The sequence below is a fragment of the Glycine max genome, chromosome 13 (assembly GCF_000004515.6).
Source record: "Glycine max cultivar Williams 82 chromosome 13, Glycine_max_v4.0, whole genome shotgun sequence".
NCBI lineage: Eukaryota > Viridiplantae > Streptophyta > Magnoliopsida > Fabales > Fabaceae > Glycine > Glycine max.
The window spans coordinates 19,892,827-20,035,674 of record NC_038249.2 but is presented as its reverse complement, the minus strand read 5'-3'; the positions used below and the strand labels follow the sequence as shown (position 1 = coordinate 20,035,674).

At 31.9% G+C, this 142,848-nt stretch overlaps 17 protein-coding genes, 1 long non-coding RNA gene and 2 pseudogenes across 27 annotated transcripts in view; 12 read left to right on the top strand and 8 right to left on the bottom strand.

Annotated features, from left to right (window-relative positions):
• The window catches only part of LOC100784249 (probable xyloglucan endotransglucosylase/hydrolase protein 23), a 1,104-nt gene extending 276 nt beyond the window's left edge, over positions 1-828 (top strand). Inside the window, 1 exon segment of the mRNA XM_026124886.2 lies at positions 1-828. This exon segment is cut by the window's left edge and continues 100 nt beyond it. Within this exon segment, the coding sequence (XP_025980671.1) occupies positions 1-646 (646 nt within the window). The 3' untranslated portion in view covers positions 647-828.
• A 3,429-nt stretch (positions 829-4,257) lies between these two features.
• On the top strand, positions 4,258-5,704 carry LOC100785313 (probable xyloglucan endotransglucosylase/hydrolase protein 23-like). Its single transcript, NM_001255601.2, has 3 exons — positions 4,258-4,720; positions 4,832-5,025; positions 5,151-5,704. The coding sequence occupies exons 1-3, from the start codon at positions 4,442-4,444 to the stop codon at positions 5,539-5,541; spliced, it is 864 nt and encodes a 287-aa protein (NP_001242530.2). The 5' UTR covers positions 4,258-4,441; the 3' UTR covers positions 5,542-5,704.
• A 1,577-nt stretch (positions 5,705-7,281) lies between these two features.
• Positions 7,282-8,795, top strand: LOC100787440 (xyloglucan endotransglucosylase/hydrolase protein 22). The gene is made up of 3 exons (XM_003542118.4): positions 7,282-7,762; positions 7,926-8,119; positions 8,217-8,795. Exons 1-3 carry the CDS (start codon positions 7,502-7,504, stop codon positions 8,617-8,619), a joined length of 858 nt encoding a protein of 285 aa, XP_003542166.1. The 5' UTR covers positions 7,282-7,501; the 3' UTR covers positions 8,620-8,795.
• Positions 8,796-9,498: 703 nt separating this feature from the next.
• Positions 9,499-15,891, bottom strand: LOC100790087 (calmodulin-binding protein 60 B). 3 transcript variants are annotated; one of them, XM_026124984.2, is made up of 10 exons: positions 15,802-15,879; positions 15,730-15,771; positions 15,203-15,339; positions 13,430-13,505; positions 12,669-12,727; positions 11,960-12,453; positions 11,691-11,851; positions 11,412-11,615; positions 10,829-11,048; positions 9,499-10,470 (listed from the first exon to the last, which is right to left on the bottom strand). In XM_026124984.2, the coding sequence occupies exons 3-10, from the start codon at positions 15,298-15,300 to the stop codon at positions 9,887-9,889; spliced, it is 1,896 nt and encodes a 631-aa protein (XP_025980769.1). In that variant the 5' UTR covers positions 15,301-15,339; positions 15,730-15,771; positions 15,802-15,879; the 3' UTR covers positions 9,499-9,886. The 3 variants fall into 3 exon arrangements, with proteins under 3 accessions (XP_025980769.1, XP_003542171.1, XP_040863910.1); XM_003542123.5 differs by having other exon boundaries at positions 15,730-15,891; XM_041007976.1 differs by lacking the exons at positions 13,430-13,505; positions 15,203-15,339; positions 15,730-15,771; positions 15,802-15,879 and having other exon boundaries at positions 11,960-12,467.
• A 2,230-nt stretch (positions 15,892-18,121) lies between these two features.
• On the bottom strand, positions 18,122-27,386 carry LOC100778549 (bifunctional dethiobiotin synthetase/7,8-diamino-pelargonic acid aminotransferase, mitochondrial). 4 transcript variants are annotated; one of them, XM_006593482.4, is made up of 14 exons: positions 26,625-27,380; positions 26,356-26,526; positions 25,057-25,318; positions 24,748-24,828; positions 24,353-24,473; positions 23,860-24,008; positions 23,381-23,475; positions 22,699-22,814; positions 22,480-22,617; positions 21,775-21,908; positions 21,541-21,672; positions 20,646-20,780; positions 19,080-19,192; positions 18,122-18,547 (listed from the first exon to the last, which is right to left on the bottom strand). In XM_006593482.4, exons 1-14 carry the CDS (start codon positions 27,260-27,262, stop codon positions 18,367-18,369), a joined length of 2,466 nt encoding a protein of 821 aa, XP_006593545.1. In that variant the 5' UTR covers positions 27,263-27,380; the 3' UTR covers positions 18,122-18,366. The 4 variants fall into 4 exon arrangements, 2 of the variants coding, with proteins under 2 accessions (XP_006593545.1, XP_025980801.1); XR_003263897.2 differs by lacking the exons at positions 18,122-18,547; positions 19,080-19,192 and adding an exon at positions 21,185-21,258 and having other exon boundaries at positions 20,642-20,780; positions 21,541-21,691; positions 26,625-27,386; XR_417334.4 differs by lacking the exons at positions 18,122-18,547; positions 19,080-19,192 and adding an exon at positions 21,185-21,258 and having other exon boundaries at positions 20,642-20,780; positions 26,625-27,384.
• A 3,620-nt stretch (positions 27,387-31,006) lies between these two features.
• On the top strand, positions 31,007-39,403 carry LOC100795532 (FGGY carbohydrate kinase domain-containing protein). 2 transcript variants are annotated; one of them, XM_006593485.4, is made up of 15 exons: positions 31,007-31,310; positions 32,050-32,129; positions 32,643-32,760; positions 32,861-33,039; positions 34,199-34,281; positions 34,378-34,562; positions 35,618-35,679; positions 35,868-35,970; positions 36,065-36,184; positions 36,772-36,891; positions 36,993-37,113; positions 37,195-37,351; positions 37,939-38,011; positions 38,360-38,487; positions 38,846-39,403. In XM_006593485.4, exons 1-15 carry the CDS (start codon positions 31,226-31,228, stop codon positions 38,966-38,968), a joined length of 1,737 nt encoding a protein of 578 aa, XP_006593548.1. In that variant the 5' UTR covers positions 31,007-31,225; the 3' UTR covers positions 38,969-39,403. The 2 variants fall into 2 exon arrangements, with proteins under 2 accessions (XP_006593548.1, XP_006593550.1); XM_006593487.4 differs by having other exon boundaries at positions 31,258-31,310; positions 32,656-32,760.
• A 3,058-nt stretch (positions 39,404-42,461) lies between these two features.
• Positions 42,462-49,117, top strand: LOC100779077 (uncharacterized). Of its 3 annotated transcripts, none has more exons than XM_041007974.1 (10): positions 42,462-45,528; positions 45,650-45,754; positions 45,873-46,025; positions 46,501-46,664; positions 46,805-46,952; positions 47,048-47,170; positions 47,267-47,354; positions 48,111-48,248; positions 48,524-48,596; positions 48,695-49,117. In XM_041007974.1, the coding sequence occupies exons 1-10, from the start codon at positions 43,144-43,146 to the stop codon at positions 48,834-48,836; spliced, it is 3,519 nt and encodes a 1,172-aa protein (XP_040863908.1). In that variant the 5' UTR covers positions 42,462-43,143; the 3' UTR covers positions 48,837-49,117. The 3 variants fall into 3 exon arrangements, with proteins under 3 accessions (XP_040863908.1, XP_040863909.1, XP_040863907.1); XM_041007975.1 differs by having other exon boundaries at positions 48,679-49,117; XM_041007973.1 differs by having other exon boundaries at positions 48,670-49,117.
• A 6,702-nt stretch (positions 49,118-55,819) lies between these two features.
• Positions 55,820-57,637, top strand: LOC778083 (transcription factor MYB36). The gene is made up of 3 exons (XM_006593490.4): positions 55,820-56,136; positions 56,304-56,433; positions 56,629-57,637. Exons 1-3 carry the CDS (start codon positions 56,001-56,003, stop codon positions 57,449-57,451), a joined length of 1,089 nt encoding a protein of 362 aa, XP_006593553.1. The 5' UTR covers positions 55,820-56,000; the 3' UTR covers positions 57,452-57,637.
• A 3,725-nt stretch (positions 57,638-61,362) lies between these two features.
• LOC100780675 (flavonoid 3-O-glucosyltransferase) lies at positions 61,363-64,140 on the bottom strand. The gene is made up of 2 exons (XM_003543704.4): positions 63,265-64,140; positions 61,363-62,536 (listed from the first exon to the last, which is right to left on the bottom strand). The coding sequence occupies exons 1-2, from the start codon at positions 63,758-63,760 to the stop codon at positions 61,563-61,565; spliced, it is 1,470 nt and encodes a 489-aa protein (XP_003543752.1). The 5' UTR covers positions 63,761-64,140; the 3' UTR covers positions 61,363-61,562.
• A 4,868-nt stretch (positions 64,141-69,008) lies between these two features.
• Positions 69,009-69,783, top strand: LOC100306470 (SCP-like extracellular protein domain-containing protein). Its single transcript, NM_001248587.3, has one exon. The coding sequence runs from the start codon at positions 69,041-69,043 to the stop codon at positions 69,566-69,568; it is 528 nt and encodes a 175-aa protein (NP_001235516.1). The 5' UTR covers positions 69,009-69,040; the 3' UTR covers positions 69,569-69,783.
• A 1,220-nt stretch (positions 69,784-71,003) lies between these two features.
• LOC112998723 (pathogenesis-related protein PRB1-3-like) lies at positions 71,004-74,175 on the bottom strand (annotated as a pseudogene).
• LOC100306346 (SCP-like extracellular protein domain-containing protein) lies at positions 74,137-75,111 on the bottom strand. Its single transcript, NM_001250440.3, has one exon. The coding sequence runs from the start codon at positions 75,084-75,086 to the stop codon at positions 74,484-74,486; it is 603 nt and encodes a 200-aa protein (NP_001237369.2). The 5' UTR covers positions 75,087-75,111; the 3' UTR covers positions 74,137-74,483.
• A 3,315-nt stretch (positions 75,112-78,426) lies between these two features.
• On the top strand, positions 78,427-79,865 carry LOC100781762 (xylose isomerase). The gene is given in 7 exon segments (XM_014766236.2): positions 78,427-78,444; positions 78,541-78,585; positions 78,749-78,853; positions 79,319-79,393; positions 79,497-79,536; positions 79,539-79,625; positions 79,714-79,865. Coding segments are annotated over 7 exon segments (522 nt in total).
• Positions 79,866-81,451: 1,586 nt separating this feature from the next.
• LOC100815426 (ADP-ribosylation factor 1) lies at positions 81,452-87,482 on the top strand. Its single transcript, NM_001253068.2, has 8 exons — positions 81,452-81,914; positions 82,012-82,050; positions 82,469-82,531; positions 83,341-83,359; positions 84,498-84,609; positions 85,685-85,732; positions 86,138-86,268; positions 86,907-87,482. Exons 1-8 carry the CDS (start codon positions 81,812-81,814, stop codon positions 86,938-86,940), a joined length of 549 nt encoding a protein of 182 aa, NP_001239997.1. The 5' UTR covers positions 81,452-81,811; the 3' UTR covers positions 86,941-87,482.
• A 2,626-nt stretch (positions 87,483-90,108) lies between these two features.
• On the top strand, positions 90,109-92,307 carry LOC100782297 (probable 1-deoxy-D-xylulose-5-phosphate synthase 2, chloroplastic; annotated as a pseudogene).
• A 13,725-nt stretch (positions 92,308-106,032) lies between these two features.
• COL10 (zinc finger protein CONSTANS-LIKE 5-like) lies at positions 106,033-107,218 on the top strand. The gene is made up of 2 exons (NM_001254012.1): positions 106,033-106,785; positions 106,874-107,218. Exons 1-2 carry the CDS (start codon positions 106,033-106,035, stop codon positions 107,216-107,218), a joined length of 1,098 nt encoding a protein of 365 aa, NP_001240941.1.
• Positions 107,219-117,669: 10,451 nt separating this feature from the next.
• Positions 117,670-122,074, bottom strand: LOC100782832 (probable receptor-like serine/threonine-protein kinase At5g57670). 2 transcript variants are annotated; one of them, XM_006593491.4, is made up of 10 exons: positions 121,214-122,074; positions 120,872-120,990; positions 120,603-120,721; positions 120,380-120,507; positions 119,895-120,287; positions 119,414-119,668; positions 119,176-119,333; positions 118,841-119,056; positions 118,358-118,507; positions 117,670-118,270 (listed from the first exon to the last, which is right to left on the bottom strand). In XM_006593491.4, exons 1-10 carry the CDS (start codon positions 121,344-121,346, stop codon positions 118,124-118,126), a joined length of 1,818 nt encoding a protein of 605 aa, XP_006593554.1. In that variant the 5' UTR covers positions 121,347-122,074; the 3' UTR covers positions 117,670-118,123. The 2 variants fall into 2 exon arrangements, with proteins under 2 accessions (XP_006593554.1, XP_003543756.1); XM_003543708.5 differs by having other exon boundaries at positions 117,731-118,270; positions 119,895-120,284; positions 121,214-122,060.
• Positions 118,422-119,690, top strand: LOC112998796 (uncharacterized). The gene is made up of 2 exons (XR_003263977.2): positions 118,422-118,556; positions 118,821-119,690. It is a non-coding gene; the product is annotated as an uncharacterized lncRNA (long non-coding RNA).
• A 1,945-nt stretch (positions 122,075-124,019) lies between the features above and the next one.
• LOC100783365 (PTI1-like tyrosine-protein kinase At3g15890) lies at positions 124,020-126,625 on the bottom strand. Its single transcript, XM_041007972.1, has 4 exons — positions 126,085-126,625; positions 125,793-125,943; positions 125,445-125,707; positions 124,020-124,843 (listed from the first exon to the last, which is right to left on the bottom strand). The coding sequence occupies exons 1-4, from the start codon at positions 126,129-126,131 to the stop codon at positions 124,162-124,164; spliced, it is 1,143 nt and encodes a 380-aa protein (XP_040863906.1). The 5' UTR covers positions 126,132-126,625; the 3' UTR covers positions 124,020-124,161.
• Positions 126,626-137,886: 11,261 nt separating this feature from the next.
• Positions 137,887-138,693, bottom strand: LOC100306327 (putative glutamine dumper family protein). Its single transcript, NM_001250154.2, has one exon. The coding sequence runs from the start codon at positions 138,625-138,627 to the stop codon at positions 138,160-138,162; it is 468 nt and encodes a 155-aa protein (NP_001237083.1). The 5' UTR covers positions 138,628-138,693; the 3' UTR covers positions 137,887-138,159.
• Between the last annotated feature and the right edge of the window lie 4,155 nt (positions 138,694-142,848).

Below are 142,848 nucleotides of genomic sequence, written 5' to 3'. Positions count from 1 at the left end.
CTCCGGATCAGGGTTTCAGTCCAAGAACGAGTATCTCTTTGGCAAGATTGATATGCAACTCAAGCTTGTACCCGGAAATTCTGCAGGCACTGTCACTGCCTATTAGGTAAGTATAGTAACAGTATACAATTGTATTGTACTCAAGATTAATGTATCATGTTTATACATGCCTCAATTAATGTCAATGCTACTAAACTTTGATATTTCACAGCATGAATTGTATTAATCAATCCATGGTGGTTCATATGTATGTTTCAGCTTCTCAGTGGATGGGACCCCAATAAGAGAATTCAAGAACATGGAATCGAAAAGAGTTTCATTCCCAAAGGAGCAGCCAATGAGGATATACTCAAGCCTATGGAATGCTGATGACTGGGCAACAAGAGGTGGCATTGTGAAGACTGATTGGAGCCAAGCTCCATTCACAGCATCATATAGGAACTTCAATGCCAATGCCTGTGTCCATTCTGGAGCATCATCTTGCACTTCCAACTCTGCCTCCTCCAATGCCTGGTTCAACCAACAGTTGGATTCAACAAGCCAAGACAGACTGAGTTGGGTGCAGAAGAATTACATGATTTACAATTACTGCACTGACACCAATAGATTTCCACAAGGCCTTCCCCCAGAGTGCCAAGCATCATGATTGAATTGGTTTTCATTTGTATGGATGTTCATTCTTTTATTCTTTGATACTTGCAAGTTAGTATATCTTGAAACTTTTACACTTAATTTACATCATGATTGTATTACAAGAAACGGAAAGAAGCCTCACTAATATATCTTGAATCTTTTACACTTAATTTACAGAATTCAAATTTGCTAAAATTAATTTGTTTAAGCTGTAGCTCTGCTAATATTCATAGTCAAAGGAGCAACAAACTAACAAACAGAAGTATATATGTGAGAATGTATGAAGATAATACGAATTCAATATTTGAGACCAGGTATACAAGTAAATTTGAATAGAGTTAGGAACCTGCCTAACTTGACCTTTGACAGGAAAAAAAACATCAATTTGGGTCAAAGCCAGTCATGGATCGAATTTAGAGATGTAAACCTAGTCATGAATATAGGATTATTGCTTCCGGCAAACCTTTTTTTTTCCTTCTGGAATAGTCAATGTGAAATGTAAAATTATATTATAGAATGTACTTTTTTTTTTGTTGCTTCTAGAGTAACCAATCCAGAAGGTAAAAAAGTATTCTAGAATTAGTGCAGGAATATGGGTACCTATGAACCCAAACTAATCCATCCTAGCCCAAACTCTTTGATATTTTAGTGTTTTGACTCAAAGTAAACCCATTCCAATTAAACACATTATTCGTTGGTACTGAATTTTGGTGTTGAACCTATGAACCCAACCCAATACAATATAATGTAACATATTTTTAATGTATTATTAGTTAGGATTGTTTAAATTGGCTATGGTAACATCAATTTTTATGTCATCTCACCGCTTAGCATCAGTTTCTTTCTTTTTTTATTAAAGTTTTGGTTTAATTTCTTTTAATGCGTTATTTTATTAGTTAGCATTAACTTTTTTTTGTGTTAGCATTAATTGTTTTAACTTTTAAATTGATCACATGGTAAGTTATTTTGGTATGAAAGTTAACATCTCTTTTCGTAAGAATTTGTATTTATTTAAACTCCAAAGGCATTTAAAACACCTTAGAACAAATAAAAAAATGTGTTATTTTCTTTCTTTCTTTTTTTTAACTATCTAGTGTTTCATAGTTGTATATGAATTTTTGTCTTTATAGCATAAATATTTGAAAGAATAAAATAAAAATGCATATACTATATAGCTATTCAAAAGTTATATATCAAAATGTCATTTGAAAATGACAAGGTAAAAAATATATTTTTCTTAAAAATTTTATTTTTTTATCCATTGACTCAACCCCAACTAATTCGCTATTCATCAGGTTGGTTTAGTTTAGTTCGAATTTGATAGAAAATTACACAAATTTAACCAAATTCAACCAAAATTGTTTTGGTTGATCAAGTGGAATAATGAATTTGATGAAACCCTACCAATAAACACCCTTAAACCTAGCCTCCACACAATATATATAAATTAGAGTTAATAAAATATTTTTACTTTCTATTTTTAAAAATATAAATTAATAATTTAATTATTACTATAATTTAATAGTTTAAATTATAGTTATATTTAAATTAAAAAAATTAAAAATACACAATAAATAAAAAATAATTTAGTTTTTAAAAAATAGTTTTATTTAAAATACAAGTATATGATTTATTTAAAACTACATGCAATTAAATTGTTTGACTTATTTAAAACTCTAGCTATTTGGTGGTTCCAGTTATTGAACAAATATTTTTTAGGTTAAATTGACTTGGGCCTATGAATAGTGTGTTTAACTCATAAACCAAGCAAGTTGGGACTAGCTAAAGGGTGTTGTTAGGTGCACCCAGCATTTTCTCATTTTTCCAATTTTGTCTTTTACGGATGAAGTTCTTCCATAGAAGTTTGTGACTTTCAAATTATTAGCACAACGCTTTAACCAACCAAGCTAATGAGCTAATTACGTTATAAAATAAATAATATTGTTATACATAACACTAAAATTTTTAATGTATATTTAATTCACATTTAAATTTAAATAATAAATTTTGTGACAATTAATTTTGATATAGATCATACGAATTATTTAATTTGTATATTTTTTATAAATAAAAAATATTTACTATTACAAAATTTAATATATATTAAATTTTGTAATAGTAAAAAAAATTTAATGCACAAATGAGTAATTTAACATATTAATAATTAAAAAAAACTTTAAGAATTAAAAAAAATCAAAAAACCAATATATATTAATATTGATTGGGCCATTAATTTTAAATTAATTCGTTACAAATATTTTTGTCCATAAAGAGCAAAATTAGAAAAATGGAAAAATGTTGGATGTACTAGCAATAGTGCTGGGTGCCCCTAACAACATCCCTAGCTAAAATGCTCGCTCATCTTAACAGAAGCTTATTCGGCAGTTTATCACATGCGGGCTAAATGGGTGTATCTCTTTTAAGTAAAAAGGGTATAATGAATAATTAAAATATAAAAATAAAAAATGAGGTTGTACTTTAAAAAAATGGTGTATATATATATAGCAACTTCCTATCATTTATTACTTATTTACTTTAGATTATTTGATATATATGGTTAAAATTATTAAAGTATTTGAATAATTACTGTTTAGTGTTTTTTTGGGTACAAATTAGTGTTTAGTGTTTATTATTATTTTTCTTAGTATTTGAATATTTATATTTTCTTGATATAAAAAATTGGAGGTATTAAATTTTTTATGATTTTTTTAAGTTTGAGAAATGTATACATACATAATTGATATATAAATTATACATGTCAAGTGACATAAAATATTTGCCTGCCAATGCTACCCATTATAAATATAGCAGACTTTGTGTCATTTTCCCCAATCCGCAGTTAATAACACTGGTAACAGGAATCCATGGAAATTCACACAAGAAAATGACAATATGTGGGTCTGAGATTAGCAGTGAGCACCTAGGAAATTAATTCCAGTATTGAATAAGGTGGATACTCAATAAATAAATAAATAAATAATCGGTGCCTGGCTTAGGGCCTGTTCGTTTCCATGGAAAGAAAGGCAAAGAAAGTGAGGATTGAAAAGAAAAGCAAAAGAAAGTTTCATTTCTATTGTTGGTTTGAGAATAAAGTAATAATAAATTTGCTAGAAAACATGTGGAGTCCACTTTTCACTTAAAATTCGTGGGATTATCGAAAAAAATGGTAAAAAGTGATATGTTTACAAGATTAACCAACCTTGTATGAGAAACGCGGATAGAGAGCTCTCCAATATACGCCCCAACCATATTCGAATATGGCTTGACCGAGAACACCAACTAGAATAAAATATATAGAGCTTTCCAAATTTGACCCTAGAAGAAACTCGTGGGACACACGCACTCGGAAACTCGTGGATGGTTTCCTTGCACATATATTCGAATATGCTTTCTCTTTAAATATTCTGGTGTGTAGAATGAAATTTCTGGGCTGTAATATCGATTTTATACTAAAAAGTGATTGACCCTATCCATTAAAATCTTTCATCATACTAACTTACCTGAGGATCAGGATAGTGACTGCATATGCAGCCTCAGTTCTTAAAAACCGCGTGCGTGCATCAACAGCCAATATTACCTTGGGGATCAATTAAATACGACAAAGTTGCCATTAATTTGTACCATATCATAGTTTTTGACAGCTTTCTTCTTACAGTACCATACCAACTATCCACAGCTTCATGCAAATTAATCACACACGCTCTCTCTCTCTCTCTCACCCTCTCACCATATATATATATATATATACATCACACCACAACCAATACCATCAAACCTTAGCATCATTTCATATATACAAATAACATATATGGCTTCTTCCTTCTCTCCAAGCCTATCATCACTTGTGCCTCTGCTTGTGAGCCTTTTCATTGTGGTTTGTGCTGCCGGTAACTTCAACCAAGACTTTCAGATTACGTGGGGAGATGGTCGTGCAAAAATACTCAACAACGCCAATCTTCTCACTCTCTCCCTTGACAAGGCCTCTGGCTCTGGCTTCCAATCCAAGAACGAATACTTATTTGGCAAGATTGACATGCAGCTCAAGCTCGTTCCTGGAAACTCTGCTGGCACTGTCACCGCTTATTATGTAAGTTATATTAATTATGGAGATTGCATGATTAATTCTGTGGTTGACAATGACAGAGATATATAATATAATATAATATAATATAATTGTTTTCTTTTTCTCTTTTAATAGCTATCTTCAAAGGGATCAACATGGGATGAGATTGACTTCGAGTTCTTGGGGAATCTCAGTGGTGACCCTTACATTCTGCATACTAATGTGTTCAGCCAGGGCAAGGGCAACAGAGAGCAGCAATTCTATCTCTGGTTTGACCCAACTGCAGATTTCCACACTTATTCAATTCTTTGGAATCCCCAACGCATTGTGTAAGCACTAAGCACCCAATCCATATATATAATTGCAAATTACTGCTGAATAAATAGATCATCATCACATGTTTCTTTGTAGCACATTAGTTGATAATTTTTATTATTATAATTGTGCGTTGCAGTTTTTCTGTGGATGGCACCCCTATAAGAGAATTCAAGAATTTAGAATCAATTGGAGTTCCTTTTCCGAAGAGGCAACCGATGAGGATATACTCAAGCCTATGGAACGCTGATGATTGGGCCACAAGGGGTGGACGCATCAAAACCGATTGGTCCAAAGCTCCTTTCACTGCATCCTACAGAAACTTCAACGCTAACGCTTGTGTTTGGAACAGAGGAAAATCCACATGCAAATCAAATTCACCATCCTCTAATGCATGGCTATCACAAGAGCTGGATTCCACTGCTCAGCAAAGGCTGAGCTGGGTGCAGAAGAATTACATGATTTACAATTATTGCTCCGACAAAAACAGATTTGCTCAAGGCCTTCCACTCGAATGCACACATTCGTAGAGGACTTCATCTTCCACTAGCACAAGTGTTACATTATAATTTCATTTACCATTCTTTTATTTTATTTTTTTTTAATTCCTGTTCACAGTTTGTGCTCTTTTACGATGTAAAATATATCGCATGTAAAATAACGGTTCTGTTATTTGGATGTCAAATTTTTTCATGATTTTTGTACTTGTAAATGGGCCTAAACTAAAATTTCTTAACCGTTTTACAAACTACCTATTTTTATTTTTATTTTTTGAGCAAAAATAGTTGAAGCCTAATGTTTTTTGCATGTACTATAAAAAATGAGTGAGATAATGTTTTATCAGTGCCTCAAGAACACCAATTAAGGATGTAATAATAAAAATATTTTTATTAAAATCCGTAAAAATATACTCCTCATATAATTCATTAACTAATACCTTTAGAACTAGCAAAATCCAAAAGTTAATTACATTGAGGGGACATCGCTATCAGGACATTTTCATGCGATTTTCTAAAGCAGTCACATACTAAACAAAGGTTTAATTTAAATTTATATAAATAATTAATATAATTTTATTTGAAAATATAAAATTAGGATGAGAAAAGTGTGAGATAAAATGAGTAATTAATATGATAGACAAAAATAAAAATAAAATTTGTAACTAAAAAATAATTTGATCCATAATTTCACTAGAATACATATTTTTAGTTGTTGAAATTAATTTATTCTACTAATCAATTATGTCATATAATCAATTTATATCAGCTTTGAATGATTTCTTTATCACGTTATTAGTTTATGTAATTTATCTCAATAAGAACTAAAAATATGTATTTTAATAAATTAGACGTTAAATAAAAATTATAAGAAATAAAAATAAAATTATCTAATTTCTAGGTGATAAACCACTTCTGGCATAAAATCTATTACTATTTTGAAACAGAAAGTGAAAAAAAGCTAAACTAAAAACTCTGGGGATATTTTTTTTTTCTAATCAATTGCAAGGCAAAATAATAAATAAAAAAAAGTGGTATTAAGAAATGTGAATTTTTGTTGAGTATATTTTTATTGAATAAACTGTACGGCAGAAGAAAGGAATGGGGAATTTGTGGTATGAATCCTTTCCGCTGAAAGAAATTAATAATTATCAATTAATATTGGTCTTTATAAAAAAAGTAAACTTAGAATTTATAAAAAGATGCGAGTTTCATTTTTTTATTTAAAAAATACAGATTTTATTTAACAATTAAAAAAAACATGTTACTGATATATGTCAACTAAACAAAGACAAGATCTGCATTAGATATTTTTTGAGGTAAGGATGAAACATTAGATTGCGTACGTGATGGTTGTTATATTAAAGTTTTAGCTGGAAAAGTGTGTGGCTTGGTTGTCACTTGCTGGTGTCTACCAAAGTAGATAGAATTTGTGCTGGTAGGTTCTCAAACTCAAACTCAAACTCAAACAAACAATTGCACCGTGCACTGTACAATAAATTAATTTTACATAATTGATTAATTTTGATAAAAAAAATAAAAATTATTTTTATTTATTTCAGCTCTATCATATATTTTGTACCATAATTGATTTTGAAAACAATTCAAATATATAAAAATTTAATCGAAATCGAAATTGAGCCACCTCATAATTTTAAAAGTTATGAAAAGACATCCTGAATCTTAAGCATGTCTTTGAAAAAGAGAGAGCAACCGCGTCCTTTCTAACAAGATAATAGCGAGTAGCATCTGGACACTGTCTTATTGACAAAAACTAGGCAACTGTGTCCAGCTTAGCTTGCCAATTTCGCATGCCCTTCCTCACCTCACAATTATCCTCTCCTTACCAACCGACTTATGGAAATGTTACTATATATTATAAATACCATCATCAACCCTGCTTCCTACACATGACATTATCCATTCACTAATCACTACCAATTGCTAAAGATATTTCACTCACTGGTCACACTACTAATACAGCTTTCTGGAGATGGCTTCAACTGTCTCTTACATGCTTCTACTTCCCCTTCTAGTGATGGTTGCCTTTGCTGGGGACTTAAACAAAGACTTTGACATCACATGGGGAGATGGCCGCTCCAAGATACTAAACCATGGAGAGTTACTCACTCTTTCATTGGACAAAGCATCTGGCTCAGGTTTTCAATCAAAGAATGAGTATCTCTTTGGGAAGATTGACATGCAGCTCAAGCTTGTCCCTGGAAACTCTGCTGGCACCGTCACTGCCTATTATGTAAGTTCTTCCTTTAACTTTATTACTATTATATTATTGTAGAATAATAAAAATACTAATAACCCATTAATGGGGTTTACTTTTTTTTATCCCTTTATTATAAACACTGTCATTCAAAGTTAATAATAGAAAACATGCCTTTTGTTTGCATTTGCATTTGCAGTTATCTTCAAAAGGATCAACTTGGGATGAAATAGACTATGAATTTCTTGGAAATCTGAGTGGTGATCCATACATCCTTCACACAAACGTTTTCAGCCAAGGCAAGGGGGACAGGGAACAACAATTCTATCTATGGTTTGACCCAACTGCTGATTTCCACACTTACTCCATCATGTGGAACCCCCAGAGGATTATGTAAGTCCTTATCTACAAATTTTTCCACTCTGTTTCCTTTTTTCTCTATTCTATCCTATGATCCTTAACATAGTTTCTCATACTCTCTTCAATTCAGATTCTCAGTTGATGGCACTCCCATTAGAGAGTTCAAGAACTCGGAGGCTATTGGGGTTCCCTTCCCAAAGAATCAGCCAATGAGGATATATTCTAGTTTGTGGAATGCTGATGACTGGGCAACAAGAGGTGGACTTGTGAAGACAGATTGGACACAAGCTCCGTTCACAGCTTCCTACAGAAACTTCAATGCTGAGGCTTGCATATGGTCTTCTGGAGCATCTTCTTGCGCTAAAACTTCTTCTACACCCACCAGTGGCAGTGGTTCATGGCTTTCACAGGAATTGGACGCTACAGGCCATCAGAGGTTGAAGTGGGTGCAGAAGAACTACATGATTTACAATTATTGCACAGACACTAAGCGCTTCCCACAGGGTCTTCCTCCAGAATGCAACATCTCTTGAGAGAAAAACATTGCAACGCATTCCTTATATTTTCTATGATCAGAATGTCATACCACTACCAGTATTAGTTTTATTGTTGTAGCTACTGTAGTTAAATTCTTTCATTTGTTCCCCTGTTTGGCATCACTATGTAAACAAATATGGCCATTTTTATAATAAAATAAATTCTTTTGCTATATTTTTTATTTCCCACCTTTTAGACTCGTGACACTACTAAAATCAATCTCGCACTTCAACGCAAGTAAAATGTGATTAAAATTTTAGGTATATGTATGAAGGTTAAAAATTATTTTCATTAGAATTTAAAACATACAAGCACTGAGACCAAATTGAGCTCCTCCTAATAAATTTAGGAAGAATATCGATAAAATTAGCTCTGAATTTTTAAACAAAATTAGAATGAATGACTTAATTAATCTCAAATATAAATTTATATTGAAATATATTTTGATTAAGTGCAAAATTTTATTTATAAATTAGGTAAAACTAATTTTAAAAATATTATAAACCATTATACGTAATTAAGATATATGATTAATTTAGTTAAACTATAAATATGCATTACAAGATATTTTTCATATAGAATTAATTTTCCATTGGCAAATTAAATGAGGGCCGGTTAACCAAGCCTATTTATAGCAACTACGACGACCCAAAACCTTTTGATGGGATGATTTCGTACTTCAGGGAATGAGAAATCAGTCCTACTACTGCAAAACGGATCAATCTTAAAACTTTCTCTTTCATACGAAGACACTGCCAAACCAACACAGGATACGGATATACTGTGAAAATCCTTCCGTGCTCAGAATCAACAACTAAAAGCATAACGAGCATCCAATGTTCAACAGCACAAGATAACAGTAAGACAGCCACGGATGATAACAAGATAATAACTCGTAATATAAATAGAAAATCAAGTAGCTCAAAATATACAGTGAGATGACCAATCTTAGTTATCGTCTCAAATATGAGGGAGGTTGCGTAAACACATCATCCCTAAAAACCCAAAGCCAATGGAAAGTGAGGAGCATAAACGTGAAAGTGAAAAACAAATTGACAATCACAGTTTTTCCTAAGCTTCAACAAACTGTACAGGATACTGGGGCAAACGTGCTGTCAAATCAGATACAGAGATGCATAAATCAAGAATATTAACACCATGGACTGCACAATTTGGTTGGCACTGATAAAGACAACTAAATCTGCAGAATATCAGTATTATCTTAAGGCTAACTGTTAAGCCTGCAACCATTGTCCGAACAACCTATTCATCTAACTCCTCTATCTGAGCCCGCCTCTCAGCTGCTATCTTCCTGATAAAGAAGCCCCACCTCATTGCTGCCTTGATCTTCAGCCATCCCACAACAGCTCTGCCTGGGCGAGAGCGATCCTCATCATAGTTTGGTATACTGGGAGATGGCATGAATGATGGGAATGAATAGCCATCCTCAGCACTCATGGAGCCATTACCTCCCATGCTGAAGAGGCGAAGCAACTGCTGCATATCTTCATTCTCTAGCATCTCATGACTTCTGAAGCGGATTTCTTCTTCCGAAAAGAATTCATCAGCCCCCTTGTCCCTGTTGTGTGACCAATCATCAAAAGGATTTATAGTAGATGGCTGAATAGAAGAGCTACCAGCATGGAACCCTGATGTCGATGATTGAGGAGGACCAAGAGCTAACCCAATTGGGCCACGATCATTACTAGTGCTTTGGGTTTGGTGAGCATTGCTAATTAATTGGTCATTAGACACATATAATGAGCTATCGAACTGAGTCCGGGAGCTGGAGTTTGGAATCAATGACTGGGTTGGATATCGTATTACTATATTATTATCATTATAACCTGAAAAGGGATTGTATTAGCATACATTTGCAACTCAAGATCATCACACACTTGCAATCAGCAATGTAGCACAACGCTTGCAAACAAACAAATTTATTCATGTATATGCAATAGTTCCCTTGGGGGGAGAAGATTCATTTTTAAAATATCTTTCTTAATCTTGAAATTTTCTTATTTACAATATTACAGAAAATATCTCATTTCTATCAATATTATCATCGGAAAGCTGTACTCAAATCATATTTTGAGACACAAAAGTAACTGAATCTGACCACCCCAGCCCAAATGAAAAGAGAGATGGGGTGGGGTGGGGAGAGACATCCATCAAATCAGAGTTCAAGGAAATGGTAATGCTTACCTCCAACAGGCATCCCTGAATTGATTTGCTGCTCAGAAGGAACAGACACGGGAAGTGCCGGCAGTTGCAGTTGATGATCTAAACCACTACCATAATCAATTGACTCCACCCGAAGTTCATTTTCAGAAGCAATTTTAGCATTCACGAGTGATTTGCCATCATAATCCACAACCTGATCCCAATTTTCATATGCTTTCTTCACCAATGAATCTACATAAACCTGGACTTGCAAAAGCATTTTGAAGATTTCTTAAAGGAAACTGCAAACTTTGAGCCTTGGCAAGTCTTAAATGTTACAGTCCTGATCATTATCTAGGATTTCTTAATCAGTAACATAACATTTACAGATTTACTTGTTTATTTGTGTTCAATATTTGTATGTTTGTGCAAGTGTGAGGGAAGAAGATACAGACAGCAATGCTGCATCAATTAAATTAATAAATTGAAGTATGCCAGTAACTTAAGTGCATGCTCAACTTTTGGAGAAGAAAAAACTATCATAGAGAACTACAGAAGCTCATCAAACACTTAAAGTCGCATTATCTATTAATACCAGCAGATGAAACACATGACACGGACTAACCTTCTGGCTATCAGTGAGAGAATCAGCAGAATAGAATTGGTCTCCTGATATAAGGCCACGCAGCTCATAGATGTTGTTAAAAATAATGCCAACATTTCTTGCATCTTCTGGATAATAAACATAGAGCTTCCCACTTAGAACACATGTTTTTGCATGGTCTAAAAGAGCCTCCCACATCTTGTTTGACATACCACTCCCAAGGATCTACAGTTGAATGATATAAGAAAACAACTGGAAAAAGGCCTAACTTCAAGATTAAGATGCAAAACCTAAACTTACATTCCGCAATTTTTGTTGATCTTTAACCACAAGCCGAAGAAATTCTTCAACTGTGACTATTCCTGCATTATTCAGCTTCTTATGGAATGACCCATCCTTGCCTATCTTCTCCAATCTCCACACTTCATCAGTCAATGCTGGTGGATAATGCTTCTTATATACTGAGAAAAAGGTCAAAATATAAAATTTAAAAGATGGTATTAAAGTGTAGATGCAGGGAGAGTATTGATGCTAGAGAAAAACTAAAAGATGTAGAAGCATAGCCCTACGTTCTCCTCTATGATCTTTAACTGTGAAAGCCACTGTCTTAGCTTCACGAATGCGTAAGGACTCGCAAAAACCTGATGCAACCTTCAAGCCAAGCCTGAATTTCCGACTCCTTATCCAGCTGGAATTATCTGTAAACGTCAGTTCCCCTAATGTCCCAACTCCTTCCTTGAGTGTCACTTGCAGGTCCCCAGTTAACAAAGGTCTCTTTCCTTCACGTTCTTTTACCACATGGCTTTCAAAATCCTCCTGAGTCCAATCTTCATCATCTTCATTGTTAAAATCGCCTTCAAGGACAACAACATCAAGTTTAACACAGGATTCAGGTCCAGATGTTACAACGCTTCCACTATTGACATCCATCAGAACAACATGTATTGGAGCCCCCTGCTCGCCTTCCACTTTTCCTCCTGTGAATAGGGGAAGAGACAGCCGGGACCTAAATTTCAGCTGTAAGCTTCTACCATCAGGGCCTTCAATCATTTTAGGAGGAGACCTGGAATTTTTAAACTGTCACAAGAAAATACCAGACTCACTGAGGTACTAAATTTAAATGGCAGATGTTATGGTGGCATTGAAGTGGTGACAGTTTACATGTATATGTTTGAAAGGATGGACATAATATAAGAAGGGTGGGAAAAAGGCAAATGGAATTTAATTTTTATAATGCAACTTTCTTAATGATTAGCATTTGCAAAGAATTTCTTAAACCTTCCACTAAGTCTTGCAGGACCTAACTTTGCCAAAGCACGCTCCACTTCTTCACTGACCTGTTCATCAGTATTACTGAATCAATTAAGAACCAAATGCAGAAACTTACAAGTATAACATAATAAATCATATTACAGTATAATTTCATCTATGAATACAAAATTGCTCGTTTTCTCAATCATGTGCCAAACTTGTTTTCACATAAATGACCTATAATCATGACATACTAAGAAGGAAGAATAAGATGAAGTTAGATGGAACACTGAAAGCAGATTGTTTGTGCAATATACTGTCATGATCTAAACAACATAGATACCAATCTTGGATTATGGCGCATAGCAGTCAGCTCTGAAAATGCTATAGCAGAATACAGTAAGTAGGATAACCACTAGTTTAAATATTATAATACAAAATCTTTTATACTACATCAAACTAGGAGCAATAAGAACAACGTTAATAAGTCAAAAAATCGGGGAGAAATCATAAATTTTCCCAAAAATCCCAAATCAACATTATTCAAGGATAAAAATGAGTTTTTGAAGCCTATATCATGGTAGCACTTCAAATACTCCAGCATTCTCAAATAGCATATCAGAAGACATAACTTCAGAAATTGATGTAATGTGTAAAAATGGCTTCCAGTTGGAGTAAAAAGGAAATAACTTTGTAGAATGCATAACCCCAGTTCCCCAAACCAAAAAGATAAGCATGTCAAAAAGAAAAGTATATAGCAGAAAATAGTGTGAAGCCAAATGTCTTACAACTCTACGAAGAATGGGTTCTAAAGATGAGCAAAGCTTCTGCAAACTGTCCACCTTGAGAGCTTCCACAATTACACTGCAAAATATGTGTATCAATCAATTATAGGAAACTAACAATAAATATAAATTAGAAACAAGTAGATGGATTATGATTAATAAGAAATAAAATCTTCTTTCATTATAAGTTTAACAGATGAATTTATAAATAATCATATAACTATTTTAGTTTAAAAGCATATATATATTGATTTACTTGAAATAAACACTGAAACATTTCATTTGTTATAAGTTACTGAATACTAATTTGATCATAACTCCGAAGAACGTTTTTAGAGTGCATTTGAACAAACAAAAAACGTCATTAACAAACAATAGAAAAACATGCTCAGATAAGTAAACGTGGGGGAAAATTTTTAAATTTTTTTTTTATAGAGAATGACTGTAGATTATGCACTGGGAAATGCTTCCCACCTATGCACTTCATAATATCAAGCCAATAACCTTCCTTACCAAGGAAACAAGTTTCAATTGTTTTTTAAGAGGAGGTAATACATTTTTTAATATCATAAGAAAAGAGATAAAATCTCTCAAGTCACAATATTTATTAGTATATTCCGAGTTACAACCTTTTTACAAGAAAATTTTTATTAAAGGAAGAAGAATATTAGATAAGAAAATGAGTGAGATACTCAATCAAATACTCCCTCCCGTCCTTTTTATAAGAAACAAATGAATTTATTGTTTTGGTCCTAATTATAAGAAACATGGACCCACTTTAAGATGTAATACTTGCTAAATTTCTTTTATATCCTTAATTTATTGTGAAAGATGCTCATTCATTCTCCATGCAAGTGGATGCATTATTGACCTATTAACAATGCAAGCACATCCATTAGTGGAAAAAGCATCATCTATTGAATTATGAATAGTGTCACTAAATATTACCACTACTTTCTATGGGTATTTTTGGAATAAGATTTAAATTTATAATAATACTAATTAAATTAACTAACTTACCTACTTTTATTAGTATGATGAATTAGTCATTTGTTTCTGATATAAAGGACAGTGTAGTATTAAGCATTCTTACTTTAAAAGGGGCAAAAAAGCAAACAAGAAAAACAAATCAACTAACTGATGCAACCTTGGTTAACTTTGCTTGGCCATTCAAATAACTGTTTTAACCACAAGGATGATTTAGAAGTATCAGGAAGAAAATCTTTTTAAAAGCATGACATCATATACTCAAATGGAATCAAAATCATCAAGAAGAGCATTTTCACATAAGCCACCACAGTGAAAAGATGACACCGGTATGTCTCAAACACTGGTAACAAGTAATATTCCATTCAAAATGACAATTGACAACAAAAAGGTTCAATTACAACAGCACTTCAGTAAGATAGGCACAGCCATCAGACTCAAGTAGCAAATTAGGGGTAAAAAATTAGTAATAGTGATATAATTAACCAACACTCAAAATATCTTCAGCAGTAAGCATATTGTTCGATTACAATGGATTGGCATTCCTTTGACCTGCTTCCAACTGGGAATCAGTACAAACAGCACCTCCCATGTTTAATTAGAACTAGAATTCTACACCCCCACCCCCCCCCAACAAACAAATTATCAATTGCTCGGATTAACTAACTAATGCAAAATAGTGACCAAGTCAAAATTAAAATCCCACTCTCACCCCCAAACTTAAAAGGTGGATTTAGAATGGAAATTCAAGGAAGCACACAATTGAAAAACGATGAGGAATTAATTTACCTGGCAAGAGCAGGCCTCTTTCGTTCGGGCTGATCATCTTCTCCACCCTCCAGGCTCCTTTTCCCCATATTAATTGCGTCGCTTGTTGGTTTATTCATTTACACTCTCTCCTTCAACAATACCCTAAAGTACCAAATCTGCAACCACTCCAAAAACCACAGAAACTCACCACTATCAACTACACTAAAACAAGAAACTAGCAAACAACGAAACCCTAGCAGCTACAGCGCCCGAAAAGACGAAACTCATAACAGATCTAGATTACAGGAACAAAACAAATTAAACTCGAATTTCACAAAAAAAAACCCTTCAAATTGCGCACGTGCGAAGCCCGAAATATGCAACCTCTAGCGGCAAATTATCGAAAAACAGAAAAACAGTCGGAAACGAAGTAAACACACTTAAAAAACTAACAAAATTGTTTATGCCGAGCTGAAAAATTGAAAGAAAAAAGAGAGAGAGAGAGAGAGAGAGAGATAAAGTAAAGGGAAACATAAAGCAAGAAAACGAAGGTGCTATGCTACTACCTGAGAGAAAACTTGAGAGTGTTTGGTGTGTGTGTGTGTGTGTGTGTGTGTGTGTGTGTGTGTGTGTGTGTGAGAGAGAGAGAGAGAGAGGAGCGAGAAAATGAGATGAGATGAGATGAGTTTTGGTTTTGCCTTAGTTGGAAGTCCAACAGTTTCAGTTCGTTCATGTAGTTACGGTCTACTCTGGAGACTTTCAACTGGAGGGGGGAATAATCACCTACTTTGCGGAACAATGTTCCTTATTACTTAACCAATTGAATTAACGTCTTACTCACACGTATGATGATTCTAATCTTCTTATTTAACGATGATGCGCTTATTGCGTTGTTTTGATCATGCTTCTGAGTTTTTGTCGTGCAATCGTAGCCGTATGTTTGGTGGATGATATTAGAAAACCAAACTTGCTAGTTGCTACGTTACTGCAGACACCCTGTACTCTCCGATCACGTCACTGGGTGACTAACTGCTAACATCATCACTTTGCTTTTGTTGTGGATAACACCATGCTACAACCACAACATCACAACTTCGGATTAAGGAATCAAAAATAACAAATTTTTTGAAAATATTATTAATATATTTTTATTATAATTTTAATAAAAAAATTATTTACTTTTTAAGTTAATGTTCTTAAGGCATTTGTTAATAGAGTTATATTATTAAATCCAGTACATAATATTACATTAGCTGTCTATCATATTGAAAAGACATGAATAATTTATATGGTGAAAATGATATATATGTTGCAGGCCGGGAGCACTTGAGAGTTTCTCTTGTTTGCACTCTTTAATTAATAGCGTAGGAGAATAAACTAACAATTCAACGGCACGTTGGCAGAGTCACCCATTAGGATTCGGTGTATATAGATAGATACATAGAGAGAGAAAAAGAGAGAGTTTGGTTTTGCAATTAATTAAAAATTCTAAATCCTAATTTCAGGGTGAGGAACAGAATACTAGTAGGGTTTATTGGTCAACATTTTTTTTTGTTTTATTACCATTAAAAACGTGAGGATTCACAAAAACTAGTCAGTGTTTGGGGTGTGTGTAAGAAAACTGCGCTGGGGCAGTTTGAAAGCTGTAGACTGGCGTTAACTCAACGTGAGTTTGCCAAATCGAGCAAAATTGATGAAACATCCAACAAAATCTGCGAAATTGTTCCTTTTCAATCGACTTATAGATGGCTTTCCTAATTTCTTAAGTAATTAAACCTTTTTTTATATATTTTTCATAAACAAGAGAAAAAAAATCAATCAAATTTTTTCTATAAACTTGAAATCAATTTATAAACTTAGCTTTTATAAAATTCTTCTATCTGACTTCTCTAAAAATTGTAGTACATGAGTTAATTTAAACTTGTTAAAAAAGCACAATTCATTTTACATTTTATTTTTTTCTATAAGTATTTATGAAAAATTATCCATTAATGCCGTTTGTTTATAAGTCAGGAAATAAAATAAAAAAAAGGAAACAGTTGTATATTGATAGGATTTTGTTTTATTACATAAGTAATGATATTTAGACATTATTTGCAAATACTCAATCAATATCTCTAATTTTTTTTCTATTTCTTCATATTAGCAATTTTATAAATCAGTTATTTCTTCTTTCTTCGTATTTAAAATTTAATTTTCAGAAATCAATTAATTAATTAATAGATCATACAAAGAGAACAAACCTGAATTATTAGAGTCTCTATACATCTCTTTTTGGAAAATAGCCCCCTCAGCTTACCAAATATGAAAACAAAATCATTATTATTTTTTTCATAATTAAATTATAATAAAATATCATGGTACAACAATATAATTAAGAATACAGATATCTTAACATCATTCTATACATCATTGTTATTCATGCAAGTTATACATCTAGAAATCATAATAATGTTTTTTTTTTGTCAATCTACAATGCTTGTCAATCCATTCTTCCAGAATCAAAAGAAAAAAAACACATTCTTTAAAAATATACTACTTATATTTCTGTAGTCCGTAATAATGTTTGTCAGACACATAATTTAGAGCAATATTTATTTTGGAAAAAAAAATCATTCTCAAATTAAGAAACAGGTTAAGTCAGGTTCTCTAAAAAAAATGGTCATCGATAAAGTATATATACTAAATCCAACATCAAATAATTCATTTTTCATAAAAGTTCATAACGTTCAAACAATAATATACATTACAAAAAATAAATAACTAAGGTTATATTTAATTTATTTTTTTTATCCATAAAAATAAAAAAATAATATAAAAAAATTTACAATTACTCACACTCTATTCAATTGATTGAACTAGACCTATTGACTATTTAATTTATTCTGGTTTTGTTTTCAGTTAATATATATTTTTAATTACATAACTTGATTTTTTTCCAAAAATATTGAAAGAAAATGATTAAATACTTTAACATTTTTATTAATAACATCTTAAAAATGGGGGGAGGGTGGGAATTGAAATAAGATACATTTTTTATTTATAAATAAAATACATCAACTGAATTGAAAAAAAACCAAGCTAATTGCAACCCTTGGATTTACAATTCATGCCCCTTCCTCCTCCCCCACAAAAAATAATAGTAGCGATAAACTTAGCCAAAATCCATAGCAGGAATATTAGACTTATCCACTTCATCCACTTCAATTCTTACCTACGTCAAATTCTTCAAGCCGCCTAAGAAGTTTGACGAGTAGTTGATTGCAAACTTCTGGAGATGTGCAGGGTCCACACAACAGATAAATGACATTACCCAGAGGCCTCATGTATACACCATCTTCCCTAAGCTTCTCAAGAAGTGGTCTTGCATACAACGATCCATACCTGTGTATAAATTTATTTAGAAGAAAACCTCGTGAAGGATCAATAAGTGCTCAAAATTAATGGTTTATTTGTACATTTTACCCATCAAAAAGTTAAAAAGTTTTTGTAACAAGAAGAATTTGAAAATAAAAAACTGCAGGTAACAGAAGGATGCATGACCAATTATTACACATTGGATTGTAGTTCACAGCCCTCGTTAAGTCTGGCATATCTTAGTACCACCAAGATATATTTTGTCAATCTACACGTTGCTAAAATCAAAACCCATCTTTTCTCAAGAGCTTCCTTTTACCTCTTGTAATAGTTTTTTAGGGGAATTTAATATCACAACTACCAAAACTACAGTAGTAGCAAAGCAGTATAAACACTACCAGATATTACTTGCAATCGTCACTTATTTCGAAACATACTAACTCTTGTATGACACAGTTATACATAAATTATGCATATTAAGCTTTCTAACAGAGGAATTCTGGAACGAGATGCACAAAACTATTGAAAAGGGGAAAGGATAAAGTTGATAAATTTATACCCGGCATTATTGCCTTCTGCTTTTAATTCCAAGGCACACAAAGTTCCCAAAGCAACTACTCTTTGAATTGCAGGGTGTGATGAAATCCGGTGAACCATTTTATCATCCCATAACTGCAAATGCACAATAAAAATTTGATCAAATGAACACTACTCTATAGTGAACAATAACATACTTTATTAAGTTAAGGCAGTGGGCAACCATATCGAATTTCATATGAAAAGCTTCCAATGCTAACTTTGACAAGTCCCATAATTACTGGAACAAACCATGTCAGTCTATGGAAACTAGAACATATAAGTATCATTTGTTTCATTAAAGATACTGATGAGTGCCACTAATTAGTATTACCAAATCTCCTTTATTATATCATGAATTATTTCAATTTATCTTTTTTCTTTATTCTTGTTGACTTATCTTCATCAGAGAACCTATCTGACAACCTTCAGTGGATCTGATCTTCCCTTCCAGTCACGTTTTTCCATCCACAAGACTTGAATTCAAAACTTGGCTTAATGGATTTGAGTTCAATTTCAATCAAACCAACAACTTGTTAGTAGGATAATTGTTAATTATGATCCTATTAATTACGAATATTTTTGTAAGCCTTTTTAAAGGGCGGATCTGATAGGAATATTTTGTTTAATATATTCTAGTTGACTTATCTCCATTGGGAGACCTTTCTGACAACCTTTAGTGGATATCCCCTTCCAATCATATATTTTTCATCCACAAGACTTGAATTTGAGACTTTGCTTAAGGGGTCTTGAGTGCTTAATGGGTCTGAGTTCAATTTCACTCAAACCAACGACTTGTTATTAGGATAATTGTTAATTATGATCCTATTAATTATGAATATTTTTGTAAGCCTTTTTACTCTAGGACGGGTATGTTTCAGAAAACTTGTTAGTTTGGGACGGTTTCTATCAAGGACGGGTATGTTTCTCGTTTTTACTCTAGGTTGCAAGAAATCTCCCATTTCTAGATCCGTGACTCAATCCTATCATTCCTATGTGAAGGTCCTTAGTCCATAACAGATAACTTGGTGGCAGAAATGTTTCTATCATAATCAGCAGAAAATGTACCACTTTTTATCTTTGTTGTAACAGTCAATAAAAAAATTTATCCAAATCAAAAAAAATTGTCCAAGAAAGATTTCCATCATGTAGAACATTTACTTTATGAATTCCTTGAATTTTATTTTAAGTTGAATACAAAAACTATATACCCATCTTATAATGGCAAGCAAAAGTAAAGTGAAGAGGCTAGAAAGGAAACACTAAACATTTGTCCAATTTATAATTAGCAAAAACAAGAACGCACAAATTCAAAAATGCATGATAGGATGGTAATAACAACTAACAAGGGAATAACAAATCCTTGTTTCATTACATGGCAAGAAATATATCAAAAAAATGGTTGGTGTATTGTCATCCAGTCATATAACCTTGAAAAGGATTACAAAAAAATATAAATTAAATATATGCTCTTCTGGGTTTTTATTTATTATGTGGAGTAAGAAGCTAATATAATAAGTTCAGAGGAAAAAAATCACAGTAATCATACCTCCCTAAGTAATCTTCCTTCAGAAGTTATGTTAGGGTTGGAACAAGGATCTTTAAACCATTGGATTGATTTAACAGCAGCAGCGCAGCCCATAGCATGTGCAGAGTAAGAATGTCCATGCAAAAGGGCTTTGAGCTAACCAAAACAAGAGTATACATCACTTTTATTATGTCATCAAAACACTGTCCAGGAACTTTGCTTCGCATTAACACAATACTAGTATGACCAAAAATAATGAGCAAATTAATAATGATTGAACCTCGTGTTTTATTAAAAAAAAAAAAACAGATTTCTCCTTTAAATACAGTGCCTAACTTGTAGTACTTCAAGGGGGTCTGCACCTCCCAATGCACAAAGACTCCAATGCTCTCACAACTGACAACATGGCCTCTTCTCTCTTCACTTCCCTTTTTATTTATATAGCAAACATGCTATATAAATTTGCTTCAACCAACTAACCTAACTAACTAACTACTGGGGGTATCTATCATAGATTCATGTCAATTGCTTAAAATACAAATGGTGATAAAAAAAAATACCATTGCCTTCACAAGAAATCATGCAGTATATTTTCAGGCATTGGTTTACAAACGTACAAGAGCACTCAGAAAACCTACAATCAAGAATAAGCAATCATTTCAAGCTACTTAATAGTTTGTATAGGTTGATAAATCAAAAAGGAAATCAAGTTGGAAATTAACAAAAGAATTTTCACTAGATAATCAAATTATGATGGAAAGCAGCCAGCAAAAATGATACATTAGTTGTCAGTAATATCAGTATAATAACAAATCCATTCCATTGGCACCAAAACCTAATAAAACAGGAGTTTCAGACTTTCCGTGCCTACTAGCCAACCTGCAAAAGAGAAGTCTTCCAAAAAAATTTGCAATACCTTTGAGTCTCCAATAAATGAATCAAAAACAGCATTTGTTGCCAAGGTGACAGCCAATGGTATAATTCCGCCAGTCAACAGCTTCCCAAAGCAAGCTATATCTGGTACACAATGGATTAGCTCCACTGCAGTCTGTGAGAAGAAATATAAACTGCTGATCAAACAAATGAACTAATGAACAATATGAAAAACAGTTTTGTAAATAAGAGAATAGCAGTCACTGAGAGAAATCACCTCTACTCCCAAACGCCAAAAGCCAGTAAAAACCTCATCAAAGATTACTGGAATTTTTCTACTCCGACACTCATTAACAAGCACACGCTGAAAAAGTGGATCAACCATATGCATTCCACCAGCACCTTGGATAACTACATAACAGCTCAGGCCCCAAATGAGATGATCAATGTCCAGAAAAGGTGAAAATAAGTTAATTAGAATATCCAGAGAGCCACTGAAACAATTTTTAGAAAGAAGATATAGGAACCTAGAAAAAAAAAACCACTTGTATGAAAGACCTAGAACCACTCTCATTCACATTTCACACAGGTAATTGTGCTACTGTGGGATGAGGGCGAGCCCTGGTGCAGCGGTAAAGTTGTGCCTTGGTGACTTGTTGGTCATGGGTTCAAATCTGGAAACAGCCTCTTTGCATATGCAAGGGTAAGGCTGCGTACAACATCCCTCCCCCATACCTTCGCATGGCGAAGAACCTCTGGGCAATGGGATACGAAGTTTTTAATTGTGCTACTGTGGGCATAATTTAGATAAGTACTTCGATGTGTTATCTGTTGAAGTGTGTAAAGTGAGAAACTTTTCTTCTCAGTTTCATGTACTAGACTAATATAAGATCAACAGGATTACATTATTAAGGGTACATGAGGTGATACAGAAAATAAAATGGTACTATAATCTGCAAAAGAAAAATCTCAAATATCTTGCCTGGTTCCATAATTAATGCTCCAACATTATTCGACCCTCTAAATCCAGATAATACTTTTGATATGTAAGATGAATAAACTGTAGCAAGCTCAGACTTATCTCTGCCCTTGTGAAATATTTCATCAGGTGAGGCAAAGGCTGTGAAAGCATCAACAATAAAACAATTATATTCTAAACAGTAATCAATAAAGGAATTGAAGTTGGAAATTTTGAACTTACTGATACTTTTCCCTTTCAGACTTTCCAAATGATACCCTTCAGGTATGGAAACATTCCATGTACTGTTGTGCATAAAGACAGAAGGAGGATCCAGAAAAAGACCTCTCCCAGTGTACCTATGAAACAGAATATAAACTTAGAAGGGTTTCAGGAGTATTGGCTAGGGTTTCATGAGTATTAGCTAGGTTAGAAAACTAAAATCAATTCCCTGATAGGCTGATAGTAATATGGAAAATATGCTCCAAGAAAGGATGATCTACAGTATCAAGGCTCAAGCTAACAATCAATATCAAAATTCTCAAACAAAATAGAACATAGCTTCGTAAAACAAAAGTATACTGACATGAAGAATAGATTTTTAACCAATAACTAAAATAAATAAAACTAGTAATCAGACCTATGCTGAACAGAAATTCACAGACCAAAACTGTTTCGTCTATTTTTGGTCTATCTTTCAACACCTTTACTTATAATGTTTTACATGGAGAGATTATAAACTCTCGTGCTAGCTAAATCCCCAACTCAAAACCTACAAATTCACGAGGAGTACTTTTAGCCAATATCTATCACATATTACTTTGATAACAATATAGTGCAAAATGACAATAGTCAAAAGATTAAACAAATTAGAAAAATTCAATTTCACAAATACACAGTAGAGGGCAATGTCTATACTCTATACCATGGTTGCTGCAAGAAGCCTGTATAAGAAGACGGTGCCTGTGCTTCCATAGCACCCAATGTGTCACCATGGTAAGATCTCTGAAGTGCAAGGACCTGAAATAGTGAAATCCACAAGCATTAAAAACATGTGAACTTCATAGGATGAAATGAAATTTAATAAAAAGGATTAAACATTTTACATATCAGCTGTATTATCTCAACTTTCGACACTTCAAGCATATAATCACAAATATTCAATCAAAAAGGAAATATGCCTGACACATAACATTGTGGTTTTTGTTTTCAAACTATTGCTTTGCTCTCCCCAAGCATAAAAAGGGCTTGACTGATATTAGCAGCCAATATTCCCCTTCTTTTACTTTTAACTGCAAATTATACCATTGCTTTTATAGAATACCATCCTCATAAGTCAAAATTGAACTTTATACACTGAGACAAAAACTATCACAGATTAATTAAAAGACTGAAGGCACCAACCATAAGCTCAGTGGATCTTTCATTTGTGGTATCCTCATGACAATGCACAATAAGTCCATGATCAACAGAAAATTTACGAAACGCCATCTTGAGAGCAATTTCAATTGCTGTAGATCCATTGTCCGAAAAATATGTCCGAGAAGCCCAGCCTGCACAAAAAATGAGTTAGCTACTATGCAAAGAACTTCAAACTGCTCATAAAATAATGTATCATCATTCAATAGATAACAATGAGCATTGGCAAACATCTATAAATATCAGTAGGATTAAACTGAAACGTATATTTGTAGTTGAAGTATCAAATAGCTTTGAGATCAGAATTCAGATCCTAACTCAACCACACAAAATCAACTTTTAAAGTGTGGAGTGTGGACTGCTTTAGTCTTATAAGAACTACATTGGTCATATTTCTAGTCAATGTGGAATCTCAATAGTTTATACACACACAGACCCATATGCATATAATGTGAAAGTAATAAAAGGACATACTAACCTTTACCCACACCTTGAAGCAAAAGCTCAGCACAATTCAAGGCTGGCTCATGAACATTCTCAGGGAACATTACATGCCCAAATCTTGCAGCAGCATATCCCATCTCCCTAGCAAGTTCAGTCTGAAATCACCTAAATGGAAAGATTGCATTAAAGGAAAACTGGAGAGATGATATCATGAAGGGGCAACCAAGTTTAAATATGCCAAACATAGTTGGTATCAAATAACAATATATTCATCGATATTCATTAAACGCTAAACGTTACATTCAACCCTCCTTTTTATTTGGGCTTCAAACTGACTATTTAAGTATATGTCCTATTGTCCCTCAATCAGACAGCCAATTTGATTATTTAGTTCGAATAACAGAGTTAATAGCTTAAAATGAGGATGACCTGCATTATAGCATCGGGTCCTTGAGTCCACCAGCTAGCACATGCATCAAATTGTGGTGCTATGACTTCTGTCTTCTGAACCTAAAAAAAATTCACAAGATGAAGCAAAAAAAAATCTCTGTGTCAATATCAAAATACATATAAAGAAGTATGAACGAAGTAATTCCATAAAACCACTGAATCTAACTCTAAAGTAAACACTAGATGCAGTAAGCTAAGCACAACATAGTGCAGCCCAATAAGATTTTTATTGCAAAGCTTTAAGGAATTAAAAAATAATAATGAATAAAGATTTTACGAGAAACAAACCTTGAAGATAGAAAAGTTCTCACCACAGCGTGAATCAATTACAGTGACCCCACCGTCAGGAACAAGTTTGTGTTGAGTGAAAGGCCACCAGATGATATCCCTTGCTTCTCTTGGCATGTCATGCAACTTTTTAATTCTCTCAAAATAAGCTGATAGCATTATTTCCTTTAGATTACTAAATATATAATGAGAACTTTCAAACCATTCCATTAGGTCATTCAATGGATCTTTTGGAATAGGTGGTAGCACTAGAACAGGGACCCTGCATTCAGAAAGCAAAAATAGTATATAAGAACATAGAGCAAAAATACTGCAAAACAGCAGAAAAGCCAAAAATCAAAAAGATTAATGATTAGTTGAATCATAAATGCGGCTATAAAGGAACTTTAAATGCATGGAAGTATGCATATACAAAGAGAGAGGGGGGGGGGGCTGTTTATAAAGCTCAATTCAGAGCTGAAAATTTCAAGTTTCAACCCCACATTTGGCAACCTATTGGCAGAGAATGATTCTGTATTGGAAGTTGGAACTTGAAAGCCTCAAACCCACATTGGCACAGGTTAAATTTTTTACTTTCGTCAAAATATTTGATTTTATCAAATTATCCCCACCAATAATATTCAAGCAACATTTTTTTTTCGAATAAATGTGTCCAACTCACTAAATTAGCACATAAATAGTAATTTTATCAATTTTACTCAAACAAATATCATTTTACTAAAAAAAAAATGGGATAAATATTCTCAAACTTGAAACTCCACCTTTGATATGCAAAACATTCAAACTAATTCTTTTGAAATTCATTATAATATTTTACCCAACAGTTATGTTGTGTAAATTGTCCAAAGTCCAAACAAGATTTTAGGGGTGCTCATTCAATACTTGCCAAAAATGAATTTAAGTAAATAAATAAATAATGCTGAAACCATTCAGCATGCTTGAGGTCATTAAATGCATTCACCATAAAAACAATTATTATTTTCTTATTTAACCAACTAAATTACAATCATTTCCTTTATTGTAGACTAATTTAATTAATTGCCAATACTTTGCTTTACCTTTACTGTTGACTAATTTGTTTAATAAGACATCAGTACTTAAAATAGAGAATGTTTTCAAAATTTGAGATTTAGTGCTCACTGCTCAGTGCTTATAACCTTTTCAGTCCAAATTTTTCAGTTTTATAAAAAACAAGCTTAGAAAAAGGAACATAAGTAATCCTTTAAGAGCAATAAAAACTATCTGTTTTTCAAGTCACAATCAGAAAGGAAATATAAAAACTAGTGTAATCAAGCTTACTTGTTTCGCATATAAGACATCAGTGGACCCTCATTTAGAAGACCGTGATCCTCAAAAACAACAGCGACAACATCATAACCTCGCAGCTTCAAGCTCTCATAAGCTGATATTGTTCCAGAAATGCCTCCTAGCCTCCCATCCCCAACAAGAACGGCAGGAATACGGAATGGCCTGACAGAAAATAAAAAGAACAAACATATTTAACCCAGAAATAAATAAATAAATTTGGCAACAATTCTTATTAAGAACAAGATTGCAACAACACAGACCTATACAAGTCACATTGAAGCGAGCCAGAAGGTCCTGGACTGGCAACTCCACCAGCAGTCTCCACCACACACAGAACCTCCGATCTCTCCTTACCGGCCCCGCATTCCGCCACGTCTTCGAGACACTCACCAAGAGTTTCCAGCACCGCCGAGTCCTTCACGACCAAACCCTCCCTCTCCGCTGCCAAGTGCGGCGACACGGCCTCCTCCCACGCGTACAGCGTCTTGCAGAGCAGCTCCGGAGGGGGCCCAACTCCTTCCTCGCCGGCCAACGGATTTGACGCCGTCACGGCAGGGGACACGTTGATGACGCGGTGGGAGGCGGAGAGGGGAATGTGGGGGTTGCGGATGAGGGAGAGTTGGCGGAGCTTGTTGAAGACGAAGCGGGAGTCGGAGTCGGAGGGGAAGCCGGTTTGGAGGGGCTTGAGGTAGTGGAATTGGGAGGGGGTGGGGGAGGAGAGGAGGAAGGCGGCGGCGATACCGGCGGAGACTAGGGTTTTGCCGACGCCGGTGTTGGAGCCCCAGATGAGGTAGATGGGGTGGGAGAGAGGGAGGGAGGGCGGGTGAGAGGTGGTGGAGGAGGATAGTTCTCGGCGGTGGAGGCGGCGGGAGAGAAGGACGGAGGGGAAGCGGAACATGTCTATTGGCGAAGGAGAAGATGAGTGACCAAGTGGAAAAGGAGGGAAACCTGGAATGATATCCGCTGTTTGAAGAACTTGGAAACCAAGCAAGAGCAATTTGAAAAGATATACTCTAATTCTTCACGGACTTTCGGGGAATCGGGGTGCAATTTGGGTTTTTAGATAAGATGTTTTTCTAATTAAATATAACTCAAATTAAATTTTTATGGTTTGGTTCCATTTAATTTTAAGATTTTTTTATTTTTAATTTATTATCATAATTTAAAACTATTAATTAAGTTTATATAATTATTATATATGGTATATTATTTTAAAAATGAATTTATTTTTATTAAAAAATTAACATATTTTAGTTTAAAAAAATATTATTTTCACTTCTAATTAACATTAATATAAAATGTTATTATCAATTTTTTTAACATAATAATAAATTATGCATCGTGTGATATTTAACACTATTGATACATCATTTTCATTTTTAGGGTATGAAAGTAAAATATACATAATAATTATAAATTATTTACTACTTATTACTAATTCTCATAATAAAAAATAATATAATTATAGCATGCAGTTAGTTTGATTCAGTTTTTTATAACAAAATCCAAAAATTTAACAAAATCACAAAAAATATGCAGGTTTTTAGGTTTTACATTTGTTGCATTTTTTTAGTTTTTTGGGATGGATTTGACAAACAGTTTTGTTTGATTTTAAACACCCCTAGTTATCTTAGGTTAAATGTCAATTTTGTCCTTTATGATATGGTTGGTTGAGTGGAAGAGAAATTAGAAAGAATATTTGAATTAAATAGAGAAAAATATACGTGGGACTCATGTTTAAAAAAAATCCCTTAAATAATAACTTTTCTTTCACAACCAAACAATTTCTTGTGTTTTATAATAGTTGTAATGTCTAGGCATCTTTTTGACATCTTTCATGCGTGTTTATCTCTTTATTTTTGTTACATCAAATACTAATTATATCTATCATTTTTTTCTATTATATGTTTCCCATGTGTATATTTGCATATGACGTGTTCCAAAAACATTTTGGTCCTTATGTTTTAAAAGTCTCATTTTATTTTGTTGTTTTCGAATTATTCCGTTTTGATCCTTTTGTTAATCTATTGTTAATGTCATTAGAATTTAAATTTTAAAAAGATTAATGTAAGATAACGACGGCTTTTAGCCATCCTCAACTTTTTTTTATTTTATTTCTTGAAATTATAAATTCCAATCTTCAAACTTAGACTCAATCCTTCATCTTCAAAATCTTCATCCTCACCAATCTTTCTATTAAATTTTACCAAGATAATTCACAACCAAACAATCAAATCGCCTCACTAATGCGTTATATTACTCCCTAAAGATCAAATCAATCATGCAAATCTAAGTTAACACCAGAAGATATTGCAACCAAAGTCAACCAAGAATGTTTCACTAAAACTTGTAACTATATAGGATATTGACACATCACCTAGGTGCCAGAGGTAACAACATTAAGCAGTATACAAGCAGCTACCATATGCAAATAAACAAGATATCTAAAGTCTCTTAAAAACTAATATAGATATTGAGTGTATGTTTTAATGATCTTAATATGGAAATATATATTAATACACCTAGTTATAAAAAGAGAACAACCACTGTAAACACAATATTAAGAAAATATTTTTTAAAAAATAGCATATGATATAACATGAAAGCATATTGGCATAACAAATGTAATATCAAGACAATCCAATTAAAATATTTTAAAAATAGATGAATGTCAAGTTTTATATTTATCTATTATGATTTCTATTTATTCATGTGAGTACTATCTATCAAGTTCTTATTTTTCTTATAAGATATTTAAATAACAGTATAATCCAATTAAAATATGTTAAAAATGAAAATTAGTATGAACAAATTTATTAGGCATTAGATCGAGAGAGAGAAAAGGAAAGGAATAAGAGACTGAGCGTATATTGTGTCACAAATTTACTGAAACAAACATAAATTTAAGTTAAAGTATGAAATGATTATAATATACAAAAGTTGTTGAGAAACAATAACCTAAGGTGTGTTTAGTTTAAATAGTTTAAATGACAAACATAAAAAGATAATTTTTTAAATTAAAATAAAGTATAAGATGTATGAGTACCTCAAAATAAAATATATAATTTATCTTCGTACTTATTTATCTACATTGAGACTAGACATGACAATGGGACGGGTCGGGTACGGGTATTGTCTCCCCAATCCCTTACCCCGACTCTTCAATATATCCCCATACCCGTATCCGATACCCCACGGGTTTGAGTTTATTGTCTCATTCCCATACCCGTCGGGTATCCCCAACCTCGTTCCACACACGAAAAATATTTTTTTTTGTAAAAAAATATTAAAAAATTGATTTTAGAAAAAAATAAATTGATTGTTAAACATTTATTTTTAACTACTTATATATCAATAAATTTATTATAACGCGTGTGTCTACATAAATAGTTAAGAAAATAATATTAAATTATGTAAAAAATTTAAAATAAAATTAACTAGTAATAAAAATTATATGCCTTTTAATTAAATTATGCAAAAATTCTAAATATTTTAAGTGGCGGGGCGGGTTCGGGGTTGGGACGGGTCTAGTAATCTCATACCCGTACCCGTACCCGACTTTTGGTTATCGGGGAAAACCCGAACCCGAACCCATACCCGGTCAACTCAGGTATTACCCGTCAAAGTCGGGACAAATTCGAGTGAAGACCTACGGGTACGGATTTTTTTGCCATCTCTAATTGAGACAAACACATACTAAAGGAATGAAGAATAAGAGGGAAAAAAAGTGAGACCCTTGCCGCAATGATGAGGTGGAAGGTTGGAATAGAGGCGTGGTTTTGGTGATGAAAGTTATGGCCGCTCGGGCAAGGGTTTTATTTGGTTTATGAAAAGTAATGTTCAACAATGCAAAGGTGACAACATAGAGAAATAATATCAACTTTATATTATCTATTCATGTTAGTCATTTTTCTCTCTCTATATGAAAAAAATATATATTTTGATACTAACTTTTATTTTTTTAAATATTGCATATATATATATATATATATATCTAAATATAATATAAATTATATACAAATAGAAATATATTTATAAAGATAATATTTGAAAATAAATATTTATATATTCAAAATAATATATATATATATATATATATATATATATATTAATATCTTTAACTATGTTTTGTCAAAAAATAATATTTTTAACTTTGTTAATGTATCTTTTAAACATTTATATGCATGCATATATGTATATTAATATATACTCACATATAAAATTTAAAAATTCATAACAAAATATAAACTATAAATTTAATACCCACGTGTTACACTAGTTAAATAATGTTATTAACAAAGCAACAAACCCTCTAAAGTCTAACTTCAGGGAGATGAAAAGTTTTTTCCTTTTTGGAATCTTAAAAGCGTGAAATTATAATTTTCATGTTTTGACATGTAATTAATAAAAAGAATTGTCAGAAAATTATGACTTTTTGGGAATGAATTTTAATTATTTATTTGCAAAAATATTTTTAAGGAAATGATAGAAATCCAAATTTTTCAAATGAAAAGAAAAAATTATTTACGTATTTTATATCAATTTTTAAATTTCAGATCGATGCTTTTCATATATGAAAAAACACTTTTTCCTAGGAAACGCCTCGTTAATTTTAATTGGGAATAATTTGCAAACACATGAGATCAATGAATCTGATCGTAACTTCAAGAACTATTTAACACTATAAAATTCGCGACCATACACAGAGATGAGATTATTCGTAATTAAAACCAGTGATGATCGACGAATGCTGATAATCGATATTAGATAGGAAAAGCAAAACAAAGATATAAATAAATAGAGACAAAGAAGACGCGATTGATAACAAGAAGGGTCTGATACACACTCTCTCTCCGTCGAAATGGCCGCTTCTTCTTCCTCTTCCGACGAGCCTTCTCGCTCTGTCTTCCTCGGCGTCGACGTCGGCACCGGCAGCGCTCGTGCAGGTTCGCTTCCACCCTTCACATATTGTTCCTATCTCTTGGATTTTTCTGCTGAAACGAATTGTGATTTGTAATGTTTTGATTCATTGGAAGCTTGACGGTGTTCGATTTTCAATGTGTGGCTTTCTCGTTCGTATTGGTAGCTGCTGAAAATGAAATTAGCATTAGGAGCAATAAACTCTTACACAGTGCTGGTCCTATCGTCATTTTCCTATCATGCATGTTTGAAATTTTGGCCAATTGATATGACATTGACAATGACAAGTTCTAGTATAGATTTTAGAATAAGAGATAGACTAAGTCTGGCACTTCAAATGGTTGTATTAAACAACCCGATTCTCATTTTCTTGTTATACAACAGCGACAACATGGTTTGAACTTAGAACCGCATGCAAATAACCTAATCCTTGTTTAACTATCTTCAATTTTTATTTGTTTGTTTTTCAAAGCAGCCGACCTCACCAGCTGAATAAGGTTTTTGTTGTTGCTGTTGTATTTTTGAAAGCTATATCTCTTTTACTTTTTTTTTTCCTATTGCTTTCATTCAAACAGCTACTATTTTTACATATTTACCTTCCTCAGTTTGAACTTTGAATAGAAGTGGTAGATTTTGTTAAACTTACTATGTTTCTGTAGTATTGTGCTGCAGGCAGTGTATGTATATGCTAATAAACTTTTAAGTCATTAGATGTGACAAAACGGTATAAATGATCTGGTCCTTTTACTGGTGATACTAATACAGGTCTATTTGACGAGGAAGGAAAGCTTCTTGGTTCATCTAGCAGCCCAATACAGATATGGAAAGATGGTGCCTGTGTTGAGGTAATTTTTTTCTTGGGCAAATGGACTTTCAGCAGATCCAAATGATTACCCAAAGGCTGAAGCTGGTGTTATAATAATCAATTACACATCTGGAAGAAATATCATGACACAATTGCATACCATGTTTAGTTGGTACTTGGTTATGAAAATTAATGGGAACGTGGTCAGGATTTGTTTATTGTTACTATATATTGGCAAATGAAGGGTATAAACAGTCCTAAATTTGTGCGTCTGGTGCTCTGTGAGGTTATAGTATATACTAAAGTTACTCGGATGGCTAGAGTTTCCTGATGGAACCTTGTCTCTATAAGTTCAAATCAATCTGAATAATCTTTCGCTTCATTTCTACTGGAGCAGCTGCTCATATGTTATGCTGATTTTGCAAATTGGGAAGGGATGCTTTTTAAGTTTACATTTGGTTCCTGTTGAATTAGATATTTATTGGTGGTTTCCACTTTCAATTCTTTAATGTATAGATTTTATAATGTAGATTCATCTTTTTGTTCTAAACAGCAATCCTCTACAGATATATGGCTTGCAGTTTGTGCAGCTGTAAAAGCAGCTTGTTCTAAAGCTAAAGTTGCATCAACAGAAGTAAAGGGTATGGGATTTGCAGCTACTTGTTCTCTTGGTATGTTATAGTTTTGAAATTGTTACTTCCCCCCCCTACAACATGGGATATTTAGTTTTATGTGAAGTAACTGTAACTGATTGTTTATGGATTATGACAGTTGCAGTGGATTCTGACAGCTCACCTGTTTCGGTTTCTTGGAGTGGTGATTCAAGAAGAAATGTGATTGTCTGGATGGATCATAGAGCTATAGAACAAGCTGAAAGGATAAATTCGTCTAAATCACCTATATTGGAGTACTGTGGTGCAGCTGTTTCACCTGAAATGGAGCCACCAAAGGTACTATCTAAACCAGTCCCATTATTTCACTACTGGTCACTTTACATATTATACTGTCTAGTAACTTATATTGTAAGCATTCTGGCTTACATGCCTTTTGTTGTAAAATTTTTGGATGCATATCTGTTGATGGCAATGATCACTGAAAGTTTTAAATAGAACATCTGCAACTGGGACAGGGACTTGCCATCCATACTGGAATAAGTTTCGGAACATGATGATTAATCTGAGTGGGTGACCAGCTAGGCACAATTGATAGGATTTGTAGATTATCTTTTGACTGATTATTCTTCAACAGAAAAAAAGGGTTTCTCTTCAAACTTTTTATTTTGTTGATTCCCTTGTTATCTGTATCGTTGAGTTCTTGTTTGAACTTTTGGAGTATAATGTTTAAATGAACTTGTCTGTAAAAGAATTATATAACACAGGATATACCTTTTGAAACTACTAAACTGTCAAGTTCTGCACAATCTGCTTGTTCATATAATATATTATTAGTTCATTTTAATTTATATTTTTTGCTATAATGCAATTTTTACTGATTCTATTATGGCTTCATAATTTTTTTATAATTATTTTCATACATCATAAATAATTAATTTGATTATAGTTACACAAATTAGGAAACCATAAAAATATTAGGAAAGGTCAATGGTACTTGTCTCTTGATGCCATTGTTTCTTGATCAATGTAAGTTCACTTGAATGCCTTAGATTTCTTAGATTCGTAAGATATGTTCTTTGCTCTCCTTTTTCGCTTTTTCTAACTCAATGGGTAAGTGTATGCAGATCAGAAGCCTCTACCATATGTCCCGAAACATATACTTATAGAGAAAGTGGAGAGAGGACCTACCCTTTCCTGAAGGGTTCCAATGGCTCATTCATATCTTTTCAATAAGAGTTGCATCCATTCAAATCATACCATTTCATGAAGAGTTGAAATGTTTCCACCTATCATGATTCCATTCAATTATAGGCTACACCATTCAACTACACTCACCGTGTGTTGTCTAATATTCATTGATTACATTACTAACATTAGGGATATTACAACACACATGAAAATACCACTCAACCAATGTTTTAATAAATTAATGGAAGATCAACATTTAGAAATGTAATTTTTTAAGAATTTTTACTGATATAATCTAACTTTTCAGCTTCTATGGGTCAAAGAAAATTTGCAAGAATCTTGGTCAATGGTTTTCAGGTGGATGGACTTGAGCGATTGGTTGTCATACAGGTACTCTATGTAGTTGAAGTGTTCTCTATGTCCAAGATCAGTTTGTGTTTAAGTCTAGTGACACTTCACTTGGATTAATTTTAAGTAATTCTTCAGGGCAACCGGTGATGATACTCGTAGTCTATGCACCACAGTTTGTAAATGGACATATCTGGGTCATGCACACATGCAGCATGTCAATGATAAAGAGTCTCGAGACCTGGAAGCTTGTGGATGGGATGATGATTTTTGGGAGGAAATTGGATTGGGTGATCTTATTGAAGGACATCATGCTAAGATAGGTATTCATCTTATTAACATTTGCCTTGTTAAGAACTAACTAATGCATGTGCTTGTTGGACTTGAAGTGTGGATACAGCTCTAGATGAATGGTTCAAACATGTTTGCTTGTTCATAGAGGCTTTTGATATTATGTCAACAGCCACCTCAAAAAGTTTAACCTATTAGGGGAAAGCATATGAAAACTTGGAGGAAGGAATTCAGTTACTGTAGGTGTAAGTCATGGACACTTTTCCCAATAACTTTTTATATAATGAATTTAAGAAATCTAGCCATTAAATCATGTGATATTATCTTGATGATCATCCATGCCAAATTTTAGATAAAATTAATAGGTATATAATTTTATAGTCAATGTTTACTTATACTTTCAAAATACACAAAACGTTAAAATAAAGTTAATTGGTGACTTATCAAATAATTTTTAAATTGTATAAAATTTTATAGACCTGATATACTTAATAAGAACTTTTAAATTTTACTTCAGTAGATGGATTAAACAGAGTGATTTTAATGAAACTTATTTCTAGAGTAAATGGATCCCTATCCTGTGTGTGCATGTCTGTAAATGGATCCCACCCTCTTGAGTAAATGCTACATATTTTTGTATTCCTTATGTGCAAATGAATTTTTTCTGTCTAAAGTATCAAATTAGAAGTTTTTTTTTTCCAATTAATGACCTCTTTAACTGGGATTATATCAAATTTTTATTACTTGTCTAGCAGTTTTTTAATTCCACGAAATAATCTAGTGGAATATTTTGTGCAACTGCAAACTCTGTCTGTTCACCTTAGCTTTAATATTGAACTCAATTTTTTTCTCCCTTTGGAAGTTCAATATGGAGAAACAATGCTATGGTTCAATATGATTATTTATGATCAATTTGAATTTTGTTAATTGAACATTTATTGAAGAATTCTTGTCTTTTCTCATGCTTGATCAGTTGATCTGATGAAAACTGGTGTCAGTAAGCTTATGATTATTCATCTATATTTGTGCCATTCATTGCTGGTTCTGTCTTCCCACTGCTTAACTTGATAGTGAATCATAATAACAGGACGAAGTGTTGCTTTCCCTGGCCATCCTTTGGGTTCTGGTCTTACTCCTACTGCAGCAAAGGCAAGAACTTTTGCATTATTTTGAAGTTTGAACTGGTGCTTTCTGAGGTTCACTAACAAAGCTAACATACATTGTTAGTTTGAAAAATGAACAACCTTCTTCCATCTATGGAGATTGGTTCAGTTTGATGTAACAAACTTCTTTGACGTGGCTGGTTTTTAATACTTCTGATGGGTTGAAATTTTCAGGAACTGGGTCTGGTACCAGGAATTCCTGTTGGGACATCATTAATTGATGCTCATGCTGGTGGTGTGGGGGTAATTGAAAGTGTGCCACAATCAGAAGCTGCAGGTTGTCATCACATACTATACACTTGTGAATTATGATTGTAAGATTTGGGTAAAACAGTTGTATTTCTTAACTAAAAGAACTTCTGTATCTTCAGATCATGACAAGGAAGCAATTTGCAACCGTATGGTGTTAGTTTGTGGAACTTCTACATGCCATATGGCTGTATCGCGGAGCAAATTGTTCATTCCTGGGGTTTGGGGTCCATTTTGGTCAGGTACACTATACTATTTTCTCTATTTTATGAATTAAATCTCAATTGTGGATGATAGTGTGCCTTTTTCTTTTGGACACATTTGAAACAATTGTGGTCCATTGATTATCTTTTGGGGTATCTATTGTGGCAATTCAGGCAGTTTAAAGTGAGAAATGAAAATTTCCTTCCTTTTTTTTTGGAAGTTTCTTGACTGTGGTTGAAAATTCATGGATTAAATTTGCTTTGGTTGGAACCTGGATCTGGAGTGTATTTGTTTGGATTGAATGTTTGTCTCATTTTATCATTGATATTTCATACTTTTGTGACTGTATTCTTGTTAACCCCCTTAATGTTTGTGTCTTTGTAAAGATATCTGTGTGGCTACTTGTGATTAGTTCCTTTTTGTGGAACACTGATATGATATTGGGATAAAACATAAGTAATAAATGAAGTTGGAGTTTACATTTGACAGGATCACCTGAAGGAATAACCTGTTTAATTTAATTTTCATCTTATTCTATTGCATTTAACATTGATTAAAACACTCATCATTGCTTCTCTTGCATCTTCTATGTTGTGGTGCATTTTTTATCTATCCGAACTTTCAGCAATGGTACCAGAATATTGGCTAACAGAAGGTGGACAGAGTGCTACTGGTGCATTATTGGATCATATAATTGAAGACCATGCTGCTTCTGCATGCCTTGCAAATCAAGCTGCTTCCCAAAGTAAGTTTTTTTCTTCATTTGGAATATACTAAATATTTATGCCAACAAGTCTGATTTTGAGAAATGTCTTAACAAGATTAATTCTCTATGTAATATTTCAGAGATTTCATTGTTTGAGCTTCTGAACAAGATGTTGGAAACAATGATGGTTGAGCTGAACCTATCCTTTATTGCAGCCTTGACTAAAGATGTACATGTTCTTCCTGACTTCCATGGGAATAGGTATTTGGCAATGAACAACAGCTTTCCTCCTGTCATGCCATAGTGGCTTCAAATAATAGGCTGATATATATTATGGTCCAGGTCTCCCATTGCAGATCCAAAAGCAAAAGGAGTCATCTATGGTTTGACACTTGACACAAGTGACAAACAGTTGGCTCTTCTTTACCTGGCAACTGTGCAGGGCATTGCATATGGCACACGTCACATTGTAGAGCATTGCAATGCTCATGGTCACAAAGTAAGGATCTGCCGAAAGTATGTTGCACACTGGTTGCATTGACAAGTTTAGAGATAAATAAAATCATATTCTGCCTTTAGTTTCAAAGAAATACTTGATTGAAATTTTTAAGCTTTTAAGCATGAGCCTAAGAATTGATTCTAACTTACACTTAGAAAACATATTCTGGAAAGTGAGATAAATCCTGCAATACAATTTTTTGTTGCATAATGCTCAGATTATAGTGTAGGCCAGGGAGTTAATCTATGGTGCTCACTTTTGTATATGCCATTTGATAGGAACCCAATAATAAATAGTGAAAAGCAAAGGATATTCTGTTGTTTTTTATACACGCTTCAAAGCATAAAGGGATTACAGAAGAAGAAAAAGAACCCTTGGCACGTGAGACAATTGGTCTACTGTCGGTCATTTAAGGGCCATCTTTTATATTTTGGTTATTAACATCATTTTAGTAGTATCCTTACAAGTAGCTAAAAATGATAAGTATAATTGTTATATATCCCTGTTATGTTCCCAAGTCATTACTTGTTTGTTGATGCAGAGTTGATGAATTTTTATTACCATAACTGTTCTGCCCTTGCTTGCAGATCAACACATTACTTGCGTGTGGCGGCCTTTCAAAGAATCCTATCTTTATTCAGGAACATGCTGATATTATTGGTATGTGTTGAGGAGTGGGGTGGGGAGCATGTTTGCATGAACTCAGATAATCATATCTTTGTCTCACATGTTCTGTATCGGCCTTATTCTATGTAAAGAATGACATTAAGTGTACTCCAGTTTTAAAATATTTGCGAAGTTATGCCAGTATCTAGTTTGATGGTCAACCTAGAAAAAAATCATACTTCACTCTTCCATGTATTTTACAAACCAATCCACAGTTTAAGGTTTGGTTTGAATGAACTTCCTGTGCATTCTAATGATAAGGAGTGACATTGATGATAATTGAAGCTTTATTTGATATTTAGTTTTTTCAATAATAATGAATATTGTTTATAATGTTCCCAGGTTCCCCTATAATTCTTCCAAGGGAAAGTGAACCTGTGCTCTTGGGTGCTGCTATTCTGGGTGCCGTTGCTACAAGGAAATATCATAGCCTTAGCGAGGCCATGAAAGCCCTGAATGCAGCTGGCCAGGTGTGGATGCCTTGCTTTGTGTGTTGAAAAATTGAATAAAAAAAGTACAATTAGTTTTTTATTTTCAGATTAGAAATCAAGTTCAATTTCATTAAATTACATGTAGTGGAAGTATTAGGAACTGAAATGTGTAGTTAAATTAGAATAAATAACGTAGTATTAGTTCAAATATATAATATATCTCTATGGTATAAAAAATGTTTAAGAAATAATCATTTATCACCGACTCTGCATATACAATAGGTCAGTTCGATGTGAAACTATTACCGATTTTGCATTTTTTTTGTTAGGCCTGGTGTTTCTGTTAACAAAATAAAACCGATGCTACTACTAGTTTTTTTTCCATGAGTTTTGGCAGGTCATTCATCCATCCAAGGATCCAAAGGTAAAAAAATACCATGATGCCAAATACAAGATCTTCCGTGGCCTTTATGAACAGCAGCTCTCGTACCGTTCCGCCATGGCCCAAGCCTTGTCATAGCTTTGCAGAATGTTTTGACTCAAACTGTCAATTGCAATTAGGTGCTCCTTGCGAAGATTGAATATTCATGCTTCAAGGATGAAAGATATTGGGATGGAGAAAGAAATTATGGCCCAAATACTACCAGTTTGACGAATATCGGTTTTCAATTTGGGTGGTAGGTTAGACATTGAACAGTTCAGACTTCAGAGATACAAGGAAAAATAATCACCAATACTGTTGTTAAAATTCTTATAGAAATTTTATGTACAGGCTCACTGGCATCTTATTTTTTACTACCTTGAACGCCTTGCGCACACTTCTCAAAATCAAATAGGCAGCTGCTACTGCTAGCATACATATTGTACAAAAATATAGAGAGCTTGATACTTGGATAGCATCATTGTTCTAAGTTGTACCATATGACTTCCTTGGATTTATTTGGACTTCTTGGAACCCTCCTTCGTAGGAATCGTAGCCCCATAATTCTTAGTCAGACATGATTTTGGGCTTGGATATTACGAAATCATATTGGAATGAATTAAATTTTATAATAATTTTGATCATGGTTATCAAATTCTTGAATTAACTTGTTAACTTTTACGAATTTATGAGTTTTTTTTTTTTGAGTTGATTCATGTATAAATTTACTCTTTAATAGATTTTGGGTAGACTCTAATTAAATTCGGTAGACTCTCGAGTTTATCGTGAGTCAACAAGTCACTAAGTTAAAAAAAATTAAATCAAAATGTAAGTAATTTTTGGTTTTATGTCTATTTAGTGTTTATTTGGTGTGTTGTTTTTAAATTAAAAAATTCTCACCTCTAATAATATCAAACTCTTATTTTTTAGCAACATAAAATTTGATAGAAATGTTCTACAATTACTATAACATTTTCAAGTTATTATTTAGTAGTAATGCATTACTAGACTTAATTATTCAAGTGTTGTGAAATTTATGATTTATTATTTTATTTTATTATGTTGTTAAAATATTTAATTGGTATATTATTTATAGGTATTTTGTTATTTTTATATGAAGTGAATATGAATCAAATCTATAGAATTTTCATACTTTTAGGTAAACTCTTGAATTTAATGAGTTTGGTTTTGACAAAAAAAGATATGGTGTTGTGATGTAGTATGTAACTATGTGACAACCTTACAATTGCTGTAATTATAATAAATATTTTATAACATTTAATAAATTGATTACTGTATTATATAACATTAAAATTAAAATTTATATAAGATTTAATAATTTAATTGATGGGTTTAATTAAAAAAATATTTATTATAATGATCTTAATTATTTTTAATTATAATTATGTATTTTATGAATTAAAAATAAAACAAAATTATGACTTTAATTTTTTTTATTTCAATTGCATTTTGGCAAGAAAAAAAGATAGATTTAATGTTTCCACGTATTGTTTATATTATATGATATAGCATAAGAACTACTTACCATAATAGATTTTTGACAAAATTGTATTTGTGGTCCTTTATTTTATCTCCTGGTAAAATAATTCACAAATTTTGTTCCTGTATTTAATCAAATCATGCAATGTTGATCCCCGAAAGTCCACAATTGGATGTTTATTGTTACATAGGATTGACGGTCATGTGTCACAATTGGATGTTTACTTATTGGATGATGACTGTCAGTTGTGTTGTGATAGGATATCAACTCCATGAAAAATGAAATGTATCATTAATTTCATTTCATTAATCAATCATAACATGACATGTGATCATCCATTAAGAACGGTTAACATTCTAACATTCTTTTGTAACAACCAGCATCCTAGATCTTTTCATTGCGTCCTCGTGAGTCATGATTTGATAGTTCGGAGGAGAAGATGGTACTATGCTCAATGGCACAACACCGTGATTATCCATTGTACAATTTGGAGAGAAGTATCGAAGGGTTAAAAGAAAAAAAAGAGTCGTTGATAGAGGGGGAGGGCGGGGGGGGGGGGGGGGATTCAAACAGCTATTCATACATCTGGGACACGACAAACTATTATGTCTCGAGGAAGGGGACAATAACAGATCATTTAATATAAGTGGTAAAGGAGGCAAATGAGAACTTTGGTAAACGTCAATCAGGAGGAAAAGAGGATATGGGAAAGGAAAAGCACGGAGAAATTAAAAGTGGTTCAAATATAGGGAGCGTGGGATTGAAAAAAGAAGGTAAAGACATAGGAGAGGGCTCTGACTTGAAAGAACCACAAAATCAAAAAAAGGTGAATTGTGGATGGGGAAAGAGGGACTCAGATCAGTGACCCATCTATATGAACAACCCAATCTAATAAGGTGTTAAGGGAGAGGAGTAAGATGTCTAAACTGGGCCAACTCATGAAGCTAAAACATAAAATACGAAAGGAGTTGGAGGAATGTAGCTTGACGATGGAGAGTGGAAGATGGTTTTTGGGGGCATATATGAGGGATGCTGTTATGAATATATAGGGACAACATAATATGGTTGACTGCTGAGTTAATTTATCATACTATGGTGTTAAGGGGTGAGTCTATTATGAATCTATACTAGGGAAATAACATGCAAAGTTGAATCACTTGTTGCAGTTGGATGTTAATGAGCCGGGTTCATTTGGAATTTTATGTATTGGCTTGAATTAAGTGTTTCATCTGATAATATCTGTTTCTTAGATGATACTTTAATGACACTGCAATTTTATGTAGCGAGTGCTGGGAAGGAGATTTATAGTATGTATAACTTTTGTAAAGGGAAGGGGACTATTGTTACTTTTGTAAAGTGAATGCTTGTATGACTTGTGTAATATATATATATATATATATATATATATATATATATATATATATATATATATATATATATATTTTGCCGATCGAAAAAAAACCTAATCAATCAAATTAAATTGATTTATCTTTGTAGACAATTAAGTCTAATTCAAATCAAATCAATTGCTTCTAATTTCTATTGGTTTGATTCTCAAATTTGTATTTTCTGAAACTCAATCTACACCAAACTGATAAGTATGCCCAAAGATTTGAAATATTAGAATTCTAAATTTAAAGATTATTGTTACTTTTTTTACAATAAACTTATGTATTTTTATGATAAATTTAAAAGCTTTTCATATTTTTAAATAAAAAATTAAAACTATTTATAAGTTTCCAACTACATGATATATTATTGCAAAAAACAACTCCATGATATAAATCAAAACAATCCATTAAAATGCTTTTCCAAATTCAAATCAATTTTATTTCTTCACCAAAACCAAACCAAATTGAATTAAGCACACTCTTACTTCCACGATTTCTCAATTCATTAATTAACTAAAGAAAAAATAAAATAAAAACGTATATTTTCTGAACACAATTTGTGGGTGGCGTGGGGGAATTGAGTTCAATTGACGAAGGAGAAAAAAAGAAAAAAATAGAAGGTGAGGTAGTCACATGCACAAGAGAACGTAAGACGAAAGGGCATATGCGAGGGAGATAAATAATATGCCAAGAAATACCGTTACGAGAGAGTGCCACGTGGTACTCTACATGGCAATCACCCATCGCATCTTGCAATGCAATTGCAACCTTCAACCTCAGCCCCCACTCTCTCCCTCATTCCCATGTTCATGGCGCTTCTTCTCATCACCACCACTACCTTCTTCTTCTACCCTTTCAATTCCTCCTTCCTTTTTTCTCAATCTCTCTCTTCATCCTCTTCTCCTTTTCTTCCTTTCCACTCCTAACCTCACGACAGGACCCTCTTCTGCAATCTCAAAACATCAAAAACAGCGAAAGATAGTGGCTTTGAGAGAACCATCAACTCTGTTCAAACCAATCAATTATTTTCCATTGGGTCGTTTTTACACTGATAAATTTTGAATTTTGCCATCTGGGCATCGCGCTATTAGCCGTGTCAGATATCGCTGATGGTTCTCTCTGAATTTGGATCTGCACAAGTCGTGGCCTTGGGTTCTTTCTTTCGCTTCGATTCTTTTGTTTCTGTTTCTGCAATCGCCTCGTGGTTGTTCTCAGAAATGTGATTGGCCCTTTTGTTATTTATTTATTATTTATTGATTTATTTATTGTTCCTGATCTTCAACGTAATTTGAAATCATAGACTCACCTATTGGGTGGGGGCCTACCCTGTTAGAGGTTGTGAAACTTTGGAGTTGTAAGATGTGATGATGTGAGTGGTGCTCATGTGTAATAAAGGGTTTCAATGCTTGAGCCAGTGTGAGAGTGTAATTGATTATAGGCAAGGATTCATCATGGATAGTCCAATTCGATCGCCGGCCACCGGTTCGGGTTCCGGTTCCGGTGAAGATAACCGGCGTGTTAAGTTCTTGTGCAGCTTTCTGGGGAGCATAATGCCTCGCCCCCAAGATGGGAAGCTGCGTTATGTAGGCGGCGAGACACGAATTGTGAGTGTTCACAGGGATATTAGCTATGAAGAGTTGATGGGGAAGATGAGAGAGCTGTATGATGGGGCTGCTGTGTTGAAGTACCAGCAGCCTGATGAGGATCTTGATGCTCTAGTCTCTGTTGTCAATGATGATGATGTGGTTAACATGATGGAGGAGTATGATAAGTTGGGGTCAGGGGATGGATTCACTAGGCTCAGGATTTTTCTGTTTTCGCAATCCGAGCAGGATGGTTCCTCGCATTTCATTGATGGGGATGATTCTGAGAGGAGGTATGTTGATGCATTGAATAGTTTAAACGATGGTTCTGACTTTAGGAGGTTGCAACAAGGGGAGTTTCCTATGATGAGTCCTGTTGAGGATATTCATGTGGTTGCTGATCAGTTCTATAGTCCAATCAGTGTGGAAAGTGGGATTCATAGTCAGAGAAGTGGGGACCTATCTATGTCGCCGTATAATATGCATCATCTCACGGTCCAGCACCCGAAATCTATGGGCCAGAGGTATAATGAAATGGATGCTCCTTGGAATCCTGCCTATTACTCCCCTAGGCACCATGGTCTCCATGAATTTCCATCCTCTCCTTCTGGTACAAGGTACCGAGTGCCATTTCCCGAGTTACCAGATAAGTGCATTGATAGAGTGTCGGAAGAGTATGTGCGACATCACGTAAATCATCATCCTGTGTATGACAATCAACTGCAATATTCTGAAAATGTTATGTGGGTGCCGACTGGAGCAGCACATGGCGAAAAGTCGGCTTTTCCAGGCAATATTCTTCATAGTCCTCATGTTGTTGATGGGAACAGTATATGTGAGCAGTGTCGCATGGGTTTTCATAGAGGTCAACCACATATGGAGCATTCTAATATAAGTAATGGACTTCCACAAGCTGCTAATCCATGTGCAGAATGCCCCCCACCAAATAGGGATACTTTCACAGTGAATGCTGATGCAAAGTTACATCCGGCAATCTATCCCAATGAACCTAATAATGATCATAGGTCTGTTTATAATGATACTCAGAATCACGAGAGAGGATGGGGCTTGCAGCATCCAACTGCTCGGGTTGAGGAATCAAGAGTACATGTCTCTGGATCTGGAAGAATGTTTGATGTTCCTGTTGCAAATTTCTCTCTTGGGCATGGTAGTGTGACTGATGGGCATAACTTGTCTTCCAATTATGTTCACCAGCAGGCTGGACCTGAATTGGGGCCCGAACTGTTCCCTGACCAAACCGTGACTTCTATACCACCTATCCAAATTCCTCCACTGGAAGAGTGCAATGTGCAGTATGGAAATTCACCTTCTCCTTATGGATTAGATTGTAATTACGCTGTGCCCCGTGGTCATCCACCTGGTTTCTGGAGAAACACTCCAGTTCCTGTTCATATTGGACCATCTTATGAGGCTGCTACTTCACCTCAGCCGCTGAATAGTATGATGAATGTGGGATTAATCAGGGGAGAGGGCAGTACAGGATTTTTCATTGGACCAGATAGTCAAAATCATTGGGTTGATTCCTCACAGAAATTAACAGGACATGATGGTACAGCCATCCCAGAATATCCATATGCACATGCTCTGAATCCAGTGCCCCTTGGTCAAGAAAATCAACACCCAGATATTGTAGATACCATTCATCCCCCACAGGACATGAATGCTGGTACCTGCTTGGAACCCTTGCAGCTGCCAAAATCATCTTTTAATATGGTTCAAAATCAACAGGTTTTAAGAGATGATACTCATTTGACTGAAGCAAAGAGTTTTGAATCTAATAGTTTGCTTGGTGAAGGAATAGTGATAAAAATTGAGGACAATGTTGAAAACCCTGGCGCACAGACTATATCTTCTTCAGAGCAAAATAAAATTGCTGAGCATGCATGTGAAGCTGCTGCCTCTGTTGAGTCTAATAATTTAAAGTCAAAACCTGAAGCAGACTGCGTGCATGTTGAGAAACTGGCTGATAAGGACCCTTCTGTTCCAGAAGATTCTAAACATTTAGTTGATCAATTCAGCTTCTTGCCTGAGTTGATTGCTTCTGTAAAAAAGGCTGCATTAGAAGATGCCGAGGAATTGAAAGCTGCAGCTGATGAGCCTGCCAATTCTCAGAATCACAATTCAGATACCAAAGATGAAACAACAAATGAAGTAGAACCAACGGTAAGGATGAAATGGTTTTATTTCCTTCTTTCAAAATTTAAAAGTGAATTTGTTTTCTTTTATTGAGGAGAGGTGTTGTTGCATTGCCTTATATTACCATATGTATTTATTCGTCTTGTAGAATGCTCATGGTGATTTAGAATTGGACTCTGAAAATGACCATGTAGATACTAATAAAATTGAGTCTACAAGGGCTGAGGAAGAAGCATTTGCTAATGGATTGCAGGTTTTCTTTCCATCTTACTCATCCATTATGTTCTCATCATTTCATGTTTTAAGGTCTTTTCTGGCTTTCCTTTTCCCACATGCGTCTAGGATTTGATGGTAGGCTGATCATTTTTCAGACTATTAACAATGATGATTTGGAGGAGATCCGTGAGCTTGGTTCTGGAACCTATGGAGCTGTTTATCATGGGAAATGGAAAGGTTCTGACGTTGCCATTAAGAGAATAAAAGCCAGTTGTTTTGCTGGAAGGCCATCTGAAAGAGCAAGATTGGTATTATTTGTGTCTAATTGTTTTCCTTTTGTTTAAGTAACTGTAGATTTATACCTTGTAGAATAAGAATTTTCTAATCTCAGTCACAAATCTCTTGCTCAAAAACTTCACCGCCATAAAAATAGTTACTTTGAATATTGGCTCCACAAGAAATATTTTAAATGTATTAGAAATGCATAATACAGAATTGCTTTTGGGATTGATCTCAGGGATGTGTTGGTTTATGGGATAGCCCTGTTAAGAGATGTGTTGGTTTATGGGATAGCCCTGTTAAGAGATGTGTTGTTAGTGTCATTGTTCTACATCGAAATTCACTCATTTTGTGTAGGATGAAATAAACATCTGAATTTCCCACACCACATTATATATTTAGAAAAGAGGAGTGAAATGACAAATAAAAAGGCTTAAATGTAGCATATTTGAAACATTTGTTAGATACCCAACTCTAGTGATTTCATTCTGGTTGTTGTCCCAGATCACAGATTTCTGGAAGGAGGCGTTGATGTTGAGTTCATTGCATCATCCAAATGTTGTCTCCTTTTATGGCATTGTTCGTGATGGCCCCGATGGTTCTTTAGCAACAGTCACAGAGTTCATGATTAATGGATCTTTGAAACAGTTCTTGCATAAGAAAGATAGGTAACTTGATGCATGCATGGGCTTATATTTCATCAATATTTAATATGTTTTAAGGCACTCAAATGTGCAGCCTTCCATATGAAAACCCTCATGGACTGGTGATGTATTATTTATGCTGTTTATTCTGAGCAATTTAACAGAACAATAGATCGTCGTAAGAGGCTCATTATAGCCATGGATGCTGCATTTGGGATGGAGTATTTGCATGGAAAAAACATTGTTCATTTTGATTTGAAATGTGAGAATCTATTGGTCAATATGAGAGATCCTCAACGGCCTATCTGCAAGGTACACATAAGAATACATACACATACACTGATGCAGACAAAAGCCAAAAGCAACCTGCTAGCGGAGATTGAAATGAGATTTGTGTAATTTTTCAGATTGGTGATTTGGGTTTATCAAAGGTTAAACAGCACACTCTAGTGTCTGGTGGAGTACGGGGGACTTTGCCATGGATGGCTCCTGAGCTACTTAGTGGGAAAAGCAATATGGTGTCAGAGAAGGTATTCTTGGGATAGCTGTTTGTCTTTACATGTCTAATACTCCTTTCATTTTTTTCTGATGATCTTTCCTTGCATCTATACTTGTTTGTGCTGCAGATTGATGTCTACTCATTCGGTATAGTCATGTGGGAATTACTCACAGGGAATGAACCCTATGCTGATATGCATTGTGCTTCAATAATAGGTGAGAACCAAGTAACAAACAAAATGCATAAAGCAATTTGTCTTGCTACATATTATTCTTCCATTTAATGTTGCAAAATTATTCTATTTGTTTATAATCATGTTAAAATGTGCTTGTAAGAGTATTGGTACCCTTTTTCTCAGGAAGTCGCCAACTGACTGCTTTTAAATTTGATTTGTAATACTTAATTGGAGTTAATTTTTCAACTGTGGTAGGAGTGAATCTAGATATAATTTATTCGAGCAATATAACATTGGCATGAGTTGCAATTTTGTTTTTGGCAGTCCTATTCAGTCGTTCTCTTCCTCACTTTCTTTTGTAATTTTTCTCTGAATTAATAAGAAAAAGAAGAAGAAAACATTGTAATATATTATTTGTATAAGTTGAAGTTCAGGTACCATTGATGATATTTTGGTCTGTTTCTGACTACTTTAGCTCTATTGCTTACTTGAATTGTACCTGGGTGGACTACTGTCATATCATGCCATGTCATTCCACTGTCGGTAAGGAACTTAATTTCTTAGAACGGGATGGGAACAGGTTGTATATAACTTGTACCGAAGTATCTTTGCTACAAAGTTGCAGGTAACGGGTAGACAGGAGAATGAATCAAAACTTTTGGCTGTTTTTATGGACATAAAGATGGAATTGTCTTGATCTTTGGGCATATGTGGCTCCAAATGCGTTCTGAATATTCTGGTACTCAGAAGAACAGGCTATATATTAATATTCACCATTGTCGTACTTTGTTTGCAGGAGGAATTGTCAACAACTCTTTACGTCCTCAAATTCCAACATGGTGTGATCCTGAGTGGAAATCTCTAATGGAAAGTTGTTGGGCTTCTGATCCAGTAGAAAGGCCATCATTTTCAGAAATTTCCAAGAAGCTGAGGAGTATGGCTGCTTCAATGAATTTGAAATAGTCAATTGATCTTGAATAAGTTAATTGACCTTCTCACGTTGTATGTAGCCTAGAATTGGTAAAAGGGAAATAAGGTGAAGCATGGTTCTTCCAGTTCAAGGCACCAACAAGCTTAGCTTTAAAAAGGGAAAAAATAATTTAAAGGAGTGTTCAAGCTTATCCAAGCTTGTATCGTAATATCATGCCTTGGTTTAGTCTAAAAATGTTTTTTGTAATGTTGCCTTTAATGGTATTTTCCTTGGTGCAGTTACTTGCACTATAGCATGGATTCTCTCCCAGAAGCAGCTTGGTGTTCTGAAGAAAGCTACATATATCACTCTGTGAGTTATTTTGTTACTGGCCAGAAAAATATTTTCTTCAGATAATGTGTAATTTTATTAGTTCTCTACTTAGTTTTTGCAGTTTTACACGTGATCAGGGTGATGACAACTATAGCTGTGGCTTTACCATCACAAATGAACCGTGCCTTCTGGAGAGATGTGTACATAAAATCAACCAACGACATGCCTCCTGTGCTTTCACATGGGAAGGATAATGATGAATTGTGCTTCCCATTTTGATGGAACAAATTCAATTTATCATCGATATTTTGTTTGAATTGCTTTATCATATTGATATACCATATTCTTTTTTTTTTTTGAAAGGAGATAGACCATATTCTAAATGGCATGATGAATGTGCATACTTAAAGATGTGTTTAAGCTCTCGAAGCTGTATAAATAAAGGTAATTTTTCCATACAACTTGAGGCGTAGGGGTTAGTTTATTGTATACGTTGGTCTCTCCTATGAAAATTAATTGTGTACTGATTTCTTGGAAGACAATATATTGTTCTCTAAAAAGGGCTTCCTATTTACAGTCCATTTCTTCCCCCCCACCCCATTGCACTAATTGTTTTTTTTTAAATTGTTAATATGCATTGTGTGGAGGTCCAAGCATCACCTCAAGTTCTTCACAAAATTCTTAAATATATAGCCTACAAAAAACGAATATAAATAAGTACTATGAAAGTTTGTTTGTCATTCAATTCATAAGAGAGATACATATACGTGTAGGACAAACATACCCTTGTTTAATCTCAAAATGTGCTTGGTTGAAGCTAAACCCGAGCATGGCCATCATTTAGTCAGGTGCAACATTATCACTCAACACAAGGTAGAAACAGGGCCTCCCAACTGTAGATAGATGTATGAGAGATGACTCATAATCTACAATGAATGATGGTCATCTTCCTTATTAGAAGGTGGAAGGACCTAATGTCCTTGTACCACCGGTCAACAAAATAATCGAGTACTTGATAATTTTAAAGACACATATTTTAGCAAGACAATAAAATAAATACTAAAAAAAGACAAATGTTTGAAAGGAGAAATACAAGAACATTACTACTTACAATGGTAACGTATGTACCATCAAATTCAAGTTTATTTTAAATTATGTTTATTTATTGTGAGATTTTTTTAAATATTTATAGAATATTAAAGATATTATCTATTTTTTAAATTTTCATTATATAAAATAGTGAGTAAATAACAGTAAAATAAATTTGATATTTTTTTAAAATAAAAATATTTATAATTTTTATTCTTTAAATTTAATCAAGATTTTTGGAATTTTAATTTTTTTTTATTTAATTTAATTCTTAATTTTTTTTATCAATGCCTTTTTTTTCGTTTAATTTAGTTTTCTAAATTATTTTTTCATCTCAATTTCCATGTCTTTTTTTTCTTCTTTTGGTGTTGTTTCATCGCTTAAAACAGTATTTAGATTTTTTTTTCTTCCTCTATGCTTCATCAAGGCAATGGACAAACATTTCTTATTCAAGAATAAGATAGTTACTTAGTTAGAACTCGTGGGCATGTTCATAACTCCTCAGTGACGAACAACATGAAAAAACGTTGTTTAGATATTTTTTTTGGCAAGACAAATGAATCACTTAACAAAGCTTCACGTTAAATGACAAAATCACAAATTGAACATCGTTGACTCCATTAATTTTCTGTGCCTATACCACATATATCTAAAGTAAATATCGTTGCATTGGTTTTCGATTAGAGGATTATAATGATTTTGCCCATGATTATATATAATCAAGTTTTAAGTAAGATGCTGTAGCATCACCAACTCTCAATGTGAAGAAAATCCACAAGGTCAAATTCCGTGACACAATCAACATCTACTCCATTGGGCCCTTTATTAGTACGTACTGCTATTAAGTACCTAACACGCGGAGTAGACTTCTGTATAAAAGTCAAAGTAGGCTGACTTCTTACACTTGTCTATATTCTACACGATGAATCACCACCAAAAGCATTCACGTAACAATTTACATTTTACAATGAAAGAAATTTAGTTAAATGGCCATCATTTTAAGCATCAAAAAATGCCTATCATTTTAGTTAGTTACAACAATTTAATATATGAATATGAAACGGATAAGACAATATCATATAACAAGCCCCGTTCCCCATTTAAAATCTTTGTCATAGTGAATAATTGAGATTGCTGTTGACTCGTAGATCTGAAGTAGTTTTGACCACTTTAACTTGTCGAATATTACCTACTCAGTAAATTTTAGTAAATTAATTTTTGTTTTGTGTAGCATTACTCGATTGCATACAGTGATGCAATTATTTTCATTTTTAATTAATACAAAATTTAAGACTTGGTTTCTAAAGGGGAGTAGCTTATCTCCTTCTTTTAATATAATATAAACTCCACTTCGATTATAATGAGATTTAACTCTAAAACTTTGAATCCTTTCAAAAAAAAGAAAAACTCAAAAACTTTGAAGTTGTAATATTCTGCATTTAGTAATTAAGGCTTTTACTTTTAAGAGTCCATATCACTGAAAAGTTTAGATTATGTGATCCAGGTATCAAATATATATGGGTTTGTTATATATGCCAGTATTGTTGAAACAATTTGAAATTTTTTGGGTGTGACTGGAGAAATTAAAGGGATCGATTAGAGATCAATTTGAACTAAGTAACGTAACCAGGTCTGTTTATAATGCGTGTTAGTAAATATTTTACAAAAAGTGCATGAAGCATGGATAATCACAGTTTGATTATTATTTAATTATTTATTAGTACGATCACACGTATACGTAGACTCCTGCAATTAGTGATTAGTGTCATTTTAAAGAAGAATTGATACTGAACTCTGTTGGCATAAACAAATATTTGGCGTCCAAGTCTACTAACAGCATCTTTGTCAACCCTAGTGACGACATATACAAAGTGTGATCTTTCTGCGAATCCCTAGTTATTTTTATACAATTAGAATGACTTTTTTCGTTCTGATGCTTATCTTAACTCTACTAATTAAGAGAATAAATTAAACAAAGTGAATCACAGGTGTCATGATAGCAAAGTTATATTTCCCTGGATCAGCATATATAAAAGCTAATCATGTACCAAAAGCAAAACCAGGTAATTAATTTGGAATAAAAGTGCTCTTAAAACGTGTTGAGAAATATAGCTTAGCTGGTATTTCTTCTGATCACAAAAAATTAAGGTTGTGTTGTGAGTTTTCAATCCCCAATTCCCTACATTACCTTACCTCGTTTCTTCTCAAGAGAACATTCCTAACGTGAGCGAGAGAGAGAGAGAGATGTTGTGAATTTAAGGAACAAATCGAACTGGGTAAAAAAGATAGAAACTCTAGCATTAAGGACACCACAGTAAAGATACTTTGGACCGTATGAACTATGAGCTCGTTGATATATATTTTTTTTTAATAATTTTTTCACTTTAAATTATTTAACTATGACCCTTAACATTTGCCTTTTTTAACCATGATTTTCTGTATACCCATTGTTTTTCCTGAAATGCTAACTTTTAGCTTGAAAATGTAGACACCACAGTAAAGATACTTTGGACCGTATGAACTATGAGCTCGTTGATATATATTTTTTTTAATAATTTTTTTCACTTTAAATTATTTAACTATGACCCTTAACATTTGCCTTTTTTAACCATGATTTTCTGTATACCCATTGTTTTTCCTGAAATGCTAACTTTTAGCTTGAAAATGTAATCTAACATATATATGTTGTTGAGTTGCAAATCAAACTAATTAAATTGTGAAACCAGATTGTTTTTACACTGGCTAGAAACTAGTATAAACTTTAAAGAGTATGAAACGATCGACTTGCATCTATCTATCTATATATATATATATATATATATATATATTTATTACATACAAAATAAAATTCAGAGTAGATCAGGTTTAATTGTGAAAATATCATCAAAGAGATTGAAAATTTTCATAATTTGTTTATAAATTCAATTTAACCAAAGAATAATAAAATTTAAGGATCCATTTTTCAGTAAAAAAATAAAATAAAATTTAAGGAGTACCTTTCAGGAATACAAAAAAAAAAAAGCTTACATAAATAATGTAGTACACTAGTACTGTATAATTCAAGAATTGATCCTTAACGTGTGTATTAATAAATTAAGGCAGAACCAATAATTACCAAGATATTTTTCGGTTCGTCTTCCATGTTTATCCTCTGATCAGAACTGTATTAATTAACAACGCTAGATTGGTCTTCTCGATGATGAAATGCACTGTTCTTTTCCCCCCATTTCGCTTCTCCTTTTTTTTTTCTTGAAGAACAGAAAAAAAAAGAAATACAGCGTCAATTTAAAGATTCTTAGTTAAGGAGCAAGACAAGCAGAAGCATGTTTTCTTCGTCCCAAAGATCCGAGACTATTCGATGATAAAGATATTAATGTTTATAAATTTAGGAGCTAAGTGCTTTTTTGAATTTGATGGTTTCTCCTTGTTATATTTCTAAGTGAGTGCGGTTCCAGACCTTTATTTTCCTGCTTATTGATTAAAAAAAACCACTAGATGAAGTATTAAATTAGGAAACCAAGGTCAATGAGTGGTGCTTCTTCTGAAAAATATTGAATTGCAAAGACCTTTCTGTTTGGTTTTACTTCTTTTCTTATTTTGATACAGTTTCCTTTTGTCTTTAACGTCCTACCCAACTTGTCAAACAGGAACAAAGAAGAAATGTAAAATAATATACCAAATAAATTGAAATGGGATTTTGTTTGTTGATGATAACCCAACTAATTCCGAACCAAAAATAAAAAAGGACTAAAAATAAGATATCAATTAATTTAACAAATGTTTGACTTTTTCATTTTCTACTTTTATAATCTCATAGCTACATTATTGCACAATCAATCCCGAGCTCCAAGGCTGGTAAAGGAGAGCCTTTCTTTGGAGAGCTATGATGTATCTTGATCTTCTGTAACTTGGATATATCAATAAGAATTTATACTTTTAAAAGAAATAGAATATGAGCAACATATTGACAAAAAATTTAACAAAAATTATAAAAATTAGTTTTTACTTTTTTATTTAATGAACCCCACTCTTGATTTTATAATTTTAAATAAATTTTAATTATTTATAAAAGATATTATAAAAAGTATATTAGCTAATATATTAATAAGGCTCCTCATATATATGTGTACTAACTAGTACTTTGCTTTATTTTAACAATTAATATATTATTTTAAAATATAATTAACCAAATCTCTATCAAGGATGTCCAAATTATATAAAGTTTGATATATATATATATATATAATAAAAAAGATAAGATCAATTTTTTTATATGCATCTACTCCAACTTCATTACTAAGCCAATCACTAGTGGGTTAAAAGATAATATGAATAGTTGAATTGATTAAGTTTGTAATTTGCAAAAAAAAAGTTGATTAAATTTGTAAATATAATAATGATTTGAAACTTAATGTCAGTTGATCTTGTCTTTTATATATACCTAAATAAAGCAACATTCGAACTCTCTAAACCACTTGATAATTTATAAATATTCTTCTTACTTTGTAAATTAATGTTAAAGAATAATTTTAGGTCTCTAATGTTGGGTTACAAGTGTGAGGTGAAGTCCCACATAGAAGTGAAAAGGTTGAGCTAAGTGAGGAGAAGACCCATAAACCTTAACCGAGATTTTGGGTTAGGGTGTGGTGTCAGGTCTCCTTATGTGATGGCTCGTGGTTAACGGGTGTACCCCTCGAAGCTCCCCAACAATTGGTATCAGAGCTGATGGTTCGACAAGGTTCCGGCTCAAACGAGTATACAAGTATCACAAGCAAGTCACAAATGTGAGGTGAAATCCCACATCGGGTAGAAGTGAAAAGATTGAGTACCATATAAGTGAGGAGAAGTCTCATAAACGTGAGCCTTAAGATTAGGATGTGATGTCAGGTCTCCTTATGCAGTGGTTCCTGATCCACAGGTGTACCTCTCGAATTTCCCCAACATCTAATTGATATATCATGTCAAGAATTCAAGCTAACACTTGAGAGCCAAATAATAACATGACATGACCTTTCGTATTAGAAATATCTTGTCGTGATGGAAAAGATGGCAGTTTTTATTGGTGCGAGGTTTCAAATAAGAATCAGTTGGTTATGATTTTGTGGTGAAAGCAAACGATGGTTACATTGTCAAGGCATTGACTATAGTTTTTCTAACTTTCATCATCAGCTCGTCAACATGAATATATTGGTCTCTAAAATTTCAATTCTTTAACATTTTATAATGCTTATAATATTGAAACCTTGAGAAATAAATATATCACTAACTATTTATGTAGGGCTTAAATATTCAGAGAACCTTTCCCTCGGTATCACTAAATTTGTCGCAATAGTATTTCAATTTCAATTTTAAGGCAACCATCACATGGGATATCTGAAATTCACGGCTGACTTACAAAGGAAAATATTCCAACACTGATGAGAAGAAAGGGAAAGGGTAAAAAGTCCGAAGTATACGTCCTCAGCTGGTCACATGAGCAATGCAACATTTTGTTTTTGACTAAATGCAATTGCGACGTCATTGTTCGCCCAAAATGAAAAATAAGAACGTTGCAACTTTAGTTTCCGTTTTATTTTTTTGCCCTTTTGAATTTTGATACCATATAGTGCAACATTTTCATATTCTTAATTTCCATACTTGCTAGCTACTAAAATTATAAATCAGAAGACTCATTTTTTTTCTTCGGAAATGTATTTCCTTTTTATTATATGATCACGTTATTGACTGAATCAAAGCAATTTGTGTGATGTCCTTCGCACATCTTCCACGAGAATTCCTCAGTTAATTAATTACACAAAAGGGTAATTTTATTTTAAGAATATTAATTACCTATGGAAGCTAGCAGTACATTTCCCATCAATATAATAACATATGTTGGGATGGCTTGACAATGGAACATTTTCAAGGATAATGCCGACAAACTAAGAAGATGGAGCCTTCTATTGATCAAATACATGTAGCATTGGATTCAAGTATTAAACTAATGGACCTATGAAAAAGCAGTGCAATTTTTTTATGTAAAAGAAGAGAAATTTTATGTTACGTTTGTCCTGTTGCATGCATAATTAAACGCGGGTGACCGAACTAATCCAAAAAGGAAGACAGAGAAAGAGATGAGTAAACCCTAGAAGAAAAAAAATGGAGTTGAAAATAGCTAGTGAGGGAATGGAGGGGGTGAGGTGTGTAAGACTTTTTGTCCTTTTAAGAATCACATCAGCCATACTTCCCTACCTATAAATCATACCCTTCCTTCGCCGTAGTTTCCCAACAATCCTAGCTAGCAAAGTTGGTATTTGCTTCAACAAAAAAAACAGAAAGAGAAATCTAATCAGAGAGAGACAACAACACAAGAACATGGGTAGAGCTCCATGCTGTGACAAGGCCAACGTGAAGAAAGGACCATGGTCTCCTGAAGAGGATGCTGCACTCAAAGCCTACATTGAAAAGAATGGAACTGGTGGCAATTGGATTGCTCTTCCTCAGAAAATTGGTAAACTCATCTCTCTTATATATTTTTTTAATATTCCTCTTAAAGAGCATATATTTATTGAGTCCAAGAGTAATACTATTTAGTTTGGCTTTGGAAAGGTGAACTTTGGTTAGTATAATAATCATCGATTAATTCAAACCTTATTGATGGATACAAATAATTCGCAGGGCTCAAGAGATGTGGAAAGAGTTGCAGACTTAGGTGGTTAAATTACTTGAGGCCTAATATCAAACATGGTGGATTTACTGAAGAAGAAGACAACATCATCTGCAGCCTGTACATTAGCATTGGAAGCAGGTCCTTCTCTCTCAAAACCCCCCATCTCTATCTACGAGCCTGTGCTGTAGTTTTTGAACATAATTGTTTGTCCTTTTTGTTTTGTCACTAGAATCTCTCTAGCTAGCTCCACATGTTTTCTTCTTCTTCATTGGTTAATTAATATTCTTAGAAATTAACTAAACATGTTCCAACATATATAATCTATGTGTATAGGTGGTCCATAATTGCTGCTCAGTTACCTGGAAGGACAGATAACGACATCAAGAACTATTGGAACACTAGATTGAAGAAGAAACTGCTCGGGAGGCGCAAACAATCTAACTTAAGCGCAAAAGACACAAACAATGGAATAGAGGAGAATTCTTATTCAAATGCCCTAAGCTCTTCAGCTCTTGAAAGACTCCAACTGCACATGCAACTTCAAAGCCTTCAAAACCCTTTCTCTTTCTACAACAACCCGGCGCTGTGGCCCAAGTTGCATCCTTTCCAAGAAAAGATGATCCAGAGCCTGCAGTCTTTGAATGATGGCTCTAGCCCTGTGATGCAAAATGCTTTGCCTAATTCCCCACATGTCGAACAAGGACAAAAAGATGAGTTCTGCAAGCCTCAACATGATGGTGCAAAGATCAATAACCCTCAGGTTCATCTTTTGGAGAATATCCCTTTGAGTAACGGTGGAGTTCCCTTTGTTGCTTCTGGGAGTAGTAAGAATCCAATGCACTCAAGCCTTGCACCAAGATCTGAGGCTATTCATGAGCAGACTAATAGTGTGGGATTTCAGCAACTTGGTGCACTGCAGACTGAACTAGATGACATTCTCAACAACAGAATAATGGGCTATGTGCCACACGAAGATCATGATATGGCTGGATTTGATTGTTTCAGAGAGATGAATAGCTCAAAGGACAGCTTGATTTGGTGGTCCAATGATTCTGATACCAAATCAGTATCCTCAAATTCCTGGGATTCATCTGCTACTCCAGCTCTTCTACCACAAGGGATGTTCCAAGATTATGAACTGGGTTACAGTCTGTAGTGATCACAAGGATTTAACTTCCGATCTGGTTAATTATGCATATCTGTTGTATTAGTCATAAGATGTGGAAAGAGGAAGAATGAGTAGTAACAGTTCTTGTAAAGAACGTCATGGATATATAATAATGTAAATCAATGTCTGAGTAATTAATGTAGTAGAAACTACTATATAGTTTGTTCTGAACAACCACATATTAGCACTCGATATGTATATTCCTCAAGCTTTAAATAATGTTCCATTTCTTTATTTGCCAACTGAGATTCTAATACACATACATAGTTCAAGAGAATCTCAAATATACAATTAAATTACTGTGATTTGGGAAACTTATCCATGATGTGGTCCCCAAAAATTGCATTTGATCCAAGCTATATATATTCCAGCGATTCTGCGAGATTTACTCATAAATATATGAATTTATAACAAGAATTTCATCCTCTTGCTGTGTTATGCTGGTAATCTTTATATGTATCAAAGGTTAGGGTTGGTAGGGAGAATAAAAGCTGGCTTTTCTGAGCTGTATGGGTGGGTAGTAGTAACAAAAAGAAGCAATTAATCAGTTCATGATAAGATTGTGGACCTAAAGTTGATCATGTGCTTCTGTTTGTTTTGTATAATTAGATTAACATTATTACCTAATGTGCATTCTCACAGAAATATCAAAGATACAATTAGCTCTTTCACCAGAAATGTCAAGTTAGGTTTTAAATAAAGATTCCTACGAACTTCCTAGCTAGTTACAATTTGTTCATAACTATGTATGGCAAGGCTATATAGATAGTTATGGCTCGGTTTTGTTTTCGTGACAATAGAAGTATTGAAACTTCGTTATGCACATTTTGAGATTTTTCTTCTTCTTTTTCTATGCATGCATAATGCTATTTTCTCTGTCAACAAACAGAACGTGAATGTAAATTGCAAGTCTACTGGGTACTATGTATATCTTCTTCGACCAAGAATATGTCGCTCATTCTGCTTATAAAAATGTTGAAATATTTTAATTGTACCTTTGGGAGAAGAATGTGGTTTTGTTACGTGTTTCTATGAAACCCATGGTCATTTTTGTTATTTTGCTCTACTCTTGGAGCTTTGGGGAATAAGTTTGAAGATCTTTTTGCCCGTGTGAAAGGAAACAAATTACATTATATTAAATAAAAAACACACTGTTTTAGTTTTTTGGGGCACATAAATATTTCATTCTATTAACAAGCTTTTTACAAAGTCATTCATTAAATACTCCTAGTTTATAGTATGATTTTATTCGTATTTTTATTTGGTAAAATATAACTTTATTTTGTGGAGAAAGTAATAATACATTTATAATTAAAATTACAGTTATAGTTTTACAAATACCCATTCGTGGCAAAGAATAGTGAACACTATTATTTATACATCACTATTTCACTAAATCTATATCTATTATATATATAAAAAAAATAAAGAAAATTTTATTTTATAGAGGGATGTCATGTGACATTTTTATATTTGTTCTCTTAAAATAATTCAATTAATACATTTTTTATATTTATTTTATTTCAAAGAGAATCAATTATAAAATCTTAAATAAATTATAATAATACATAAGAATAGTATAAACTGATATACTATATTTTTTGTTGATAAAAGACAAATGTGAAAAATATCCTATAGGTATATTTTAAAATATAACAATTGTCATTAAAAATAAATTTTACTTAAACACACTAACAAAAAGTCATTTTTGGTGTTTTTTAAATTTGCACAAGTGAAATTTAAATCAATTCACACAAGTTTATTTTCTATTATGAAACATACACATGTAAAATTTTAATTAATTGTCCAATAAAACAATTTAAATCAACATTAATTTATTATACATTTTTACTGAATATTATATATTATAATTTAAATTTTTTCAAATTCATTACAAATGTATATATAAAATATATTTAAATATTCATTGACATATCTGTTAATATATATTTATTAAAATTTATGCTAAATAAAATATATTAAAAATTTAAATAATATAAAAATTTCCCCTATAAATTATAAAATACGAATTTAATATCTGTGGAAGACACAGAAAAAATAAGCTAAATAATTTGTAAGATCCACATAAAATATTGCATAATAGAGTATAGCCTTAAGAATATGTCAAGATTTAAAGATATTAATTAGATAATTAGAGTAATGGGACCATTTATTTTTTTTAAACTCAACGTAATAATGTCAATTTATTTTGATAAAATAATTTTAATTACGTCATTTGTTTTAAAAAGATATGGTTGTAGGTTTTTTTTTTTTTATATATAGAAAATGTATCAAAAGCTAATTTTAACAAATTTATACTTCTATTAATATGATTGATTTTCCAATTGGACTTAACTTTTTTTATTAACCAATATCTGGGAAAAACAGTGAAAAGTAAAATGACAAAATTTTAATGCAATTTCTTACGTATCATTGAATATATAAGCTATGAGAAACAATCCTTTTTCTTATTTCTACTGTTCTTGGTGTAGAAACCCGCAATCTCTTGGGAGTTGGGGCATTTTACATGCTTTGAGGATTGCTTGGTCTATAGGTTTTAATTAGGAGGATTATTATTATTTTAAAATCATACTCCAAGTGTGCCATTTCCTTCATCCAATAACACATTCAGTTTTCCCTTTGGTTCATGACATATAAAAAAAGCGACTGGGGGAATCTTTCTCAGCAGTAGGAACTTCAACTGTGTCTTTGTTAATACATATAGCCACAACAGGCCCAAGACGAGAGGAACATGGCGCTAATTAACTCTAGGACAACAGAACAAAATAATGGGATAGAGATGGCCCATTACAAGACGAGTTCTTTAAAATATTTGACTTTTAAAAGCCTTAAATCTAATGTTCCTTCTTATAATTTTATGATTGTGTAATGGATTCTTAATTTTTTTTTATCGTACGCTTAATCTTTTATATTTTTAAAATTTAGTAATATGTTATTAATTTTTTAATGAATACTAACATATTAACATGATAGATGATGTGTCTGTCTAACATATGTTGACATGATATTAATAAATATATTATACCTAAAAAATATTAACTTGTAACATTAACACATGATTGAAACACCATATGAAGTCAATTCTTTAATGGTATTTGGAGTTAATTTCTTTTTTATTCAACGAAACATGCTACATAATCAAAGATCAAAGTTAAGGAAAAATTAAGGAATGAAGAATCTTCTCCATCACACAAACATCTTATATTTTATCTCCATATTTATACCGTCTTTACTCTTGAGCGATATTTGAAATTGATTCAGATCTCTTCATCTTCAAAGCTTTAAAATGATTGGCCCTTAGTGATATTGAAGTCTTGTCTTCTTTACTTTGGCAATTAATGCCTTGGATCGAGGGATGTCTCTAAAATCTCCCAAACTTCTTGGTTTTGAAGTAATTCCAGAGGCTTATTTTTAGAACATGGAATCATCCAAACATTGATGGATGAGAGCAAGGGCATGTTGATAAGGCACCCTTTTCATTTTTTACACAACTTTTCTTATTGATATGTCAAGCTCTTAATGTTTCTCTCAATTCTCTATATCAAACTAAGCTCTAGATACTACTTTGTTAGAGGAGAAGAAGGGATATCTAAGAGAGAACTCAAACTTGCTTGATATATTGCAAATGTCAAGTTAATAGAGGTATCTATAAGTATAATATAGACAAGTTTAGATTTACTTCTAAGAACTTAATTTTTTTTACTTACTTCTAAGAACTTAATTAAAATTCACTACTGATATTTTTTTCAGCATCCACTAAATAAGTTTTTTTCTTTTACTTTACATGGAAAATTTAAGAATCATTCTAGATTTTCTAATTTCAAATTTGTATACATCATATATAAACAACTAATATTGTAAGATTTCAAAGTGTGGAGAAAATCGAAATTCATTATTATTTTGTTGATTTGCAAGTTTAGGAATACAATCAGGAGCCCTTCAAATATATACTACCAAAACCAAGTAAGTGTGCATTCATTAAGCTACCGTTTAGAGAACAAAATCCAAGGTTCGAAACTGATATTCTTAATTGTTTCAACCTTGCAATTGTTTGTGCCTGCAAAAAGCTTCTAAAACCTTAATGCTTTGGATTATTGCGACGAGTAAATCTGGAATGCGCGGCAGCAAATGCGCCTGCGATTTTGTTGCGGATACCTCGAAAACCATGTTGTTGCACGTGTAGTTGCTCATAAGTTGAACCTGTGACAATCTCTGAAAAAGTACAGAAATTCTTCGTAGAGTCACCTTCATGTCCCGCTGCTGCCATTGCAAAATCCTTGAGTTCATCCATCTTTTGCCGCATCATCTTCCCTTTCTCACTTGACATGATCAATTCCAAAGCTCTCAGAGTTTCTTCCTTAGTGAAAATCCCATTTTCAAGTCCCACCCCAATCTCCCACACATGTTCCATCGTTGCAGTGTTCAACATCTGGTCTCCGAAAAATGGCCTACTAATCATAGGCACACCACCAACTATGCAATCCAGCACTGAGTTCCACCCACCATGTGTCATGCACACACCAACCGCTGAATGTCTTAGGATTAGCATTTGTGGGGCCCACCCAACAACCTTCCCTTGTGTATTTGTCCTTTCCAAGAACCCTTGTGGCAATTCCTTCTCAGGATTGCCTCTAAAAGCCCAAATAAACGGATATTTACCTTCTTCTAGGGCTTCTGCAATTGCAGCCAACTCATGGGGTGGTGGCATTATTGAACTTCCAAAGCTAAGGTACACTACTGACCTATCCTCTTGCTTGTTCAGCCACGGTAAGCACCCCTCCTCATCTGGAGGAACAGTTTGTGGCGTTGTCAAAATGAATGGACCAACGTTCAGTAGCTTGTGGAACCTGGATTCTAGCTCGTGTGCAATAGGAAGGTGCACTGTAGCGAAGGAGTTTATGGCAACTGCGGTTGCTCGCGGCAATGCTTCTCCCATTTTTTCTAACATCATTGAAATAGGGTCTTCTGGCTCTTCGGTTAATCCTCCAGGCAAATCAGAAGCCTTTAGCCCAGAGAAACCAGTAAGAAAATCGATTTCTTTGTTTTCCCGGACTGCAAAACATACATGACAAATATATTATTCTTATTAACTCCTAAATAAATTGAATATTATTTAGCTTAAATTTATTTTAAGTGATTGTATAACTTACCTCAAATAATAAAAATAGAGTTAAACAAATTCATTATATATATTATTGGTGTGATTAATACGTGTAACCAACCATCTTAAAGAATACAAGAAAACTGGGTCAATCATCTCTTATGAAATTGTTTAACATTATTTTTACTTAGCCTAAGCTAGATAACTCTTTTTTTTTATATATAGCCTCGATAAGCATTACACATATATCTAGTCAAGCTTAGAAATCTAAAGAGAAAATAATCAACTCAGCCTTTGTTTTCTAATTTGTAGATATGTAAGCGTTATTTTCTAACTAGAGATTTGCCTTTATAGTTTATGTTAATATTTAACATTAACATCATCAAATTCTAATTTTAATTAAAGCATAGTCCTAAATTGTTGTTATGGTCAGATTGTCGACATGGTAAGAAATTACGAACAAATGCGATTAATGTAACCATAACTGTTGTTGGGATGTTATAGTGATGACTTGAAAAAAAACAATTATGTTACGACTGCAATTGTGGTCATGACCACACTTTAGAATCATGGATTAAACTATGGCATTGAGTTTATAAAAAAAAATTGCATCAAGTTTTTTAATCATTGATGTGAAGAAATGAGCGGGAAAATGTTATATATATATATATATGCATACCTCCTTCGGGGCCCAACTTTTCCCTGATATGCTTGGAGGAAATATGCGCAAGGAGAGGATGAGGCCCTGCGGTCCACAGAGGAACCCACTTTGCATGCATTTCGTCAGCCAAGTCAGCACAGAACCAAAAAAACGCATCAGAGACCAAGCAAGTGATGTGCCTCCCTGTCTTCGCCACGGCTTCATCCATGGAGGTCATATAGTTCATTGGCATGGACTTGACGAAGAACTCGACGGCGTCTTTGGGGTTCTTTGAAGGAACATAATTCTCTGGCAACCCATCATCCACCTCATAGGGCTTTATGTTGAAAAGTTGCTCCTCGTTGAGGCCAGCGAAGACGGAGGCATTGGACCTCTTGGTGCTGAAGAACGAGAACGTGACTTGGGGAGCCTCTGCTGCGACTCTTCGCACGAGGTTGAGGAGTGGAGCTGCGTGTGTGCCATAGGGAAACGCCAACACGGCCACATGACGGTCGTCGGTAGGGCAGACAGTCATGGTGGCTAGGGTTAGGGTTACAAACTATGCACTTCTTCGCTTATACAAAATATTGCTATTGTTGCCTTCTTCTCCTGCCTTTGACAATTTTATGGTACATGGTTTATAATAGGCCATTATAGAGAACATAGGGAAACAAACATGCATGTGTTTTGTTGGAAAGTGGTAACTAACTTAACTGTTTATGAGCCAATAGCATATCATATGCATGATGATGTTTAAGTGTTTGATGAAAGAGAGTATTGAGGCAAGGCCGTTAAATAACCTCCAAAGTCCAACCTAATTCTTATGTGCTCTTGCGGAGACTACCTGGTAACAACGAGGTAGACGAACGGTGGTTCTACTTTTCTGCTAGTTATTTGGAATGGTTAACATATTGAACCACCACCTTCCTTTCCTTGCTGTATTCACTTATTGGTCGTGCATCTAACCGAAGCACCCTAAAAATATATAACTTCGACACAAAAATAGGAAATTTGGCCTGGAAGTTATCTCATTCTCCTTTTTATTGAAGTTTTTCTTTCCTTCCTTTTTTTACTCAAGTCTTTTTCCTAAGTTGCATGTGAGGATATGTTTAAATCTTAAAGCTTCAAAGTATATACGGGACATTTAATTTAGTATATACCATTACCATCCATCAATTGACGCGTGTTTGAGGGAATTCTGAGCACACAAGAAGCCTTTCCCTTTTGTTCTTGTACATTCCAAGATTCCCTTTTAGAATCCAAACAAGGCCATGTGTTGTTGTAACATCAGACTTCGAAGTCAAATTTAATGTGGGATTTGTTCACCATTGTTTTAAAGATAATGGTTAAAGAAATAATTAAAAGTAAAAACTTTAATTGTTAATATTTTTAATATAATAAAAATTATCATAATTTTTAATAATTATTTATTTATTAAATTAGTGAGTAAAATCAAATTAACATGTAAGGTGTTAATTAAATACCGATATCCTGCTTTTTCAGCTAATGAGACGAGCCTTGCTGGTTAATAATAATCATAATAACTCACTCTTTTACCTCATGTCTTTTTTAGTAATGTTTTGTGAACACATATGTCTATCAACATCTAAAGAGTCAACAAAAAAATAGAAGAGGGAAATAATAAATTAATATAATAAGATATATTATGTGATAAAAACAGAAAAATAAATAAATATATGTTGAATGATTTTTTTTTTTTAGTAATGAAGTGTCATGTGTATCATTAACATTTCTTTTTTCACATCTCTTTGACACTCTTCTTAAAAGAACATTTTTGCTTTCTCTTCTAGATCATTTGTCATATTGTCACGTTTAACATTTTCTGTTGTTATGCTTATAAAAAAAACATTTTTTTTGTTACTATTTTATAAGTTCATGTAAAGTATCTATTTGTTTTCTTGATAACTAACTTCCACTCAAGAACTTGATTGATCTTTAGGGGAGTCTTACCTCAATGCAGTCACATAAAATAATGTAAAATAAGTATTTATGTGTGATGAGAATGGTGCGGTTCTTCTGACAAACATTAAAAAATAATAATTACCAGTAAAGAGACTTTGTTTTCTCCCCCTTTGATGAAAAGATTTTTAAAAAATGTGCTTTATTTTTTTTAATTTTAGGTATAAATCTTCAAATGTTAACGGTTATTAACAGTTGTAAATTATAGAAACATAAACTAACTTCTTTTGATTCTTGTGATAAGAAATTTATGATTTTTTTTCGTAGGAATTAAAATAACATACTAAGAATTAATAATAACAATGTTCGACCAAACCCTTGATAGAAACTTATGATTTAAGTCTTCTAAACAAATTAGTTAATTAGATTCCATGTAATTTTCAATACAACCCCAATTTTGGCATTGTTTTGTGCGCTGACGAAGAATATACATTTATGATTTTTAAATTATTAACACAACGCTCTAACTAACTGTTAATTATATTATAAAATAATTAATGTCATTATATATAATATTAAAGTTTTTAATGTATATTTAATGTACAAATTTATATAATAAATTTTATAACAATTAATTTTGTTTTAATATATATTTAATGTATAAAAATTAATTATCACAAAATTTATTATCTAAATTTATATGTGTATTAAATATATATTAAAAAGATTAGTGTCATATATAGCGACATTAATTATTTTATAACATAATTAACCTATTAGTTTAGTTGATTAGAAATTTGAAAGCCACATATTAAAATTGGGATATTAATTTTAAACTAATTTGTAAAACATATTTTTTTAAAAATTAAAAAAAAATCATATAAACTCATATGGATACGAATTGACAATCATAATGCATCCATATGCATTACAGGTCCGTAAATTTACCAGGGTAATTTCAAAAAAACAGAAAAAGCGCTGGGTGCAGAAACGTCTGAAGCACAAAGGAATGTCCTCCCATTTTGGATTAACGAAGTCCATTTGGGTTGGTTAGGTCAGTCCAATGGGCTGGCTTATAACGGTTACTATATTTGTAGATTGGGCTAATTTAATTACTCTTTCTAGACTCCTGTTTGGCGGGAAAGAGTAGTAGGATACCTTTTGTTTTTTAAGTGAGTACTGGTTACTTTAGTAGGCCAGCAATCCAAAATAATATCAGCGTGTTTGATGTATCACTCCACAGTCCTCAACTTACTTCATTTTGAAACTCTTTTTCACATACTTTTTCGTTGAATGTTCTTGGAATTCATGTTACCCACAAACCAAACACACACTAAGTAAGGATAACATGCAAAGAATACAGATTCTTCTTCGGTTTCATTGGATGCTGCTTTATACTTTGAAGATGTGAGACATCTTTAGTTACTATGGTACACAAAATGGCCCTAATGTTTACTGAGTAAATGAATTTATTCACCAACAACAAATCATGCATACTGAAATAAATCTCTTTTGTAAGTTGGACGTGTAGTCAAACACATTAGTACCTTACACTAATTATGCTAATCCTTTTTATTTTTAATTGCATAATCAATAGTAGTATTTGAGCTACACTCAAAATTCTCTTTGTTCAATTCCATAATTCTTCGGTTGTTTCTATTTCCCGGGAATTAGGGGATCGATGTATAATTGATTAATGCACAAGTAACAATGATTAGATGGCGGGGTCTGCTTTCTTTCTTTGTCCGAGAACTGAGGCGGGAATTACGACTCCGAGGATCAAGGCGTTAATATTGTACATGAAGGCACAAGACAATTCTCTACTTTACGAAAGTCCCCTCTACTTTGAATACTCATGTTCCTAGCTAATCACTTTTTAAACACTTGATTCTTTCTTAATCCTCAAGATAATCTTTGGACTTGGAGCGAGGCATTTACAAATGATGTAAAATAACATCCATACATCCCCTCCACACATTGCGTGTGATATTGTTTACAAGGATTATTATTATTATTATTTTGACCTAACTACATTTCTCATTTCTTCATTACTCCGTTGTATGTGCAATTTTAATTTCTCTGTAACTCTTACACCAATCAAATTGTTTAATTTTTTAATTAAATAGATTGAATAATTTTACTATTTATTGTTTAATTGCTAATTGAAATAATAGTGCATAACTTTGTCAATACACATGATACTTACTTATAATGTATTAAAAATCGTCAATACGACATATAAGATTAAAACGGAATAAATAATTTAATTAGATTTTTTTGGTGGGCAAAACAATTTAATTAACTAAACAAACAATAAATAAATTGTGTAATTTAATCTCACATGCCACAATGAATCCCTTTAACTAATCAATTGATTAATATATTATATCACATGTCAAGCCAAATTATTTATGTCAAAAATGATAAATCACATATCAGGGTATCCTTCATATCAAAGAACACAAGTTAACAATCAAACTCATGATCGCATATTTAAAAGATAAGGTTATATCTCAACCATATCACATTACGTCAGTTAATCGATTTGTTTAGTTAAAAATAAGACCGTGATAGACTAACCAAAACTATAGTCAAACCTTTTATTCTATGATTTGAATGACATCATCATTTTGTTTTTTAGACTATAACTATTTTTCACACTTCTAAGAGAAACAATTTTGTTAAAGTTAAATATGATTATTTTTTTGCCTTGATCTTCTCTTTCATTGGGAGAAATAAAACTTGACTAATCTAGAGTAAAATTAAATATGATTATTCTTTTTGTCTTAATCCTTGGCTTCGTTGGGAGAAATGTATTCTGACTAATCTAGAATTTGACTGAAAAGTAAATAAAATTTGATTAAGAATTATTTCTGTCAATGATTGAACTTAGGTATTATCTAAACAATTCAACCTTAATTTAAATACATTAATCACTTGTGTTCAATTATTTGATTAAGTTGAATATGATTATTATCAATATAAATATTTTCCTCTAAATATTTAAAATAGTAATATACTTGGACATCATTATTATTTTAGAGCAAATTACACTTGCATAATTTTTTCTTAAATTACATATAATATATATTCTTTTGTTTAAATACATTTTCTTCTTTGCAATTTAGTACTTTTTTCTTTTTTGTCCCTACAATTTTTGTCTGTTTTAATCTTTGCAAAATGTGTTTTTTTCATCCTTAAATCATTTTAGATAATATTTGTTTACACTTTTTTAAAATATTTTTTTTACTGTTCAAAGCTCTCCCTAAAGTGATACAAGAATAAAAAACAACACAAACATATTTTGTAAAGACTAAAACGAAAAGAAAAAAAAATACAGGAACAACAAAAAACTAAATTAAAAGAAAAAGAATATATTTAAACTTATTTTTTTCCCTATTCTTACATAATGGTTAAAAGAAGGAAAAGTATTAGGTAATTATAAGAAATCTTATAAATGATTTGTGTAACTTACTTTTATTTTTAACTTGAAAGTATCCCTACTTCCAACAAACGATGGAGCTGAATTTCCTCAAAACGTTAATAAAAATCGTACACATTATCCAATCAGGCAGAACAAAAGAGTATCCCCATGTGAAAAAAGGAGGGAATCTCAACTCCTTTGGCCTACAAACGTGGAAAAGAATTACTAGCCGGCCAATGAAATTTCAGGAAAAGAATAAAACTAAGTAACGGACGATCGTTTCAAATAACAACATTTCTTTTTATAACATAAAAGTATATATAAAAAAAGGCAATCATTAACGAACATGGATGCCACCAAGGCCAAGACAGTTGACAATGCAGGCACTCTCACACTCCCCCCACCATTATATATAACATCCCATGGTCCAAGCAATAATGCATCCTCAAATCTCTAACACCACATTTCAAAATGAAGCATTGCATCTCAAAACATTTTCTAAGTTGTTTCGCTTTGTTTCTGTTGCTAGTCGCAACAACCTATGCCACTGTTGTCCCTACCACCACCCAAAAGCCACCAAGAAGCTTTGCAAACCAATTCCTCATCCCCCAGAACGCGGCACGTGCGGTGCTGAGGCTGCGGCCATTGGTGTGGGACTCCAAATTAGCACACTACGCGCAATGGTATGCCAACCAGAGGCGCAACGATTGTGCCCTAGAGCACTCCAACGGACCTTACGGTGAGAACATTTTCTGGGGCAGTGGCACGGGGTGGAAGCCAGCACAAGCTGTTAGTGCATGGGTTGAAGAGCGCCAATGGTACAATTATTGGCACAATTCTTGTGCCAATGGACAGATGTGTGGACATTACACTCAGATTGTGTGGAGCACCACCAGAAAAATTGGTTGCGCTAGCGTTGTTTGCTCTGGTGGTAAGGGCACCTTCATGACTTGCAACTATGATCCTCCTGGGAACTACTATGGAGAAAGACCTTACTGAAAATTAATTATAAGAAGTGAGACAAGTCAATAATGTTCTAATAGGATCATAGTAGCTACCCATGTTCTCCGCTGGCATATTACTATTGTCTGATTGCCATGTGCCCATGTGCATGGGTTTAATTGTGGCTCTGTCTCGCTAGCTACTCTGTATCCTTGTTTTTATTGCTTGTCTAATCTAATATAAAGTATAAATGTCTAATATGCTTCCTTTTCATTTTTTTGGGGATTTTATTTATTTAAGGCTGTGTAGGAATTCGGAATAATTGATGTTAAGAATCGACAAATCCCACGAAGCATTTTAAAGCTTTTTCATTGGGTGGAGCTTCTTACTAGATTTGTGTCGTACTATGGTGTCATCATAAGCTTATGGGCTGTGTTACTACTTAAGAGTTATGATATTCATATACTCTATAAAATGGACTGGAGTGGATTAGGATTGAAATAAGAGAGATAAGAACAAAAAATAAGGTAGAGAAAGAAAATAATAAATATAACAAGTGAGGTGAAAGTGAGATGAGAGAGAGTGTGGATGTATGAGTACATTTTCCTAGGGCTTATGTTCGGTTGGTTCCCCCCGAAAGTTTTCACAATTAGGCCATTTCTTTTTGTACTTTTCTTTTCATACCTCCTCATTTTAAAAAATAAAATCTAATACACTTTTCTTTCTTTTCGATTCCTTTTTCTTTTCCTCGCTATGCTCTCTTTATCTTCTCTCTTTGACCGGCATCCTCTTGTTTCTCCCTCTTCCTCTTCCTCTGTTTTCTCTCAACATTTCCCCTACCTTCCTTGCAGTCATCTCCTTTATCAATAAAGTGATCGGAGTGCAAAGAGAAAAAAAGAGAAGGTGCAAGTGAAATTTCCCAATTAACTCCCAAGTTCAATTCTGGTCCAAACTACAATGATTGGTCCCTTCTATTACATGTATGCTAAATATGTCATTTTTAATAATTTAATAACATAATAATCTAAGGGTTTCGCTAACTTAGCACACAGGGTAAATTATAGAAAAGTATAAAAAAGTTCAGCATAATTTTTTGTCTCATAATAAAAATATTTTTATTTTAAATTTTTTAATCAATATGTTATTAGAAAACTGTTAATAATTATCATAATTTAATAGGGTAGGACTCCAACATAATTGCCCACAGGGTCATAATTACAAATAAATACATCTCCATCATCTGTTACGTGCAGCGGCTTGTTTACTGACTTTGAGGGTCAGTACCTTCAGATACAAGGAGGAGGAAGAAGAAGATAAACTGGATTCGAGGCCAGTACCTCCAGAAAGCTAGGAAGGAAGGGAAGCTTTGCTATTTTCATTCATAAATCTGCTTATTACAATGATCCGTGTTTATAATGAAACTCCCAACAAAATTTTGATTCTGTGCCAGGGAAAAAGATTACAAGCAATGGATTCGGTTATGGTTGCCTCCTCATCTTCGACAACAAGATCCCTGCAGATTTCCTCCTAGCTGCACCCCTCTGTTACTGTCTTTACTAGGCTTCTTGCTAGTTGCTTGTTGCACCTCTGCTTCCCTATCAATCATCACACACAACCCGAGCACATCTAATACTTCTGGTGCTCTTCCACACTATCTGAGTGTAATGGTCACTCATCTAACCTGGTGCGCAAGTATTAGTTGCGTAGGTGTAGTATTTCTCTTCATAAGCTATGTTTTTATAGCATCAGTTGGCATCCATGCTGAGCCACTACCCTAAAAAATGTTTTCTCCAAGCTTGAAATCATGTTCCGGGAAAGAATGTTTGAGCTTGCAATCTTCTATTCTTTGGCTAGCCCACCACACTGCGTATTGCTCGAGTTGGAACTTCCACTTGGTTGCTCTCACCAAGTTGTTCCTAAACAAGAACTCTAGTGATTCTGTAGTGCAACCATATAATAGCTTCTTTGACACCTTATATACGGTTTCATTGTCGGGCCTTTTTTGTTGGGTTAATAGCGGAATTGAAGAGTTAGATTGGGGACTGGTTGAGAAAGCATTAATATGGCTAATGAAGGTGACTACAAGGGACAACAAAAGAATTCTAAATGGACATTCGTTTTTGCATGCACTTGGGTGGTGTGTGGCACCAAATTTGGATGTGTGTACCGTAATTTATATGTGAACTTGGTTTAAGAATATGGGGTAGAAATCTAACTAGTGTAGGAGCGAAGGGAAAAATTATTAGATGACTGAAGATTATTATAAAATTTGAATATGTATTTTGTAGACAATAATAGGAACCGTGGACAAAAGTGATTATTAAAGGATCTAATAAATTTTTCATTGAAGAGAATTAGATAATTTGCAATTTTGGTTCCGCGAGGAATATACGATTAACTTAAATGATATTATTAAATATTATATTTATTAAATATACGTTTATTAAAGTATTTACTGAAAATTTGGTTATTAAATACATTTTAAAATTAAAATTAAAATATATTATTATAAGATTAATAAATAATAAATATATAAATGTATATAATCATTTTATATTTAATAATTTAACTACATATTATATTTAATAAATATAGTATTTATATTTTGGGACATTTATTAAATATAATTACTCATAGTAAATATAGAATTTAATAAATAATTATAATAAAAATTAATAATTTAACTATATATTATATGTAATAAATATAGTATTTAATATTTTGGGACACTTATTAAATATAAATACTTATAATAAATATAGCATTTAATATATAGTATACTCCCTCGTCCCATTATAATGATCATGTGAGAGAGAAAAAAAATTGTCCAAAAATAATTATTATTTTAACTTTTAAATGTAACATTAATTACCTTTTTTTTTACTTTTATATCTTATAATATTAATATTAAAAAAAACTATAAATGCATTATCCATATAAGATTAATTTTATAAAATTATTATTCTCTTTCATATTTTTTTTCTTGATCTGTGTAAATTAACCTAGGACGACAATTATAATAAAACAAAAGGAGTAATATTAATTATGACATTTAATAAATACAAAAACTATGAATAAATAATAATTTTTTTAGATGGTGAAAATTTTCACATTATCATTTAATTATAAATCATTATACATAATAAATTTATTGAACTTTATAACTATCATCTTAAAAATAAAAAAGCTATAATGTATTTATTAAATTTAATAAATGTTATATATGTTTACAAAATGTGTATTTTTTATATAAATTGATATATATAAAAATTTATTACTAAAAATATAATTAATATATATATATATATATATATTAAAATATAGAATAATAATTTATTATTTTAATTATTTTCAAAATATCATTTTAATATTTAAATGTAATTTAGTTTATTTTTATTATTATATTAAATAATTAATTTGTGAATTTTATATTTTGAAATATAAATATTCAAATATAAATTAATATCATAAAAATAAGTTAAGAAATATAAATTGAATTTAAAAGGTAATTTTTGACACATTTTTTGTTATTTAATTATAATAACTTGTGTGTTTTTTACTTTTTGTTCTTCGAAATTTTTTATAACTCAAATAACGTGTGTTTTTGTTTTTTTTTTATCCTCAAATATTAGTTATTAGTTTGTTTATTTTTGTTAGTATAAATTCAAACTTTCAATTTTTTTATTTACCATTAAGTCAACCTTATAATGTGTGATTTTCTAAGTAAACACCAAAATATATTTTTTAATTAATAAAATTATTTCAAAATTGAGTTAAAAATCATTTTACCTTTATTTTAAAAGTAGATTATACTCGCATTCCCTTTGTTTTTTCAAATTGTACTCAATATCCTTTTTTTTTGCATCCTACAAATTTTTTTTTAATTGTTTAGCTCACATTACACGCAGATCTCGTTTAATAATTTAATGGAAAGTAGACACATGCTAGTCATATGACTTTTATGTGTTCCCAACAATACCTATTGATTGAATATGGTTATTTACTTCAAATTTTAGTGTTTTGTTCTTATATTTGTATTTTTAACTTTTTCTTTGAAATATTTATTTTTAATGGCTAGGTGTTCGATATAATGTCTCAATCAAGAGATAGATCTTCTTTAAATGTTAGCAACAATGACGTAAGAATCAAATATTAAAGGAAAAATTGTTATTGTCTTAACAAAGATCCATTTATAGGATTAATTAACAAAGATGTTAGGGTAATTTCGTCTGCTCACATATTTCAATTGATGTTAATTAACGACATTAACAGAAGGAGGTAAAAATAATGTAAAAAAAGAAGAAATATCAAGTGCAATTTAAGAAAAAAAGTACAGGAGATGCGAATGTAACAAAGATGTTATGACAATTTCGTCTCTTCATATGTTTCAATTAATATTAGCTAACGATGTTAACAGAATGAATAAAAGTCATGTAAAAAAAAAAAAGAAATATCATATATAATTTGAGAAAGACACACATGAGTCTAATTTATTCTTATTTTAATCAAACGCCTTTTATTTTTTAAGTTGCATCTATACAGGTCCAAATGAACTACCGCAGGATAATAAATTAAAGGTTCAAAAATGGCGCGGAGCAATACAAGTCAAATAACTCCATGCATATCAGACAATTCAAGCTGGCATAGTTGACAATCAGATACATTTCACATGGGAGGATAAATATTTTATTTCACTTGACTCAAAGTTTAACCTCAGGCAACAGATCTCCAACTACTGGTACCCTTTAATTACTTCTTGGTACTTTTATTTATTGTTCCAAGTACTAGGTAATTATTAAAACCAATCCCATATTCTCCCACAAGTACTATATACATACACTCGCACATACTCACTGCTAAACTAAACTAGCTAGTAAATTCATGACACTCACATAAGCTAGCACTACATATTATGTAATACTAGAGTTTCAATCTATCCACATGAATTAATGCACACATAGTTTATAAGAATCTAATAGGGTCGCTCTCCAACATAATTGCCCACAGGGTCATAATTACAAGTCATGAAGACATCTCCATCATCACATACAACCCGAGCACATCCAATTCTTCGGGTGCTCTTCCATACTATTTGAGTGTAATGGCCACACATCTGACCTGGCACACAGGTATTAGTGGCGTAGGTGTAGTATTTCTCTTCATCAGCCCATGCTCTTACAGCATCACTTGGCGTCCACGCTGAGCCACTACCCCAATAAATGTTCTCTCCAAGCTTGAAACCATCTTCTGGGAAAGAATGTTCGAGCTTGCAATCTGCTTTCCTTTCACCAGCCCACCACCTCGCGTATTGCTCCAGCTGGAAGTCCCACATCAGTGGAAGTTCCCACTTGGCTGCTCTCACCAAGTTGTGCCTGAACAAAAACTCTAGTGACTCCGCAATGCAACCCCAACATAGCTGCTTTGACACCCTATATATGGTCTCATTGTCAGGCCTTTTCTGTTGGGTCAATTGAGGAATTGAAGAGTTAGATTTGGGATTAATCGAGAGAGTGTTAACATTGCTAGTGAAGGTGACAAGAATCATGAGCAAGAAAAGGACCAAATGGGCTTTCATTTTGGCACTTGGGTTGGTGTGTGGCACAAAATTTTGAGCTATGTACCTTAATTTATATATGTGAACTTGGTTTAAGAATATGTGGTTGGAGTTTAGCTATGGTGTTGTAGGGGAGTTAGGCCACTTGCGGTTTAGGTCCGTGAGGAAGAATCGCCAATTGATAAGTGTGTGCTTAATATTTTAATATTAATTAATACTTCTAAATGTGACCAGATTGTGGTTGTGTTGTGGAGATATTGAGCGTCAGCAAAACGCATGTGAACTGTGGGAGAGAATATGTGCATGGCAATGGCATGGCCAGAGATTATGCTCTATGATCGATGATTGAAGGTTTCCCCCGTGAGCCAGGTCTCTGTTTTGCCCGTGAGTTTTCTTGTCCTTATTCTGGGATGTTGGTGCCCACCATAGTATGTTCTAGAATTAACCACGTGACACGTGTCGCAACTCAAGTCCCGAAGCACCCACATGTCTAGTGTAACTGTAACAAAGTAATGGTTTTCAAACTTGTCTATGAAATTTGTATGTCACAACTGAAATCCGTTCTGTTGACCACATGTCTAATGTAACAGAGTTTACTAACTTCATAATATTTGTATCTGTGGTCCTTAGTGAATATACTTGAGTAGAATAACTGAATTTCACAAAACTTTAGACAGAAAAAAACAAATCATTAATTTATATAACACATTTTTTTTAAAAAAAAAGAGTGAAATCATTTGGCCGAAGATATCACTGTACATAGTTATGCAGAGTACTCAAAATCAAATCTTATGATTTTCCGGTAGTCTCAACCAGTGCAACATTGCATGTCTTTACAGTGTGTTTGTTTCAATGTGACATTATCATATTCGTTATAATTTTTATATAAAAAAATACATTCTTAAGTATTTTGTTGATTTTCATAGAAGTGACAATGTCAGTGTTTTGCTTGATATTTATTATCATGTTAAGAGGTATGGTGAATTCTTATGGATGATGCTACAAAGCATTTGAGTGTTTGATTTCCCAAAGCTTAGTTTTAGTTCAATTAAGGGTCCACAGTGTCGTGTGTTAATCAATATTTTATGTCTGGTAATGATAGGGCTTACTAGTGTCTTCACTCTGCAGTCTTCTTTGTCAACTGATAAAGGTTATAATGTCTGATACCACGCAAGGGCTTGCCATACATAGTGACTAACGGCATGGAGAGGAAATTAGACCACATTGATAAAACTAAGACTAAACATGTCTTGGTAGCTAATTTTATGGTGCAAGCCTGTAAGGGTTACTCCACTGATGAATCATGCCTTATTGGCAGCCTAATTGACTAACAGGATTGAAATAGAAGGCCTATGTTAGCCAATATACTACCAACTAGGCGTCATACCAGTGCATTGAAGATATTGTATTCTTCAGAACATCTTCATGTACTTGTCATTCGTTGATAGAAAGACTTTTTCCCCCCAAGTAAACCATTAATTTCGTTCCTAAAATTACAATCATTACTAATTTAATATCTCTAAAATTATGAGAAAAGAAATTTTAGTCGTTAATGTTAGGTATCAATCAATTTGATCCCTAACTTTGACAACTATAGTCATTTTGATCCTGAACACCAGAGACTAAATTGACAATAATTTTCAAATTCAAGACTAAATTGGTTGATTTTGTAATATAAAGGATCAAATTGGTTGGTGTGGCAATTTCAAAAATTAAATTGATAAACAATTATGAAAGTTAGGGATCACATTTTCTTTTTTATAATAGTAGTATCAATAACTAAATTGACTAGTGCTTAATTTCATATACTAATTTGGCACCTCGATCTTCTGTTGTTGCCTGTTGAGTTTTCGTCTAGCCAAACATCCTGCAAAATCTCAGCCGTTGTTTGGCTATTGCACAAAAATCAAGGATGAGAAAAATGTGATGAATCAAGATTTCGGCTGCAGACAAAATTCTGCTATAGATACAGCATGCAGAGGAATTACTTGTTTTTATGTTGTATTACTTGTTTTTTTTTAATTAATATCCAAACAAATGGCCTAGCAGAGAAACAGTATGCAGAGGTGTAGAGTTAAGTTTCAAATCAAAACATAAGGTGCATACATATTAGGAATTTGATTTTTATCACTAAGGTTTAGGTGACTTAAATATAAAGTGAATGATTGTATTTTACTAGATGAACCTTAGTTAAATGGATAGATTATAAGTTATTTTTGTTTCAACTTACAAGAAAGATACACTATTTGAGATGCGTTACAATTTTATAATTATTTTTATGATAATGTTTTGAGACGGTTCCGTGGACATAGGTAAGAGATGTCAAACCACAATAAATTTTTGTATTTGTTATTATTTTTCCTACGATATAATCTTTGTTGTGTTCTCATGATCTTTTGTGGGTGTTTATAATTTTATTTGTGGAAGTGTTGATTACCTAATAAGAGGAATATGATCAGATTATGAGATTGTTTATACATGTTTACTTGTTGTGAAGAGGAATATGATCAGATTATGAGATTGTTTATACATGTTTACTTGTTGTGTGTTGGACATAATATTAAAGTAATACTTTTCTACTTTGATAATTGATAGAATTTCGCGGTTGAAATAGAAATACGGTTAGCCTAGGCCTATATATTACCGGTGCATATTTGATTCTCTTCCATGGTTCACTCAAAATTGTGAGCTCACTACAGTGATCACACTTATTCATCATAGTGATCTAGTAAGTACCTGATTGAGTCAATATATTGCTAATTCTTTAACCATTTTTTGAACATTGTAAACCACTTCCAAGAATTCCCTAACTCTAATTCTCCCAAGAAACTAAAAATATAAAATTAAAAAAAACTAAAAAATAAAAACAGAAGAACAGGAATTCAAATGTTGTTATTAGATTCACTTATCCTTCATGTTTTGACGACAGCTCGTGACATAAAGTTTTGAACTGACATCAGTTTCTTGGGTGGCACAAGCCCTGCAGAGAATAAATGATAAAATAGTAGTGTATTTGCTCACAACATGTTAACTCGTTGAATTAATGCAAATACTATTCACATTTATTATTATTTTACAATGAAGAGATTAATGAATGAAAAAGAACAACAGAAAAGAAAATCGAGAAAAGAAGAAAATTGCTTCCATCAAGAAGATAAATGAAAAGGAGCAAAGAAGAAATACGTATAGCAAAAAATTTGCTACGTGAACTTTTTTTTTATATACTTTGTTTCATCCTTGTCAAACTTCCGTGAACTTCACTAAAATGAAAGAGACATGGATTCTGTCCATCTTCAAACAGATATAAGAAGTTTGCTATCTTCACTGTTTGGCTCTTCATAGCTGAAAAGGAAAATTAAAAATGGCCAATAAGCAAATGGTGGCAGTCAACAATATCATCTCCATTGACTTTGAGTAATGTAACATTGACTTGTAAGTTATAACTACCATCTAGCATCTTGTTTTTTTCTATCAGCGGCACATAGATCTACAGAATCTTCGCTTTGTGACGGCACAGCAGGTTTTTGTTTCAGCAGATTTGATAAACTTTCACAAAACTGATAATTAAAATTAAAGTTAGTAACTAATACTGTGTACCTCTTTCTATTATTGTTTATTTAATATTACTTGCGATTCTGGATCATGATATGTAAATACAATTTATTTTGTTTGATGGCAAGCAGATTGGTGCTCCTCAAACTTGCGCTGCTAACGATGCGGATAAATGCGGCGATTCAGATGAATGGGAAGGGGAGTTTTTCCCTGGCATTCCCAAAATTAAATATGAGGTAGACTTGTTTGTCACAATTTATCTATGTATGTCACACAAGGATTGTAATGGCATATTTTCCGTGCTAAGAGAGTAAGAGACCAATGGAATAAAATGAAATGAAAATGAAGCGAAGTCAGGGAAATGAGGTTTTATTTGATTATTAACTTGTTTGATAGTTTAAGATCCTTCTAACTACTACAGATTTTTGGAACTTTAAAATTGCTAATGAATATTAATTCTGGGGGGCTTTGGGTTGCATGGTAATGCCTCATTTCCCTTAGCACGAAAGAAATATTATCTGTCTTTTATGAAGGAGGAGAAGAAGAGAAAGAGGTTGATCTTCCTCAACTTAATTAGTTTTCATATTTTGTTTTGCATCAAGATCTTGACGTAAAATTAATAATTGAGAATTCTTAATGGGGACTGTTTGTTCCTCTATGTATTGTGTGAATCCTGATTGGTGCAAAAATTAAATTTTCAGGGTCCGTCAAGTAAGAGTCCACTTTCATTTAAATGGTATAATGCAGAGGAGGAAATTCTTGGGAAGAAAATGAAGGTTGGTTTTCGTTTATATTCCCACAAGTTGTCAGTTTTATCTATACTTCATCACCAACACCCGTTGGCCTTTGACTTGAATTTATTTTATATAATAACTGCAGGACTGGCTCAGATTTAGCGTTGCATTTTGGCATACAAACAGGTGCTGAGTGCTGACCCATTTGGCGCACCTACCAAATATTGGCCATGGGAAGATGGTACCAATTCATTAAAAATGGCTAAAAGACGAAGTATGTTAATTCTTGACTCTCCAGATGATATACTTCATATTCAGATATTTCTTTGTGACACAAAATAAAATTCTCTTAATTAACACAGTGAGAGCTAACTTTGAGTTCATAAGCAAACTCGGTGTCGATTTTTGGTGCTTCCACGACAGGGATATAGCCCCTGATGGAAAAACTCTTGAGGCGAGTCAATATTTAAGTTTCTTCACTTATTTGCAATTCTTAGACAGGATCAAAGTGTGAGATGCAGTGGCATATGCTTACTCATTTTTTATATCTGGAATATTCAGTTATGATCATAGTTGGAGGAATGTACTTTCTTTATTAATACTCTGCTGCTACATTTTATAAATCTGCTTTCTGATATCTGCTAGGTCTTACAAAGCCAAAAGTGCATGTTAGCTTATGCATAAAATTACGTAGCTAATAAAATAGAACTTATAAAATTACGTGATGCATACCTTCCCTGGTTTTGAGCATGCTTGAGTTAATTAATTTTAATTACAATGCTGACCGTTCATACTGAAATTACTGCCGAGTGCAAAGATTCGTATGATAAAGGGTTTGGTTCATCTCATTGTACTTGATCGAGAGAGAAAAATCTAGGAATTTTTTTAAAAAGTTTTTTATATCGAATTATAATTACGGAGTTTAGAAGGGGTCATTACGGAAAGTTAACTTTGTAGTTTAATTAATAAAAAAATATTTTTTTAATCTCCATACCTTTGGGTCAATTTGTAGTTTTGTATTTTCGTAGATGAATTTAATCTTTAATTATTATTTATAAAAAAAAAAACACCCAAAATAGGTGTGTAGACAGCAAGAAAAGTGTCCATGAATTTTATTTGTTTTACATCTGATAGTAATTAACTATATCTACTTTTTTTTGTCAAATTAACTATACCTACTTTTTTCAGGAAAAAAAAAAACTATACCTTTAAAAGTGATTAAGTGTTTGGGTAGATAGTGGGTGGACAATTTTAAGGGAGACAATTATAATTTTTCATAGAAGTCCATGTACATAAAGACACTATTCTCATCCCCTACTTTCAAAAAAACAAACAAAAAGACACTTATGCCCCTTTTCCCAGATTTTCCGCACCTCTTCCCTATTTTCCCCTCACACCTTTGCTTTTTATATTTTTAACTTTTAGATTTGACAAAATTGTGATTCTATTTCGTATCTAAACCTAAATATACAATAAAATTATATATAAGATAGATAATGAAATCACGATTCGATTATGTATCCGAGTTTAGATACAAGCAAAATCATGATATATTTTGTATAATAATGACACATGTTATCTTTCTAATAATAATAGAATTGTTGCAATACAAATTAGTATTTGATTGCTTTTATAAAGGATAACTTCTATCGTAATTAACTCTATTTAATTAAACAAGATAATCTATATGATACTAATTAGTATTAAAAAGGATAAATTGTATCTTGATTAAATTAAGTATCACCATTTTTTTTTTAAAAAAGTAACTTAAATCTACAATTCTTTATTTAAAAAAAAAAAGCTTATATCTACAACTTATTACAATGTTTTTCTCATAAAACTTTCACAAAAAAACTGAAACATATATGATTCCATTGGATAACGAATTCGATAGAATCATATTTCTCTTAGAAGGTTATTTTTGGAATAGTAGAAAATAGTGAACATGTGGGAATGAAAATAGCAAATCGTGGATTGACAATAGCAATTCCAAAAGAATATCTTGGAAATGAAACGGAGAAGCCCAGGCCCAAACCTGATTGGCTGAATGCGCGAAATGAGAGTAGAGTTGAAAGCGTGTTGGTAAGGTATTAGCATAACATATAGGGAGCGAGATCCCAAAACCAAAAGGTGGAGGGCGTGGGCGAGGGATATCTATCTTCATTTTCGTCGTCGTTCATTTTTTTATTTTTTTTTTCTGTTTTCCATTCGCTTCTTCTCTCAGAAAAGCTCGCCAATCGATCTTGCTCTCTTCTACGCTTTTCGAATTCCTTCCATTCCATTATGGACGCAGATTAGATTCACGTTCACATTCACTTCTCTTCGTTTGCTTCAACCACTCTGCTCTGCTCTGCTCTACTCTGAGATCCGATCGCATTTTCATTCAGAAAGGAAACTCGTGTGACTGATTTATGCGCTAATTGCAATTGCACTGCGAGCGTCCCTGTGCCGAATCGGAAGATGGGATTAGTGTTTACCAAATTGTTTTCCTCTCTTTTCGGTAACAAGGAAGCTCGAATCCTCGTTCTCGGCCTCGACAATGCCGGCAAAACCACTATTCTCTGTACGCTTCCTACCTCTCTGCTTCTCTCCCTCACCATCCGATTTGAATTTTCTGTTTCTCGAATTGATTCGTTCGATTTTATTACTTTCCTTTTCAGATCGGCTTCAGATGGGCGAAGTTGTCTCCACCATTCCAAGTTCGTACTCGATCTCCTTTTACATTTACCTGAATCTTAACGTCTGCTCTTTTCTTTAATTTTCAGTTCGTTTCGCTGCTAACTTTTTTTTTTTTTTTGGTTTTGGAAGTTACCGTCTACCGAGCGATCTTATTTTGAATTTTAGGTTCCTTAATATCTGATTTAATTTTATGAGCTCGCTTATATTTATTATTTAGTATAATCGCTTGTGTCTATATTAAATTATTAAAGCTGTTCCGTATGTTCCTTGGTTCAAAATGTAGACAAAATTTTGAATGCCGTGTTGTTAATTGTTATTATCAGTTGTTTTTCTCTCTCTAAATGTAGATATATGTTTCCACTGCGTGGATGATATTTATGCTCTTCCATATATCTTTTTGTATAGTGACTGATTGATGTATTTGATTACTTGATGCAGCAATTGGGTTTAATGTCGAAACAGTGCAGTATAACAACATTAAATTTCAAGTCTGGGATTTAGGTAACGACCATGATTCAGCAAGTTCTGTATAATTTTGTACTTGTTGTGCATATGTTTTCACTGCCTATGCTTGAACTAAACAGATCTTAAACCAACATTAGAGTTACAGTCATAGAAATGACCATGTTATAGTTGCAATTTACAAACGTGCTCTATGAGCAAGGTTCAAATTGAATACTCATTAAATAAATTTTAATGAAAATTAGTTTTTAATAATATAAAAAGTAAATCAAATACAAGCAAAAAACATAATTTAAAGCGTTTAAATGTATTTTGGTCTTTCTGAATAGTATGAGTTTTTCATTTGATCCCTTGCTTTTAAAACGTTGGAATCTAGTTTTCGTAATTCCCCCTCTCCCATAGTCCCTCTGCAACTTTTCCCTTTTGTACTGCATGGTATTCTTCCATCTCATGTTAAATACAAACAAGCATGCATTGACCCTGTTTTAGACTTGACCTATGTTAGTTTTACAACTGGGTAAGTGCAATACATAAATGAGTTAGCATAATTTTGTCCTCCTTTGGCAATAAATGTTTTTATCTTTTGGCATTTTTGTATGTTGGTATAGTCCAAGTGAAGATAAAAACCTAGACATTAACTTTTTCCTGTTTCCTGTTTCTTTTGATATATATCTATTTTAGATGTGTTGCGTAAAGATAATTTGTTAGGATTCCATACCATAAATATAGTTCATTTCTGTTTACAAGCATGTGAACATGTAATTGCATGAGACTTAATATGCTATAACATAGGAGGGCTTTTTTCAAATTCTAATTCTAATTTTAATATCAAACATTTGTTTATACAGGTGGGCAAACAAGTATCAGGTAAACACTTTGGCTTCATTCTTACTTTTAACCTGTAGTACCGGATGACTTTTGATGTGTTATAATGTCACACTAATTTGTAATTTTTTATCACTCCTATTTGATATAAGGATGTACTAGAATTGCCATTAGCTAGCATGTCAAGGAATTTTGTACTACAATTTTGGCTACTAGAGACTCTTCATGCAGTCATTTTTTGTCAGAATCCTTCAACACTCCCATATTGTTGTTTACCTGTATTTGGTGATAACATGATAATGGAACTACTAACATACTGAAAACTAAATCAGCCTAGAAGTTTTACGTTGGTTGTTGAGGACCTAACATAACCCTCCTCCTTTACCTAGTCTTAGGACTGACTATGAAACCATAGGCGGAGGAATTGAGATCCTCTCCAGTGACTGGAAGCATCCAGTAGGAGAGAGAAAGACACAACACTCTTGTGGGGCCCACCTAGTACTTCCAGTAAATGGAGAGGCACCAGACTCTAGGCGGAGTTACCGAGTAGACACCTTTGAAGCGCAAGCACTGTAACTTCTAGGCTACCATGCTTTTAGATGTGTGGTTAGACAAGAAGGGACATGATATGCAATGTGTAAGATATTGGTATGACACCTATTGTGAAAAGATGACATGAAATTGGTTAAGGTGATTTAGATATGTGTAAAAGAAGGCTGTCGGAGGCATTGGTGAAGAAAGAAGATGACGTGGTTTTTTGTCTTGTAAAAAGGGGTTGAGAAGAAACTAAGGACATTTGGAGGAAATTATTAAATGGAATCTCATAGTGAAATAAAATTCTTGAGAAATTGATATTTAATTGAGCTCAATGACATCGTATGATCCATGTAATTGATCTCACCTAGTGGAATAAGACTATTGTTGTTGTTGTTGTTATTGATGTAAAACAAGAGGAAGACTTTGGGACAACAACATATGGGAAAGTTAAAAGAAGAGGAAGAGAGAGAGAGGCTGAATAGAAAATGGGATCAGTTACAGTGTGTAATTCAAGAATAAATTGTAAAAGAAAATTTGTACACACACTTTGTATTACCATTATGTGTTATAGATTATCGATGTAATGTCAATTTATTTCTCCCACTTTTTTTTGTTTGATTGTTTTTTTACTTTTTGTCCATAGGCCATATTGGAGGTGTTACTTTCCAAATACTCAAGCAATAATCTATGTTGTTGATTCAAGTGACGTTGATAGGCTTGTGATAGCTAAGGAGGAGTTCCATGCAATTTTGGAGGTATTTGTCATTCTTGATTTGTGTTGTTTGTGTATTTATTTTTACTTTTACATTTATATATTCATATAACTATTTTGCCTATCATTGTATTATGAAGACTCAGAATGAGAAAAGTGTGAATGTGAACATGCCACTTATAACGTGTACAAAACAAATCTAGGTTTGGAGTGTAAACTCTTACATTACTAGTCATTCAGAACACTGATAGGTAGTTGATATTGTGGGAGAGTGGTGGCACTAAGTTGCACTTCTAGGCTATATTAGTGATGTGCAGCTTCAGCAATTGCTAAGAGGATGAAATAGAGGAATGCTATGAGGAAACTTTTGTTATATAGCCATAAATAAGAACATCAATGATATACAGTATTAAATACTATTAAGCAATAAAGTGCCAAAGAGCATAAGATAAGTTTTGCAAAGATGAGAATGTTTGATTCATGGATGAGTGGTCGTACAAGAAAAGATAAGAACATAAGATTGTGAATGAATGAATTTTAGAGAGAAAGTAGGAGTTGCACCTATTGAGGAACAGATGCTATATATAATCATGTCTAAGATGGTTTGGACATGTGAAAAGATCACTAAAAGAAGCTCCACTTAGTCAACATGATCAGATGAATGGAGTGTAGACCAATAATTAGATGAAGAGGAAGACCAAGAAAAACTTAGTGAACCTTAAAAAATGATTTAGATCTAAATGGCCTTTCTTGTGAAGAAGTGGGATTTAATTGATTTCAGTGGTTTGATCCAGGTAGCCACTTGCACCTAGTTTGAAAAGAGTTTGTTGTTTTTGAAGGTTTAGAAATTATAATAAGGTTCTGAAGTGGTTTTCATGATTCAAATATCATACAAGTATACACTCGTTGATTCTCAATTTTCATTTTTTTTAAAGTTATCATTTTAAATTAATGGATTTTCAATTTCATTTTTTAAAATGTATTTGTGAAGTTATTATACACATGATTTGTTCTGTTCTCTATTCTCCTTGGGCACTGGTTATTGCCTATGAATTGCGATTTCAGGTTTACAAAAATAATACTTAATACTAATTGTTTTCTCTGAACCTGTATTCCAGGAGGAAGAACTAAAAGGTGCAGTTGTTCTCATTTTCGCAAACAAGCAGGTCAGAATTTGTTCTATAATTTTTTGATTCTAATATTCCCACAAGGACAATAAGAAGGAAAGAACATGTAAAAAACTTAGGAAGCTAATAGTAGAAGGAAAAGTGCTAGCGACAGATTTTCAAACACATTTTTCTAAACATATTATTATTGGTTGTAATTTATTGGAAATCACAAAATTTTGTATGTCTCACTTATTATAATGAACTCTATTCATTATTTTGTTGTTTTCAATAAATTTTAACCAATAGTAGGGTGTGTTAGAAAATGTGTGACTGCTGGTTAAGATGATGCAAAACAGAAAAAGCATATATTCAAGTTGTACTTAATTAATTATATGCAATGCATATGTACATAGGTATTGCATTATACCTTCTGAATCTGAATTTTTGCAAATCGCTATACAGGACCTTCCTGGTGCACTTGATGATGCTGCAGTGACCGAGGCTCTAGAGTTACACAAGATCAAAAATCGCCAATGGGCTATTTTTAAAACTTCTGCCATAAAAGGAGAAGGACTTTTTGAGGGCCTTGACTGGTAAGTCAAGTAAAATTGAAGGCTGTTTCAAGAGAATTATGATTTGAAATATCCATAGATAATTAGGTACCTTTGCAATATTATTGCTTTTTTGTTTTTGTTTCTTTCCTGTATCTTGAGGATGTCATTTCCTCCTTATGTCCCCTTCTTTTTCTCTTACTTTTTTTATTTCAAAAAAGGAAAAAATTAAAACAATATTTTTATGGATATCTTATTTTCGTAATTATAGAATAATGTGTTGTTTCTAATGGATGAATTTTGACTGTTGAGTTACATGGAATTATTGTAATAAAGAGTTCCTGTGAAATATGTAAGATTGAAAGTTCATTGGTTGCTAATAGAGAACCCTGTCTGATAGAATATCATCAACTTGGCATGTTGTTTTTCCTTTTCATTTTTTCCTGAAAATATAAAGGCAAGTTCACCTTGGTTTAGAAAATATGAATGGAAACTTATATGTCGTGCAATCTTTCATTGATCTTTCAAGAATACAGATTTGTATCATTTGCTTATATGATTCTTATTTGCGGATGTTGATTATACTGAGATATTTAGTGTTGCACTGCTTCTAGCTTCATTTGTAGCTGATATAACATAAAATAATACCTTACAAATATTAATGTGAGCTTGTTATATAGGTTGAGCAATACACTCAAATCTGGAGGTGGCTAAAGGTGTCAGTTTCAACGAATTAAATGGACGATTGAATTCAGAAGGAAGGTGGAAATGCGTATTTTGGTATCTCTTTCACTGTGAATGATGCTATAATAATATGATTATTAAAGCTCGTACACATGTTTTATTCCGTTTTGTGTTTACAGTTAAAAAGGTATGAACAATGGTCATTGGTTGTCTTTTTCTTGGTTCCTTTTTATATTTTTAAGTTAGTCTCTTGGCTCCTCTAATAGCAGTAGCTGAATGGTTTCTAAGAAAAAATTTCTAGTCTAATCTTGTGTAATTGAGATACATGGGTTTACTCTTAATGTGCTTGACGTATCGATGATTACATGAGGTAGTTTTGTCAATGACATAACGGCTGATGAGGGCAAACCTTCAAAGCTCTTTGGTGACATGATGAGGACTGAGCAGCCATTGTTGTTGACAATGTAAATCAAGGTAGCAAATTTTTCATTAATGTAAAATGTATCGAAGACAATATATGATATTCTTTTTGGATTTGAAATTTCTGCTATCTAAAAGTAAATTTCGGTTCATACTTAGTTGAGTCGGATTTCATAACTAATTTGGGGCAAAACTTTCTTAATGTTTATTTATATTCGCAAGATTAAATTTGAAATTTTGTTGTAGAGGAACAGAGTTTTAATCACCCAAAAAAATTGGACGTTGATTGTAGGGAAATAAGGATATTCTATCATATGAAAAAACCATCACTATCAGATGTCTCACTCGAATCTGAAACTCACGAAGAAGGGTGATAGTGATAAAATGAGTCTTTTTAGAGATTAAAGAATTGAATGATTTTTTTTACAACTAAATAAAAAATTAAAACTAGTTTTTATTTTAAAAAATTAATTTTATTTTTATAAAAAAAGTCACATAGAAAGCAATCTACATGTTCCATCTTAGTCAAACATGTTTTATTTTAAAACTTATATTTGAAAATCAAAATTTAAAATTTATAACTATCCCAAATAAACCTTTAGTTTATAATTTATTTAAGTTATTCTTCACATCACTGTAAGAAAATTTCAGAAAAAAATTGAATCCAATAATATTCATTTGACCGGAATTAGTATATTATAATGAAGAGCTCCTGTGAAATGTGTAATGTCGGGTGGTTGAATTTTAAATTTATTTTTTGGAAAAATGAGTTGATCAAATCCCCTTCCAAAATTTTCTAGGAGATTTCTCATGCATTTTCTGGTATTCAGAAATTTGAGAAATATGAATGAAAGAAATAGTGCAATTTTTTCCTTGAATTTGTTTCTAAAAGTCAAACTTTTTTTCTTCTATTTTATTTAAATAAAAAAAGATATCATTATTCATTTTTTTCTTCTATTTCTCTTCCTTTCGTCCAATCATACCTTCGATCAATTAAAACATGTCAAGACATACGTAGGAAAGAAAACATCTAAGAGAGAAACAATTAAGAATCACTGTCTCTTCATTGATTTAGTTAACGTGAGAAATAATTAAGCATGACAAAAAATATATCAAATTTCATATATAATTTTCTCATTTCACAAGACAAGAAAAATGACTTAAGAAAAGAGAGAGATAATAATTTACATTTCTCAATCAAATAAAATAAATTTTATAATATATTATTTAGAAAAAAAAATTAAACATCACGTTTTTTTTTTCATTTTGATTTTTTAATTTGAATAGCTTAAAATTTTAACTTATTATTATTTTTCTTTCCTTCTACTTTTTCTACACTTTTTTTTTCTTTATCCAAATATAGCACACAGTTTGTTGCATTCTAGGAATATTTTAAAACCTTAGGGGAGAGTATAACCAAATCCAACCCGCTAACTCGATTGTACAACGTAATTTATTAATTTATTATAAAAAAAGTATTGATGTGTCAATAAATTTGTAAGTCAAACTTGTGGTTTAACTTGGTCCATTGTCAAAATAAACCCGTATCAGTGATTAATTTTAGAAGAGACCCATTTTAGAAAATAATTTATTAGATTATTAGTCTAAATATATTGTACATAAACTCTTTCAAGTGGACCTTAATTGAGTTACTTTTGAACAATCTATTATAAATTAATTTGGATCAATTTCAAGAAATACAAGATATGTAAATCATACAAGTAAAATTATTAATTCATATTGTTAGGAAAAATAAAAATGAAAATGATTATTCAATGTAGCTACGATAAAATACGAGTTTAAAATAGTAAGATGTACAAAATGTCATAACTCTAAAATAAAATCTTAATCTCGAACACTGAACCAATTAATGTTAGAGATAGAGAATTCTTAATCCGCATGTCTACCTTAACGACAAATCAAAAGGTTGATGAAATTCTATTCAATTTGATATGAAAATGTATGCGTCCTCGTACGTGAGAAATAGACGTTCACGGTCCCGAATGCCGATCACTTCATCCCAAATGCGAGGATAAGAAGTTAGGGTTCTCATTGTGATCTCATCACAAAAGTGACAAACGAACAATTTGGGTTTAGCATTCTATAATGAAGTACTACTAACATTTTATAAAATTAGTATTCAAGAAATTGATCTTAAAATGTGTGGACAATTGATCTTATTTTAATCTTAAATGACAATGAACAAGTTTCCCTTCCCACTGCAACCATTGATGGCCCAGCTCCACCGGTTGGAGCTCTTAGTAGAGCCCTCGCCTGACTGAATACTAATTCTAAGTTCCATTAACTACGCGAGGTCGCAAAGGTAACAATTGAACTTGGAATACTTGAATTTGTATTTCGGCTCATGAATTGAATTTTGAAGCTTCAACTTCTTTCATGGGCCTATTTTAGTTGCATCATGGACATACACTTATTGGCCCAAGCTCAAATCGCTTCGGGGCTGTTTCCTCCACTTTTTTTGGAATGTTTTTTTGACTTTTGAAATGATGATTCCAAAAGTAAAAATAAAAATAAAAATTACATTCCAAAATATAATTTTACCTTTTGGATTCATCATTCCAGCAGATAAAGCGGGAAGTTCAGGAAGCAATAGCCTTGCTTTCGTAATGCATATAAAGTACACGCCTTTTTTTTTTGTAAATAAATAGAGTATAGGCCTAAAAACATATGTATACAATATTAATAAAATACAATGCGATATGTATACAATATTAATAAAATATCATGCGGATGATGTAGTTCTAATAGAACTAATATTTGGTGACCAATGAACAGGGAATCACGAAGCAAATTGGAAGCCGAGCACATGAATTTGCATCTAAATTAGATTCCTACATTAGAGGGATGGCAGGTGGTGCTGGTGCATGTTTATTTGAAGAGCTTGGGCTATTCTACATTGGCCCGGTAGATAGCCATGACATCGAAGGGTATGCCAACACTTGGACCTATTCTCATTCATGTAATCACCGAGAAAGGAAAACGCTATCATCCAGCTGAAGTTGCTCCTGACAAGATGCATGGTAATTAAGTGACTACTTATATATTACTAGCCTTTTACTATTCTCAACTTGTACTTGATTGTTTACATAACATTAACATAATGCAATTGGCTTAATGGATTCTATTTTGTGTAGGTGCTGTGAAATTTGATCCTAAGTCGAGGAAGCAGTTGAAATCCAAAGCTAGTACGCAGTATTTTGCGGAGTCTTTGACAGCAGAAGCAGAAGTTGATGAGAAAATTGTTGCCATCCATGCTGCAATGGGAGGGGGCACCGGGCTTAACTTGTTTCAGAAGCGCTTCCCCGAAAGATGTTTTGATGTTGGGATAGCAGAACAGCATGCTGTGACCTTTGCAGCAGGCCTAGCTGCTGAGGGCCTCAACCTCTTTCGCGCAATTTACTCTTCCTTTCTACAAAGAAATTATGATCAGGTCAGAAGTTATGAAACTTTGGAGAATTAAACCAAACTAGTTTTTTTTTTTCATTTTCCAAACTAGTTTTTTTTTCTTTACATGGTTGAAATTATTTGTGGTATCCATAACTCCCCTTTGACACTTTGGCTTTGTGCATGGTGCATGCAAGTAGCACATGATGTGGATCTTCAAAAGCTTCCAGTTAGATTTGCGTTAGACGCAGCTGGCCTAGTTGGTGCTGATGGTCCAACTCACTGTGGAGCATTTGACACAACATTCATGGCTTGTTTGCCAAACATGGTGGTCATGGCTCCATCAGATGAGACTGAATTGATGCACATGATAGCCACAGCTGCAGCCATAGATGACAGGCCAAGTTGCTTTAGGTATCCAAGAGGGAATGGCATAGGTACCATTCTTCCACCCAACAATAAGGGCACGCCAATGCTTATTCCAACTAATCCTTTTAAATTTCCATAATGTTCTATTTTTTTTTCCAAATAAGCTTACATTTTTCTAATTACAATTAAAATATAGATCGGTAAAGGCAGGATATTAAAGGAGGGAAGTAGGGTCGCTCTTGTTGGTTATGGAACAATGATCCAAAGTTGTATGGAAGTTGCTAAGGTTCTTGAAGCTCATGGCATCTCAACAACTGTGGCCGATGCACGATTTTGTAAGCCTCTAGATGGAGATTTGATGACGAGACTCGCTAGAGAGCATGAGATTCTTATCACAGTTGAAGAGGGATCCATTGGAGGATTTGGTTCTCATGTTTCTCACTTTCTAGGCCTGAATGGTCTTCTAGATGGTAATCTCAAGGTGGGACTTTTTTATGTTACCCTTTTTTTTATTAGCAAATGTTAGTTTTTATTAGGAATCGAACCCACGACCTTTTACCTCTTCCTTTCTCCTTTAACCATCCAACTCATCTTATGTCTCCATCGAACACTAATTCATTCATGAAGGTTGAAAATTGCATCTAACCACTACACCACCATGGCTACTTCTTTTTCCTGTTACCCTTCTTTGTATGTAGATGGATTGTGCATAGTGTATTAACTGATAGTTTCTTCATTTGGTGCAGTGGCTAGCCTTGACATTGCCTGACAGATATATAAACCATGGATCTCAGACAGATCAAATTGAAATGGCAGGGCTGAGTTCAAACCATATTGCAGTTACTGCTTTGTCATTGACGAATGTGCATTGGGATAGTCGTTTGCTTCTCAGCCTACAGAAATGAATCTTCACAGAAATTGTGAGCCTGTGATTCAATTTTTAGGTGCCCCCTTAATGCATGTACATATGTAGCAGTTAAATCACCAAAAGTATGGCAATAATGTAATTAAAATGATTTGGTGTAAAAGAAGTTCTCCATCCTTTATCACTGGAGAGTTTTTGATAACTAACCATGTACTTAAGGAGGGAAGCAAAAAAGAAAAGTGAGGTGGGGGAACAATAGTTGTTGCAACTAAAATATGTTTTGTACAATTGTTGAAACTAATAATGAGAAGTTTCATTAATTGAGATATTCACATCAAGTTATGAGTGACTTAAGCATGTTAATGCTCTCACAGTAGTTAAGAGTTCTTCCATTATTCCATATCAATTTGCTTAATAGTGAATCTGCTTGAAATCAATTCAATCAAACATGAAATTAATTTAATGATTCGAATTCCCTTTGAATGAAACTTGCGAACTGTGTAACTCCATATCTTAGTCATGATGATGAGCCTATAGATGAACCAGTTGAACTAAGATGGCTCGTGATCGTGAAGTATGAAGCAAAATCTAATTGAGACAGTTCATGAATTCTGACATATACATCATGCCTTAGGAAGTTTTTAATGTTTTGGGAAAAGTGCTTTATAGAACATATTACTATATGGTACAAACCATTTAGCACAATGACAAAACGGAACCGCGTGTTTGTGTATTGTTGAATAGATATTGGATTTAAAAAAATAAAAGACTTTTTATTGAAATCAAAAGCAGTTTCCTTTTAGCCTTTATTTGAGGTCTCCGTATCAGACGTATTCATACTAACAAGCATTTCCTTCAAAGAAATCACCGTACGTGTAGTTTCTTTCTCTTCTCATTGCTATGATTCGTGTCAGTAGTAAGTGTTTTTTGTAGTAAAACTGCATCCATATTCCACTAGTTAATTAAAAGTTAAAACCTTGATGGAGAGAAACTTATCTATATAGGGTCTCATGTACATCGAACATGTTGGTCTAAATAGAACTAATGACAGTTACTACGACTACAACTTAGTTGCACTGGCGGTTATCCAAATGGCCAACGGAACACATGAAACAACTATATAGATACATAGCTACATGGACATGGGAGGTTTTGGAAGAACAATATAAGTTGTGAGGATTGGCTTGTTAATTCGAGCTTCAATCATAACTATGGACTGAAGAAAAAATTGGAATACTCCTCCAAAGAAAAAACTAACACTTTGTTTGGAAGTTAAAAGAAATAAGAAAAATCATTGAAGAGAAGAGAAAATAAAGAAAAATTAAATAAATATTATGTTATTTGAATGGATAAAAATATACAAAATAATATTACAATTTTGCTTTAAAATACAATTTCGCTCTAAAAGAGAGAAAATGTTAAGGAGAAAGGAGATGATTATGAATTCTTTCTAGCATCCTTACACATAATCACGTCAATACTTTTAACATGTTTACACTCTAAAAAAATTCTCATGAAATTGCTACAATCCAAATCACCGAAGAATATTTATTATTCCCTTTCTCTTTTATTATAAGAAGATTTTAACTAATTTAATTAAATAGATTAAATTTATCAATTATTTGTACTATCATTTTAAAATTATTTTTTTTTATTTTTCTATTTACTTAATTGTTTCTCATAAATGTTTTAAGAAAGAATAATTAAGTAAATGTATGAAGAGAAAAAATAATTAATACATCTAGAAATTTAAAAAAATCTTATAAAAATAGATAAATAAATTTTAAAAAATCTTATAATTAAGGAAAAAAATATTCTTATTGTTGTTATTATTATTTACTATGTGTGTGGGGAAGGGGGACCGGGGAATATGGGTAGGAGTTGGGGTGGGTTTCTTGGAATGGGGCCATCGAATTCCAAACTTAACGCACATATACTTGTAAACGACCATCGGTCCATCAAGGGCCCAAACTAATGAATACTTGTATTTCTTTTATAAATTATACTTGAATATTTTTGCCTTGTTGGATCAATCCATTATGATTTGGTTAGTTTAGAGAAGGAAGCTAAAAAAAGGTAGAAAATATGATAAATTTGTAAGTTATTTGATAAGAAAATACTAAAAGAAAAGAAAGTTAAAAATTTGCTTTCTTCTTAATTTATCTTATTTTATCTTATTCAATTGCACATACTTTTTATAGTTTAATTTTTTTTCTTAAATATTTTTTAATGTTATTTTATCTGAATTAAAAAATATATGTAAATAAGATGTGAAATAGTTTTGAACCATGTTACTAATAAAACCTCTGAATCGGTGAGCGCAGTGATGGATCTGCATGGAGGGTAATGGGAATAATTGCTTCCAGAAAGTAATCTTTTTTACTTGAATATATTAAATAAATATTTTTTTAGCCTCATAAAAAATAGATGTTATCCACACAAGATAAATTTTTTTAATAAGATTAATGTGAATAGTTATAAAAGATAAAAGAGAGAATAAATTAATATTAATTTTACCCATTTTATCCTTTTAAATTTTATTATCTTTAATTTTTATTATCATTTTTAATAAAATTTATATAATTTTTTGTTTAAGAAAATATTAGACTATTTCTGAAAAAAATATATTCTAGATCCGTAGATGTTAGATTCATTTGTATGGGATTTATTGATCGTCTCATGTGACCTTTTAGGAACCATATCATGTATTTTTGTTATTTAAATAAATTCTTGCATAGCCTATCCATAAGGGGTGACTGTAAATTAATTCAGGTATTATAGAATAAATGATTGATGTAATGTTTCAAATTTGGGATCTTTTGTATCCACATATGTATGCTCAATTTCATTCCTTGCGGGACTCCATTATTGTTGTCTTGACTACCTAAATGTATAACTCTTGATCTTGCAGTAAAGATTATGATGATATGCTTTGGTTCATTGTTTTAAGTGGTTGTCGATGCTGTTATTGCTTATTTTCTTTTTTAAAAGAGAGCTAAAGAATAACATGGTCCTTATAACTTAACTGTATTCTAATAATTTATTTTACAATTTCTGTATAAATTTAATTTTTATATACTGTCAACATAGAAATTTAATTAATATTATTGTCTAATGAAAAGTTGTCATGAGAATTAATTTTAAAATAATTATTACAAAACTCTACAAATTTATTATATAATAATATGATTAATCAAAGGTTTAACCTAAATTCAGTATATTCTAATTAAATATTTCTTACATTTCACTTGTATTGTTTTAATCTGTAGAAATTTGAATAAGGAAAAATCGTTCGGTTATGATAGATCGAAGGTTTACTATTGACAATTTTGTAGGGTACGTATGTTTTCATTTATATAAATGTGAATAGATTTTAAATATTCAAAAAATAATTTTTTAATTTAAATTTGATAAAAAAATTAATAATATTTTTACTATCACTTCTTAATAGCACCGGATGCATTTATTATCGCTGAACGCGACATAAAATTTTATTATCACTTACTAGAAAGTCACGTCGAGTTAATTATGTTCTATACATACGTACATTATATATTGCATATGTCGTAACTGTAAAATACACCACTGGCAGAATATGTCTATATAATTTCTTATGCGATGTTTAGAAAGAAAAAAAAAGAGAAAATAAATTATGTAGTTGTATAGTTTTATATTGTTATTGTATTATAAATTATTATGTATAATAAATTTATTAATTTTTATAATAATTATTTATATCAACAATATTTTTTCATTAATTCACCGTCTATTTTTTATATACAATAGATAGTTATTAAACTCATAAAAAAATACTTTTGAAATTAGATTAATCTCGAGTAAAATTTTAAAGAGTTTAATGATTATATATGTTATTAGTGTGATACGGTAAATCAATTAAAATAAATAAATTTTATAGTAACTAAATAAAAGGTTTAATTATCAATTTAGTATTCAAATTATTTTAAATAATTCAATTTTGTTTTTAAATTTTTAATTTGGTCATCAAATTCTTAAAAATAAATTAATTTGATTTTCAAATTTTAAAAAAATTCAATTTAACTCTCAAATTTTAAAAAATAAATCAATTTAATCCAAAAATTATTTTAAATGATTCAGTTTGGTACTCAAATTCTTAAAATTTTGAAAACAAAATTGATTCATTTTTAAGAATTTCATAACCAAATTAAATCCTCTGAAAATTTGAAGAACAAGTTGATTTATTTTTAATTTTAAGAATCAAATTAAATCTTTTAAAAATAATTTGAAAATCAAATTCACAATTAAGCCTAAATAAAAATATAAAATACTCATAAAAATATCAATTTAAAATTATTTGGTAGGTTATGTATTGCAAACCCAAACCACAACTTTTCTAAGCTAGGATTCATAGTCAAAAAAGGTAAACATTTGATTTCTCAATTGTAAAACGTTAAAGTGGTTTTATTTGGAGGCAAGTTAATCAAATCATTTACACTCTAGTTAGAGCGTTTCAATTTCATGCTAATAATCATATCTTTGAATTTATCCCTACTTGTATCGAATTTCTTACCTCTAAAAAATAATATAAAGTAATTTTATGCTAGAACTTATTTTCTTAATAAAGAGCGCAATGAGGGCCAAGTAATTGAAACGTGGTGATTGAGAAATGGTCATCAAGTTGCAACTAATGCCGAAAGGTGTGCTTGCCCTTTGGGTGAGGGAAGAGGAAGCAGGCCTTTATGGAATGAAAGTAGCGTTCTAAGTCACAAGAAGACGAACGTAGGCTTTTGGAGTCTCACGTTTGGGGGGTTATCACCCCCGCAATTATATTTGCCGTTAACCCCGCGTCATCGCCACCAAGCTCCTTCTGTCTTTGTCGTTATGTACGCCATTTTCTTTTTTTCACCATGCATGCCACCGCCCAAGAAAGTGACCTAAAGTTATGGTGTGTCACCATTATTGTCTTCAACTTTCTTTCTTTATACTAATCCTTAACTTAGAAGTGAGTATATTAAGATAGCATGTCAGAACCGACTTTCCAATAAATTAATTTATCTATTTCTGGACCCTTCTTATTCACTAACTCGATAGTAGTAATTTGTTAAAAGAAAAATGTGCCCATGAGGTCATCCACCACGTATTGTCCTTGCTTAAAATAAGAGAGTTGACTTCTCTTGCTAATAACTCTTTTATGTTACTACTACTACAAATTATATAGTTATTTATACTAACAATACGGTTCTATCCTTAAACACGATTTTATTTTCGTAATCTAATTTTATAATATTTTTAGAAAAATCAAAACACATTTTTAAAAAATAATTATACTTACATGCATAATCAATTATATTACTCAAGACTCACAACAGGAAGAAGCTAAAGCTCGTTTACTAATCATGAACATTTGTTGATTAAAAAAAAATCAGCATTTCTTTAATAAGTCTATAAAAGCAATACTCGAAGAAAAGAAAAATAGCGTATATTTGGATTAAAATTACAAATATTATACGTATTTCAATGTAAATTTAACAGATAAAAATAAAATAAAAATAAAAGTAAAAATTATGATTTTTTATAAAATTATTTTTATCTCAAAAATACTTTTTCACCTAAAAATCAAACGTTTCCAGATTAATTACACGCTCTGAGCATATTTGGGAGCATCTCTTGCTCTAAACCTTGTATCTCTAAGCGTTAAATTAATAGTTATATTCTTTGCTCAGTAATGTATACACTTTTAATATGCATTTGATTTTATATATGTATCCAAAAAATATACATCTGATATATATTATGTTTTTAATATCAACCGAATGATTTGACTGTTTTTTATTTTTCGATCTATCATTTAATATTGAGACAATAGAATACCGCCATCTGAATAATGCTTAACCTCAATGTCAAGAAAAAAATAAAAAGGACCTAAGTCCTTCAAAGAAAACTTGTTGTTAAGATGAACAATAAAAGATGTGATTTCAGAAGAAGAAGAGCTGGTGATGATTATATCATCAACATACACCAGCACATAGGTTTTAGAGGTAGGTGTAAATCGCATGACAAAAGAAATATCACTTTTGGCTGAATTAAATTCCAAGGACCTCAAAGTTAAACTGAGTTTGTGAAACCAAGACCTGGGGGCTTGTTTCAAGCCATAAAGAGCTTTGAGCAGTTTGCATACTTTGTGTTTGTCGGATGAAACAAAGCCTGGTGGTTGAGTCATATATACAGTTTCTTGAAGGTCTCCATGCAAAAAGGCATTGTTGATATCCACTTGATGAATAGGCCAGTGCTGAGAAGCCACAAGGGACAGAACAGTTCTAATCATTGATGGCTTAATCACTAGACTAAAGGTTTCTTTAAAACCAAACCCCTCTCTTTGATGATACCTTTTTGCTACCAATCTGGCCTTGTGCCTTTGAAAACTTCCATCAACATTAAACTTGCTTTTAAACACCCATTTGCAGCCTATAGGCTTACAACCAGGAGGTGGATCCACTAAGGGCCATATATCATTTCGAATAAGTGCGTCATGTTCCTCTTTCATAGCTTTGAGCCATTCAGGCTTGGCCATTGCTTCCTTTACAATATGTGGCTCAACAGTGTGATCATAGCTTCCTTCCTTGTAAGAAGCATAAGTTTTCAGTTTAAAGACACCAACTTTGGCTCTAGTTGTCATGGGATGAGTATTTTGAGGAACAAAACCTGCAATTGGAGATGAAACAGCTACGACAGAAGAATCAGTAATATCACACTATAAATCAGTTGTATCATTATCATTTTGGAAATTATGAGTAGTAGGAGATAAAACAAGTAAAGCATTAGAGGAGGTAGAATTGGAAGAAGGAGGAGAATAGGCAGAAACAAAAGGGTTACCAGGAAGTTTATAAGGAAAAACTGACTCATGAAAGATGACATGTCGAGAAATATAGCATTTTCCAGAAGGTGAGAGACATTTATAACCCTTGTACTGAGAACTATAACCAATGAATAGGCACATGTGTGACCGAAAGTCAAGTTTGTGTTTATTATAAGGTCGTAACATGGGATAACAACCACATCCAAACACTCTCAAGAACTTATAATCTGGATTTTTATGAAAAGAAAATTCAAAAGGACTTATATTGTTAAGGGCAGGTGAAGGAAAATAATTGATTATAATAGCTGCAATGTTGAATGACTCTCCCCAAAAATTTGAAGGAAGAGAAGTTGAAGCCAACAAAGTGAGACCAGTTTCTGTCAAATGTCTATGCTTTCTTTCAGGTGTACCATTTTCTTCATGTGTATACGAACAAGTCAATCTGTGATGAATCCCTTGTTCAGTTAAATAAGGAGTAAATGTGAGATACTCTTTTGCATTATCAAATTGTAAAGCTTTTAAAGTTGTGCCAAGTTGTTTTTCAGCAAGAGATTTAAATTGAAGGAAAACAGTAAATGCTTGAGATGTATTTTGAAGCAAATACATCCAAGTATATCTAAAGAATGCATCAACAAATATTATGTAATATCTAGATCCATTAGAAGAAGTTAAGGGGGTTAGACCCCAAATATCTGTGAAAACAAGATCAAGAGGACTAGCGTAAATAGACTGAGAAGTAAAGAAAGGAAACTGACATGCCTTCCCCATACAGCATGATTGACAAAGCAAAGAAGTAGCTGAATGATTACATGGTATACTACAATAACTAAGTACTGATCTAACAGCTTTAAGAGAGACATGAGCAAGTCTTGAATGTCAAAGCTCCAATACTGTGAATGAAGAATCTGTTGTAGAATGGAAAGCAGAAATGTGGTTTAGATGCTGAAGGTTGGGAAAGACATAAAGACCCTTGCTAAACTTGCCTTGAAGAAGAGTCTCCTTGGTATGTTCCTGTTTGACATTACAACTATTAGCATGGAATTCAAAAAATACTTGATTATCTCGACAAAATTGTGACACACTAAGAAGATTCTTTGTAATAGATGGAACATGTAATAACTGATTCATAACAAAGTGATTGTGTAACTCAGAATCATAGAATTTAGAATTTCCAATATACTTAATGAGCAAACCTGAACCATTACCAATTTTTACTCGATCATTCCCTGTGTAATCAGTCTAAACAGAAAAGTTGCTCTCATCATTGGTGATGTGATGGCTTGCTCTGCTGTCTGGATACCAGAGAGGATCCATAACAGTTGTTGGTGTTGACATGAATGCTTGATCAGATTGAGAGAAACGTTGATACTGATTGTGATTTGCTTGAGAAGGACCTTGAAAATTATAATTGAACCTATACCAACAATCAATTGCTAAGTGTCCAGGCTTACCACAAATTTGACATTGTGGTCTATTGTTCTGATTCCAAGAATTATTTGAATTTTGTCCCCAGTTTGATCTGTCATTGCCTCTTCCATTGTTGTATCTTCCTCCTCGATTGGAATTGTAACCACCACGAAAGTTGGATCTACCACTGCGATTGTTATATTCTCCTCTAAAATTTGAATTATCTCCTCTTCCTCTGCCAGAAGAATAACTAGGTCCATAAGCAGTATTAGCTAGAATCAGATTCGAATAAGCTTTCTTGTGTTTCTCAAAACGCTCCTCTTGAGCCAATTGAAGTGCCTCAATATCGTCAACAGTGTATGGATCTAAATGCGATGTAATAGAAGTAACAAAAGAATCATAATCTTCAGGCAAGCCATCTAAAATTGCTTCTATATGATCATCATTAGAAATCGCAAAACCAATTGCTGCTAGTGAATCTACGATTTTCTTGATCGCAAGTAAATATTCCGAAATTGACTTATCTTTCATAATCATACGCAATTGTACCTTTAATTTTTTTTACCTTCGCACGAGTCTGAGACGCATAATAGACTTCTAATCTTTTCCAAATCTGCCATGATTGCTCCAAACCAACCATCTTTGTGAGGATTGGTGCTAACATCGATGCAATGAGCCAGGAAACAAGTAACTGATCTTGTTGTTTAAAATTGAGAAAAGCTTCACTGATCATACCAACTTCTTCATATTCTTTGGACTCAAATTTCTTTAGAACGTGTTCTTCATGAAGATATTTACTGAGCTTCAAACCACGAATTGTGGCAAGAACTTGTTGCTGCCACACTAGAAAATTTTCATCATCAAGTTTGATCGAGATCGGAATTTGAAACGTTTAAGGATTGAAGAAAGTTTCAAAAGCCATGGTGAGAAGGCTCTGGATACCATATTAGGATTTGTGGTCATGAATAAGATAGAAGAGTATAGAGTGATTTCATTGATACCATGCATGATTACAAGAGGGGTATTTATACACTGCAATAATAAGGGATAAAACTAATAAACTATATCAGCAATAATAAACTACAACAAACTGTACCAAATTTAACAAGAGATAAAACAGACTATATCAGCAATAATAGAACGTAACAAAACAATAACTAACTGTCTTGTTGACAATTTTCCTTTACAAAAACAAAAAAAAAAATGGAGTGTCACCTTGATTTTGAAAGGATTTAACACTCTGTTGGCATTTATTTTTTGGTATAATCATAGTTGGCTAATTGACTCATCTCTAGCGCGCCCTGAAACACAACTTACCTAGTACCTAATTTTCAGTTCCTGTGTATCTTGATATCTATTTATCTTACCTAAAATGGAGTTTGCAATTGATGATTAGGTACTTAGGTCTTTGTTCGCTTGCAACCTTATAGACAACACTTTCTCTACCCAAAGAAAAATGAAGTCGGGTATTTTATACCTTTTGGGGTGAGACGTGTGAGTCATCACATTGGGACCAATTGCGTATAAATTGCTCTTAGTGCCTGGGGCTTGTATCCACCCAATCTTTTATATATGTTTCTTTACTGAAGAAATGTTTAGGCTTTCTTTCTGTTCAATATGTTTCACTTCCCTTTGTTGTCACTAATGACCAACTTATTATTTCAGCACTTGACATCCTTGATGTTTGTCACTTTGTAGTTTGTCTAAGAAGTAGTACAATGATAGAAGGTACGTATTGAAACATTGTGTGTGCTAAGACGAAGTAACAAAAAGCATAAGAAGTCGTTGAAGGTGAAAGAAAATGAAAAAATATAAAGGAAGAGCACGAGATGTAGGGGCGACAGAGCATTATGAGACCTTCCCTCTATTGTTTCTTTCTTCTATGGGTCTAGTCTTTTCTTATACAAATTGATTTCAGTGACTATCGTTTTATCAAAATTTTGGAATAAGAGTTTAAGGCATTGATCAATTTCCTTCAACACTTCTTGTGTATATAAATCATCTTAATATTGCATATCATAATTATTTCTTAGCATTGATCATTAAAACTACCCATTGGACTTTTGACACATAAGAGCTAAGAAATGATAAAATGGAGAATAACTCATACCTTATTAATTTGTGTTTTCTTTTTATATAATTGTTCTTTCTAATAGATTGTGTCATTTTTCGTGTACGATTGATTGATGCATTTTTCTCATCTCCCGTGACTCTTCATAGGATCATTATGTGATACTGTATTTTCTAGTTTTTATTCGGTACTTTGTGCACGTATCCCCTCAATGTATGGGACTATTAACTAATTTAACTAGTTTTTATTCGGTTTTTATGAGTTTTGAGCCTCTCCCATGCAAATTCAAAACAAATTTAAGCAATAAATATATCAAAAGGTGTGTTACTTGGAAAATTGATTTTAATTGTTGTCTATATTTTCTATTTTGAATTTGGTTCGAGTAAGGTTACGAAGGAGGAGGAAAATTGATTGCAATAAAGTTGGTAACAAACACCCTGTGTAAGTATTCAAACAATTGTTCTTTTACCAATAACTTCAAGAGCCAAATGGAATCACGCCATAAGTTTATTTGAAAAGGTTCCCAAGTAAAATTAATGAAGGTTCTCCAGTAACCCATCGAAAAAGAAAAGTTTTCTGTAGTATAAAAAAAACATTGGCACTTAAACCCGGCCATCTTCCATTCTAACACCGCTTAAGGCTAATACTTCTATTTTTGCCACTCTCTAAACAAAAAAGATAAACGGTCCCCACGAGCAGATCACTTCCAATCTCCTCGCATTGTTTGACTTTGCTTATAGTGCCTTGGATGCAATGATTATGATTCCCACAATACCATATTTTCTCTGTATACCTCCTTCAAATTATTTTATACTACCTTCCAATATATAAACCACGCATTTATACCAGTGTCGTAATGGTAATTATCATAAAAATAAGAATTAATCTTCTACGTGCCCCTATTGTATGACATAACAAAAGAGGCAAATAGGATACGTTTATTACCTTTCAAAAAATAAAAAAGATACGTTTATTAGGTTATTTATTTCCATTTAACGTGTCACGTAGAAATGTGTGTACATTCATAATGAAAGATTGATTTCTATTACCGAGGAGAACGGGAAATAAGATATATAAAGAGAAACTTTAGCGAAAAGAACTTTGACGTACTTCTAAAATAGAATGATTAAATTAGTTTTGACAAACTATCAGTATCTTCTATGCAGTTAATCTTATTTGAATCAAATAAAAGTATTATGAATTGTAATGCTGTCTTTTAATATTTTAATGTGATTAAATATTTAAAATTTGGATCCTAAATTGTTAGATAAGTTAAAATAATTTTACATCAATCGATCAACTCATTTAGCGATAAGGGTATATTTAATTTTCTTTTTCTAATTTATAGAAAAATTAAAGTTTGTCTTCAAAATCATGTAAAAAGTTTGATGCTTGGCTTTTTTAATTAAACAGTTTTTTAATAAAAAATAAGTTTTTATCTAATGCTTATTTGGTAATAAACAAGTTAGGTCAAATTTTATGTTTACTTATTTTTATCCTAAGTTAATTAAACATATATAACAAAAAATGGGAATGATCATTGACTAAAGGGATTGTGTGAAAAAATCAATTTATTTGTCAGACCACAAACTAAAAGTATAAAATAGAAATCTAATATATGCATAAATTGCAAACTGAACAAGTCATAGGACACCCGTTCATGTCTTCCTCACCCTCCAGCTTCTTCAGTGGTGACTTCTTAAATCTTGTTGAATGATATGGTAAAATGATTAGAGGTATCTTTAGATAAGTTATGAAATTTATTTATTGAAATAATTTAAAAGAATATCATAAATTACTTTTTATAAATTTAGAAAGTCTTTTTTTAACAAAACACTTCTTACGAAACTATATATATATATATATATATATATATATATATATATATACATATATATATATATATATATATATATATATATAAACAATAAATTTAGAACCTTAGACCTTGTTGGATAAAAAAAAAAAACTAAGACCTTGTATACCTTAAAAACATTTAGGTGATTGGTTCAAAAAGAGATAAGTGTATTTATATTTTATATTTTATTTAATATTTTCACTTTTATTTTCTTAATAATTATTTTAAAGGCATCACTTAACCATTCGCATAATATGTATAAGGAAAAAAAATGTTATACACTAACAAATTTATTTATCATATATGATAAAACTATTAAATTTTATAATAATTAATTTAAAAATCATATTAGCAGTGATTTGTGCTTAGATGATGATCATAAATTATTTTACATTATTAGTGATTGACCATTAATTTTTATGTATTTTTTTTAGAGGACATTAAACTCTGTGTATAATGTATCTTGAATGTTTATAAATTAATTAAAAACAAGGCACTTAAGTATCTCTTGAATAAAAAAAGGTGCTTGATGATCTTTCGTAAAAAAAAATAAAAAATAAAGTACTTAATTATCTAGAACATTCTAATGATCAATATCCGTTCCCATATAAAAATAAAGACTGCATCTTACGTAAATGTTTGACTACTATATTGGATTAAAATTGTTTGATTCCATGCTTCTTTACAGTTTAGAAACAATGTTTCATATCCACATGAGATGAATACATCTATAATTGGCTATTGTCTGCTTCCAAATCTCAAAATATTTTATTTCCAGAAAAGCATATATCTAAAAGTGTCAGCTTTTAAAATTCTGTCAAAATCTTATGAACTCAGGATATAAATGGACAAACATCAGTAGGAGATGAAAGGAAATTGGAACTTGACAAAAATATTTTAGATTTGGTATGTACCACAAATTAATTTTACTTGCAGTATAATTTGCATCGAGTTAAAAGAAAAATGTTGGAGAACATATTAAGCAATTGCATAAACAAAAATATCAATTAAAATCCACACTTCAAACTTGTGCATTCTCTCTCCTACATCTCATTTTACCCATGTGGGCTTGCTGTTGCCTCTTCGTGTCAACTTTAACATGTCGTCGCCCCTTCCCAATTGCGTCTCCTGATATTTCGATCGATGAGTATGAGGCTCTCATTCATAGAACGGGAAAATTAGATATATTCAAGAAGATATTAGTGTAAAATATTTTGTGATAACTATCATATTTAAGATAGATATTATGAAATCAATAAATTTATCGTCTATGAAAATTTTATGAGAATGTAAAAATATTAAATAATTTTAGTTTATATGACTTTTATTTGAGAGTAGTGAAATATAATTTATTTATTTTATATCTGTCAATCAAAATTATTTTTCAAAAGTAAAAAAAATATAGAAAATCCATCTATAATAAAACCAAAAAATATTTTATCTTCTTTTCGTTTTTTTTCCAAAAGATAACAAGATGGAAAAGAAATTTATACTCTTTAATTCTTTCTATTCTCTTACTAATATACAATAAAAAAGAAAGCACATAAAAAAAGAAGAAGAAGGTGTGATTGCATAATGTCCGTGACGGGCCCACGTCGGCACAGACACAACACGATGACAACTACTAGTCCGCAATACATATCTATTCCAATATTGCTGGTCTGAGCGAACCATTTATGTGGCCAAGAGTTCACCACGTGTCCCGCATTCATTCGTCATCACCTAGATTTCCTCCCTACGACTAGTCACTGATATAGATAATAGAAAAACCGCACCCAAAGAAATCAACTCACTCACTCCCCAAACACATTCAAGTCCCTAATCCTTTTCCTTCCACTCCTCGCAATAAGAGGATTAGTACCATTAGCCGCGTTTTTCAAAAGTGCTTTTCGATGGGAATTGAAAGAGGAGGCTTGAAGGGATTCAGGAGCGGCTGGAGTGTGCCGCCGAAGAAGCCATGCGACTCCTGTAAGCTGGCTTCGGCGGCGCTTTTCTGCCACCTCGATTCCGCGTTTCTCTGCATCGCGTGCGATTCCAAGATTCACTGCGCGAATAAACTCGCGTCGCGCCACGAGCGCGTGTGGATGTGTGAGGTGTGCGAGCAGGCACCCGCTTCTGTCACGTGCAAGGCTGACGCGGCCGCCCTTTGCGTCACGTGCGACTCCGACATCCACTCCGCCAACCCACTCGCGCAACGCCACGAGCGCGTTCCCGTGGAGCCCTTCTTCGATTCCGCGGAATCCATCGTCAAAGCCTCCGCCACCGCCTCTTTCGGGTTCGTCGTCCCCTCCGACGATGGCGCTGCCTCCGACGTCTTCGCCCCCGACGACTCCGACTCCGCCGCCTGGCTCATCCCGAACCCCAATTTCGGGTCCAAACTCATGGACGCCCCCGAAATCAAGTCCAAGGAGATATTCTTCTCTGAAATGGACCCCTTCCTCGATTTTGATTACTCAAACTCCTTCCAAAACCACAACAGCGCCGTAAACGACAGTGTCGTTCCAGTTCAAACCAAACCCTCTCTCGCCCCTCCCCCCATCAACAATCACCAGCACCACCACCAATCTGAGACTTGCTTCGACATCGATTTTTGCCGCTCGAAGCTCTCCTCCTTTAACTACCCATCCCAGTCTCTTAGCCAAAGCGTAAGTACTAATAACACAACTTAAATTTAGAGACGAAAATTATTTTTTTAGTGATGGTTTTTTAAAAATAAATAAATTTACGTGACAGGTTTCTTCGTCGTCGCTTGATGTCGGAGTGGTGCCGGACGGGAACACAGTGTCGGACATGTCGTATTCGAGTGGGATTGTGGTGTCGGGTGGACAAGGCGCGACGCAGTTGTGTGGGATGGATCGGGAAGCGAGGGTGCTGCGATACAGAGAGAAAAGGAAGAACCGAAAATTTGAGAAGACGATTCGATACGCATCGCGAAAGGCTTATGCGGAAACCCGGCCCAGGATAAAAGGCCGGTTCGCGAAACGAACCGAAATTGACTCGGATGTGGAGCGTCTCTATAGCCCTGGCGCTGCGGCGCTCATGCTGGACACTCCATACGGTGTCGTACCAACGTTTTAGTTAATTAATCAAAAAGAAGAAGAGACGATGGGTGCATGAATATAGTGTTGGGAAATCTTAGAATAATGATTAGTGATTCTGTGGGATTATTAGGGGAAAAAAGGTGAAGAATCGAATCGGTACGAACGCGATTCTTAGCTGGAGCGCGATGGGAAGATTATTGTGAAGATTTGTCTCGATCGACCAGAAAAGCCCGTTTACTTTTAAAGGGGGCTTCTGTTCCATATTCACCTCGTGTAGAATTAGAACCTGTACTGTAAACTCTTTTCACTGCCTTGCCTGCTTCTGTCTTTCTTAGTATTAAAGTGTCTTTTTTTCGATCAGCCAGATCACGGATCTCTTTCCCCATTCCTATTGGCTGTCCTCCCCAACTATATATATATATCACTTTTTTAATACATGATGATCATCATCAAAGCCTTTGTTTTACTTTTATCAACTCCTTATATGCATTCCAAGGTCACACCAAGCCAAGTTTCGGCTTTTGATTCCCTAATATTCGTTTGAGAAATACTTGTGCTTTATTTACTCTTTTATGTTAACATTTCAATTACTGTTGAGCATTTTAATTCCAAGAGTATAATTAGATTTAATGATTATTCTTTCATTTTATTAATTTTATATACAGAGAGAGATTCTAAGAGACAATTATATATTTAAAAATAATAATATCCTTTTCATTTTTTCAAATAATAATAAAGAAGCAAATTATTTTAAAATAAAGACACTAATTTACCATTACTCACTAGGATAATCCTAGTGATGAGAAGTTTGAATGAGATTTCAATTCAAATTTCATTGTTGTCAATGTAAAAAAGAAAAAGATAATCTACCACTTACTAACAAGAGCCTAAAATAAAATATGGATTAAAAGGAAACGAAGGAAGGATATGATTAAGATGGGAAAATATTTATTCGTATGTGTGGTTATAATCATGTGTAGCACAAACATTACATGTTAAAGGTGTGTTTGAGTGTCTGAAAGTCTTAACAAAGTGTCAAACATCGACATTTGTACAACATGCATACGATGTGAGTTGGATACATTATTCATGTGTTGAAACTAAAACAGAAAAATATAACTATAACACATTGAGTTGAGGACATGACTTGAATATGGTTCCAAAATTTAGATCATACTCTTAATTAGTTGGATAGGAAAAGAAACAAGATCAGTACTAACAATTTCAATTGGTAAATAAAAATCAGAATCAACTTTAACCTTTTGAAAGCAGTAAAATGCGATTTTAGGTACGTTAGGAAAATCTTTCTACATACATAGTCACAAAAATCTTCACTTTCTCAATTTTCCTAGTCTTTGTTTTTGTTTTGGTTGACTTCTTTCATATTTCTTTCTCCATTTTTATCTTCATCTCATTGTTTTTGAGCAACCTTGTCTTCATAGCGTCTCCATGGCTTCCATTTTCATCTTCACCTCCTCTTCATAGCAACCTTCTCCGAAATTGACATATTTATTTAATACTCTGTTTGTGCCTTCCATCTTCATCTTCATACTTTAATTGTGTTTCCTATCTTCATTTTCATGCTCTAGTCCTGTCTTCCATTTTCACCTTCATCTTGATTTTGATGCAATAACAATGTCAATAAATTTATATATCTTTCAATTTATAACTTAATAGTGAACCCATAATTATTTGTTGTTATATATAGCTTCCATCTTCATTTTCACACTCTATATTGTTTATTAGTGTATAATAAACTATTTATTGTTTTGTTGAATTATTATTTTTTATTTTAGGGTTAGTAGTCCTTGAAGGTGAAAAACATAGTTCAATAGTTCATCATCTTATTTTAGATTTCTTTTTTATTATAAAAAAAACAAAGTGTTAAAATTGTGTGATGATCTCTCTCAATATTTTTTTTAGAATCTTTATCATAAAATTTAACAAATTTTATTGATATAATGATAAATATATAAAGGGAAATGCTAACTAATTTTCCAAGGACAGTAGTTAAAGAATCAATAATGTTATATCCTCCTAAAAATGCACCTATTACTTTTTATGGTAAATATTGTATGAAAAGTAAGAATATTCAATGTTTTGCCCATTTAAAATTTACCATAAAAATAACTGGAGGATTTAGAATTATTCAATCAAAAGTGGACTTTTTTTATTGAAAAGTTTAACAATCCAATCTTTTGTGATTTACAATGCAATATCAACGTAATTTCCAATAAAAATTGTCTATTTGTCGATTTCTTAACCACATATATTCTGATTATTAATTTAAACAAATACAAACTTAGGCACAGTCAATATATATGTGTTTGAGTTCATGTTATATTTGTGTACGTGTTTGTGTCTCGTTACATGGCTCGTGTTTTGATTTTTTTTTTTCATATTGAGGTTGAAGTTGTATTTATTTAGCAAGTTTTTCTTATAAGGTATTTGAGGTTATTAGTTCACAATTAGTTGATATCTTTATTATTATTTTTTAAATAAGTATTAAGTATTTCCCTTTATAATATCTTGTCTTTATTTTGGAATTACTGTCTTCAGTTTTTTTATGTCTATAATTGAAATTTTGATGTCTATGTCTTTCATTAACATTCAGCAATTAAGAGATATTAGTTGATTTAAAAAATAATTATACTTTTACTAAAACACATTATTATTTAATATTCTCTTGTTTCATTTAGTTGGTAAAAATAACTTTAAGTTAATCATCTACGAAATCAATAAATGAGGATATGACTAAAAAAACAGACCAAACCTTGAATTTGTAAAATGACAATAGTTTCGTGGTAAATAAAAAATTCTAAAAATATATAATTTTGAAACAAAGAGAATAATATATTTTTTTTATGCCTTAAAGATGTTTGTTAATAATTGCTTATTCAACTACTAGTAAGTATCATTATAGAAGTATTTAAAATTTAAGTAATATTTAAAAGTTAAATTTTAAAAAAAACTGAAAAGGTTCATTTTTAAACATTTATATGTAATTGATTATGTATAGTTTGAAAACATATTAAAAAGTAAAATTATAAAAATATAAGTGTAATTAACTAAAAAATATTTAAACTTATGATTTAAAAAATAAAAAAGACACATGCATTCTTTGAGAATAAAACATCTCTGTGTGTGTGTGTGTGTATATATATATATATATATATATATATATATATATATATATATATATTAATTTGAAGTATAAGAAAATATGATTTGAAAGTAAAGGATTTCAACTTTTTTTTAGTTTGAAAGTATGAGAAAATTGAGATTTGAGTAGAAATAAACATCTGTATGTAAAAATTAGTTATTGATTTTTTTTTAATTTGCATCAGTGAAGACTTATAGTATCTTGCACAAAACGATGGTCTTAAAAAATAAAAATATTATTAATGATAAATAATTAAGAGAAAATCACAAGTTTTAGTTCGATAAGTTTTGAAATTTGTTAAGGTGGAAACTAACAGTAACACCGACCTTCATTTGACTTGTTACAGACTTGCATATATTTTATTTTTTTTAAAAAAAAAGAGTAAACACTTACGTTATAATTTAAGTATCTCGTTGGGTGACAGGAGAATCACGTTTTTCGTGGAAAAATCTATTTGAAAAGTGTTTTATGTGTTAGGTAGGTTGGTATCTTGTTTAGTGTCTGTTTGGTTTTTTATTCAAAATGTTTCAAATTGTGATTTAGGTGAATTTTTTCTTTGTAACCTCTACTCAATAATTAGGAGTTCTAAACAAAAATATATATACACATAATAAAGTCTAAAGAAATAATATGATTTTTTATATAAAAATTTATGTGAATTGGATTTTGAGAATTCATTAATATAAAATAAGCCTAAAGGACTCAAAGAATACTTTTAACAATACTTATAAATTATTTATCAATAAAATTCTCATATTAACTTAACTGCAACAATCAAACTAACTACTTTTAGATATATAAGATCATTTTTTTATCAACTAGATTAACTATTGTTAGTAAAAAAATAATATAATAATATAATTAATTTTAGAAGTATTTTTTTTAAAATTATTTTAGCACAAAATTAATTTACTAATAAGGTATAACTTAATTGATTAAGAAGACGGAGACTATGAGTCGCTATTTTTATTTTTACCAATATAAAAAGTGTAAAATTAATTTTATATAAGACTTGTGATTTTAAAAAAACTATACTCAATTTTATATTTTAATACGATTAAAAAAAAAATTAAATATTATTTCAAATACTCATTATTTGAATATAAATCCAGGGAAAATCTATAATAAAATCATTTCAATATGATAACATGTGTGTCGGGCAAAGTCACGTTTGAAGACTTTTCAAGTCAACTAATACAACTATTGAGATTCCGGCTTGTTTTCCTTTAACTTTTTTGGAACTATTGATTTCTTTTTATAGGAATTGTAGCTCTTTTTAACAATAGGATGGTAGTTGATTATAAGGTTCAGAATATATATATATATATATATATATATATATATATATATATATATATATATATATAAATAAAGAAATACTTACATTTGATATATACATCTCATTAAATAGTTTTATTTTTACATTAGTTCTTAAACTTTTATGTTCTTCTCCTAAATAGAAATATTTATATATTATTTACCAACAAAATCTATGAGAAATTTTGGGAATAAGTACATCGTTGTTTAATCATATATTTTTTTCTGGTTGGTCTAGGTAAAATGTAACATCTCAATTTTAGATTTTTTGATGTTTTTTACACTAAATATTTCACGTAATGATATTTCACCTGATGACATTTCACTCAGCATCCTTGACAAATCAACACAAAACTTTTTCATCTGTTTTGTCTTCATTCACACGTTTATTGAGAAAATTTCCAAAAGGTCACTCATCCTATAACGGTTAAAGTCAAACACGTTTAACTATGAAATTCTTAAGTAATAAATTATCGAAAAGTAAATACATTTTATTGGTATAGGTAATACCCATTAATTTCTTTAAGTCATCCTTAGTTGTCAGTCTCGTATCTCCACAAACTCTAAATTAAAATTGAGAAAAAAATACAACTAATATGTAGTCCATCTAACCACCATTTATAAGGTAACATAACCATTAGTTAATAAATAAGTTTAAGAGAAATGTTAATAACAAACTTCCTTGAATACACTTTTTATTTATTTAATATTTATTAAAAATAAAAAATTATAAGTCTATATCATATTTAATGATTATCTTTCTTGATATGTGATGTTGTGATTTTGATGGTGATTAAAATCCTTCACATTTTTGTAATCTATAATTCATATTTTGTAATGGTTTTTTGCTGTAAAAAATTAAATCATTATTAATATTATTTGTCGGAATTAGTAGTTGACTTCAACAAGACACATTTCATAAAATGAGAAACTAAAAATCAATAATTTAAAATAGGAACTCCAAATGAATTTTTTTGGTATTTATAAGGATTAAAAATATTTTTTAACCCAAAATTGCACAAATCATTAAATAACTAGTAAACCTTAAAACTAACTAGCATATATGATTTTTTATGGGTTAAAATGTGAATTATTTTAAAATGAAGAGAGTACTTTATAAGGAAATCATAAAATAAAAATATATTTAATATTTCATAAATATAAAAAGCATTAAATACTTATCATATACTATAATTAAAATAAATAGAAGGATTAATACAAGAATGGTGTTTAAAGATTTAGAGTTATTTTTGCTTAATTAAGTTTTTCGTACCTAAAATATAGGTCATTTTTAAATTATTATCTAACATTCATTTTTTTCAATCAAATACCTAAAAAAATTTCATTTTTATTTTACTATTTGCCGTTAAGTGACGACATGACATACAAAGTGTTATGTCATCATTTCTTGTCATAGATATTTCATTGTCATGTTATCACTTTCAATGACATGATAATGACGTGACACTCCATTTGTCATGTCATCACTTAATGGAAGTTGAAACAAATTTTTTTCAGGTAGTTTATTTGACAAAAAATGAATTTTTATGTAATAATATGAAAACAATCTATTTTCGAGGCATGAAAAATTTAATTAAGTCAATCTATAAAATATTTTTTTAGTTAACAAATGATAAGGAGGAGTTTTATCAAAATAAATAATTTAATTTCAGATAAAATGATAAATGATAAATTTCATTATTATATTGAAAATAAAAATAAAAATGGTAATCGTCAATTTAAGTTATGTTTAAAAGCAAATCTTATAAGTCAATAAAAAAAATTGTTTCTCAAACACTTTTATTTGATCAAATATTTATAAAATTTTGAAAAATTAAAAATTAATTAAAATAACTTAATGAACATATATGTAATTTATTTTTATATAGACTTAAAAAATTTTATCTTATTTATATTTTGAAGATAATTCCTCATCAAACTAAGAAATACATTAAATTAATTAGATATTTTTTATTGGTAGGAATAAAAAAAACACCATTTAAAATTTACAATAACTCACCTATCAACTTATTGTGTTTTATCAATTAAACTAGATTAATAAGATGATATTAAAGGTGAAATTAAAGAGTTATGTGTACATTTAATATTTGGATAAAGTTAAAAGAGAATCAACAAATGAGGAGATATATATTTTGGGTCCAAAGAATAGTGAAGAGAGAGTAATGAAAGACATAACATGTTACACGTGTACATTGATCACATAGATCGCAAAACACCAATCATATATGATTTAAATAAGTTTTTCATATCTAAAAAATATGTCATTTTCAAATTACTACTTAAAAATTCATTTTTTTGACAAATACCTATCTAAAAATTTTTTATGCTTCAACTTATTACTTGTTCTTAGTCCCCTTCCATTAAGTGATGACGTGACAGACAGAGTGTTATGTCATCACGCTCAATCACTGATACTTCATTGCCATGCCATGTGATAATATGATAATGACGTGATAAGGTGTGATGATGCGACATTTCATCTGTCATGTTATCACTTAACGGAAGATAACAAATGATAAATAGTAAAATAAAACTGAATTTTTTTTCAAATACTTAATTGAAAAAGAAAATAAATATTAGATAATAATCTAAAAATAATTTATATTCCAATTATTTTTTTTATAAATACATATAATGCAATTGTCCTTCATTAATCGCTGTCCCCACTAACTTTTGGACTTGGCTCCTCCATTGGATTTATGCCCGATGCCTGTAGTTGTGAGAAAGGATCAAAGTGGCGTTGATTGATCAATCTAACTACTACTGTTTTCTTGTTTTGATTTTCTGAACTTGGCTCTTAAACTCGAAAACATTAGTAACGACATCATCTTCAGACTATGGTCAATGCGCTTGTTTGTTACTCAAGAGAATAATGCAACACGGTTTTCCTTACAAAAAAGAGGGGGGGGAATACACCCAATGAGCTTCGACATTTCGATTCTCAGAAGCTGTCAGTTGACTAAGCCAAATTTAGGTTAAATTGTATGTAAACTAGGAAATAAGTGCCCAAAAGTTTCATGTCCTGAAGTATATTATAGATTTTTAGTTAATAAACAAAGAATAATATAAATTAATCAGATAAACTCTTTCTTTCTCTTGTGTGGATCGTGAAAAATGACGAGTCACAAATTACCAAGGTAAAGTGCATAAATCATCATTTTCTTTCTATGAATTAATTAATAAAAAAATTAATTAAGTGAAAAAAGAGATAATACGTCCTAATACTTTTAAGGATAATTTTGAAAAAGAAAATGTAATGTGATTATCTGTTATTAATTAATATATATTTTAATTTAGATTAAAAAATATTTGTTTATTACTACATTGTTGACGTCCTATTGAAGACGAAAATGTAATTCTTGGGGAACTGGTTACAACTGGGATTCATTCAATTATCAGCATCAAGCAACCAATTTTTTTAATATATATTTTTTTCTCTCTGTTGAAGAAAACTGAAAACTGATATGGATAGTGGCAGGCTGCGTTTTATCTGAATATGGGATAGAACAATGAAGACGAAAAGGTGTCGGTTACTTGTTTCACGTGGGGTCAGTGTCAAATGGGCTACAGGGTGGGCCCAGCCCACGCCCCCTTCACGTGCGCCACCTATCCAAACCATCCCCTTGTGGCCCAACTTGTCTCGTTGCAGTACCACTGTCCAGTGTGGTCCATTCAAGTTTTTGTGTCCATCATCAATCCCATTATAGAGGAGCCCACAATGTTATGTTACGCTTTGCATAGTCAACACAACACAACACAACACCAATAACATTACTGTAACACTATAAAACATGTAAAACAAAATAGAGATGCATAGTAAGTAATTCCCGACAGCAACATGTAACTTATCCACATCTTGATTCGGGAGTTGGGACTCCACAAATCTAGTAAAATATATAACTTGTTAGGGCTTGGTCTATTGGTCTCCTCCTCTTTCATGTAATTGTTTGATCTCATTTTGGAATGGTTATTTCCTTGGTGAGGATTGAAGAAAGTTACTTTTCCATTGAGGGACATGGATTCAAGGGATTGTGTTTGGATAAATCTGCACCTTCATTTTCAACCTTCTTTATGTGTTATTGATTTCCTTGTGCTTTCAATTCGGTTTCCAATGTTACTGTGTGAAGAAGGGGTGGACTAAAATCCAAACTTAAAGGTAGATGTTAGATGTGGTCCTTTCCTTTTCTTTGTTTTATGCTCTCTTGCATTTTATTTATTTATTTGCTGGCTTGAGTTTAAGTTGGCCGAAGTTATTTTCATTTATAGGTACACTGACCAATTATCTCATAGGTGGACAAAAAAAAATCTTATACATTTTTTTCACGTATATTTAAATTTTTAAATAATATAGAAAATAAAATTAAAATTAAGATGAAAATTTTATAATTATAAATATGGTTAATTATTTAAATAGAACCTTAAAAATATAGATTAAAAGTATTCATAATGGGTGTATAATAACGTAAGTTTAAAATTGGAAAGAAAACATTAAGAGTGACTCGTGTCTTTGAGGAAAAAATAAACTAAGAGGTTTAGTTATATTTTAAAAAAATTATACTCTAATTTAATAAATAAAGTAAATTGTATGAATTGAAATTACTAGTGAATAATGTTAAATTACTCTTTCATTTTGGAAAAAACAAACCAATTTAAAGGTGTCCCGAAGGTATTTGTACGGTTGACATGATTTTTATACTGTCGAATGGATAAGATGCTTTTTTTTTTTGGTGAGAAATATAAGATGAATATAAATTAGTTGTTGAAAATTCGTCCCCCTAAAATGAGATTACTTATTAGTCTCAAATTTGAAGTGTGTAAGAGACTAAGAATACTTTGTAATGTTACTAAAAATATTGTTAAGATTTTCCTTTGATAAAACCAAGGGTTAAGAAAAAAAAAAACAGTTTAACCCTTTACAATTTAATCATTAAACTTACAGAGTATTTTATTAGTATTTAAAAAAAGAGTATTTTATTAGTATTTAAAAGAAAATAAATCACGTCCTCTTTTTTTTTAAAAAAATTTATAAATTAATAATAACGGCCTTTCAACTTCCTTACCGTTGCCAAATGAATGGACTTTCATCTTAAAATTTTCGCTCAAAGTGCAAAGCTGCAAACCAAAAATCGTTTATTGTTTTATTTTTTGCTTTAGCTTTTTTCTCTATCTTTTGGTTGAGCCCAACACAATGACCTTGAGCCCAATACAGTGACCACATAACTGGACGTAAATAAGAAATGAATGTCTATGGCCCAAGAAATATAAAAAATAGTTTTAATTTATGAATTTGAATTAAATATACCGGAGGAAAAAAAATTACATTGTCCTATAATGATTGAATGTTATGTATGTTAAATTTATTGAGTTTTATAATAATTAATATTTTAACTTGTGTAATATAAAAATAAATATTTATTTTATATAACTAAAATTTATAATAAAAATATTTTTAAATTAATAAGCTATATTATAATTTAAATTTAAAATAAAAAATATTTTAAACATATAAATTATATTTCAGATTTATAATAAATAATCTATATTGAGATAAAATGTTATTTTTAATTATTAATACATTTTTTTAAAAAAAGTATACAAATTTAATTTAAAAATAAAGATGAAAATGATATATTAAGAAATATAAGATGTTGATAAAAACATCTAAAAAAATCTTATAAATATCCTTATTAAAAAATAATTTCTAGAATTGCCTTCGTTTAAAATAAATATTCTAATATATATATAAAGGGAATTATTTTTAAAATCATATCTAACATTATGATTAATTAAATAAAAATGCATAAGAAAATTAAACTCTTAACTTATACTTTTACAGGACCTAACAACAATTTCATGTTTGTATTCGATAACAAATCCCGTTTTCTCGTTCTAAATATTCTGTCTTTTGTGATTTTTTTTTTCTTACAACAGGATCTAAGGTAGACGTGATCATGCTTTTATTATAAATAAACAGGATGACAACTGTATATATATTTAGCGAAACGCTGGATATTAGGAAAGACAACTGTACAAAAATTATGTGGTCTGTTTTCATTTGCCAATCTATTCAAAGTTTCAAACCTCCACTGAATGCTTTTTTCAGACAAATAGCATACATCAAAACAAAGACAAACTAAATTTTTTATACCAACAACTTGGCACAGACAAGAATGTCTTTCGTATTAACAATATTTCCCTAAAATCTTCATAAAAATTATAATCCTCCCCTTCAACTCCAAAAAAATAGAAAAGTTCGTATTTGCTCAACCAAGACAGACTAGACTAAGGTGTACCAAATAAACAACAAAAAAGAGAGTCATATGATAAGTTACGCAAATAAAGAACAAGCCTCTGATCTAATGCTTATTACTTCACTCCTACCACAAACCTAAGATATAGAGTATGGAAAAGAAAATTGAAACTGAACCCTACATTTCATTCTCACAGATAATCCTCCAAAGATACGTCTGAGGGTACATCATATCCGAAAACCATGGAGTAATCATCCAATTCATCAGAAGTGAACTTTGGGATCCTCCAGCTCTTTCCAACCTCACTCTCTTGGCCACTAGTTAGCAGCTCTAATACCTGTGTAAATCAAAAAAGAAGAAAAGAAATGAGAAACTTCATTTAGGTGAATGAGAAACTCATACATGACTATTATTGTTCATTCACCTCACTCATTGGGGGACGCCACGTGGCAGTTTGTCTCACACAGTATGAAGCCGTTAGCACTACCCTATAGAGTTGCTCTCCATCATACTTGCCTTCCAATCTTGGATCAGCTAGCTCAGCAATATTCCCTGATTCCATCAGAGGCTTTGCCTATATATTGCAAAAGTATATTAATGTCTTGCTTAACCAATTTATACAGGTATGTTTATCGTTTGGTAATAATTCTTAAATGGAGTAAATTCCCACATTCATTCCTTAAAAATTTAGCATGTGACACATTAGTCCCTAATAACATAAAATTCTCACATTAATCTCTACAAAAGTTGTCATATTATTCCTTTCCAGCTGGACAAATGTGTCCCTACCATCTATATTTGCATTGCTAAAATTTTCTGGAAGAATGTGCATACTCTTCCTAATTTGTTAATCAACAACATTTGTGAATTGTGACACTCTCTATAAGGGAATGAAAGGTATGATTACCCATAGGAGAAGGTTTTGCTTTGAAGAATCAACAGGTCTCCGTCCAGTTACAATCTCCAAAAGTAGAATTCCAAATGCAAAAACATCTGTTTTCTCATCCACGATTCCATGCATAAAGTACTCTGGTGCTAAGTATCCAAATGTGCCCTCCACGGGGATCACAGCATGGTGAGTCCACTTGTTAGGAAGCCACTTTGCAAGCCCAAAATCGGTAATCTAAATATAGACGTTCAAAAAGTTAAAGTGTAAGTTGATTGAATTGAATCACGTGAAAACAATGTTGTTTCTACCAACTCCAAATGTTTGGATTTGATTACTATTCTATTTAAATATACCTGTGGTTCATAATCAGGACCCAGAAGAACATTAGAAGCTTTGATGTCACGGTGAATTATTCGGTGTTTGCAACATTTATGAAGATAATGAAGGCCCCTTGCAACACCAATGGCAATTTTGTATCTGATTGGCCAGTCTAGTGGATCTCCAGCTTTACCTGATAATGATTTCAATAACAAACAATACTTTGCTGAAAAATGAAATAAAATAAGGAATTGGAATACGAGGCTCTTTTACCATGCAGTGCAGTTGCCAAATTTCCATTTTGAGAGTAATTGAAAATCAGATAAAGCCCATTTTCAATGCAGCAGCCCACTAAAGTTGCAGTATTAGGATGGCAGACGTGTCCAATAACACCCAATTCCATAAGGAACTCTTTTTCCTTGTTAGGATCCTTGTTGTCCTTGGCCAACCTCTTCACAGCAATGGTTCGTCCATCTGAAAGATCACCTTTGTATACTTCCGAGTACCCACCTCGTCCAACCAAATTATCTGTTGTTTAAAACATGAAAAAGAAAAAAGAAATTAGGACTCTTTAAGTGTTTTAAGTGTTGTTCTCCTATCAGAATTGGACTATCATCTTAGCAGTTCATGTAATAAAGGCTTGCATTAAAGGTTAACACAAATTATTGAAGTCACAGTCTAATTCTGATTGGAGAATGACACTAAAGATACTTCAGAAAATGTATCTAAGTTTTGTCCAAAAAAACTAACATACCTTGGTGGAAGTCTTTGGTAGCATTGGAAATCTGTTCATAGCTGAAGCACTTCAACAAAGGCTGACGCTTTTCATTTTTGGATATGCTAAAGTTTTTGCTTCTAAATGGTGAAGCAAGGAATGAGACTATGAACCTGAATGGGAACTGTGGTTTTCTTATCTTGGATCGCCTCTTAGAATCCGATGATGGGGTATTTGTGGTGCTTGAGACCCTAGTGCTAAAGGTATCATCTTCAGTGCTGTTCGATTGTCCCTCTAGACCATCTAGTACTGTTCTTGGTGAACGGTTCTGAGCCTTGGTTCCTGATATATAATCCTCCAGAATAGGGGAGGCACCCTTGCCATATTGGTTATTCTTCTTAAACCATCTTGAACTTGGTTGTTTTTTATCTGCTAGTGAAAAGATACAAGGTATCTCTTATTTAAGGGACTTGTTATCCATTGTAATTTGTATTTTGTTACTTTGTTTCTGAGAATTGAATTACCTTGAAAACGTGTTGAGTTTGAATTGGCATTTTGATCTGCCTTTGTACGTCTCCCAACTGAGACCATTGTACACCCATCATGTGCATGCTCAAAGCAATACTTGGTGATTCCTTTAGAAGTTCCAATTCTAAGAAAAAAATAAAAATAAATCAGGTTTGTCGTGCATGATGTTCATAAAGAAAATAATAACCGTTATTACTTATTACATCACTTAGTTCGTACTTATTTGTTCGGTTTCTTGAGCCACGGATAAGAAGATAGTCAGCATTGATGGACTTGACTTCCTCCACTAAACCTTCACCAACTGTGGAATTGAGTGCCACCCTGGCCTCCAAATTAACCTGATAATGTTTTTTTCATGAGCATTTATTTGGTTCTAGACTTTAGTAGCAAGCATGTTGTAGTCTAACCGTTATATAAGAATATAAAAAAAATTGCTGCGTTTATAGATAGGAACATTTATAATCATATATTTGATTCTGGTGAATTACCTGCTTAGACCAACTGGACTGTGCAAATTCTCCAAGCACAGATATAACATATGCTTTTGCCTGCCTAAGTTGTGATTGCCTTCTTCTGACTGAGACACGCTTCTTCTTATCCGCAGCAACTGTAATTTAACAAACTTGCAGGCTATTACAACACTAAACGTTCACAGCATGAGCATATAGATGGTTTGATCTATGCGAAATCGTCAATCATGAATTTAGAATCTTATGTTTATTGAAAAAAACATTGAATAGAATAAGTGATAATGCAGGTAACAAGTAATAACTAATTAAAGACTAAATGAGTTGAAAATTTTCAATTTGGGTAGAAAAATAGTGACTAACCAAGAACATGCACAGCCACAATGGTGTCATTTGGATTGGCTAGAACTCTTATTGCCCATGACAGAAGCTCCTTGCTGTCATCTGGGTCTAAGGAGAGGCCAACTAGTATTTGGGCAGGGCAGGGAAGTACCATTTTCAAATGAAACTTTGGCTAACAGGTTCAGTCACTGTTGTGAGAGTGAGCAGAGAAATGGAATTATATGCTCTGCTAGTTCTTGTCACACACGGATGAATGAATGCATTCTCAGCTTAAGAATAAGTAGTGTAAGTAAGGAAGACCATGATTAAATTCAGTTAGGGGTGTGAGGCCAACGGCCAACCTCATGTCCAATTCTTGTTGGAGAAGCATAAAAAGCCTTTATTAAGAGTGGCAATAGGAAAACTGATTAGACTCTATTTCTCTCTCTGGTGACAATTAAGTGTTGTAGTTGGGTGCTTTGGGGTATAAGCAAAGGTGGTGGGCTCGTATTTGAGTTATCTTGCTATGTAAGCCAAAAATGAAGCTCCCCTTCAAATTTAGTAAACAAAGGTACCTTTTCTTCTTTTGTTTTTGTTTTTGTTTTTCTTTTTTACTTCCATTTGGTAGGAAAGGCTATTGGTCTATTTGCCAATCTCCAAAAAGAAGAGCTTCACTCATCACTTTAACATCAATGAAACTTTGAGAGGACACTAACTGACTTCTCTTTTCTGATGGATGAAGTGGCAACATTTCCGTATAACTGTTTCCCCTATTTCACTATCAAACTTTGTGAGGTTAGCACATAATCTTCATTATTTTTGTCACGCACAACATAATTTAGAGGGTCATAAAGTACCTTGTTATGTAGATATAATACTAATAGCAGGATGAGGTTAAAATCTATCACAAATATAATAGTTGGGACTCATAAGAATATTCTCGTTAACTTGGAAAAATATTGAATTGAAATTTTTTAAACAGAAGGCCTTCTAGTGTGCTATGGAAGAATGGATTCCTTTATAATTTTCTCCCTTCCAAGGAAGATAAGGTCATTCTACATCCAATTATTGCTATTTCTGAATAAGAATCGCCTCTTCTGAATAAGCATGTTCGACTTTCACTTCAAGATTCGTTAAATAATAATGCCGATTTTACAACTCAAGTATAAAAAACTGGAAAGTGACATGTGATGCTACTCTGGCTATAGAGAAAATCGGGGTTGCTACCAAAACAAAAAAAGAAAAGTGGACTTTACATCGTAGAAGTCACAACATTCATATAAGAATCAATTAATACGTTCACACCATATAGAATTGTGTTATTTGTTGCTCAATTTTTTGAAGCGACGCTAAAATGTACTACTAATGTACAAGTGGATCCCAAACGCATAAAGAAATTTGTAACGAAGTTAATCTTTTGATGATTTGACAAAACTTTATATAGGATCCAAATATGTTGCTAGCATCCAAATAACATAAGACGTGACAACGGATTGCCATACCTAACGGTGGAGGTGTGAAGGCGAGGCTCGATTTGGATTAGGGAACTGCCAAGACATGGATAATCCATCTTTCAAACCCCACACTAAACAACAATTTCACCATACCCTTACACTTCATGTGGTTTACTTTTTTGGGGGGAAAATTGAAAGATAATAAGAATGCCTTAATTTCAAGCAAGAAAAGATATTCGGTTCAAGTTCGTTAGCACATCTTCTTTTCAAACATCAAACCATTGTTACTCTGATTCGAAATTTTCAGGACATTAATTAGAATTATGGCTGAATTTATAATTGCAGAGTACTGTAAAGACATACTTCACTGTAAGAGTCATTGTAAGTTGTTATAAATAAAGAACAAATAATCGTACAAGTTTGATCTAAATTCAACACATGTTGCAATTATTTTGTCACTAATGCTTGCCACATTTTACCAATTTATCGTTATTTTTCTATTAAATAAAATTCAAAAAAGCTGATCTAATCCCCACGTCATAAAGACACTTCGTTTTGTTTTTTCTACATAGCAAAAGTAAAGATGTAACTCTGAGTCTGTTGATCCTTATATTATAAAATTAATTTAGTTCAAGGTATCTGAACATCAAAATAATAAAATAAGGTTATTGTATTTACCCCTCATTGTTGATTTTTCTCTAATGTTCTTATTGTACACTTGAATGCCTTTGAATGTTTCTGAAACATAATCCCAAGACATGTTTATAGGGAAATCGGAGAAGCGACATATCTTTTCATTAACAATCACAATGATTCAACTCACTCTTTTATGAAGAGTCACAGACCATTTCATGAAGAGTCATAATCATTCAAGATACCCTCCAGGGATTCTAAAAAGAGTTAATTGATTATTTAAATATTTGTTATAAGTTCCTTTAATGATTTTAATCAAAACTTAAGTTTCTTTAATAAATATTAAATACATTACGATATTTACAAATTTACTAATAATTAAAATAATTTGAATTCTACACTAAAAATATTAAATAATTATATTTTATATTTAATTTATACTTTTATTGTAAGTAAATTTTTTTTTTCTTCTCCAAATATCCTTTTACATTGAAACTAGATACTAAATTCTATAAAATAACACTTTCAATAGCTTTTAAGAAAATGAAATTTTATCAATTTAATTATTAGATCATACATTATTATCTTATCCTATGTATATAAAATGATCAAATTTATGGTATAAGACATTATGTCATAAGAATTTAACACATCCTTGATATCTTTTTGTCCCGGTTATTGCGAGGGAGAATCGAGAAAAATCAATTTGATGAAAGATTCTATAAAACAAGAACTAGCTTTAAAAGAATAAGATAGAATAGTTAGTCATTACGGGAAAATTATACTTAGAAGTTGAAAGTTGATTACATTACCAATAGATATAAAGGCTTCACAAAACAAATAAATTCTCTCTCTCTCTCTCTCTCTCTCTCTCTATATATATATATATATAATCTTTGGGCTTTAGCCTATATTCTTGTTATCACCGCGCATGTATGGATCCTTCATCTTTTGAACTTCAATGGCACTAAAAACACCATAGCTAGCTGTTGCATCATCATGATCATCATCATCACTAGGTTGATCAAGTGCCAATAATTCTTCATTATACTTGATACTATCTATTCTCATGGCAGTGACTTTCTTCTCTTCAAATTCATACCCTTTCAGAAGGTTAACCACTTGCTTCATATTGGGCCGTTTCTCGGGCTCACTTTGGACACAAAGAGCAGCCACATTGATTGTTTGCTTGACTTGGTTTTCATCAAAGTTCCCTCTTAGTTTTGGATCAACAAGGTCCCTGAGCCTTCCGTTGGTTATTAGGGGCTCGGCCCATTCAGTTATTGTTCTTTTGAGCCCACCTGGGAGCTTCTCTATGGGCTTTCTACCGGTTACAAGTTCTAAGAGAAGAATTCCAAAGCTATAAACATCACAACTTTCGGAGACTTTTCCCCACATGGCATATTCAGGTGCCAAGTATCCCAATGTACCCTTCACACGGGTAGTCATGTGGCTAACTCCTTCTGGGATTAGCTTTGCAAACCCAAAATCTGCAACTAGAGGCTCAAAGTCTGAATTCAGAAGCACGTTACTTGCTTTGATGTCCCTATGGATGATGTGGGGTGCGACCTCACGGTGTAAGTACCTAGCAATAACATCCAATTTTAAAATTTCAAACAGGCATAGCTACATTAAATTGTAATTTACTATATATGCCACACAAGCTATTCATGATACTATAGATGTAGCACTTCAAAAGTAAGGTCAATTTTGCAGTCATATTCGCTGAAAAGAAGTCGTATGCTCATATATCATTTAGAATAAGGTATTTCAAAAGTGAAAATTGCCCATTGAGGCTAGAGCGGAGAACCCCCTTACATGCACCCTTTCAAAAGAAATGATGTTTAGCCATTGTAATTTTTGGGTACTTTATCGGAGGGTAAATGCAACCTTAATTGTGTGTTAACAGAAAGTATGTCTGAATATATAGATGGTATCTTCATTCTCATGTATTCTTACTCCTACCAAGCATGCCTTGATTATAAAGTCTCTTAATTATTAATTTACAGTGACTAATAATAGTATGATGCATCATACCAAATACCAATAGATAATTTTATTGTTATATACTTATGTATTATTGATACATCATACTGCGAGTAAAAGCTTTTTCTAGTCAATATAATTCAGTTAAATGTTTAATGATGAGGAAAATAAATTGTTGAATGAGTCAGGTGGAAGCTTACAGAAGGCCTTCCGCAGAGCCAATTGCAATCTTCATTCTCCTTTGCCAGTTGAGTTGCACTTCAACAGCAAACTGGCCATGCAGATGAGAAAGCAGGCTGAGATTTGGCATGTAATCATAGACTATGAGCCGTTGATCATCTCCAACACAATAACCCCTAAGACCCAGCAAATTTTTGTGCCTAACCCTTCCAAGAACTTCAACTTCTACAGCAAATTCCATCTCTGCCTTTGAGTTCATTGCTTTCAGTTTCTTCACCGCTATCTGCCATTAAGAGTTAGCCATATATAATGAATTTTGCACTGTTATTGGCAAACCCAATAATGAATGCTATGATTTCTATTTTTACCTGAAGACCATCGTTGGTTCTTCCCCAATAGACACTTCCAAAACCACCTTCACCAAGCTTATTATCATCATTGAATCCGTTGGTGGCCGCATGCAACTCCTTGTATGTGAATATTCTCCATGAATTGTGAACTACGCCAAATGATGTTGGTCTATACAAAATTACACGTACAATTATGATGGCTAAGTAAGATTGATGATCATGCCAACAACTAAAATGAGAGCCAATAACTAATTCACATAATTAACATTGAAATCATAAAACAGAAACGGAGAAACGTAATTTCACATACACTTCTTCTACCCTCTCCGAGCCGCAGCAACTGATGGAGGATCCCATAATTGGCACAATGTTATGGAATAATGGAGTGCTCAACTTAAGGAGCTTGTGCCCAAATGATTTTTTTTTTCTTTTTAAAGTATACTGCAGTGGTTTAATTTGGTCCTCTCAAATCACACATGTAATTAATGCCGGCCGAACGACTTTGGCCGGCTAACTCAACTTTTCATATTAAGTTTGCTTGAACAACTATAACAAAGGGGATGGAATATATATTATAATAACAGGCACTTTTTAAAATCATAGATATACAAATATGGGTGTAATTGACTAATTGTAACATAAGATAATATGCCCTTAAGAATCCTTATTTAACAGTTGTACTCGAATTCCTCAGGACTAGAGTATTTGTCTACAGGGAGTTAATTCCACCAAACTGTTTTTTTCTTCTTCCTCATTTTATGAACAAATTAAAAATTATGCATGTATACGTTTTTATGGTGTACATAAGCATGTATAAATATAAATACGTATAAGAATTCAAGTTAATGTGAATTTAACTAGACGTCTATTCTTAAATACTTAAATAATAGAATGAAGCTGATTGACCTATTAATGATTAATAGCTTCATTAATATCATCTGGAAATCAATCAAGATACGAAGTAGCATTATTCTAATTCTTTATGTCTTGTTTGGGGTGATTTCTTTTTTTTTAGTTTGAAATTTTTAAAAAATAAAATCAGTTTTGAGTTTTGGTTTTTTTCTTTATTTTTAGTTTTTAAAAAGATGTTAATCACATCAAGTATTAACCACACACTTATTCACAATCATATCACATGTTTACAATTTAATACCTCCCCGTCACAATCCTCCATCACATGTTCACGTGTATCTCACAAATTAATCCATGCTCAACTTGCTACTTATACTCAACCTCAATCACAATTCATAATATACAAATAGTATTACATATATAAACACATTGAGTACATAAATAACTAAACACGCAAATATTCTAATAATGAATTTACAAAGTGAAATATAGTCAAACAAAATTACACCAAGGATTCACTAAAACTTTTGGAGAACCTTATAGTTAAATAAACTTTGGCCAATTTTAAAGAATAACAATATGAAACATTATATAAAATCATACTAAATATTAAAACTCAAACAATAATCGAGAATTTCATTCTGTTAGCCTACTCTAATTTCAAATTATAATATTAATTTCAAGCTATATATAAAAAAATCCTAAAAAGCACGAAAAGGAAAAAAATAAAATAAACAATATCTCACTCTCTCTTATGGTAAATATATCCTTATTTAATTTCATCAATTCACGCTAATTTTTAGGTTTCACACTCAACACAAGAATATACCAAATTCATAATAATTTCACATTGGAACATCAATTAGTCTATCAAACACAATCAATTCGCAAATAAAAAAATAAGAACAAAATTGAAATTCATAAAACAATCCAAAATAACCCAAAATTTATCCTCTAGGGATCCCAACACATGTTAATTGTAATCTCCAAGTGTGAGTAACTCATCCCTTACCTCTCAGCGGGCTCACATGTATAGTCTAATAGCGCGACGTCTCTAGTGGTTCTCTAAAATTCATTAAGCTTTTACTTTGGTTGCTCTGCTAGAGTTTTTAAGTGTTAGAGAGAACAAGAAGGGATCGAAACCTCGATTTCATTGTCTCCGTGCGAGAGACATTGCTCTCTCTACAGGTATTATTTTGCAAATCCTAACGATGAGAATGTGCGAAAATGAGTTCCAAGGGAGGTGTTCAAATTTCAGGATGCTCCAACGGTTAAAGAGTATGAGAGCAAAGTTTTACTGGAATGAGTTCAGGTGTATACGCGAAAAAAAGAGAATTTTGGAAGATGAAGAAGAGAGAACGAAATTGAGAGAAATAGAGAGCTAAAACATATCATAAATGTAAAAATTGATATAATATATTTCTATTTATAGTTAAGATACTCCGAGTCTATTATTTATTTTATTTTGTTTATTTTATTATTTTACAAAAAAGAACTCTATTTTACTATTTCATTAACTAAATAACCAATTAAAACATCACTTTATTTTCTAGAACATCATTTTACTCTATTTATTTTTTAATACTATAAAACTCTTATTTTAATTAACCAAAACCCTTTTCTCTCATTTATTTAACTTCTAAAAACTCTATTAATTTTTAAATAAAGCTCTTTTTATTTATTTTACGAAAAATAAGATCTTTCACCCGCTATCATACCCAACCGCCATCTATATGTTTATAATTATTAGTAATATAATTATGCATTTATATATAATTCTATTATTATATATAATATGTAATTATTAATCATGTATTTATTTTCTTATTTTATTTTTATAATTATTTTAATATTTAAATAAATAAGATTATAATTATATTACTAATTAAATAATAAAATTAAAAATTGTACATTTCACTAAAAATATCATTTAATTCTTAAATATCTTTATGTTATTTATTACTTAATAATTTATATATATATATATTATTTGAATTAAAGTATAATTATTAACTTAATCTATGATTTATTTAAATTATATCTAACAAACAAATAAAAATAAACATGAGATGAATTTCCTTGAATCTGATACAACCTGATGGAGATAAGGTTGAGTTTCATTTTTTTTACCATGTCTTTTATAAACCTGAACGTGTCCTGACATTTGCGGGGGTGGAGATCGGTATAGTCAAACTTGTCCCACCCCATTATCATCCCTATACAATCAACATGAGATTTATTACGTGGAGGCAATATAACGAGTATACATAAAAAAATGCATGGCTTAAAGATTTGGAAGGAAATCTAGGTCATTTGAAGAAACCAATTACTTCTTCGGCTTTGATCTTCTCAAAGAAAAAAAAAAAAAAGAGACAATGACGTCATGAATGTAAATGAAACGCATGTCTGGATGAAAGACTATTATCTTCACGCCCACAAAAACTATTATATATATAATTTTGTTACTCTTGAATCCTATTGATTTCAGTTTGTTGTAGATTTTTCTTGGCTGAAAAAGTATAAATGTCTAAATCATAGGTAGTAAAAGAAAGATTTAGGGTTCACTTGATTCTTTCAATACTATGCTACTGAACATGATAAATATTTTTATTCTATGTTGGATTTGAAAAAAAGGATTAAGGGAAAAAACAAATCAAGTAGATGAAGATAAAAAAAAATCCTAATTTTAACAAGGAATATGTATCCCTACTTTCATCTCTTTAATAACCAAAGAAATAGTAATTAATCATTGTAATCATTTTAAAATTTGATGTAAATTGTATTAAGAGAATTAATATTAGATATTTTAAAAAAATAAGATTAATTTACATGTGTTGTCCATTATTTATCAAATGATGTAGGAAATAAAAAAAATGTTATTTGTGTTTTTATTTTGCATTATTCTTATTATCTTGTATTTTAGTGTATATCAAACACAACCTTAGAATTATAAATGGTCCAAGAACACTGACATAATCATTTGGTAATTATTTATTTACTACTTAAACATAATTTATTACAAGAAAAAAGATTATGCTCTCATTACTACTGGCATTAACCTCATTTATCATTTTGTTCCAAAATAATACCTTCCCTTCAATTCATTCTTTTATTATTATTTTAGGTTAAAATGTATTCTTATCATTAGCATTTAATATTTTTTATTTTCTTTCATATAAAAAATTTATTTTAATCCTTACAAAATATATTTGTTTTGTTTTTTTGTCTTTGAAATACTTTAGATAATATTTTAAATAGTGAAAAAATATTACCTAAAGTGTTTTAGGAATAAAAAATAAAATAAATACATTTTACGAAGATTAAAAAAATAAAAAAATACTAAATACTAAATAAAATATATTTAAGCCATTATTTTATTTTAGCAAAATGCACGCGTATCATGAGATCACTTGTAATGCCTCTTGATAACATTGGTTACTACAGCCAAACCAAATCTAAACAAGTTTCTCTCGAGTCTCATCTAGGGTCACAAGTTACTGAATTGACATCAAGTCTTTTACTTTTTCATGACTTATTTTACTCGGAAACTTTTCCCCAGTTAGTTAATTTTTTTTTAAGCTTGATGTGATACGAAGTTGTAAGCTTTGATATTTGATCTCAAGTTCCTTCTTGGCAAATTTGGAAAAATAATATAAAAAGAAAACCAAACTCGTGTTAACATGCCAATTGGACGAAGTGCAAGTTTTTGCTAATATTAAAAATTCAGATTTTTTTTTTTCAAGTTGAAATCGTATGCGGCACAAAATTAAAATATTAGTCAACTTCGGTGATCTACCAACATTACTAAATGACATTCAAACTTGATATGGTTACATTTGTATGTTTGTGTATTTTATTGGATTAATTTCATCTTTTACATATTTGCGGAGAAAACTTTCTTTGGTATCTCTGTCATTGAATTTCAAAATTTATAAAATTATTAATGTCATCCCATTCCAAATTCCAAACGACATACTAAAAAGTAATCCTTTCGGATATTCAACAATTAACACAAATTATTTTTTATAACAGATCTTATCAATATGATATTTGTCACCATTTTGGACCAAAAGGCTCACTTTCAAGCTATTTAAGAAGGTGTTTGGTTTATCTGTTTTTTATTTTCATTTTTACTGGAAAAAAATGGTAATTAAAATGCATTTGGTTAAATTTTTGAAAATATTTTCGGTGAAAATATTTTTTTAAACGAACCAAAAACTGGAAATAATAAAATCTCGTTTTCAATTGAAACCAAGAATCTCATTTTGGATAAAATGAAAATGCGGTGGCAAGAGATGTAATTTTAAACAAATCTAAAAATACATTTTCTTTTGAAAATATATTTGTGATATTTTTATTTCTTGAAAACAGAAAACAAGAAGTAAAATCAAACATAATTTCAAATTCTAATCTTTTGAAAATAAAAATAATTTTCAAAAAATAAAAACAGAAAATTAAAATGCAAACCAAACACACCTTAAATAATCCTTATACATTCAACCCTCAGGACTAGAATTTTATGATTAAGAGGAGATTTGTGTTGTACCGTCCTACATTTCTCCATCAACCCAGGATGAAGGTCTGGTTTGTGCGGGTGTGAGGTACCCATGCCATGGCTATAAATTGGTGGACATGAGGGTTGCTGCATTTTATTTGCCAAATAAAAAAATGGAGTTTGCTACCAAGGCCCATTACCCGGCTGAATCTAAAGACAAACACTCAGCATATCAGGATGGGTCGAAAAACCTTTCAAGCACCATGATATTTTTGGATCCCAATAACCAAAAAAATCACCATGATGATGTTTATTATTTTAAGTTAACAACGATATATTAAAGTTTTTTTTTACAGCAATATTAAAGTATTCCTTTAATCAATGTAGTTAGAGTTTGTATCTATGACAAGATCATTATGTATTTTAATAAATTTCAATCTTTTGAGTTGGTTGCGAGATTATTACTTAATCTGAAATTTAGTTACATTTAAAATTTCTTATCCCTCTTTAAGGACGTGTTTTGTGAAATTCAGGTTCCCTCCTACAAGCTTAGTGTGAGTTATCAAGTGAATCATATCCATTGGATAAATATTTTTTTAATAGTTTGATCATTTGTGAATTTATGTGGATTCTTTTAAATATAAAGTGTGTCCATATTGTTTAAAAATATTCACTAAATAATAAAAAATAAAGTTTAATTTATATATATTGTTAGTATGAAATATTTTTCATAGATGTCTAATAAGATTTGACTACTTTATTTTGTCATCATTTTCATTAATTAATAGAGTTTAATGTTAATAATTTATTGTATAAAATATTTTTATACTATTATTTAATTATAAATAGTTGTTGGTGTGACTTTTAAGGTAATTTTTTAAAAATTAATAAATTTATTAAACATGATGATTTAAATAATAATGTAACATTATTTTACATCATTATTGTATAACCTTTTGTTCTCAGGTTAACATGATGTGAAGATGAAATAAATTTCCACTAAATGTACCTACAAAAATGTTTTACATTGAGGAGGTAATAATCATAATAATAATTTTTATATAATTTAATTAAAAAATAACAATAAATTGTAATAGAAAGTAGTTAATTAAATGTAACATTTTCTTGAATTTTAGAACACAGATTATGACAACTTTAAAACTTAATTGTTTTTAGCTTTTTATTTTTCCTTTATTGTTATCACTAACAACAGTAATAATGATAATAATAGTCATTTTTGTTTGAAGCTTTTCCACAATTAACAATACTAATAATAGGATAATCAGCCATAAATAACTATAAATTAATTAAGGACACATATTTTCAAAATATGTTAAAGCTCGTATATGCTAAATGAAATAACGACATATAATTAACATATCTCTGAGAACAATATTCTAATTTATTTTATTATAACTTGAAACAGTTGGGTACACTTTCTCACAGCGTAACAATGTACCCACATGTGATGTTGATAAATTATGATCATATGAATATGCACTAAGCTTCAACAGCTACCTCTAAAATGTACCACCTTGAAGAATAACCAAGAAAACCTTAATTAAGGTGAGAAGTCATTTATTTAATCATTGACACTGGCCTTATCTACCCATATACACAGCCCCCCAAAGAGTTGTGACTCTTCTCGTGGTGGGGAAAAAATAAACGTAAACAAATTAAAGTTCAAGTCTTGGCTACACTGTCTGTTGACATGATTTATATTTGGGAATGTTTTGATTTGACATCAAGTAGCTAAATGGGCAACTCACAATTATTCGTACCCTCATCCTCGTTGAATTCACAACTTTTCTCTTTACAAACAACCGCACCCCCACAAGAATCTCCAGACATCATAACCAATCGATTTATTTCGTTATAATATATTGGAATATTGATGTAATCTCTCTTCAATTATTTAACATTGTTAAAAGAATGAAATTGAGTTCATGTAATGTGAATATCAGAGTTAATTACTTTGACTTAGGCCATCCCATGGAGGATGTGAGACACACCATGATTAGTAGCACTACGTTGGCCCATATTAGAGTGAATAGGTGGGGCGCTCACCCTAATGGAGGTTACTGTAATCGCATTTTGCATTGAGCTGTTCAGGTGTATGCAAATATAGTTGCTTTTATCACATTTTGCTATTGTGAGAGGAAGTTGGTGTCCCCCTCATAAATACATACATATTGACCAATCAGATATTAACCAACATTGATGAGTGAGGAAAATGATGATGCTCAATTACATGTATGGATATGGATATATAGAATTACTACTAAATGAATTTAATAGTTACATGACGACATCTTTATAGATAAGGAAAGAGGGGATTAAGATGACAAACCGGAGGCAGATGCTATGGGTATTCAGAAAGATATTAGTAAATGGAAAAAGTAATTATCTATTGGTTGGAGATGAAAATAAATATTTATCTTTAACTTTTGTGTATGAAATTATGATATTCATTTGTCCTGTCCCACACATATCATATATTAATATAATTAAAATATGTTACTTAAAGTAAATAATCTATATTATATACATATTCTTTTGCAAAAAATTAATAATTATGTTTTTCTAACTTGATGACTATCAATAATAATTCAACATAGAATAATGAATTTTAATTTAAGATGTATTTTATATTAAATTTGTTTCATATTTTATTTAAAAATACTGAGTTAGTATTTTTTTTATTTATAAATTTATGACTTTATTGACAAATTCTTTTAAGATGAATTTTCAATTGTGAATCAATATTTTGTGATATTTAATGCTTTAAATTAATAGTGAAGATTTATACCTATTTAATAACTTTTCTTTGAACGTTGAATGATTATCTTTATAATATTGATTATTTATGACTTAAGTTTGGATGAATTAATGTTATGTTTGTTTTTTTTAATAACATGGGTCAATGTTTTTAATGTTATGCTTTGATTATTTAAGAGTAAAATTTTAATTGATTTATAGTAATTTTTAATTAATATATTTTTATTGATTTATTAATTTTATTCATATATTTTTGTAGATGTGTAACGGATACAAAATAAAGATTAAAATTATTGTCTATGATATCAATATTGATGTCTAGCTTACTAAATTTTACCCTCTATGACTTTTACGCTAGCTCTATATACGGCAACAAGATATTCTTCAATTTTCATTTTCTTTGTATTTTTGATATGCAATTTAAGTTTTCTGTCTATGGATACCATATAGATAGCTTCCTTTAATAATGCAAGATTTATTAATACAGACAATTTCGTTGTATCAATGTCAATAAAGCCTCAACAACGACAATGAGCGTTATTCGATTTGAAGACCATACAAGCTAGACCAGCTAGCCGCATAGGACCATATTTATCCCAATAACAATAAGTTGTCATTGTCATTGGTAGATGTTACTTCCTCTGATATAGTTTTGCTTCTTTCACCCTAACTCTTCAAATTGCAATGTTATACATATATAGAGAAAAAAGATAATTAGCTTCTTAATTTCTTTCATCATTGGTAGGTATATGCAGCTTTTCACCTTTTTCCTCAATTTTCTTTTTGAAAAACAACTTCACATTCAAAAAATATATTTATAAAATTAATGTCTATTATTTGAAAAACTGACTTTTCTTTCTCAGCCTAAGTTCAATGACTGAATCATACAATTTTTTATATGTGGAAAGAGATGGGGGAGGCTGTCAACCTAAGGAAAACATAGCCATTCAAAATCTGTAACAAACTCACCCTCCCAAAGAGAAGACATTGATCCAATGATGCTGCATATGTTTGAAGGTAAAAGTGGAGCCCATTAAAGAATTTCATCATATCCTGAGTACAATACGGAGAAAGGGGCAAAGTGTAAAATATCCAACATGAAAAAGAAAAGGGTGAAATGTAACATCATAGTTTTGAATTTTAAAGACGAATTTCCATAATTCCATAAGTTGTAAAGGAGGAAAAATGTTACAGTGAAAGTTTTTCTTGGTTCGGGAAATGGATATACTTTATAATATTGTTAGCATTTCACGCCATATCACTTAAAATTAGCATTTTCCTTTCCCTAAATCCAATTTCTAGAGCAATACAGTTAAAAAAATATGACAACAGCAATAATTTGTCAACTTTAAAGCATTTTGTTTTATGTGTGTGTGTTTTCTTATTGTGGAACCTAATTTAATAACACACGGAACATATCTTTGCTATCGTCTGGTGCATATTGGTATTGGTTTTAATTTCAATTTCAATTCGTAGAGTTCTTGAACATCTTGCGGCCAGTGTAAACTGAAAGATGAACCGGAGAAGTTTAATGGTTTTACTTTTGATACAAAGGATAACTCAGTCGCTTACAATTATAAATATATTTTTAAGAAATAACCTGTGCATGATTTAGACCATGAAGATAGTAGATGAACAGTATTTTTGGTCAACGAGTACATCAAGGTCTACCCCTAAAGGCATATGGTGCGCTACACTATGCAATTGAGGACGCATTTTCTATGCGAAAAAAAGTATAGAAGCTCAAGTCAAACAACAATGGAAGCGTTGTCATCATCTTTTTATCTTTTTTCTTTTCATGGATATGCAAGAGTATTGCTAGCTAATAACATTTTTTTAAGACTACCTTGTGACATAATTAACTCTAAAAAAAAAATGTCTATGGTGTTGCTTTAACGAAAGCGAGGCAGACAAAGTGCCCTCATACACTTGGCAAGTATTAGAGTTGCTTGAGGGAAAGAATAGGAAAGAATGGACTCAGCTCACCTATTCCGCATTATTGTACAGAGATTCCTTTATATTTTCTTTTTTGCTTTGGTCGAAAACCTACAAAAATTAAAGGATTATGTTTCTTATATATTTTTCTCCCCACACTTTACCATTAACATTTTTATGGAATACTATTAAGTACCACGTATTTGTGTTTGTCACTTAGTTCATCCGTATCAATATCAGTGTTAATTACTTTAAATCTTTAATCATATATATAAAATTGTATGGCCTGTACTGTATAGAGATTTCTTTTATTGAAAAGTGCTGGTATCAATATCAGTATTAATTACTTTAAATCTTTAATCATACATATAAAATTGTATAACCTGTACTCCATAGAGATTTCTTTTATTGAAAAATGTTGGTTTACATTAATTTTGTGTAACATTTTATACGAAAGAGAGAGATAAAAAGGAATAAAAAGAAATATGTAGTAAAATAACATGATGTAATTAAAAACAGACAGAAAAATTGAACGTGCTGTAAACAATTATAATTTAAATTGTATAATTCTTTATTATTTGGCATGTGGTGATTGTTATGAAGCAGATAATCCTGTATAACTGCGTTAAATACAAAGCACCCATTTCTATTATAGTACTATTAAGTTTATTTAGATTATTTCTCCTGTCAATCTACAAAGTCCCTAGATATGATTAAATATTTCCTGTCCTAATCAAATTATTGAGGAATAGTCTAATATGTGAATGCATATGTTGAACATCACACACTGAAAAAAAAACACATAACTGCACGGTTCTATATATATGTACTCAAATATAACAGAAGAATTGATAAAAATAAATTTAAAAGAAATTCATCTCATCTTAAGGGAAGAAAATAGTGGTAAAAAAAAATTCACCTTTAGAGGCAATTTTTTCTTTTATAATTTGCACTGCTGTAAATAGAAAGGAAAACGGTAAAATGTACATCCCATTTTTCAGGTTATATAAATAGAAAAAATATATATATAATTCAATGAAAAATAATAAGATAATAGAAAAAAAGTAAAAATAAAATAAAAAAGAAACTGTTGTACGAGTAATACTAGTTGATATACTCCACTTCACATTCACAAGTACCAATACCAACAATTCTGTTTAGTGTTTATCATGATTTTGGAGACACGCTATGGACATACATTAAACCCACAATACCGTCACCCTTACCCCACTATACTTCAATGAATATCAATCAATAAAAGGACCCCGATGAAAAGGTTATTCTAGACCTCACGACAACTAATAAAGCAGTCTAGTATAAATAAGAAGAAAGTATATTTCATTACCAAAATATTATTCATACCACATTGGCACATTTACACTCACAAGAAAAAAAAAAATAAAGAATGTATTAAAATGAATAAAAGAAAAAATTAAAAAAAAATGTTTCACCTATATTTATTTATTTTTATAATGAAACTGCAGTACTTATAAAATCTAGAGCATAATACTAAAACCGTTTCAGACGCAGGGCAGGGACGAGTAACTTATGTAAAATGTTTTGTTTGGAAGGAAAGTTGAAACAATGAAACCAAGCCAAAACCATGATTCTATTTCTAGGGGCTGTTTGAGCATTTCCAGGGGCCGTTTTATCCCGGAAATTGAGAATGGGATGTCGTAAACAGAAACAGAAAAAACACCAAAAAAAGAGAATAATGAATAAATAGAAGGAACTAAACTGAAGCTAATTAGGCGAGTGGCACGAGGAACAAACAGTGCAGCCACTGCATTGATTGAATCACAGCTTCTTCTCGCCGCATCAGACACATCACACATAAATAAAACCACTTTCCCACACTCGCTTGTACACGTTACCTTCTCCTTAACACGACACCACAACATCTACCACCTCTCCACGTCTTAAAATCAATCAGAAAAACTACTCTGAGTGTTAAATTCTCTCTGTCCCCCATTTTTTTCTTTCTGTTTTCTCCCCTCGGTTTTTGTTCCAGGTTTTCAAATCTCATCTAGTAAAAAGGAAGAAAACATAAACCAAAAAAAAAAAAACAAAATTGTGATTTGTGAAACAGCAAGGGCTCAATTCCACCTCAAAGAATTTACATTCCCGGAATAATGTACAGACGAGAACTGAAAGAGAAGAAGAAGAAAAGAAAAAAGAAAAGAGAATTCCCATATCACCACCAATTGTTGAACATGCAACCTAGAGAGACACCCGGGTGTCACGAGCTTTGCTTTTTCACGAAAGCAACCTGGCTACAAAACAAAACCCCCCAACAGGTGGCCATGTTTGGCCCGATCAAGGGTTCTAATCCGACGAGGAGTGTGCGGTTTCGGTGGTCCCAGTCCCAGCCTGTGCCATTTCAAGCGATTTTCGGTTCTCCTCGCAGGTGCACGTGCTGGTGTTGTCGCCGAAGGAAGAGGACCTGCTAGTGCTGCAACTCGAAACACTCGGAGTTGCTAAGAATGTTGGCTTCTCTTGCCCGGCCATGATCACCAAGATCTTCTCCTCGTATGGTTTCGCAGGTTTCTGGTCCTGCTCCGTTTCGCCAGCTTCTAGGTCCCGTTCTGTTTCCCCGTTCCCTTCGAGGTACCCTGAGAGCTTCCAGTAGGAACATGCAAGGATCAATAGAGCGAAGGCTATGAGACCCAACATCGCCGCTAACCCTCCGAACAAGTACGGAACCGGGGAATGCCACGGAGAGTGTGGTTGCTGCGGAGAAACCGGGGCTCTGTCGCTCATGTTCATGTTCATGGGTTCTCTGTATGCAGCCATGTTGCTTTGTGAAAAACAGAGGAGAATTATTGAGAGAAGGAATTGTAAAGAAAGATTAATTGGGTTGGGAGGTGGATGGTGGGGTGGAAAGGTATTTATAGAGAGGTTTTGATTATGGGGAGATAGGTGATTAGTGTCGTCATTTTTCTTGAGTAGGAAGAAGCAGTGGGACCCACCCCCCTCCTCTCTGTGGGCTCTACCTTTTATGAGTTTCCCCGTAGAGGATAGGATTATCATCGCGCACTCAGGGGTGAACTGGTCATGTCAATTTCACAATAGGAGAGAATATGATCCTCTTGCATGTTTCGCAACAAACAAACACAAAAATAAAGAAATCAAATGCTGCTACATGGATATTCATTATTCTCTCATTATAAAATATGAATTTTAATATATGTAATAATGAAGAGAGATAAAAAAAAATTTACCCAAAAGGCTGCAAGAATTAATAATATAGTATTTTTTTTAATTCTTTAAATGAGTTATTAATACTTTGTATCGGTTACAGATTATAAGATCGAGAATTACAGTGGCGAATTTCCTCTTCTGATCGAATTTATATGATGAAAAAGTTGTTAAAGGACATGTATCTGTGTGACCTCATTCTAATTCTAAATAATGTACAAATGCATGCATGTTTCACGAGATTGGGTTATTGTAATCTGATAAAAGTTTATACATGATCTTTTAGATAAACATAAAGCAAAATGCCTCAAATTAGGCTTTAGATGTCTTACTTTCGTTTGAGCGCATATCGGAATTGTAAATTCAATTTGGATATGGAGATTCCGACTTGGGAACCTTGTGATTTGCTCCTTGGCAATTAAGAATTTAACGTGGAATAATGATATCTAAAAAGGGATTCCCATACTTAATTGTTTGGGATTAGGATGTTTTATCCATGTATTTCATAATTCTAATTGAACCATTTAATTGGGATGCGGCCTAGGGTGCCGTACCCTACAACATATACTATACTTATATTATTTTCTGAAAAATGTAATGCAACATAGGACCATGTGACATCATATGGATTAAGATAGGGCTCCAATATGGATTTATGGTAAGGTTGTTGATGTGTAGAGCACCTGATGAGTATGGGATAAATCGTATGTGCTCTACTCTACTCTACTCTAGTGAGAGGAGATTCTGTTTCAGCCGTTCGATTAATAAAGAAGAACTGAAGAAGATTCATTTTGTACTTAAATAAACGCCATCCGTCCCGAAACGGCTGGGCGCATGCATGCCGTGACGGGAGTGCCCACGGTGTACTCCTTCCTCACGGAATCTTTCGTTCCCCATTTTTTATTTTTTATTATTTTTATTTTATTTCTCATAGCTTGGTGTGTGAGTAAATCTGTGTATCAATGTATCATTAATAAATTAAGTGGGTCGAAAGGTGGTAACGGTTTCATTTTTTCAAAAAGCTGCTGACTTAAAAACAAAAACAAATATAAAAAGGAGGGTCCCCTCATCAATACTCCAATATAGCTATACTCTTTTTTTAAAAAAAATATTAATCATACATTCAAATGTATCCTTGGTTGAAACTTAAAAAAAGTAAATGGGAACTTGGATTAAAAAACATAAATTTCTTTGAGTGATAAAATAACTTATCATATTTTAAATTTTAATTTTAATTTTTTTTCTTTAATTTGTAATTTTGAGATAAACCACTTTGAAAGTTATCTATCCTATTGAAATTAATTTAAAAGTGTATTTGTGTGATAATGAAGACAACAATAGTAATGACATGATAGTAGAAATAATGTTAGGACATTGCTAGTACAATTAGTGATAGTAGTGATGATGATGATAGTGTCAATAATAACGATGACAATGTTAACGTTAATGCCAATAATAATGTCAATGATAATCATAATAATGTTGATAGTGATAACATAAGAAGATGTATTATTGTTAAAGGTAGCTAGAATATGTATTTTAAAATTAAAAATTATATTCACAATTTGTTTTTTGAAAATGTATGTAATTTTTTTAAAATAGAGCTAAAACCAATTTCAGCTCCACTTTAGCTAAATGTATTTTATTTTGAAAATTATATCTAAAAACTAAAAAAAAACAGGAAATCACTACAAACAAACACTTAAAGGGTATTTGATACAAGGAAAGTTTTTTTCTTATGTAAGAATCATATTCTTCATGTATATGAATCATAGGAATGACAAAAATAAATATTCTTATAAATGTTTATGTAAAGTTGTCTGGGGATAAAAAAATTAACATGTATTTTTATATAAAAAATTGCTTGTCATATCAAATGATCTAATAAGAATAATATGATATTTTTACTATAATAATATTTTTAACTAAAAAATGTTAAGAATTTTATAATTCCTAATTAATTAATATGGGTTATATATTATATTATAAGATTTATATTAGTTATTTATAATGGGATCTAATTCAATGAGCCGATTAGACGGTCAATAAAAAATTAATATAGGCTTAATGAGCGACCAGTTTAGTCCATTAGGGAATAATGGAAACCCTAATAGGTTAAAACCTAAGGTATGTTTATGGTCCCTAAGACACCAAATCAAGAAACAATTCTTCCTCTCCCCATGAAGAGAAAACGAAAGTCTCATAAGGAAGAAGATAATTTGGTTGAGGAAGGTCATTAAACCAATTGTTCATGACTGCTGCAAGATTTCGCTGCGTATTGATTAAATTTTATGGATCCAAGTATTCCTTAAAACCTCTTGATAATCTGACGTAATATGTTTTGATATTCATTTGGTATTTCATAAGGTTTATTAAAAAATTTCCAAAAAAAAAAGTTAGATTCCACCTCCCAATGAAAATAATTTTGTATTGGAAACGCATTGAAAAACCAATTTTGTTATATTTTAAAAAATATATTACATGCTTTCAAAAAAAAATATTTAAACTTTTTAATTTTTTTAAAAAGAAGTATTAATATTTTCAATCAACCTTTATTTTGTAGTTGCATATTTTTTAATAATTAAATTTATTTAACAATTTTTAATTCTTATATAATTAGCTTAAATTACAGATAAATTCAACTAATGTAGTCTTTCATATTCATAATTAACTATGAGTAATTGAATTGATAACAAGAGATTCAGACAGGGAAGACGGAAGTAGTTGTTTGTTGCTGATGTGTATGCAGTCTCCCCACGTAGTTTCTTGTTCCTCTTCCCATTCTGTCTGAATTAATGAGCCTTCTGTTTTTTCGGCTATACTTATTGTATACGCATGAATGCTGATCAGCTTTCAGTTAACAACCTAACAAATGACATGACTAGATGACCTATATATATATATATATATATATATATATATAAACATAATGGAACCAACTAGAATTAATGCATATTTCACAACCGTAACCAAGAGAGATGCTCATGTAATAATAATGCATTTCAAATAATGCAAAAAATAATGACTCGGATCATGAAAGATCTTTCACAAGGAGTGCCACACGCCCTAAATTGGTTGGTGACATGGACCTCTTGTTTTGGAGGGACATATAGATAAAAAAAAATATAAAAAATTGGAACAATATTGAATCGCCCTCCACCCCGTTCCTCCACTATATATGATTTGCCTGCCACACATTTTGCACTAGGTTTCCCATTCATTATGCACACCTTTAAACTTATGTTTGTCTTGTGATTTGTGGATCATATATACCTATAGCATGATCAAATTTCAAACCAATTCTTGGTAGCTTAATGATCATCTATCCATCTTCGTCACATGCTTGTAACTTGCATTATTTTCCAAAAGCTAGTGCCTAAAGGATATATATATATATAAAAGAGAATAACGATAGTAAAGCTGAAGAATGCAAATTTCAAACCTTATCATTTGTCTTAACAGGAAAGGCAGTAAAAAAACTAACAAAAAGTAGTCATTGAAACAGCTGAGGTGAGGTGTAAGGTATATTTGGGCCCCATTTCAAGAGTCCTCAATCGTCACCTTCCACCACCCAACGTACACGCCAAGGACAACATTGAACAGGGATACTACGATATTCTTTTCCCATATACGACACTTCCTCTAAACACATATTCAATTCTATGTTATTTTATGTATAAGTTCCACATTCCCCCTTTATTTCTGTTTAATCTTCACTTACTCACCTCCCACTAAGATTATTCTAGCTAAGTCACTACCAATAAGATAACAACAAGCCAAATAAACAAATTAATGCGCTGAGCTGAGAATGGATTT

Coding starts and splice junctions, on each gene's coding strand:
- LOC100785313 (NM_001255601.2), top strand. CDS start 4,442: ATGGCTTCTTCCTTCTCTCCAAGCCTATCATCACTTGTGCCTCTGCTT. Junction 4,721..4,831: donor GCACTGTCACCGCTTATTAT/GTAAGTTATATT, acceptor CTCTTTTAATAG/CTATCTTCAAAGGGATCAAC. Junction 5,026..5,150: donor TGGAATCCCCAACGCATTGT/GTAAGCACTAAG, acceptor TGTGCGTTGCAG/TTTTTCTGTGGATGGCACCC.
- LOC100787440 (XM_003542118.4), top strand. CDS start 7,502: ATGGCTTCAACTGTCTCTTACATGCTTCTACTTCCCCTTCTAGTGATG. Junction 7,763..7,925: donor GCACCGTCACTGCCTATTAT/GTAAGTTCTTCC, acceptor TTGCATTTGCAG/TTATCTTCAAAAGGATCAAC. Junction 8,120..8,216: donor TGGAACCCCCAGAGGATTAT/GTAAGTCCTTAT, acceptor TCTTCAATTCAG/ATTCTCAGTTGATGGCACTC.
- LOC100790087 (XM_003542123.5), bottom strand. CDS start 15,300: ATGAATAAACCAACAAGCGACGCAATTAATATGGGGAAAAGGAGCCTG. Junction 12,454..12,668: donor CCTGCAAGACTTAGTGGAAG/GTTTAAGAAATT, acceptor TAAAAATTCCAG/GTCTCCTCCTAAAATGATTG. Junction 10,471..10,828: donor TTCAGGGATGCCTGTTGGAG/GTAAGCATTACC, acceptor ATCCCTTTTCAG/GTTATAATGATAATAATATA.
- LOC100778549 (XM_006593482.4), bottom strand. CDS start 27,262: ATGTTCCGCTTCCCCTCCGTCCTTCTCTCCCGCCGCCTCCACCGCCGA. Junction 23,476..23,859: donor AAAGATCCACTGAGCTTATG/GTTGGTGCCTTC, acceptor TCACTATTTCAG/GTCCTTGCACTTCAGAGATC. Junction 18,548..19,079: donor GCAGAAGGCAATAATGCCGG/GTATAAATTTAT, acceptor ATTTATACACAG/GTATGGATCGTTGTATGCAA.
- LOC100795532 (XM_006593485.4), top strand. CDS start 31,226: ATGGCCGCTTCTTCTTCCTCTTCCGACGAGCCTTCTCGCTCTGTCTTC. Junction 36,185..36,771: donor TTGGGGTCCATTTTGGTCAG/GTACACTATACT, acceptor CCGAACTTTCAG/CAATGGTACCAGAATATTGG. Junction 38,488..38,845: donor CCCTGAATGCAGCTGGCCAG/GTGTGGATGCCT, acceptor GAGTTTTGGCAG/GTCATTCATCCATCCAAGGA.
- LOC100779077 (XM_041007974.1), top strand. CDS start 43,144: ATGTGTAATAAAGGGTTTCAATGCTTGAGCCAGTGTGAGAGTGTAATT. Junction 47,355..48,110: donor GCATTGTGCTTCAATAATAG/GTGAGAACCAAG, acceptor CTTTGTTTGCAG/GAGGAATTGTCAACAACTCT. Junction 48,249..48,523: donor AATTTCCAAGAAGCTGAGGA/GTATGGCTGCTT, acceptor TCCTTGGTGCAG/TTACTTGCACTATAGCATGG.
- LOC778083 (XM_006593490.4), top strand. CDS start 56,001: ATGGGTAGAGCTCCATGCTGTGACAAGGCCAACGTGAAGAAAGGACCA. Junction 56,137..56,303: donor TGCTCTTCCTCAGAAAATTG/GTAAACTCATCT, acceptor AATAATTCGCAG/GGCTCAAGAGATGTGGAAAG. Junction 56,434..56,628: donor TACATTAGCATTGGAAGCAG/GTCCTTCTCTCT, acceptor CTATGTGTATAG/GTGGTCCATAATTGCTGCTC.
- LOC100780675 (XM_003543704.4), bottom strand. CDS start 63,760: ATGACTGTCTGCCCTACCGACGACCGTCATGTGGCCGTGTTGGCGTTT. Junction 62,537..63,264: donor AAAGTTGGGCCCCGAAGGAG/GTATGCATATAT, acceptor TATGTTTTGCAG/TCCGGGAAAACAAAGAAATC.
- LOC100306470 (NM_001248587.3), top strand. CDS start 69,041: ATGAAGCATTGCATCTCAAAACATTTTCTAAGTTGTTTCGCTTTGTTT.
- LOC100306346 (NM_001250440.3), bottom strand. CDS start 75,086: ATGAAAGCCCATTTGGTCCTTTTCTTGCTCATGATTCTTGTCACCTTC.
- LOC100815426 (NM_001253068.2), top strand. CDS start 81,812: ATGGGATTAGTGTTTACCAAATTGTTTTCCTCTCTTTTCGGTAACAAG. Junction 84,610..85,684: donor AGTTCCATGCAATTTTGGAG/GTATTTGTCATT, acceptor CCTGTATTCCAG/GAGGAAGAACTAAAAGGTGC. Junction 86,269..86,906: donor CTTTTTGAGGGCCTTGACTG/GTAAGTCAAGTA, acceptor CTTGTTATATAG/GTTGAGCAATACACTCAAAT.
- COL10 (NM_001254012.1), top strand. CDS start 106,033: ATGGGAATTGAAAGAGGAGGCTTGAAGGGATTCAGGAGCGGCTGGAGT. Junction 106,786..106,873: donor CCCAGTCTCTTAGCCAAAGC/GTAAGTACTAAT, acceptor TTTACGTGACAG/GTTTCTTCGTCGTCGCTTGA.
- LOC100782832 (XM_006593491.4), bottom strand. CDS start 121,346: ATGGTACTTCCCTGCCCTGCCCAAATACTAGTTGGCCTCTCCTTAGAC. Junction 120,722..120,871: donor AGTCCAGTTGGTCTAAGCAG/GTAATTCACCAG, acceptor AAACATTATCAG/GTTAATTTGGAGGCCAGGGT. Junction 118,508..118,840: donor AGCAAAACCTTCTCCTATGG/GTAATCATACCT, acceptor TGCAATATATAG/GCAAAGCCTCTGATGGAATC.
- LOC100783365 (XM_041007972.1), bottom strand. CDS start 126,131: ATGGGATCCTCCATCAGTTGCTGCGGCTCGGAGAGGGTAGAAGAAGT. Junction 125,708..125,792: donor GAACCAACGATGGTCTTCAG/GTAAAAATAGAA, acceptor TCTTAATGGCAG/ATAGCGGTGAAGAAACTGAA. Junction 124,844..125,444: donor GGCTCTGCGGAAGGCCTTCT/GTAAGCTTCCAC, acceptor TGTTATTGCTAG/GTACTTACACCGTGAGGTCG.
- LOC100306327 (NM_001250154.2), bottom strand. CDS start 138,627: ATGGCTGCATACAGAGAACCCATGAACATGAACATGAGCGACAGAGCC.